The sequence below is a fragment of the Talpa occidentalis genome, unplaced genomic scaffold (assembly GCF_014898055.3).
Source record: "Talpa occidentalis isolate TD23 unplaced genomic scaffold, MPIMG_talOcc4v2.1 talOcc4.11, whole genome shotgun sequence".
Lineage (NCBI taxonomy): Eukaryota > Metazoa > Chordata > Mammalia > Eulipotyphla > Talpidae > Talpa > Talpa occidentalis.
The window spans coordinates 8,068,954-8,190,849 of record NW_023601104.1 but is presented as its reverse complement, the minus strand read 5'-3'; the positions used below and the strand labels follow the sequence as shown (position 1 = coordinate 8,190,849).

Genomic DNA, 121,896 nt, shown 5'->3' with positions numbered 1-121,896 from the left:
AATAAATAAATAAATAAATAAATAAATAAATAAATAAATAAATAAATAATGGCCCAAGAATTCTTTGAGTCTTCATGTGCAACCGCTTAGCCCCAGTCTTAGATATACCATGATAGGACTGACTTCTCCAACTACTGGAGAAGTTTTAAGTGGGGGAGAGAGCGCAAAGGACTGATCATAGACAGAAGGATTAAATGGGAGGGTTCCGAAGGTGACCAAGGGAAGATCTGAGAGCAGGAGCCTGGGCAGAAAGGCGGTTCATCTCTGCCTCTGGTTGGCGAAGGATTTTGGGGAAAGGTATTTATTTCATGTTCCTGAACTTCAGTTTCATGTTCTGTAAAAAGGTGATGCTAATACCACTTTCATCATGTTCTCATAATGAAAGAAGATAATATATGTGCAACAGGCTCAGAGAAACCTTGGCCATCACCTTCCCCAGCCTGCAGTCACAGACAGAGAAAGCAACTTGAGATCTTTGGATTAAATAAATTGAAGGTGCCCCATCTCCTCAGTCCCCTGTGCTCCTCCCTCCCTCCCTCTGATCCCTCTCCCTCCTCCTCCCCTGCAGGATGTCTCTAATTTATAATTGTCTGTTTTTGCTTTATTGTGTTTTGTACTGTATTATTTTTTTGCACTGATGTCTTATTGGGTTCCCTTATATTCCTGCTATAAGTGACACCATCGGATATTTTTCTTTTTCCTTCTGACTTATTTCACTGAGCATAATTCCTTCTAGCTCCATCCACATTGCTGCAAATGGCATGAGTTTATCTTTTTTGATGGCTGAGTAATATTCCATTGTGTATATGAACCACATCTTCTTGATCCAGCCATCTATTTTTGGGCATTTGGGTTGTTTCCAGGTTTTACCTATTGTAAATAGTGCCTCAATAAACATAGGGGTGCAGGTGGTCTTTTGATTCAATGTTTTTGTGTCCTTTGGGTAGATCCCTAGGAATGGGATTGCTGGGTCGTATGGTAGCTCCATTTTTAGTAGACTGAGGAAACTCCAGACAGCTCTCCATAGAGGTAGGACCAGTCTGCACTCCCACCAGCAATGTAGAAGAGTTCCTTTTTCCCCATACCCTCGCCAACATTTGTTGTTGCTTGTTTTTTTGATATGTGCCATTCTCACTGATGTAAGGTGGTATCTCAATGTGAAGGAAACTCTATGGGGACTACACTTGAGGGGATGGGGGGAAGCAAATATTGTTTAAAAATGAACAATGATGTAAAAAAAATAAAAAAAATTTTAAATGGTAAAAATAAATAAATTGAAGGTAAGCTTTACTTAGAACTAGAAATAGCAAAGCAAAACAAAACTAAAGACCTAAAAGAAGCTTACATGTAAAAAAGAAAAGAAATTACATGTAAAAAAAAAAGCAGCTTACATGTAAATACTAATTTCTACAATTTCAAGTGTTCTTTCCTATGACTCTTTTCATTTAAACACTTTTTTCCTCCTTCTTCTTTTTCTCTTCCAATTTCTTCACAGAATACTTTTTGAAAACCTCCAGATCTGACTCACTTAACTCAGAGGAATACTTTGTAGGATAAGTTTCTGCTAGGGTCACAAATCTATGGAAAGCAGAGGGCCCTGGGGAACACCCAGCTGCAAAACAAAAACTCACACACACACAAAATGCTGGCCAAGCTGAGAGATGAATATTCTAGAGGGAGGAAGTATGTGGATGACTAAAAAATTGTAGATTATTTCTGGCCTGGAATGTACTTCCCCAAGTTTTACGATGTTTATTTGTATTGTTGATTTTAACTAGAACACGCCTCTGCCTGGGCCTAAATCTTTTATTTCTTTTGGTATCCCCTTAGAATGATTTAAGTTGTTTCAGCCATGTGTATATAATTTGAGATCTAAATGCTGATTGGAATAAGAAAATATATCTTCTCCATTAGTTCTCTCTCTTTGTGCACACAGGGAAGAAATGGACATTAGGGTCAAAGAGCCCTGGATTAAACTTCATTTCACTAAGGTATAGGCAGGTGACTTTGGGCAAATTACTGTATCTTTCTAAACACCTTCATAAAATAGGCATACAAATAGTAACAGATGCATTAGGTTTCTTGGCATGAGCTAATACATGGAAAGCACTAGCGTAGGAGTGGAACCTAAGAATTTTTCATTACATGGTAGCTTTAAAAATTATTTTTTTTAAAGATTTATTTATTTTTATGCAAGAAGTGGGGTACAGGCCAGAGATGCGGGGGGTGAGAGGAGTCACCGAGACAGAGTGGGGAACAGAACAGGCAGACGGAACGAAGTACACTGCTGAGGGGAGCAGCGGGTGAGACAGGAGAGGTCTGTCCCGCCATGTGGGTTTCTCCCTGGCCGGCTGGGAATCGAACTCATGCTGCAGTGGCTGCGGATTACTTCATAGGTTGCGTCTTAACCCCTGCGCCACCAGGGAGGTCCTTTAAAAATTATTTTTAAGCCTATTTTTCTCTTTTCCATAAGTGCTTAACTATGTGCTCAGTTTAATGAGTTTATCAGGTAAACAATATCAATGAAATAAAGGTATACTATCAGTACGGGGAAAAAGTTATATCATAAAAAAAGGTTTCCTACCTTTTAGAAGTTGGAAGAATTTTTAATGTTCTAGGTTATGTCTTATATTTTAGATGCAAATCAGAAAGGGAAACAGAGACATGAAAATAAATACAGAGGGATATCCTCATAGTGGTTAGGACATCTTATTTACAAAAATAATTTTTATCTTAACTATATGAGTAGAATACCATATCATTTGAGGAGGTTTTTTAAAAACAGGGCTTATTTTCCCTGAAACTAAAATAGCTGATTTAAAACTGAATGATTCAGTTCAATTATCAAGACTGAAAGAGTACTGAGATCTGCTGCTCCCCCACCCTCTTTAAATTAGAAGCTCTGGGGGTGGATGAGGCTACCTACCAAATACCTTCTACCTCTAAGTGACTTGTTATTTTCATTTCACTTCAGACAAATAAAGCATTTCTTTATGCATATGACATGCACTAGGTACCTGAGATTCAAAAATGAGAAAGCTTTAATTGTATCTCTGGAAAATAACAATATATTGAATACATGGAAATTGTGCTTTTGAGGAATGTGAGCCTGTTCATGTCTGCTTATTACGAGGCTGATATTCCTGCTGTGTCTTGGTTATAGAACCCTGTGTCCATATATGTTTTCCAGGTTGTTAGTTTACTAGGTTAGGTGGATATTTGTTTTCCATCTTGTGAATGACAGTCAAAATTTATGCCCCAGAGTCAGAAGCTTGGGTGAGCCATTTGCTAAAGCCTTAAAAACCACCTTTCTCTGTCACACAAGCAGTTGTTGTAATCAAATTGGCTCTATGCCTAGGGCAGGCTGTGTGACTCAGTGACAGTTGCAATCATAGCACAGAGTTGGAGACAAAGAAGTCTTAGATGAGGAAATCACAGTGACAATGGCCAAATGGGATTGGATGGTTTAATATGAGTAGAGTTTTTTTTTTAAAGAATTTTTTCCTTTAAATATCATTCATCAAAGACACATATAATCCTGTTACTTTAGCATGAGATTTAAACAACTTTTTGTCCTGGTAACACTGTTCGACACTGCAGTGATTCTGTGCTAGGGGAGGTTCCAAATATTATGACAATCATTCAGCACTTTCAGTGATTTGAGATTCATGGCTGGTAAGGGCATATATTTCTACTCTCATTTGAAATCGATCCACTTCTGAAAGTCACTTTGATATTTATGTCCACCCAGGCTAGATAAAATTCATTCTAGTGAAGACAGAATTAATTTCTAAGAGGAATTTAAAGCAGAAGTTCTCCAATGTCTTGAGGACCACATGTATTTTGTCAAAAATTGATCAAGCATTTAACTTTCATATCTACCAATCTATCAATAGTCATTAATAGTTAAAAATGTAGAGTATATGACAAAAGATAACAGGTTGATTTGTAACTGCAACTGTTCAACTTTAAGAGGAAGGAGTGCGTAAAAAATTAGAGAAGGATGAATAAGGGTAGGAAGTTGTGCTTACACTTAATTTCTTCTCATTTTACAATGTCAGATAGAGAACTCTGATAACATCAGAAGCATCATCTTTAATTGTGATGGGCTAAGGATGAGTGCAACCTGCAGAGAATAACAGAAAAATGTGCTAGATTCTTAAATGTTGGGACTGTGGGAGAAACTATTTATCACTATACTTGGACTCTTCGTGTGTAAAGTTTTATAACACCTTCCAATGGAATGTTAGGGTTCTGTAAGAGGCAGATTGAAATGCCATTGAAGCAAGTCTGGAGAGTTGCCATGTAATTTGAGACAGATGTAATGGTGTGAAGATTAGACAGCATCACCCCAAAGTGAAGATGTATTACTTGGGGAAAGAATTAGAGTAACTTTGAATGTGATTTAGTTTGACATTTACTTGAAATGAACAAACTTTTGTGATTGGATCACCACAGTAGGCATATATATATATAATAACAGATTTTATTTTTCATTCTTCTTCCCTCCCAAAGGAATTTTGTGTTTGTAATGGGTCATCCTTTGAAGATGAAAAGTTTGTGTTTTATTGGGAACATGCCTGTCTGCATTGAGCAATGTTTCTTTTCTGTGAAAAAAATTGTGATCAATTTCATCTGCAGAAACATCATTTGACAAATATTATTGAGTACCTATTATGTCTTAGGGTCTTGGGATACAGTAATGAACAAAATAAACAAATACGTCTACACTTATGGAATTTACATTTTAGTGTGTGTTGATTGACAGATACTATACTTGTAAATGAGTAAATTAAATAGTATAGAAAAATAAAACAGTGCAGCAGGGTAAAGGGAATCAGGAGTGTGTAGGGAAGTGTTAATATTTTAAAAAGACTGATCAGGGCAGACCTCATTGAGAAGATAACGTATAAACAGAGACTTAAGAGAGACAGTTAGCTGTGTGGCTATCTATAGGAAGAGCATTTCTAGAGAGAGGGATCCATCAAGGTCTTAAGGTCATTGTTTCACATGCCTTATTGTCTCTTGAACTGAGCTGATGCTACTCAGAGGAAAGTTATTGTATTCCACTTTATAGGATTTCCAACTTTCTCTCCAGGGTTCATAACCACTAATGCTTCAAACATCTGGGATTTGTATGGTTAGTTCAAAAGTGACTGCGACCAGTCTTCACTATATTTTATGGATTTGCCTGCTTCCTTAAATGTGACTAGTACAGGAAATCAACTAGTTTATGGGTTATTTTATTTTTTTGTTATACTAAAGAGTTTTGGGAAGGAATAATTTGTTGCTCACCATCTATATGAATCAATTATTAGATAGATATACTGTAAGAATAATTGTTTTTTTATGTAAATTTAGCTGATGAACACTGTATAATCACAAATGCAGAGCAAACAAATGGTATCTCTCTCTCGCTTGCTCTCTCTCTCTCTCTCTCTCTCTCTCACACACACACACACACACACACACACACACACACATTTTCTCTATGTGATATTTTGCTCCCAAATTCAATCTTGGTAATCTTCGAAATCATGATTTGACAATCTTCAAAGGACAAAGTACTTATGAATACTAAATAATAAGCAATTTTGGATACGTAAGTGCTATTTCATATTATATGATACATTCTGGAATGAACGTTTCTGTGGCATTGTGACATCATTGAAATAAATCAATGGTGATAAACTTTAACCTATACATACATATATAGAGAGAGCTGTAATATATAATGATGGATGCAATATATATTATTGAATATACATGCATATATGCACACACATATAAGGAAAAACAAGAGACTCATTCCAATCTACAATATGTAGGTAAAAGTAAAAATAAAAGCTCATATATCTCTTACTCAGACTGAGTTTACATTATTAGGCAAACCATGAAGATCACTAATAAACATTAATTAAGCACCTACTATTGGTGGCTACTTTGGCAAAGATCCTTGTTCCGTTGCAGAACTTGAATTAGTTTTGCTTCTAGTGGGAGCACAATATAAAAGCAATAACAATAACCATCACCATATACTGAGTGCTTATTACATGCCAAGGAAAGCACTAAGTTCATGTAGTGGAATTACTGTGTTACTGCAATATGGTATCACTTAACACTATGCAGTAAGTACTATCAACAGAGAAAACAAAGAAGCTTTCCAAGAAGCTAAGAAACTTGTTTAAGACCATAGAGCTAATAAATTCTAAACTGAGGATTTGAACCCAGGTATTCTGTGTCTGGGCCAGCAGAATTACCATTGTTATGTGTTGCTGGAGAAGGATCTCAGAAGTAGTGTGAAAATTCTAGAGTCAGATGAGACCCAAATTTAATCTTATTTCTATCTTTTATTTGGCCATAGACAAGTTACTTAACCATTGAGAGTTCATGATTAATATAATAGTTACTAAGTTAATAGTATAGATAATAACATCTAAAGTATAATATTTGAACTCAAGGAACAACAAGAAAACACAATCTGATTTAAAAATGGGCAGAGGACATAAACTGGAATTTTACCAAAGAAGATTAAAAAGATAGCCAACAGACATATGAAAATGATATTCTGCATCACTTAAAGCTAGGGGAAATGAAAAACAAAACCACAGTGAGATCTCACCTCACACCAGTTTAAATGGCTTTTATCAAAAAGTCAAGAAGTAACAAGTGTTGATGAGGATGTGGAGAAAAAGGAAGTCTCACACACTGTTAGTGGAGATATAACTTGGTGTAGAAATGATGGGAAAAAAAGAAATTTCCTCCAAAAATTTAAAATAGAGCTATCATGTGATCCAGTAATCCCATTTCTGGGTTTTTACCCATGACAACACTAATTCAAAAATGTATTTGTACCCCATGTTCATTGTAGCACTGTCCGCAATATCCAAGATACAGAAACAATCCAAGTGCCTGGTGATGGCCAGTAATTGGATAAAGAGGTGCTGTATACATACACAATGGAATAATACTCAGCTTTAAAACAGGATGAAGCCTTGTCACCACAACAACGTGAATGGACTTTGAAGGAGCTAAATTAAGTGGAACACGTCAGAAAGACAAATACTGCATGACTTCACTCATTTTTGGAATATAAAGAAATAAAACAAATGAACAAACAAAACCAAACTCTTACACTCTGACAACAGAATGGTCATTGCCAAAGAGGAAGTGGGTGGGGTTGGAACAGGTAGAAGGGGCCGACTGATTGGTGATGGACGGAGACTGAGCCTTTGGATACTTCTGCACAGGTAAGAAACTGTACACCTGAAATCTGCACTGTGTTCTAAATTGTTATCTCAATAAAAATAACCAATACAATAAACTTCTTACATAAAAAATACCTACAGTACTTTAGTATCCATAAATACCTATAGATACCAATTATCATAGTACTAGTATTTAATAGTGTAGATAATAGTATCTACATTGGGCCTCCCTGGTGGTGCAAGGGGTTAAGCACCGCACTATGACACAATCTGCAGCCTCTGCAGCACAATTTCAATCCCCCACCAGCCAGGGAGCTACCCACATGACACAGTAGACCTCTCTTGTCTTGCCCACTGCTTCCCTCAGCAGTGTATTTCAGTCAGTCTGCATGTTCTGTTCTGTCTCTGGTAAATCCTCTCACCCCCCGCATCTCTGGCTTGTATCCCAGCTCTACTTTTAAAAAATAGTATCTACATTGCCAAATTGTCATAAAATTAGTGATAATGCGTGTACCTATTAATGGTCACTATTCAATAAATGATAGTTGTTGTGATTTGCCTGTTATCTTCTTGTCTAAGCAGAGTCATAGAAAGAAAACTATGCCAAACTCAGAATGCACCTAAAGTTTCCTTTTTTTATAGCTATTAGTGACTCTTTGATGACCTATCTCTGGAATGAAGTGTAATCATTGCTAGGGGAGAAGAACCAAGGAGAGCAGATTCCTTCTGCATTTTACACAACTTAGAAAACAAGCCCCTTTTATTTAATTTACATCAGAACTTTTGTAGTGTGTAACAGCTTCCTCTGGAGAAAACAGACAACAAAGTAATTTCCTACCAAGGGAGAATCAATTATCTAATTGATGGAATAAATTTGTAGTTACAGTATGCTCTTTTAGACAAAGATACTAATTTGTTAGCTTTAATAATACCAAATCCAGTATTATTGGAGAAATTGCTGCTTAGGGATAGGTCAAGTCGTGAATTATGACATTAGAATTCCAAGATGCTTGGGATGCACAGAGATGTCACATGCAATTTGACACTAAAGAGAAAATTAAGTCCCAAACAAGTTATATCCTGAGTAATAAAAATATAAACAGGATTTTAACTGGTGAGTATTTAGGTAATTTTTAAGGAAATAATATGACGTTAGAGCTGGAAGGAATTTTAGAGCTCATTTATTCTCACTTTTTTTTAGGTGTGGAAACTGAAAACCAGAAAAAGAAATGCTGTGGCCAATTTCACATGGTTCAGTAAAGTATTTCTCATCTTGATTTTCTCCTAGACATGGGGGTAGGGTTACTGAGAAACACAGTTTGTACTGGTTCTTAAAGCCATGGGCCTTGCTAAATTTAGACTTGGTTCCTGCTTATGTAATTTTCCTTCTGTTTTCAATTATTTATATGAATATATTATTTATATGTCTGGAACTTGTGCTTTTAGCACTCAATAAACAGGAATAATTTATAGGATTATGGAGAGCTTCCGGTCCTTACCTTTCAAAGCATATTCTTTTGTAATGTTAATGAATTGTTAGGTTTCAGCTCTGTGCAACTTCCTTCCCCAGCAGTCTTGTGATGAGATGTAACTAGCCAGAGGGAGCAGGATCTGCCTTTATCTTCACACTCAGACTCCAAAATCCAGGTTAATTATCCTGGTAGCCACCTTCCTTGCACAGAGCCTCTTGGGCGATCCATGGCACAACCCAGCAAGTCACGTTCCTTAAGTTGAGTAAGACCACGATGAAAGAGGAAGCAGTCTTCCAGTTCAAAATAGAAATTGCCTCTGCTTCAGTTTTCTTTTTTGCCTTTGCTCTTTCTTTTTTTTTCCAATCGACTTCTTGACATATATTCTTTTTTTTTTTTTTGAGAATCTGTATTTTTTTCACATTTTATTTAAATTTTATTTTTTATATTCCCCATACAATTACAACCCCCTTATTTTGACCCCAATCCCTCCTTTCGCCACCCCCCACCCCCCATAGAGTGTCTCTGGTTTGTAGTTTTTTGTTGATGTTGATATTTTCTTTCTTATAGTTATTCTTTTTCCTGGTCCCTTATTTAAGTTTTCTAGATTCCATTATATTCTTTTCTGTATCTTTCCTCGTCAACTTTCCCCTTCTGCTGGCTGGCATGGACCTCTGGTACCCATGTCATCCGGGCTTGCAGTCATGGGTCTGGATTCTTGTACCAGAAATGGCTGCTGATTTTTGCCTTTTCCCCTCTACTGCTCACATATGTGTCCCCCATATTCGGCACTCCTTGTCCTTAGTGGTCGTCTTGTCTTGGATTTCTCTTTTTTTTAGTATAAGTTTTATTTTTCAAAATGTACAGTTGATGATATTTTCAGCATCTTTACCAACAGCTGGGGCATCTCCACTCCTGCTGGGAATTACTTGAGTTCTGTGCTTTGAAACTGGTTTAGTAAGTCCTTTGACTAAGGGGCTTCTGAAAGGCTGCCCTGGTCAAGGAAACTCAAGTCTTCAGTTTCTCAGACACAACAGCTGGGGCTATACACTTTGAGTTGAGAACTTCCTAACAGAGTTTGTCATAAGCGGCTTTATTAAACAAGACTAGAGTATTGAGCTTGCTCCGAACTTTGCATTCAGTCCACTTCTTGTTGGGCTTGCTCCAGGATGTGTTCACTGGGACTTTGTCTTTCTTGTTGGCTTTCTGGCATCCTTCTTCTTGTCATCCTTGGGTGGACTTGCCAAGCGTGGAGAGCCAGCAGCCACCACTGCTGCTAGGTGGTCTCTCTAAGATGCTGGGCAAAAAGCAAGTGCTCTAGTTTTGGGTCTCTGACAAGGTAAGACAAGACTGAATGACAGTTTCCGGGGAAAGCCAACCCAGCAGGTACCCCCAAGTGATGCTTGTGCATAAAGAGGCTTCTGCTGCCTCTGAGGCAAAGTCTGCAAGGGCATCCTACCGCTGGCTGAGCTGGGCAAGGTGGAAGTGCAGCTTCAGCTCCTGACACTTTGCTTTGTTGTCTTCTCAGCATCTCCCAGAACAAATGGCAAGAGGTTGTCCTTTCCCCTAGCTTGGAGTGTGTAGCTCTGTAATCATCCTTTCTATGAAAAGCAAATATACAGAAATACATAAACTTTCCCTCCAAAGAAATTAAGGACAAAAATTTGCAAACAGACAGGCTGTTCTTTTGCTTCTTCACTCAGAGTCATGAGATCTTCAGTGATTGTTCCATGGGTCCTAAGAACATGTTCCAGTTGTCTCTCTGGTGGAGCTACAAGCAAAGTGTCCGCTCTCCAATCAATCTGAGGACAAGAAAAAACAATACCACAGTCATGCGTATGCATGAAGATATAGACCAACTACACCAATGATTTGATATGAAAGGACTGTAAATTATTTAAATAAAATAATTCTTTGGGGAAAAAAAAGCCATTGAGGGAAATTGCCTTTTCTGTTCTTTTCTGGCCGGGGATCAAACCGGTGTTGCAGAGGCTGTGGGCAGCTTCTCAACCCAGCGCTCAACCGCTGTGCCACCAGGGAGGCCCTGCCTTTTCTTTTCATGGCATAATCAGCAATTTACTTTCTACTTCATGGAATGGTACCTAGGAATCCTCATAATACTGGGCCTCAGAATGTATTCAATGAAGGAGCAATGGTTGGATGAATGAGTATCTCAGTGAAAAATGGAGCAATCTAGACCTGTGCTTGTTTGCACTGGGAACGCCTTGTAATAATTTATATGTGTCTGGAGCACTGACTCAAAGGCTTAAGGAATGCCCCTGGGGATGCTCCTAGTTCTGTGAGCCTGACTGGGGCTTCCCTCTTGGGGCATCTCTTCTCTAGTACACTTCCATGGCTAGATGCCAAAAGGTACTGGTGCCTTGTGGGGAAAATTAGGTGGCCAAGGAGCTCCACCCATTCCTAGCTGACTAGGCCAAGTAGGCAGTAGTTAACTGTGTGAAAGGTGAAGAAGAGAATTCTGAGAAAGATACTATGAATGCCTCAGGCAAAAAGTTTTAGAAATTCATCTGGCTACAATGTGTCTTGAAGAGGGACTTATGTGTCTTGTAAAAAATACAAAGAGAAAGAATGAATATAAAAAGTCCTCGGTGGCGCAGCGGTTGAGCGCGGGGTTGCGAAGCTGCCCGCAGCCTCTGCAGTGCCGGTTCGATCCCCGGCTGCTCCCCGGCCACCGGAGGAGGGTCCCACATGGCGCACAGACCTCTCCTGCCGCCCGCTGCTCCCCTCAGCAGTGTACTTCGGTCCTTCTGCCTGTTCTGCATCCTGCTCTGACTCTGGTGAATTCTCTCACCCTCCCGCGCTGCGCTTCTGACTGTACCCAGTGTTTGTATGAATAAATAAATAAATCTAAAAAAAAAAAAAAAAAAAAAAAAAAAAAAGTCCTCTATGGTGTGACACTTCAATCCCATAACTTGAGTGAAGCAAGCGTTTCTTGTTTATCTTTTTAGGCAATGTTTAAAGCATATGCAGTGATATAGCAAATGGGTTAAACTAAATGGGGGTGAAATAATAAAATTAACTTTATTCTTCCTCTAATACAAGCCCTTCAAACTCACTCTGCAGAGCTCCCCATACAGCCCTTGGATGTTTGGGGGCAGCTCCTGTAACTTTTACAAACTGGTCTAGATGTTAAAATAGTCTTTTATATCTTAATGTATTTTATTTATTTATTTATTTTTTAAGATTCATTCATTTATGCATACAAGAGCTGGGGTACAGGCCAGAGATGGGGAGGGGGTGTGAGAGGATCCACCAGAGACAGAGTGGGGAGCAGAACAGGCAGACTGACTGAAATAAACTGCTGAGGGAAGCAGCGGGCGAGACAGGAGAGGTCTGCCTCGCTCGTGTGTTGCTCCCTGGCTGGCCCTGGATCGAACTCATGCTGCAGAGGCTGTGGATTGCTTCATAGTGCGGTGCTTAAGCCCTTGCACCACCAGGGAGGCCCTTAATGTATTCTAAAAGGTCGATTTTATCAAAATCAAAAGTTCCTTCCAACTTGTAGTTTAAAATTTCTTTCCTTCCATGGGCTTAGGCTTAACCCTGCTTCAGAACCTGTAGGAGAAAGAGAAGTGTGGGATGTGGCTCTCGTATATCCTCACCTTGCTTTCCCACTCCTCTGGATCCTACACAGAAGCCATCTGCTCCTGGCTCCTCTGGGACTGGACTTTGGAGGTAGGATGCAAAGTAGGCCTTGCTCGTAAGTGAAAGGACAGGGTGCTAAGAAAGCATCACCATCATCACCCAGTATCTCTGGGTGGTATACTTTGTGCTGCCTTTTTCTTACATGGGATGGTTCTGGAGGATTTTCAGACACTCCCTCTGTCCACGAAGGAATTTCTACTCTGTGTTTTCTCAAATGTTCTCTGCTCTGGGAGATGTTCTCTCGGCTGAGCTTCTCATGCTCCCTCAATTGTAGTCTTATGGTTCCCTTCCTCCCTCAGGGTGTTTCTGCCAAGGTTATTTGTTCCACAGGCAGAGCTCTGGGGCAAGATCTTTTCAAGGTGGCACTAACTTGGTTACCTTCCAGTAAGATTGCTTTGCCCATGGTAAAGTCTGGCACCATTGCCATAACAAAACCTGGAAGAAAGGCTACTCCTATTGCAGCCCCTTTTTTGTTGTTGTTCTGCCATTCCAGGTTCCCATAGGCAATGCCTGGCTATCTTTTTCCGGCAAGAGGCAACCACCACATTCTGTGGCCCTGAGTTCTAGAGAGCACAGATCAGGTCCACTCAGGAACTCTCACCACATGCTGTTGCAAGATCTACAAGGAAGGAGACTTTTGAATTTGTGCAGATTGCCAAGGAACAGAGATGGGAGTGAGATGCTTTTTCTCTCTCTGGTGAATCCCTTCTCCCCATTGTCTCAAAGGTTTTCCTTTTTCTTTCCCACTCTTGGCATTCTCTTCAGGGCCTCCCTGGTGAGGAAGAACTCCCCATGGAAGTATAGCACTATTACACTAGATCACCGCCACTAATCCCAGCTCTCCTTTTTTTCTTTGTTCTGGTCATTATCTAATATCTTCTTGGAGAACCAAGGTGGATGATGAGCTGAAAGTCACAGTATAGGATTTTGTTTACCTTCTAGTAAGTCTTGAATGGATAATATAATACATCTGTTTAGAATATTAGCAATGATGTCACTGACCCTTACTAATGTTGAATCCTCAGCTCAAATTCTCAAATTCTGATATAAAAAGTCCATTTAAGCAAAGCACACCCACAAAACACATATGTCTTGGGCCTCCCTGGTGGAACAAAGATTAAGACGCAACCTACGAAGCTATCTGCTACCTCTGCAGCACAAGTTCAATCCCCAGCCAGGGAGCTACCCACATGGTGCTGCAGACCTCTCCTTACTCACCCGCTGCTCCCCTCAGCAGTGTGTTTCAGTCAATCTGCCTGTTCTGCTCCCCACTCTGTCTCTGGTGAATCCTCTCACCTCCTCCCACACATACCTCTAGCCTGTACCCCAGCTCATATATGCATATATAAATAAATCTTAAAAAAAGACCCCACATATGTCTTAACCTCAAATGGAAGTCTAGCAAGCTTACTATATTGGAACTTGTTTTCTTTTTTTTTCTTTTTAAATGTCCTTGTTTATTTTTTCACAATACAGGATTTCTCCCCTCAGATGCAGTCACTAAAGTGTCCACAGTCCTCCACCACACCCCGCCATGCTCTCCTGACCCGCCTTGTTTTCTACTTTCTCCCTCTCTCACCCTCCTGAGTGTCTCAGATCTACAGTCTGCTTTCAAGAGTCAGTCTTACAGTTTGTCATTGTCTGATCTTTTGTTTGTTTCTCTAGATTCCACATATAAGTGATACCATCTGGTATTTATCTTTCTCCCCCTGGCTCACTTCATTTAGCATAATCCCCTTCCAGTTCCATACATTGCTGCAAACGGCATGAGGCATGAGTTTATCTTTTTTGATTGCTGAGTAGTATTCCATTGTGTATATGTACCACATCTTCTAGATCCACTCATCTGTTCTAGCCATGCAAATTATTTTCTTAAGAACATATTTTGGGTAATTCACAATACCAGTATGTATGGGCTCAGTGCATACAGATCTTCTAAAATATTGAATCTGCAGCTCTTTCCGATATTTGACAAACAATGCTGAAATGAATAGCCTTTGTATACTTTGGGGAGCATAGATGCAAAGTAAATTCTTAAAAGAACAATCACTTTGAGCTCACAGGCAAAATTTTAATGTACACTGCCAATTTGCCAACTTTCTAATCAGCTTTTACTTTAAACATCAGGATGTAGACTGCCCATTTTGCCACACTTCCCCTAATGATGGGATTTTGATTTCATTTTATGTCTGTCAATCAGCTAGATTAAAAAAAATGGTTTTTCTTCATTATTTAGTTTATATTTATTGCATTATGAGCATGCTGGGGTGTCTTTGGATACATTTACTGGTCTTTTGAATATTTTTTTCTGAGTTGCCTTTTTTCTTTCCTTGTTCATTTTTGTACTCAAGATTTTAATATTGATTTTTAAAGAGTATCTCCTATGGTAAGGACATTTGCCTCTTTCTGATATGCAAAATGAAATATTGCCTCCAGTTCATCTTTGATAATTGACTTTGTGTGTATCTTTTTTTACTTTAAAGAAGTTTTATAATTTTATGTAGTAAATCCATCATTTTTTCTTTTGTTGCATCTGGATTTCATGACCTCTTTAGTAAGGCTCCAAGATTTTAAAAACATTCACCCATTTTCTTTCAGTGTTTTTATGGCATCATTTTTTTTTTTATATTTAAATTATTGATCCTTGTGGAATATATTTTAGGATAAACTGTGAGATTTCTGTACCCAAGTAAAGTAACCTTTTACTGCCCAGACTTCTAAATCCTTTTTCTTCTTCACATCACTAAAATCTGTTATACTCAGAGTCTCTCTTAAAACACGTAACTTCTCACATCACTGAACACAAAGACAAATGAAAAAGGCAAAAAAATTGTTTGAAATGATGCCCACTGCCCACTATCCAGGAATCTTAGCCTGACTTCTCTGCCACTTTCGGGGCAGTTACAATTATTCTCAAATTCGTTGGTGAAAAAGACAAGAATATTTCCTCCTCCCCATTTTTACAGCATATGCCAGGAGAGGGGAAGTAACAGGCCCAAGGTCACAGAACAATTTAGATTTCGAAATGCAAGGTTCTGAGCCCACTGGAGTAATCATCCGACATCATGTACAAAGCACAGGTAGAAAGCATTCTTTTGATTGCATCACTTACTAAATTACATAATCCACAACAAAAACAGCTAGAGGGCAGTGGACAGGGTAAAGCTCAGCCCATTGAAATGTGCAGATGTTTCAGTGGATTGGGAGAAGGGCCTGCTCATAGAAATCATATATAATATTTGACAATGTGAGTCAGACTTGGGCATCATTCAAGATTAATCTTATCCCTTTCATGAAATCGCTGATTGTTTTGACTTGTTCCTCTCTGCCTGTTCCAAGTTGCCTGACACTGTGTTATGGAGACGGTCTTGCTGGTCTGACTCTGTTCTGAAATGCTGAATTATGGAGTCCATTAAGAAGTTCAGAAGATCTGTTTGGAGAGGCAGGAATCCAGTAAAGCTTCTAATTTTTCCATGATGACTGATGGATTTAGAGCACTCTTAAGGGGTGGCTGTATAATGCTAAGTGTTTTGTGTGTGCCAGCTTTGTCACCTTACATGAACTCTGTAACTACCTTTTATTCCAACCTCATATTCACAGACTGCTTCTGAGGCAAGGAGAGTTTTGACTTTGGAAGTTGGGCGAAGCTGGCAGAGAGAGAAGAGGAGAGGGGAGAAAGACATGGATGAAGACCTGCCTGTGTCTTAATCACCAGAAAGATTCGCTGCTTTTGTTTCATAGGTCATTGGATTTCATCCAGAAATGTTGTTTTGCAAAGGGTGTGTGGAGTAGTGCAGAGCCTCTGGTGAATAGGACACTCCTTCCCAGCAACAGGATATGGGAGATTTCACCCCCAGGAAGAGCCCCGTGTCCAAAATGGTGGGGAGAAGTCGGAAATGGTCTCTGTCTGACCAGCTGCTCTTTTCTCTAAACTCAAGTGGCCCTGGGGATTGCCCCCAGCACCTCATAATACTGGGAGGAGACTGTGTTTAATCCTAGGTGCCTGAAGTTCTTCAGTTAGTCTGTGGTTTATGCGGTCAGCGCTGACAGCACCAGCTCGGTTGGAGTTACAGGCAGTGATTGTGCTGGTCATAGAAATGGTTCATTCCTTGATGTGCTTTCAAGTGCTGTGTCCTATGAATCCTGTTGGCAAGAAAACCATCCTCCACCCTAGCACTTAGTTAATAAATATAGCTTGAAAGGCAGCCAAAAATGCTTATGTTTGCTGTGCTGTTAGATTCCTTCTTGAAAGGGAAAAGCTCTTCTGAATGTGATGCACAAAGATTCTATTAATTAGGAGAACTTATAATGTCTCCCTATAGAATAAAGAAAAAATAATAGCCTGCATTGCTATTCCACAGCTCCTTTGTTGGACAAAGTTTACTGCTCTTGCTTCTAGCAAAGAAATTGCTGTTCTGACCTCTCAGTTGTCTCTTATCCTCGCACTGTGCACACACAACTATTCATTAATGTCAACAAGACTTATGGGAGCAGAGCCGCTGGGGTGGAGGCCAGGGGACTAGATCCCAAAGTCAACATCTTCGCAATACATTCCAAGATGAAAATGATCAAAGTCCCATTACTCTTCGATGACTAACAGAAAACAAAGTAGTGCATTCAGGACACAGGTTAAAAATGAAGCAGATCTTAATTTTTTCCCCGGAAATGTGTTCATATACGCACCAGGCTCTAAAACAGTTCGAGTCCAACTTGTCGCTAGGTGTAGTCAGAGAGAGTCAACAAATCCCACTTTGAAACTTAGAAGTTCTGGAAAGAAATTTCAACTTCCCGAAAGCTGAGAAAAGAGCAGCCACCCAGGTGGAAACGTGGTACTAAAGATTCCAGAACACACAGGAGCAGATACAATCAGAAGAGGAGATGAGGGCTAGATGGAGGAGCCAGGGAGTAGCCTTCATGCTTTGGAGGGGATGGAGGGATTGCTTGGCTTCTTCCTGTCTTGAGGGGTCTATAGTCAGACTGATGAGTGCTGCTAAGAAGACCTACTCTCAACTCTAAGGAAAATGCCCTTAGAATCCCATCTCATTCTGAGGGATAAATCCCTCCTTTTATGCCTTGTTTGTTGCACTCTAGTCTGCGCACCCCTACGTATTTACATCACACTCTCCTCTGCTCTGAGCCTGATGAAGTTGACATCTTTGGACTAAATCAACTGGTTTCCCTTGCCTCTGGCTTCTGTTTGTGTTTGGCTCCTGGGGGATGGGGGAACTGACAAGACAGTAAACAGCTTATTCTCCACTGCCCTTCCTGTCAGGCCTTGGGTGATTTATGGCTGTTGGGCCCCTACAGTGCCAGTCTCATTGGCATCCAGCAACTATACTCTCCCTTGTAAGACTTAGGAGGTGGGAGGTGCACTTTTCTAACTAGCCCAGGGATGCTTTTCCATCCTTTGTTCACATTCTTTAACGATAGTTACTCTTGTCTTCATACTTTTGGAGTGGGATTTCTGCAAGAATAATGACATGTATGTGTATGCACGGCAGCAAGGCTGCTCAGACATGACAGCAAGCAGTCAGTCTGATCTGGATCCAATAGCCACATGACTCTGTTGTGGGACCCTGATGATTATTCTACCTTTGGCCATGTGATTCTGAGGCCCCCATTTGGAATTGTTACTGTGCTATGCTCCACCCTCCACCCCCCCCACCCCCATTTGGAATTGTTACTGTGCTCTGCTCCCACTGCCCTCTGGCAATGTGCGCTGCTAAGTGGCAACCTTGACTTAACCTGCTGACTCTTTCTTGCTTTGGATAATTTACATAAGTCTCCTGGAGGTAGTTAGCATGCTCAGTCTTTATCTATATATTTAAACTTCACAATAAATAATTATTTCGTAATCCTCATTTCACACATGAGAAAGCTCAGAAAAAGTTGCTGAAGGTCATGCAGTTGGGAAGCAGAGATTCAAACTGCTCTGTCTAAACCACTAATCTGTGGACTAGCTGATTCTCTGGCTAGGTTCTCAGAGCTCACCGTAATTGTCTGCCACGTTTCTATATATACTGATGCTTCCTTTGTGTTTTCTAAACCACGGGGCATTCTAGCTATTCAAATTACTCACTGGGCTTCTAGTCCTGACCTGTCTTCTGCTTCTCTCAGTCTGGAAGTTAATTTCTGTCTTAATCTGCTAGGACTGCCACAACGAAATACAACAGAGTGGGGGCTACACAACAGAAATTTAATTCTCACAGCTGTGGAGCCTGCAAAGTCCAGCATCAAGGTGCTGGTGAGAAATATTTCATTCTAAGACCTCTTCTCCTGGCTTGTAGATAGCTGCCATCTTACTACATGCTCACATGACCTTCTCATTGTATGCATATGGAGAGCGAGCAAGAGCTACTTCTGTTGTCTATTCTTCTCATATAGCTTCTGATTTTATAGGATTAGGGCTTCACCCTTAGTTCTCACTGAAACTTTATTATCTCCCTAAGGTCCTGCCTACAAAGACAGTTACACTAGGGTTGAGCTCAAACATGAATTTAGGGGGTGGTGGGAGGAGACACAACGCAGATCATAATAGTTTCTCTCCCTAGGAACCTGGACTTAGCACTAATTCCGGACCCATTTTGTTCAAAACAAAAGTCAGACCCACTATGGCAGGAAAAAAATTCTTTCCTTTATACCTGTAAGGTAATACATCTTTCCAAACTCTTACAAATATATGTAATTTTTTTTAATAGGCCAGGATTTAGAAATATCATTTAAGTCAAACTCGATTTAAACTGTACACATCTGAGGGCGTTGATAGAATACTTACAGTTACAGCATCCTTTCCCCACTTCAGGTGGGACATTATGCCATCCTAGTAAGATGTGGCCTTTGTGATGCTTAATGCTTCTATGTTGAATTTATACATTTCTGAAGTGGCCAACATCTACTTCTACCATATGAGAAGGGTGTGGGAAGAAGAGCTGACAATCGTGGATAAAAATTGATTGGAGATTCTTTTTTTTTTTTTTTTTATAGAGGCATGTTTTTTTTTATTTATTTGTTTGTTTGTTTGTTTTTTTTGTTTATACAAGCACTGGGTACAGTCAGAAGCGCGGGAGGGTGAGAGAATTCACCAGAGCCAGAGCGGGGAGCAGAACAGGCAGAAGGACCGAAGGACACTGCTGAGGGGGGCAGCGGGCGGCAGGAGAGGTCTGCGCGCCATGTGGGACCCTCCTCCGGTGACCGGGGAGCAGCCGGGGATTGAACCGGCGCCGTGGAGGTCGCGGGCAGCTTCGCAACCCAGCGCTCAACCGCTGCGCCACCAGGGAGGCCCGATTGGAGATTCTTAATTAAGGAAAAGTAAGAAAAGAAAGCTGAGGTGGTGGAGAGATGAGGTTGTTGGGGGGTGGGTGGGGAAGGAAGTCCTGAACAAATTCCACAAATAGGTTTTATGGACCTCACCCACACACTGACCAAAGGCACCCAAGACACCAAGGCCTACAAATCCCATAATGTCATCATCACCGAAGGGAGGGTTGCTGGAAATTGAGGGTGGAGTTAAGCAGCCAGGTTTGGTATATAATCAGACATGTGGCTTTGGGGGTGCTTGGTTTTTTGCCAGCTCTCAGTGTGCTATTGGGGCTCCAGCTCAGCAGAACTGGTAGGGCACATTTCATCAATTTATCTCTCTGTTTCTCCCTGAATCTTTCCTTTCTTCATTTCCCCCTTTTTGTAATTAAATGCTTTATTAACCTTTTTGTATGTGCCTGCAGTTGGGTCTTATTTTAAGTCCCTTTTAAGCTTACAGGTGAGGCCCCACAGTCAGGCCAACCCATTTCACATTGGGGTTGCCCTGCAACAGGGTGAGGAAACATTTTGTACTGTGATAAGTATCTATTTTGAGACAATTCATAAGATGAAAAAAGTGTGTCCCTCCCTTTTCCTACCTCTACTAACTTTTCATTCCCTTAAATCGGATGAGCTTTTAAATTTTCTGCTTAATTCTCTGTCTAGAGAAGAGATTTGTTCTCTACAGTGGACTAGGTTGAGGTTAGTTAGCTCCTGAGGTATAGTTGGCATTTGTTGATGAAGAGTTTTCAAACTTCAGGTTGTCTCAATTTTTAAATAACTGGCTAGTCTAGACATACCATAGTTCTGCAGAAGAGCAGTTTATCATTTTGCTTGAAAAAAAAATCATTATTTTTGAAACATAGAACAAAAAGTTAGAGAACAATACTTAGAATGATTTTCCATATATACATATATATATATATTTTCAAAGATGGCCTGTGTAGCTACAGAGTGTATCAACGTAGATGAGTATTCATTTGAGTTTTGTTGAGTATAGTGTACACACTAGAAAGGAAACTATTAGATCTAGTGGAGCTGCCTATCTGAGAGCACACTATAGAACAGACAATCCAAACTATCTGTCTCCATAAAGTCCTGGGTGTGTTTTGCCCTGAAAAGGTAATAGAAAGAAAGACATTTATTGGGTCTTCTGGACAGTTATGGGTCATTCTGGGGCAACTACATCTTGGGAGTTGTGAGGCAAAAATTCTTTTTGAGGCACACTGATAAAATATTCAACACACTAGTGTGTCCTAATATTACTGGTGTGGAAAATCCTGGTCTGTTATTACTCAGATCTTTTCAGGAAGCAGGGACCACACAGTCTCTTCCAGAAACATTGTTGAGTTTGCAGTTCTCTCAATATCACATAGTTCTCTGTAATTAATGCCAATCACTTATGCTAAGTCTAACCCCATTGTTTTTTGTTCTAGCTACAGTGAAGCTAAAAATCAGCTAGCCTGGGTCTCACCTGGTGGCTCAGGTGGTTGAGCGCCACGCTGTGAAGCTGTCCACAGCCTTGCAGCACCAAGTTCGATCCCGACCGGCCGGCGAGGGTCCCACATGTCGTGGCAGACCTCTCCTGTCTTGCCCAATGCTCCCCTCAGCAGTGTATTTCGTCGGTCTGCCTGTTCCCCGCTCTGTCTCTGGTGAATCCTCTCACCCTCCCATTCATCTGGCTTTTACCCTTGTTCATGTACAAATAAATAAATAAAATCTTAAAAAAAAAATCAGCTAGCTTGCATAATGATTTTTGTCATTGAAAACTTCCTCTTCCCATTATTAAATATGCTGTCCCTCTCTAAGTTACAAAAAGACAAAAAAATGAAATACTACATGTGGCATTAAATGAATGTCTTCAGGAAGTTCCTTGTAGCCTCTGAATCTGATGTTTATCTTTCTTGCCTTCTCGAAGATGGAGATATATGGACACAAAACTGGGGCATGTCACAAAGGAGGGGCTTGAGAAATCAGAAAGTTAAATGTTAATAGCACGAGGAAATTATCACATTTTGTAGTGGTGTGATTCAATTATAACATATGACTCATTTCTTCATACAAGTACAAAAGTATCACAGGGAAGTTACTTCTGTGAGAAGCTTTTTTTCTTTTCTTTTTTCATTAGAGAGAGAGAGAGAGTGTGTGTATGTGGGGGAAGAGTTTCTGTTCTTAGAGGTCGACCTTTATAACTTCCTCATTGAAATTGTGATGTTCCAAAGTTAATGTTTCCCTCAGGAAATTTCTTGACAAGCTAAACAGTTCTAGCCTTTTTTTGTTCTAAGGTGGGAAACGCTCAGGGGAAGTCCCTCAGTCACACCTCTTCCCAGATTGTCTCACCACTCTACTCTGGAATGTGGGACCTATGGGTCCTGTGACAAGTAGGGCTCCTGGGGAGCGCAAGCCTGGTGGGCCCCTTCTAGAACTTTGCTTTGCCTTTTCAGAAGCCATTGAGCTGGTGTTCCAGCACAGAGATGCCATGAAATGTCTTTGGGAGTAAATCCCCCAAGGATGTTGGGATTCGGCACCATGTGCTCCAAAAACCAGAAGGGTCAAAACCTCATTCATTCACCTGTACTGATAGATAATTGGCATGGTTCATTTTCTGTGTCAACTTGGCTGGAAAAATAGTACCCAGATATTTGCTCAAGTATTATTCTAGATCTTCCCATGAAGGTGTGTTTTTAGATGAGATCAACATTTACTTTGATAGATGCTGAGCAGAGTAGGTCACCCCCTAAAATATGGGACACTTAATAGAAAAAAAGATTGACCTACCCCCAAAGAGAGTGGAATTCTGATAGCAGGCTGCCTTTGGACTCAAGTAGGAAAGATTTCCTGGGTCTCTTGCCTACAAAGGCTTCAGAGCAGATTTTAAATTTGCCCAGCTTCCAAAATTGTATAAGCCAATTCCTTAGAATCTCTTTCTGTCTCTCTGTCTCTCTCCATACAACACACACACACACACACACACACACACTATTTTTCTGTCTTTCTGAAGAATTCTGACTAATACAGTACTGATCACACTTCACTGTTGACTCTTCAAACTTAATTAGACACTTACTTGTGAAAGATAGCTATTCTTATTATTCCTAATAATTTGATAGTGCTGTTCTTTTCAGGTTATTGTTCCACAAAGTCTAATGTGAACTATGGAGTCAAAGGTGAAACCTCAGCCATCACGATTTATTTCCTTCATCTTGTCTTTCTGAAATTACTATGTTATTACTAGGCTTAAAATTCTTTACATCTTTTAAGAAAAGGATCAACATAGTTTAGGTGGCCTATAAACAGTGTGGCCATATAATTATCCATATGTAGACACTTTGAGAGTTAAAGGGAGTGCTGTTAACAAGATCATTGAATTTCCGGGACTGCCAGTTCTGATTCCTGCCTTCCCTCCTGCAGCTCCAGTCCGCCCCACTCACCTTACTCCAATGCCCAGCTTCTTCCTGCCACAGTGGCCTTTGCACATGCTGATCTCTGACTGGAGGATAACTTCTCCCCCAAGTGTCCCCAGTCTGCCTGGCTAATGCTTCCTCATGCTTCAGATTTAGCTCAAACATCACTCACTTAAGGAAGCCTCCTTGGTTCCCTGGAAAGGTTGGGATGCTCTCAAAGCATCGTGTTACTTTCCTCTGTGGCACTTAGCATTTTATAATTCTACCTTTTTATTTTTACTTGGATCATGATCAGATTCGACTTGACCTCCCTGACTTCACCAAGCTACGCCCTGGCAGAGATTATATCTGAGCTTCCAGTGCTTCTGAGCTTAGCAAATAGTAAATGTTCCCCTCTCCCATCAAATATTTATTGAATAAATAAATGAATGAATCCTAAACACCCCTTAAGCTCCTTAAAATAAGTGTTTGTTCATTGATTAGTAGTTGAGGAGACCAAGGTTTATTAACATGCCCTTGGTCACACAGTGACAAACCTGATATGTAATCTTAGAGCTGTTAGCTCAGAGTGCTGCCCTATTCTAAAATCAATCTGCCTTTTTTTTCAGCCCCTAGAGACAGAAGGCAAAATGACTTAAATAAAGCACTGTGATCTGTGAACTTTCTTCATTGCTTCATTGCTGAAAATATGCCCCAATCCTTGATACTACTAAGGGAAATAAGAAATCTATCCATGTACTGTATTTTAGACTGGAGCCGAACTGGAATTGTCTGCAAATCGTGGTAACTCTCACTTGGAGAATAATCTACCATCAGAGTGGAGCCTATCAATTAAAGGTGAGATAAACATATGAAGTGTTTTCTTTAGTCCCAGATTTTAGAGGGTAAAAAAAATCACATGAAGGGAAGAATCAGGTCAAAGGTATAACACCTTCACATTTCATAAAAATGCAGATTAAATTCCGTGTCTTTTTTCTACAACTCAAAGGTGTTTTTGATAAAATTATAAAGAATCAAAGCAATTGCTTTTTAGTCTATTCCTAAATAGCAATGCTAAAACCCAGTCCTGATTGTAAGGTAGATAATCCCACTTCATTTTTGAAACACAATGGCTTAAGAATTGTGCAACCTTCCTTAGGTAACATGAAATGAGCAGACAGCTCAGACAGGGAAACTGGCAAAAATCTAATCAAAATGGCCTTACAATACTGTCTCCTGAATTTCAGACCCACAGGGCAGTTTCACAGCCAAGTCTGCAAGACATGAAAAAACAGGGTTAGATTGGAAGTGCTGACACAAGCCCAGCAGAGAGAATGGCCTCACTATGTTGCTGCAACAATCTGAGGGGGGAAAAAAATGAATCATTTTTTTGTGTGTGCACATTAATCTTCAAGTTGCTTCTACGTGACTTGAGAAACCAACTGAACTCAACACAACTTGGCCATGCAAATCGTGTGTGCATTCCTACTGAATAGGGTCCTTGATCACATTCCTACCAATTATGCTGTTCTCAAAAAGATCTGAACTAAGTCCGAACATGTTAAGAATGTTCAGTGGGGAAAAAAACAACAACGGTGGAAAATTTTACTTCTCTGTTATAAAAACAAGAGCAGTAAAGGCTTATAGGAACGGCCAGTTAAGACATTTTCAGGCAACTGCTACTACTGAGGTGAAGTATACTAATATATTAGTTATTATTAGGTGAGCAGCTTGTGGTTAGCTTTGGGCAAAGAACTTAAGTTACTTTGGGAAGAATCATTTTTGTAGCACCTATGCTTCCACGGGACTTGTCCTCTCTTTATTTAATTTTTTTAAAGTTTTTTTTTTTTTTTTTTTTTTTAAAGATTTATTTATTTATTTATACAAGCCCTGGGTACAGTCAGAAGCATGGGAGGTTGAGGAATTCACCAGAGCCAGAATGGAGAGCAGAACAGGCAGACTGATGAAGTACACTGCTGAGGGGAGCAGCGGGTGTGGCAGGAGAGGTCTGCGCACCATGTGGGACCCTTGCCTGTGGCCGGGGATCGAACCTGCGCTGCAGAGGCTGCGGGCAGCTTCGCAACCCAGCGCTCAACCGCTGTGCCACCGGGGAGGCGCTGTCCTCTCTTTATTTATCTTCTCGTTTTCTATTTATTTACTCTTACCCAGGACCAAGTAATAGGCATTTGTGTTTTTGCTTTACTTCCCATATCTACACTCCCACCCCCAACCGCTTAGAAGAGTTGCAGGAAGACAGGAAATATGGCTTATTACTATTTTAATCCCAGAAGCACTTAGTAAACTGCAGTGAATATTGCAAATGCAAAATGCACATTAACAGACTACAGTGCTATTTATTAATTAGTGATTGATATTATACGAGAACTGGGCAGAGAGGATACTTTTGGGAAAATAAAAAAATGACAGCTCTTGAAATTTATAGAGTCATCTGGGCCTGAGACTCTGTGTTTTATTATTAGCCTCTTGAACACTAGTGCTCTTAGCCTGGTTCAGGTCCCCGTCAAACCAAATTGGCAGCATTGTTTTCCCTTTAAAGGAGCACTTGAGAGCCCAGTTACACTTGTGATCATTATCACACAAGGCCCTGCAGTTCGGCAAACTTCGATTTGGAGCCCATTTGTCCCAGTCACAGGCTATGTGATCTTGGGCAAATTTTTTCTCTCTCGAAGGGAAGTGGTCTAGACAAATTCTGAGTCCCCATGGCCAGAGGGTGCTTGGCGTGCTAGTAGCAGCCCTTTGTGGAGGGAGTGGTTTCATTTATTTATTTAATTTTTGGGGGTTTGTTTTTAGAAATAGGCATTTTTATTTATTTAATTTTTAAAAAGACATCTTTTTTATTTAAATATTTTATTTCATATAATTCTTACATCTTTTTTCATCTTTGCACAATGTATGCATTTTCATTTTGGTTATATTCCCCATACAATTGCCCCCCCCCTTATTTTGACTCTAGTCCTTCCTTTCCCCACCCCTTCTTCCCCCCCCCCATAGTGTGTCTGGTTTATAGTTGCTTGTTGATTTTGATTTTTACTTTGCATTGATTAGTCTTTTTCCTGGTCTCTTATTTAGGTTTTCTAAATTCCTGTTATGAATGAGACCATCCGGTATTTTTCTTTTTCTTTCTGACTTATTTTGCTGAGCATTATCTCTTCCAGCTCCATCCATGTTGCTGCAAATGGCATGTGTTTATCTTTTTTGATTGCTGAGTAATATTCCATTGTGTATATGTAGGGAGTGGTTTCATTTAAAGGGACTAGGACAGACCCTACTAAAAGTCATATTCCATTTCTTGGATACTGCAGAAAATCTCAAGAACAGTGTTTGGGTCACGATTTTATCTGATTGTCCTAATTTTATTTTGGGAAAGCAGAACAGTGACTAGTAATCAACTGTCTGGATCTGGAAATTGTTTCATATACCTTGAAGGTTTATGGTAATTCTGCTTATGCACCAGGAGTCTTGAGCGCTGGGTTGCGAAAACTACTACTGAAGTTGCTACTGGAAATTCCAGTATTATCTCCAAACGCTTGAACTTAAAAGAACTGTGGAAACCCCCAGATGTTGTTTCCTCCACGTCGATACATAAGAGGAAATTAACACACTATAGATCCCTCTAGGTTTTTCAGGATTGGGGAAACGGAATTAAATGACATTTCTGAGAAGTCCATGTGACTCACTCTAAAAATCAAGATTTCACCTTAGATATCTCACATTCTAAATGACCTGATGCCATTTGGCATTCTCTCTGTTTTACACAGCAGACAGGGTATCACACAGATACGGTGGCTGCTCCCAAGAAGTTATTGTCCTCATTTTACAGGCAGTTAAAAATGAGCGAAGCTGCTTGCCAAAGGGTAATAGCATATAGTGGAAGCAGAAGTCTCGGGGGCTTATGTCCAATTGGTTTGATGTCCCTGAAAAGTCTTCAGGATTGGGAAGTGAGGAGCTGGCACTTGGCAGTCTGCTAATTTTTACTCTTATTGAAATGTGTTCTATCATCTGACTCTGTGAAAGTAAGATTATTTTTAAAAATTAATGGGAATTTTTGGTACAAAGGATGCAGCATTTTAACAACACTGCATGATTCAGTGAATCATTTCAGAGATTACTTACATAACAGGTATTTCCCTCGGGCCACACCAGTTATGGGATAGAGCTGGGATGTCCTACTGTAGAAAATTGATTTTTCTGCTCCCCTTGCTCATGACCTGTGGGAACTTCCAATTCAATTCAATCCTTTCCTCTGCTCCGAAGCGAGGTAATCCCCGAGGGATGAGCATCTTAGGACCTGCAGTCTTTCTTTTTATTTTTATTTATTTATGCATACAAGAACTGGGGTGTAAGCCAGAGGTGGGGGGGGTGAGAAGGTTCTCCAGAGACAGAATGGGGAGCAGAACAGGTGGGCAAGACAAGAGAGGTCCGCTGTGCCATGTGGATTAGCTGCCTGGGGGGTTGAACTCATGCTGCAGTGGCTGGTGATAGCGCTGAGACTTAACTCCTGAACCACCAGGGAGGCCCCAAAACTGCAGTCTTTCCAACACACTTCATCTCAGTGTCTGCCAACACCAGGGTTGCCTGATCCAAACTCCGGCCTCAGAATCTGTGTGCTGGTCTGCTCTGCCCAGTCTCGGATGCCCCACATGCCAGTGCAGAATGTCTTACCTCATTTCCTGTAAGAGTCACTAATATGTTCTCCATTTCTATAATTTTCCACTTGATGAATATTATAGACATAGAATGTGCAAGAATCTTTCTCTGGAGAGTCCTTTCTTCTTGCAGCCCATGTCAGCGAGTTCTGTCGAGTGTTCCTGAGGAGTGAGGTACCTAACAAAGGACTGTCCTGGTCTGGCCTCCTTTCAGGACAATCTCAGTCTCCCTTCCTCTAGCTATTTCTTCCCATCTCTATAGTAGGTTCCTTCCAACAATAGAACCAGCAAATTTTGGGGAGGATGAGGACAGTTAGCTTTCATCATACTTGCTTGAGAGGGGGAGGAAACCAGGGTATTAGTACACGAAGCAAGGAAATCATTCAAATATAAACATAACCTTAATGCTGGCCCCCTAAGGGACTTTCAATTTATTATTTTTCAATTAATGAGCTATATTTAAGAAAGATTGCGAGTATACAGAAAATTGAGCAGATAGGACAGAGTTTTTATGAACACCCTCTCCCCACTCTGAGGTTGGAAGTGTTCAGTTTTGGAACTCATGAATTTCTGGAGGAACAAGTGCAATCTTGCAAGAAAGCACTACATTTCTAACCCAGCGAACCACTGAAAGACATGCAGGAAAATGAACAACACCAACATTCTCAGTAGATCAGTTATCACCTGGCCCGTAAGATATTTATACAGATAAAATTATTAAAGGTACTTAATTGCAGAGTATTTTCATTCATTCAGATAAGAGAGACAAATAGCAAAGAACATTCATTTTATGGCTTAACATATTTTTTCCCATTTAAGAGAGGTTTCGCATGTTGAGTAGAATTCTAATAACTAGAATTTTCTAATTGCCTATCACCTTTTTTAGTTGCTTCTGTTTTTGGGTTCCCATTCTGTTCCAGACGATTTGTCCAGGACCACAAATTGATTCTTAAAAGCTACCTGTGGTTGAAGTATGTGGAGCAGAGCGGGGGCTCTGTTAACTGTGTGGCTTCGTCTTTCTGCAGCTAAATCCCTAATGCCTTGAAAGGGCCAGGGAGTTCGAAGTTTTCTCTAATGATCTCGTAATGGCTGGAAAAGCTTGTTGAAGAGGTTGTAAATATTTGTTGATTGATTGTCAACAGAGAAAGAGGCTTTTACTCCTCCACAGTGGATAAAAGCAGGATAAGAGAGGAAGCTTTTACACATCCATTTGAGTTCAGCTTTTTTATGTTTCATGCTTTGAGGTCCCAGACATTCATTTCAAGAATAGCCCTTTTCTTTCACCTTCAAAAAAAAAAAAAAAAAAAAAAAAAAGAAAGAAAGAAAGAAAAATGAGCTAAAGGTTTTCTAAGTTTCACTTTATACAGAGGGAAATGTACAAATAGTTACCAAGTTGGACAAGGTTAAGCACAGCTCTTCATGAACAGGAACGAACTTTATTTTAATCCACCAAGGGGAGATAGAGTAGGTGGAGTAGGCAGCTGCTGATGTCGTGAGATGTGAGCAGTACCAAAAGACTTGCCTGCACAAAAATATCTCTCCCTTGGGTCTCTCCTAGATACCGAAAGGCAGTCAGCTATTGGATCTGCTCTCCTGGATAAAGACCTTGTCTCCATTAGGTACCATTAAAACATACCTTTATTCCTGGTAAAAGATATATGTATTAATGCATTGGGAAAGATTCAAGTGTTTGTGTGTGTGTTTAGTTCTATGTAAGTTTATCACATCTATAGATTGGTGTAGCTACCACTGTAGTCGAGATACAGAAGATACAAGATGTGAGATCCATCAAGAGTCCCCCTTTACGTATAGTTACCTCCCTCCTTTGCTAATTCCCCGCCCCATCCTATGGCAACCACTGATCTATTCTCCAGTTCTATAACTTTTCACTACAATAATATTATAGACATAGAACCAACAGTATATAACCTTTTGAGACTGACATTTTTTCCCCTACCATATTTCCCTTGAAATCCCTTCTAGTTGTACGTATTGACAGTTTGTGGAGTGGGACAAGCCTGGGACTGTGGACTCCAGTGGGAGCCTCACCAGGTCCACTGGATGCCCCAGAGCCATGGGTTTCCTTTGCAGGAGTCAGAGATGGGCCATCTCTAGTTTGCCTTCCACGCTCAGTCATTGGTTGGCAGTAGCCTGGGGAGAGTGTGGTCTTGTAAAGGCGGCAGCCAATTCAGAATTGTGGCAGCTGGAGGCTGTCAGCCAACTGCATTCCTTGCAGCAGGTTCTTTCCTGACAGGAGACCTCTTGGGCACTGGGCTGTAACTGCCACGACTCCTTTCTTTGTCTTTGGTAGCACGGACATGCTTGAATGATAGTTTTTCTTCGACTTGATCATTAATAGAACATTCTTCATTTTGGGTTTGTGTGATGTTTAAGCCAGTGGTTTTCAAACATTTTTTTTTCACACTCTTTTACTGATAATTACCTATTAGTATCGCTTTGAACTGGCCCTTTACAGAACATGCTTTGGGAAATTGCACTTGTTGATGTTGCTGTGGGAACTTTCATCTAGTGATCTTCCTCTGCCATCAAAATTGTAACTTTCTAGTGTCTTGAGAGGCCATGCTCTTTCCCCACAGCATTTCTCTGCCATCATACCTTTCAGACAAGCTGTTATTGATTGACTTGTTCAGTTACCCTAAGCTCATGTAGAAGATGTTCAACAAACTTCAAAAGGACATTCCATCATCATTCTAATGATATTGTCTAAATTTTATTTACATGGAGCCAAAATCTTTTTTTTTTTTTTTTTTTGGAACCAAAATCTTATGGGCAAATAGCTTGGAAATTTCACAAGAAACAAGAGGGGAGAATATAATAAAGGAGGAGGAAATAGAACATATACTTTTACATTCTGGTACCAAAGTCTTTTTTTTTTTTTTGTGGGACCCTCGCCGGTGGCCGGGGATCGAACTGGCGCTGCAGAGGCTGCGGGCAGCCTTGCAACCCAGCGCTCAACCGCTGCACCACCAGGGGAGACCCCAAAGTCTTTTTTTTAAAAAAGATTTATTTATTTATGCATACAAGAACTGGGGTGCAGGCCAGAGATGTGGGGAGTGAGAGGAATCACCAGAGATAGAGCAGGGAGCAGAACAGGCAGACTGACTGAAATACACTGCTGAGGGGAGCAGCGGGCTAGTCAGGAGAGGTCTGCTGCACCTTGTGGGTCATCTCCCTGGCTGGGGATCAAACTGGTGCTGCAGTGGCTGTGGACAGCTTCATAAGCTGCGTCTTAACCCTTGCACCACCAGGGAGGCCCCTGGTACAAAAGTCTTGATGGGAATTCTTACTGAGTCTGTATAGTAGGTCACTTAATGATAAAAAGTATAGTTCCATGAAGAGGCAATGTGGAGACAGAAGTTCAGTAACGGTACTGGTGGTGAGATTGAGCACTGAGAGTTTATGTGCCTCATTGAGAGTTAGAAAGTTGGAATGAGGGATGATTGTCCTGGGCAAGATAAAACTTCACTCCTACAAATCAAGTTGCTTTAAATATTTATGTAGAGGAGAGGCTCAGTACTGCAAGGCAAAAGTATAGAAGGAAGACCACTGGAAGAAAGCTCTGCCTATTCTTTTTCATTCCAAACAATTTTGTGTTGTCCCCAAACCTGTATTCATCATTTCTGCAAATCAGAAACCCTCACATTTACTTGGCCCACCCCACTTCAGAATTTGGTATCTTAAGCATGCCCCTCGAGTGGTCTCACACCACATCCCAATACTTGCTTTATCACAGTACTCATTAAAGTCATAGATTTCACTCTTCCTGAGAAAATTTTTGATAATTACAATGTTTTCCAACTCATTACATTATCACCAAAAATGGATTTTTCCCTAATATGTTTGCTCCCCAAAGTAAACTGATTGTCAGTCCTTAATTTAACTCTGATTGAACTTGGGGTATGAGGAAACTTTTTTTTGTATTTGTTTGTGGAATTTTGAGAAGGATTGCATTAAATTAATTTTTTCTTTGGGTAAGATGGTTAGTTTGAGAATCTTGATTCTTCCAATTCATAAGCACAAAATATCTTTATATTTCTTTGGATTGTCTTCTATTTCTTTTAACAGTGTCTAATTGTTTTCATTCTATAGGTCTTTTACTTCTTTTGTTTAGTTTATTTCTAGGTACTTAATTCTTTTTTGAAAAGGCATAATCTTGACTCCCTATTCAGCTCCATATTTATCCTTTGTTTTATATACAACTTAATCTCCATTTACATTTTTAAATAATTGTCTACTCTACTATATGTATTGAACTGTAAGATTTATGAATTTGTTGTAGTTCAATGAAACAATTACCCACTGTCCCTGAAAACTTAGAATGGGTAGATGGAATAAAGTTTTAGGGGAAATGGAAACACCATTTTGCTAAAATATACTTTTTATTGACTTTCCACTAATTTTTAACTTACTTAAAAATATGAGTAATACTTATCAAATGGTAAAAATAAGAAAATACAAATGAGTGAAAAATAATAATTAAAATAATTCTAAAACACCTGCTAGAGGTGTATAATGGTTAACATTTGGTATATATCTTCTAGGATTTTCATGGAAAGATACACTTATAAGAAACATATTTATAAAAGCTAGATGGTTTTCAACATCTTGCTCTATAACCCACTTTTTGTATTGTGCAATGTGTTATTAAGGAATTTTTACATCAATAAATATATATCTAATTTATTATTTTAAGTGTTTGCATATTGCTCCATTATATTGATTATTAGCCTTAAACTAATTTAGCCTTTAACTATATTAGCCTTTAACTAATTGAATCTACTCTACTTAACCATTCCCTTATTTTTGGATATTTAGATTATTTCCAAATTTTAATTATGATAAGTAATGGGGTGGCAAACATTTACATTATACACATCTTTGTGTTCAATCCTTAGTCTGGTATATGTTCCCAGAAATCTAATCACTGAGTCAAAGGGTTTTCACTTTTCTAAAGCTTTTGCTAAGTTGCCAATTCTTACTACTTTTTTTTTTAAGTCCAAGGATCTAGATCCCCAGAATAACCTAGTAACAAATAGTTTACCTGGAAAGAACAATTAATTAACAAATTTACTAGGAGCATTGAAGCAGATTAGCTGCAGCAGTCTGGTAAGCTGGGCTGTGAGCAACATAACGAAGACTGAGCTCAAGAAATTTTCTTAGCAGAGCAGGAAACCTGCATGAGTAACTATCATGGGCTGATGTAAAGTGTGGATAGAGCAGGAAATAGCACTAACTGGAGGTGTGTGTGTGTGCATGTGTGTGTAAATGTGTTGGGAGGAAGGATGGAATACAAACTTAACTACCTCACAGTTTTGCCTGCTGCATGTTTTGGCCCACTGACCATGAGAAACTTTTATTGGAGGCCTTTCTTGGAGGAGCCAGATATAATACATATCTGCAGATTTTTATTTTCATATTCTGGGGTCTATAAAATCTTTATTTTCTGCTGGATCCATTTTTGTTTCTTTTTCTGTTTGGTTTTGGTGGTGAGGGGTGAGAAAATTCTGGTAAGAGTTAATCTTGAACCTCTCACAGAATAGTAAAGAACATATAAACTTGAAAAATACTCTTCTACTCTCCCTTAGACATGCAATCTTTTAGTAAGCTATTGAGCATGACAGCATTTGGAGTAGACTTACTTGCACTAAGGAAAGAATTAGCTGTTAGGCAGGGACTTCAACTAGGGAATCAACTTTGTAATATCAACAAAGATAAGTCATTTTGGGGTGTGCAAAATTTACTCCAACCACATGCCAAATATGCAACTGCTTGCTTATTACCTGAAGCAATAACCGATGGTTCTGTTGCCATATCTATGTGGTCATTCACTGAGGAGGAATGTTTGAACCAGTGCTCACTATGCCCATGTCTTTACCATGCCTTTTTTTCTCTATTTGTAAAACAAATGACCTCTATATTTCAGGTTATCTATTCAATACTTCAAACACACACGCAAAAGTTGATAATATTTCATTAGAACAATAAAGGCTTATGTACCAAAAATTGCCATATTATTTGTTCTCCTACATGTTCTTTCAGAACCCTACTACTTTGAAGTCATACGGTGGTTTCTTTCCCCTCCCTAAACCTGGGTGGGCTCGTGACTTCTCCAACCAGTAGATTATGACATTATGACAGAAGTGATGCTGTGTGATTTCTGAGTCTAGGTCATGGAAAGGATACCGCTTCTGCCTATCTTTTTTTGTAGTCATAATATTGTGAAGAAGCCCAGGTCACATGGAGAGACCATGTATAAATGTTCCAGTCAACAGCTCCTGTTAAGTTCCCTGCCAACAGCTAGCTAGCACTTACTGTGAGCCAACAAGCCTTTGGATAATTCCAGTCTCCAGACTTCAAATCTTTCATCATCACACGTCTAGGAGCAGGTACAAACCACTCCCTCTGTGCCTTGTCCAAATTCCTGACCTTCAGAATTCTTGAGCATAATAAATGGTTCTTTTACTCCACTAAGTTGTCTGACAATTTTTAATGTAAGCAGAGTTACTAAAATAAAGCTATTGATCGAATTCAATGCTGTCATCGGTCAATCATTCATCAGATAGATACCAACAGATTGGTCAGTCTACTCAGATCAAAGTACTCTGGCAGACTTGTGAAGTTTGCAAGAACACAAAAACAAAAATAAAAAACATATTCTTTGCCCCCGAAGTGTCCAATAATGTAGTAGAGGAATCCAAATATATAAGTGCAAAAAAGATGACTAACAATCTGTGCAAGTGTCAAATGAGATAATAAACCTGAGCTGCAAAGGAGCTGGGTGGAGGGAGAGAGCATGCTGGGTAAAGTTGAGATTGGGCTTCATCTTGTGGCACCATAGCAACATCCCCTGCCTGCTCTCCCTTCCCCTGCACATAGTTTATACTCTGTTCATTTGACCAGAGAAGACAAGTTTGGGATTGAAGGAAGAGTATCAGGTACTTGGTGTGGAAAGATGAAGGTATTTTAAGCAGATCAGAAAACTAAGCGTGGGGTCTGGGGTACTGGGGTATGGAGAGTAACTATATCAGTATTAATCCCTTACATGTGTAAGTATTTACTTTACAAAGCACTTCTATAGACGCTATCACATGTAGTCTTCTTAAAGACACTAAGAGAAGGTTATCTTATTTCCATTTTGTGAATAAGGAAATTTAGACCCAGAAGTCTAAAATCACTTTCATTTTATTAGATATTTCTGGTAAGGTAGTGGGGAATGAAAAGGAAAATGAAGAGAATTAATGTTTAATGAACATCGACCAAATGCCAGGTATTTTGCTTGGTTATTTTCATAATTTACTTAAGCACCTGAAATCTAATTTTATGGCAACCTTGGAAGTAATTGTTATTCTCCTGGTTTATCGCTGAGGAAACTGAGCCCCAGAGACATCCAGTAACTTGCTTAATTTCATACATGCAGTAAGTCAGGAGGCAGGAACAGACATTTTCAAATGCAGTGGCAAGTCCAGCAAACCTCCTGCATTCCTGTGGCATAGAATCTCTCTGCTGCCTTCCACACTTTCAAACAAGGTTTCAAACAAACTTTTCTTTCATAGTTTCACCGAAACATCTAGATGTTGCCTGTCTAAAGCACTTAATAAGGGAATGACCAATGGATTTAGCACCTTCCAAAAAAAAGAGCTGGTCGTTAACCTCAAGGAATTTCCAGTGGGTAGAATATGAAAGAGATATCTATGTCGCTCAAATAAGCTGGGGCACTGATGATAAATCCAATAGTTTAGAAGTGAACTAGAAATATGGCCTTGAATTAGCCACTTGGTTCCTCTTGGTCTGTTTCCTCACCTGTAAAATGAAGGAGTTATTGGATGATCTTTAAGTTTCCTTCCAGGTGGAATATTTTATGATTCTATAAACACAGAACTAAGATGTAAAATGAGAAGTTGACTTTTTAAAAAATGTTGCATCATGCAACCTTCTGCCTTTCTTCACCCTTGCAAAATCAGTCTGTTCTACTCACTAAGGGCAAAGAAAAGTAGACCTTGCTGTAGCAATGTTCTGAAGCACAAATATTAGCAGATGTAGCAGTGATGCTTTCAGAATTGCTACCAATATGTGGTGATCATTGAGTCTATGGTTTGAAAGGCTCATATATAAAACTGCTCTATATACTAAAGTCATTTCCCATACTTTCTTATTTTGCATTTTGCTCTGCTAAGTACGTGTCCATTTTCAATTGATGTTCTTGAGATATTTCTGCTAGGTGAGATATTCTCTAAGAATGAATTCCAACAATTTGTTCTCATCAAATGGCAGAAGGTTCTAATTGTATAAAAACTAACCACAAAAAAAAACTGTGTTGCAATTCTGACTTGATAAAGCAACAGAAATTATGATGTTAATTGTTCTCTTCCATGTTTTCTCTGTGTTAATTGCGACTGATAATTGCCACTTCCCAGGGAATCAGAGAATATGGGATGTTAGGTGGATCGCCATCCCTGTCTAAATTAAGCCATTTGTAACAAATGAATATGCAGTAGCTGGTAGGCAAATAAATTTATGGCCATAATTTTATTGCTTGGGTTTATGTGTTCTAAAATTGTTCTTTAATTGCTATGTCCTTGTCTATTTTTGAAATCCTGGCCAGTTATAAGTTGTTACATAAGATCTAATGATAGGTAAGTCTATCTGCAGAAGTTGACTTAGCATTTATATCCCTTTCATTTGTACTTAGAAAATGTCAAACAACCGGACACCAATATATTTCTGAGTCATTTTCAACTGCTTATGAAATAACATATTAGCATACAGCTTCAAATAATGATTGATAGGTGCTTCCTAAAGCTCATGAAGCTTTGTTTCATTTTTGTTGTCTTAGTGGTTCAACCCTTAAGAAAGATGGAAGAATGCTGTTTTCTTTATAGGTGTGATTTCACATAGATACCCCTTGAGTGACAGATGTTGGCCTCAAAGGAAAGAAAATTTGGTTTTGAGTATAGTCATTTCAGAATCCTCTGAATAACATGAATACTAATACTGCCCAACAAAAAGATAAAGAATTGGGCCTCCTTGGTGGTGCAGTGGGTCAAGCGCAGTGCTATGAAGCTGTCAGCATCTTCTGCAGCATGGGTTCGATTTCCGGCTGGCCAGAGACATACCCACATGGAGTGGCAGACCTCTCCTGTCTCACCTGTTGCTCCTCTCAGCAGTGTATTTTGTCAGTCTGCCTGTTCTGTTCCCTGCTCTGTCTCTGGTGAATCCTCTCACCCTCCCACGCATCTGACCTGTACCCCGTTCTTGTATAAAAATAAATAAATTTTAAAAATGAAACATGAAAACAAAAACAAAAAGATGAAGGATTAACCCAAATTTACCAATTCTGTAACAGGGTGGTCCCCAGGAAAGGGGGAGGTTCCAGGTTCCCTGGCCCACCCAAGGGAGGGTGGAGCTGAACAGGAAGAGAAGAAGCTGCAGAGGAGACTGAGGAAGGAAGGAGCAGGATGGAGCCAGAAGGAGACCTGGAGGAGGCACATGGAACCAAAAGACACATGAAGAAACTGCACTTGCTTTTGGTCATGGACTGGGTGACACAGATGTGGGTGAGACCCGTGGGGAGGTGACAATGGTGGTTTTTGTCTTGATTTTGATTTTGCTCTTTTCCTTCCAGACTTGTCTGGTTGTTTCTGACTCTTGTCTGTGGGTCCCCACTGGAAGATGCTTTAGACTTGGGGCAGGTTTTGGGGCCTTGCTCTGGCCAATCCCGCTTGGGTGGACTTTTACCCCCAAGGGGATGGGTAACTTCAGGTGCTTGATTTAGAAACTAGATTCTTTGCCTTTTCTGTATTGTTTCCCAATTGTGTTAAAGTTTCTTCCCATTAAAGTCTCATATGTTTTGTGTTGATGCGGTGGATGGCAGAACCTATTTACATCAGGCAGGTTTGCGGGGTCTGGGCTGCCCCTCTCCCTGCCCTATAAAAGATTTGGCGCCCAATGTGATTTAGGACAGAGCCATCCATGGTTAGCCCCATGGGGAAATTGGGCTTCCCTATGGCACTGGCTACCATGAGCGCAAATGTGATTTGTTTGTTTCATATGTAGATTTGCAGTTCAAAAACTGGCTTGGACTTTGTCAAGATTCTGTGTGTCTGTGTGTAATTTGTTTGTAGTGACTTGCTAAGAGATTTGATTTTTGTAGAAATTGTTCTGTGCAACAGTTTTACTCAAAAAATTAGGTAGTAGGTTGGATGATGTGGCCAGATCAAAGATGGCCTGAGGCCACTTAACAGGCTTTTGTAAAACTCAGAGGTTCTTGTTGCTAGGACTTTGGACCTTTTTTTTTCTTTTTGTGATCTCCGCTGTCTCATTACCGTTTCTAAAGGCAATAATGATTCTTCAGTGATATGTTGCTTTGTCTTCTACTACTTCCTGACCTCTGCCTTAGGGGTTTTGCAAGCCAGCTGTGGAGCAGTGGTGTTTAAATTAGCAAATGTATGCCTGGGTGTTAAGGAAAGAGTAGCCTTAAGCAGTAACTGGTAATCGCTGGTAGCCTTGATGGATTCTTGGAGATAACTTGAATTTTTGCAAAGTATGGATCGGAAAAATTAAAAAGATTTTGTGTGAGTCTGAAATGATTTGATGCTATGAATTTTGTCTACACAATTTGTTTTGGGCATGTTTGCCATTTGAATTCTGGATTTAATTGCTGGTGTAAGACAAGATTCTAAGTTTCTGCTTTCTACTGAGGAAGGTCTGTTGTGGAAAGCACTCTTTATGGTGCATCTTGTAACTGTACCAGGTTTTCACTGAGTATAATCCCAACAACTGTGTTGTTGTCCCTCCCTAGTGTGGGGGAGGTGTCCCTGCCCTGTAACAATTCCACCTTATTTCCAAATACTCCAAAGGTTCTCTTCTGGTTCTCCCAGCCTGTCATGGTTAGCCCAAACCACTTTGCTACAATAATCATGTGTTGTAAAAACATTCAAAGCTGTTGATATTGTGATTAACAGAGTGTCATTATTTGATGATGTTCAAATTTGTCCCAAACCACATGTTCTGCCATGGTGGAAAGCCTTTGCCCTCTATCACACTTCAGTAAAAGAAGTTTTAAGGATGTAGAAGTACATTTGCAAAGTACAAAAAACAGGACTAGTGTAATATGTTTTAATATTTTTTTGAAGAAAAAAACAATCACATAAGCCATAGCTGACTAGAAATGGTGACATTTCAGGTGTTCCCTGAACTTGGGATTGGTTGAGTTCCTCCAAGGTAGTGAGTCCTCTCATACTTGCTTCTACAATATTATCATCATTAGTCCTGGTTCCCTTACTGTAATTGTTTCCAGAAGTTTAGAAAGATGCCACATTTATTTCTAGGTGAAGAGCCTTAGCCACACCAGCATACAAACCCAGAAGTTAGCACTTAGGTCATTCAAATGGTCCTCAGCCTTTGAGACTGAAAAGGACCTTTGCTCTCCATCCAGACCTGTGCATGGGAATCACCTGGGGCTTTAAAAGCATTATGGGTCATATGCTAGGAATCTACCCAAGGGACACAAAAACATTAAGTCCAAGAAAACCTATGTTTATTGCAGCACTATTCACAATAGCTAAGATATGGAAACCACCTAAGTGCCTGAAAACAGATGAGTTGATCATAAAGATGTGGTATATATACACAATGGAATACTATTCAGCAAGCAAAAAAGATAAACTCACAGCAACATAGATGGGGCTAGATGGGATTATACTCAGTGAAATAAATCAGAAGGAAAAAGAAAAATATCGGATGGTTTCTCTCATAGGAGGAGTATAGGGAAAACAAACAAAGGGTCAAAAAACAAGACAAAACTTTCAGACAAACTGTAGATTGGAGGCATACAGCAGGGGAGGGGGTGTGGGAGAGGGGTCAAAACGGGAAGGAAGAGCACAAGGGACTATGGTGATAGTTCACGGGTGATGAGGTCGTGGGAGATTTATGGGGATTTATTCATTTATTGTGCAAAAATGAATAACAATGAAAGAAAAAAGTAAAAGCATTATGGATCTCCAGGCTCGGCCATAGATAATCTGAGGTGGAGTTCAACATTGGATAGTTTAAAAATATCACCCCAGGCAGCTCTGCTGCACAATGATCACTGAGATCTTAGGTGTGATAAAGTAATAGCAGGACTCTCAATTTCTTATATGCTATATAATTTGTAAAAGGCAATAGGTACAAGTCAGATTTTGAAATAAGGTAGACTTGGGCAAATGTCCAGTCTCTTCCACATGCCATGTGAACCTGGGCAAATCCTTTACCTTCTCTGAACTTCATGGTTTTCATCTGAAAAATGGGGATAGTAGTTTCCTAATAGTAAGTTATAAAGATTAATTGAGATAACGTATGTTCAGTGTTTCCCATAGGATGGGGCACTTATTAAATATGTAATTCAGTATAGCTGAAATTTCATTTCTCTTTGCATAGGTAATCTGGAGATATTTGTGCTTGAGTGATCAAAAATACACCCTGAAAACATGAAAGGCTATTTTTTCTACTAATGGCAGGAAGGTATTTAGGGAACCAAAGATTGTAAAACCTGGTAGGTGACATTATTTAAACTGCAGAAATTAAGGTTAGTCACATTGATGGAGGGAAAAGAAAAAGTAGAATGAATTTTCTTCTCTCTTAGATGCCTAAGAAGAATGGTTCTGTGAAAAACAAAATGTGAGGAAGTGTTGATTATTGACTAACTTCAACTGGAGAGAGAGGTGATCTCTTTCTGCTACCAACTCCCCTAAGGGGACAGTAAGGCTGTCTCCTCCCCATTCTTTTTGCCTCTAGGTTTTTTTCTGTTTTCTTATCTGGATTTATTCCTTTTCTCTCTAAAGACCCTTTAAGTCCTGCATCCTGTTATCACTCCAATCTCTTGACTCTCTGTTGTCTTAATACCTTAAACTGTATCTATTTTATTATTTTGTGGATATTAGTTCTGTTTTTCCAAATGAACCTCAAATTTTCTGAGGGAAAAAGGTATATATATATATATATATATATATATATACACACACACACACACATACACACACATATATACATACATATGTATTTGTCTATATATATACACACATATATTTAATGAGGCAACATTAGGACACCCCCATCAGATATTGTCACCATAGTGCACCCAACATCAAATCACTCATATTCCACCACCACAGTCCATTGTGTTTCCTTTTCTCTTACCCCTCCTTTACCCCCTACCCATTCCTTCCCCTCTGGATACTTCCATTCTGTAGTCTGCTTTCAAGGGTTAATTTTTAAGCTTATCTTTATCTGACCTTTAGTTTGGCTTCTCTATATTCCACATATTAGTGACACCATCCAGTAAAGAGCTTTCACTTAGCATTATTCCTTCCAGTGCCATCCATGTCGCCACATATGGCATGAATTTATCTTTTTTGATAGTCTCAACCTGCATTTCTATGTTTTCCCTCAACCCAGTACACAGAACTTTAGGAATAAAGGATTGTCTCAAAAAAAAAAAAAAAAAAAGAAAGAAAAGAGAAGAAGCAAAACCAGGGCCTCCCCTGGTGGTGCAGTGGTTGAGCGCTGGTCTGCGAAGCTGCCTGCAGCCTTGCAGCGCCAGTTCGATCCCAGGCCACCAGCGAGGATCCCATGTCGCAGACCTCTCCTGCTGCCTGCTGCTCCCCTCAGCAGTGTGTTTCATTGGTCTGCCTGCTCTGTTCCCCGCTCTGGTGAATTCTCTCACCCTCCCGCACTTCTGACTGTACCCAGTGCTGTATAAATAAATAAATAAATAAATAAATAAATAAATAAACCTTTAAAAAAAAAAAGAAACAAAACCAGATCAAGTGCCAAAAAGGTCACCTATACGTGAAGTGGAGAGACAGCGATGACATCCTTCATGGTTGGTGTGCTAGTCGGATGTTTCCAGCTGTTCTTTGCTTTCCAACAGAGATATACAAAACATGGATTATTCTAACTGTTCATTGACTTTCTTTATTGATCAATGCAGGCTTAAATTTTTCTCCTTTATCTAGTGAATCTCAAAATTGTTTACATGTTAGAATCATCCTGGAGCTTTAGAAAATCCTCATATTCAGACTGTACCCCAGACCAATTAAATCAGAATTTCTAGGAGTGAGGCCAAGCCAACGGTATTTTTTTAAAGCTCCCCAGGAGATTGCAGTGTAGCGCCAAGACTGAGAAGCACTGTTTTGGATCAACTGTGTAAAATCTGATTACTTGAATCCTAGACTGGAAATAGATAATAAATAAGTAAACATCCGGGAGTGGGATTTCTTAATGGACCCCACCAGTGCTGTGGATGTCCTTCTGATTTTGATTGTCTTTTCCCTAAACTGCTTTAAGGCACGCTTCTCAGTGGAGTGAGAGTACAGTTGAAAACAAACATTTGCTAGAAATGAAACTCCTTGCTGCCCAGGTTCATGGGTCCACTGTTAATAGCTCTTGGACGGTCCACAGCACTAATTGATACCCATTATTCTAATCTCAGATTGAATGCCATGTCTTGACAGAGGCCTTCTCTGACTGCTCCCATATTCCATCAATATTTGAGTTACTAGTTATACTTTCTCAAACATCCTCTTGTAACCAGAAAATGCAGGGGTTAAACTACCTGTCATTGCCAGAAGTCAATTGAACAGAGACAGGAATTGAATCTATATCATGCATTTTATTGTCAGAAACCAGTTTTCACTGGGGCCTCCCTGGTGGCGCAAAGGGTTAAGAAGCAGCACTATGAAGCTATTCACAACTACTGCAGCACAAGTTTGATTCCCGGCCAGGGAGGTGACCCACATGGCGCAGCAGACCTCTCCTGACTTGCCCGCTGCTCCCCTTAGCAGGGTATTTCAGTCACTCTACCTGTTCTGCTCCCCACTCTGTCTCTAGTGAATCTTCTCACCCCCACACCTCTGGCCTACACCCCAGCTCTTATATGTATAAATAAAGTACTTAAAATAAAAATAAAAAATAAAAGCCAGTGGTCTGAGAGAATCGGGGTATTTTACCTCTAAAGCACATTCTGGCATCTCATCTCAAACAGACCTTTTTGTAGTGAATGAAACAAAGACAGTTAACGATAAGTGAACCTACCACAACAGCCTGTCACAGCTGGTGCCCCTGTCTTCTTTACGTGCCCAGAATTTGTTGTCTCTTCCTTGGTCATCTTGGACTTAGATAGATGCTGTTTTCCAGGGCCTGGGGGGAAATCCTGTTTTCCTGATGGCGTCAATGTATAGTGCTTTCTGATGGTGTCACTGGGGCAGAATTTTCAGTGCAAAACAAGAGTTTCAGTTCAAAAACAGATGATTAATCACACGGTGTTTTCAGGTAGCCTGTGCTGTGTGTACGTGCAGATTCCTCTACCAGGTATTGTTTCCTTCCCTCTCCCAAGCCTCTATCACTATTGTTTTCTTTTAAGTACCCATAATAGACTGTTGAGTGATTATTTGTCTAGCATACCACCCCCTCTTCCTATCATGGGATTTTAAATGGGAAAGACCAAATCTGCTTTTTTCATTGTTATAAAGCTGGCACCCATCACAATGCATGTGGTCAGAACTTAGTAAATAACTGCTGAAGGAATGAAAAGTACATTACTAGCTTTTGATAGTTATTTATTGGCATGGGAGAATGGCAGAATCTTGTGCCTCTCCGTGGAACATTCTATCAACTGTGAGGTAAAGCAGAGTGGTGGGTATCCTTGGGTCATTCAGTTTTGACCAGTGATTCTCAAATATGATCAGCTCTTGAGGGCCACTTGGATGTTTTGTTGAAATCACAAATACCCCTACAGCTTCTTCAAGAGAGTTGGCTTCAACAGTGTGAGATAAGAACCAGAAACAATTTTGTGAGCTGGTTCTGATGCCCTAGGCCACAGTTCAGTCTTTTGAAACTATCATGCTAGATATTGTCCTGAAATGAATTTCAGAACATTTTCAAAAATTTGGAGTTTATAACCTCCACAGATAAATTGTTCTTTTTGTTCTGTAATGAAATTGCGAAGTTAGGGTAAAAGTTTTCTCTGGGGAAGTGAGACACTGCTTTATGCAATAGCTCTGGAGGGATAATGCTCCAAATTCCATCCACTCTGTTTAACAATATGACTGGACAAAATGCACTTTTTTAGAGACCAGTATAGTAAAGTCTGATGATAATATTAGAAATGTACCAATGTAGGACTTTCCTCAAATGCATGGGAAACTTAGCCATGAAGGTCATGGTCAGTGACTATGCCAACCACACTATGTTGGGCAGTGTTGGCCATATTTTTATATGCCCATATCTATTTTCAGAGACAATCAACATGGGAAATATTATATTAAGGAAAGTATTCCTGGCATTTGCTTTCATGCTAAGGAAGGATACACAGATTCTAAAACTTCAGTTATTCAGAGGTTCCTCATCTGACAAACTCAAATAGCCATATAGAGCAGAGAAGGAAAAGATAAGCAAAAAGAGAACTCCATATACCAAAAATGGGGATTAGAAAAACCACGTAATTAAAAGTAAACATGTTTTTTCCTTTTCCTAGAAGAGGACCCATTTACTCAGACTCTACTGTGACTTTAAACATAATCTCAACTACTTTGGGAAGTCATGAGTCATATACAATGAATGCAAAGACATCAAAATCGTAGCTGCATAACACCACCCGCACTCAAATGACTTTTTGTTTTAGTATCTACAGTCTTCTGTTCAACAGTTCATTGATAATAAGCTGTATAATTTGTTCTATAATTCCTTTTAACAAACTTCCTTTTAGCAAACATAATGTGACAGAAATCATAGTTTGTGACTTCTGAGGCTAGATTATAAAATGTATTACCATTTCCATTTGATCTACCTTGGATTGCCCACTCGGGGGATAGTTAGCTGCCATATGTGAACAAACATGTGAAATGATATGTTGTATGGGTTAAGATTTATTATAAATAATGAAAAATCTAGGACTATATTTTTCCTGTTTTACAGACAAGAAAACTCTGTTAGGGAGGTTGAAGAAACTGGTGATGTTATTGTGATCCTTAATCTAACTTTCTTTCTGTTGTGTTATGATGCCTTGTAAAATATAGAACAATCTTTAATAAACATAAAGATAATCCGGAATCATCAGGCAAAGTTAAAATTTTAGCTTAAAATGTGGGAAGAAAAGACACACACACACAAAAAAGTGGAAGTGGGGTGTATTTTACAAAGTTACCCATTAACAGCGATTAAATTAACAAGGATGGAAGGTGCTATAATAAGTTAAAATAACAATATTTGAATACCTGATGGAGGGTTTGTATTACTTGAAAAAGTTATTTTCACGAAAATCTTCCACTAGAAATGCAGATGAAAAAGAAATAGATATCAGGGTAAACATAATGGACACAAATGTATTTTTTGAAACAGAATTTTCAGCCTCTGAATTACCACCAGTTCTCATGTGTAGTGCTTTATATGGGTATGGGTTATTTATTATTTACATGATCTACAAACCATTCTTCTGTGCTCAAAATGGCCAAGGAAGAGAAGGAGACAGCAGCAGTCAATTAAAACTAGAGAATAGGGCCTCCCCGGCAGTGCAGCAGCTGAGCGCTGGGTTGCGAAACTGCCCGCAGCCTCTGCAGCACCTGTTCGATCTCTGGCCACCAGGTGAGGGTCCCGCATGGTGCAGCAGACCTCTCCTGCCGCCCGCTGCTCCCCTCAGCAGTGTATTTCGTAAGTCTGCCTGTTCTGTTCCCCGCTCTGTCTCTGGTGAATTCTCTCACCCTCCCGTGCATCTGACTGTACCCAGTGCTTGTACAAATAAATAAATCTTTAAAAAAAATAAAACTAGAGCATAATTTTAGCAGGCTGATAGATCTGAGCCAAGACACTGAAACTAATTCTTTCTCCACAAGAAGTGGTTTAGGGATCTTGATTTCTGCTGAAGTTCTGCTTGGCAAACTATATAATAGTGGTACTATTAAAATACATTATGTAATTTATGTCTTTTTCAAGTTCTAACCTTGTGCTTTATCAGCTCAATTCTCCAATCCTGGGATCAGATGTTTGGCTGATGATAAATAGACAAAGAAAGTAATTCTGTGCATTCTCTGCCCTCCACTCCCAATCCCAACAGTGTGTGGATAGAATGAAGATTTTCTTTTTCAGATTGTTTACAAGGGTATTGTAATCTTTGTGAGGATGGAAGGTGCTATTATTTTGCAACTGTTTGGTTCACTACCTTATCCACTCATGATACTTTTTGCAGGACTGTGCTGGCTGTTGATCTCTGACCTAGGTTTCAGTAATTTCACCACAGGATATTCTGTGGTAGAGAGGTTTTTTTTTTTTTTTTTTTTTTTTTTGGTGGGACCCTTGCCGGCAGCCAGGGATCGAACTGGCGCTGCAGAGGCCGTGGGCAGCCTCATAGAGGCTGTGGGCAGCCTCGTAGCCCAGCGCTCAACCGCTGTGCCACCAGGGGAGGCCCCGTAGAGAGGTATTTATAAACATTACACCTCTGCATCCATACTGATATTAAAGAAGTAATGTCTGCAGATATTAATCTCCAGTTCGATTCTTCATTACATTGCTCTTAAACTACCGCACAATTATTTTTCCTCCTCCATTCTAAAACTAGGAAAATTGATTTTGAGTCACTATATGAAATTCTTCCCTACCCTCTTGTCCATTAATTTGTTACTTGGTTATTGTGGTGGTTTTAAAATATGTGCACAGATTCTTTGACACAATTCCTTTCAAACGTAGAGTCTAATTCCCTGCCACTTAAATGTGAGCCAGGCACAGGGGACTTTCTTTTAACAAACATAATGTGACAGAAATCATGACTGTGACTTCTGAGACTAGATCATAAAAGATATTACCCTTTCCATTTGATGTTTCTTGGGTTGCCCACTCTGAAGAAAGTTAGCTGCCATGTTGTGAACATACACAAACTGCCGCAAAAGAGACCTGGAGGAGAGGAACTGAGTCCTCCAGTCAAAGTTCTAGGAGAGATCAACAGTGCTAATGTTATGGCTGAATCCCTGACTATAACCTCCTGAGATACCACCCCCTCAACCTCCCAGTCAAACCACCAGCAAAGCCACTCCCAAATTTCTGATCCTTGGAAACTGTGAAAGGTAATATATGATTATTGTTGTTTTCACACCACTAAGTGTTGGGAAATTTTGTTGCAAAGAAATAATGCAGTTGTCTTGCCAAGACAAAGATAACTGTTGCCTTGATTCATACAAGAAATATTTACTGAGCATCTAATATGTGTCCAGTAGTCTGTAAGGCAATAGGTATACTGAACAGGACATACAGTTCCTCCATTTAAAGAACTTCCTGTGATAGATACAAATTATAATATTTAATTACAGTAAGTATGAAAAGGAATATTAGGGCTATGAGTGCTTATGATCCCAACTGTTTAAGCTGACACCTGAACGAACATAGGGAAGTTAAAAGTGGAGGATAGGATAAAGCTTTCCAGGCAGAGGCACAGTCTATGCCAACAACCTTGCTCAATAATCCCAACTAAGAAATTTCTTTGCTAGAGGTTACTGGGAGATAGTTCATTCTTTCACTCAAGTTCTTCAAAGAACTATTATTTGAGCACCTGCCATACGTTAGACACTGTTGTGGGAATAAGGAGCAAACTCTGAGCCATTGAAACTCTACTCTCTGATGTTTTAATGGACACCATCTTGGTGTCCAAGCTGAAGAGATGTCAGGCACGGTACACTACATCTCCCAGCATGCTATGAATCTGATTTTCTGAATGGGAAGAGTCACTGGGCAGTAGGGGTGGAGTTAAGCTGACACATTGACTTAAAACTGAACACACGCTATGGGTTTGGGCTCTCTGGCTTATGTGGCTGGACTGCACCCTGGTATTGCTGGGAAGGAGACTTGGAGGAGGGATGAAGGAGACATGAGGAGAGACACATAGAGATATTTGGAAGGGACACATGGGGAGGCTGTCCCTGACCTTTGGCAGAGACAATGGTAGATGTTATCTTGACTTCATTGTAGGTTACGCGATTGCATTTTCTTTCTCCCAGCTCTACGGGACCTGCCTATCTCCTTTCTTTTGGTGCCCCGCTAGGAGGTATCTTACACTTGTGGCAAGGTTTTGGGCCTCAGCATAGCCCTATTTTGGGCCTCGCCTGTTTGGATGGATACTTGCCCATGAGGGAATGGGTAATTTGGGGAAGTTTATTGGGAAACTATTATTAGAAATACACTTTCTTCTCTCTCTATGCACACTAATTCTATTTAAGATCTTTCACAGGAAGAGTCTGCTTCCTTTGCCCCTCTAAGAGCATGCACTGTTTGAGTACCAGGGTGCCCCTCAGTTGCATGTTAACAGAAGCACTGGGGATACTGTGTGAGCAAAACGGGCAGGAATTCCTAACTTTGTAGAACTTACATTCTTGCAAGTAAGAGCAGCCAGCAAAAATTAGCGAATAAGTGAAAAAAAATGTGGGATTCTGGTTCGTGGAAGTAAGGAGCTTGGAAGTTGTTGCCATACAATAAGAAAAAAGCTTGGGCCTCCTTGCTGGCTCAAGGGGTTAAGACGCAACCTATGAAGCTATCCATAGCCACTGCAACATGAGTTTGCTCCCTGGCCAGGGAGCTACCCATGTGGTGCAGCAGACCTCTCCTGTCTAATCTGCTGCTCCCCTCAGCAGTGTATTTCAGTCAATCTGCCTCTTCTGCTCCCCACTCTGTCTCTGGTGAATCTTCTCATCTCCCCCGCCACACACCTCTGGCCTATACCCCACTTCTTGTATGCATAAATAAATAAATCTTTAAAAAAAAAACAAAGAAAAAACTTAATAGACTGAAAATTAACAACTCTTCTTAGATCCATCAGAACAGTTTATCCAACAGGGTAAACTACTGCCCCCAAATTGGAGAGACAAACAGGCAGATAAGAAGAATCACAGTTTACATCTGCAGAAGGGTAAGGAGCAGAAATTCCTTGGAAATCAGTGTAAGACTTAAAAAACCTTATCTTTTATTGACTAGTTGCTAGAGGCTCAGTGTGGACAAATCTCAGGTATAAAAACTCTAGAGGGGCCCAGTCTTAGGGGAGAACCCCCACAGTTTTATATTTTACCACTGGTGGCCAACATCAGGTTCTCACAGCGAAGAAGGGAAAATTTCTCTTGGGTTTCCAGGGGGGGAGAGAAAGTGATCATTTTGAAATAGATCCGGGCATCATTCTATTTTTTTTTTAAGATTTATTTCTTATCCAAACAAGCACTGGGTACAGTCAGAAGAGCGGGAGGTGAAAGAACTCACCAGAGCCAGAGCAGGGAGCAGAGCAGGCAGAAGGACCGAAGTACACTGCTGAGGGGGAGCAGCGAGTGGCAGGAGAGGTCTGTGTGCCATGTGGGACCCTCGCCCGGTGGCCGGGGATTGAACCGGTGCTGCAGAGGCTGCGGGCAGCCTCGCAACCCAGTGCTCAACTGCTGTGCCACAGGGGAGGCCCTCATTCTATTTTCTTAACAAGGTCTGCTCTCAAGAGAAACTATTTAACTGCAGCCTAACCTACTGGGGTTTTACTCCTTTCGTTGGGAAAGAAAATGCCCAAGTCCAACATCCTACCTATTCCAAGGGGAAAACAAAACAAAACTGAAAACATTTGTGAAGGTCATGGCCCAGGGACACCAGCTCACTCAAGGACTGAGAACTAATCATCAGATTATGGAATGTTCCCCCTTTTCTCATACCTCACCACCACATCAATAGATCTCCTTTAACCACTGAAAGAACTGCATCTCAGACAATATTTAGGGAATCTCTAGGGAGTTCTAAAGACAAAAGCAAGAACTCCAGAGGCAAGTTTTACTTCTGACACCTATGGCTACAGCAAACAGTATGAACATAGCCTAACCCCTAGGCAGATAAACAAGTTATATAATGTGGTGATATGTGCTGAGAAGACATGAAAGCAGGCAAGGGGTAGGGTGTGTTCGTGGAGAGGGGCAGGTTGCAATTTTAAAAAGGATGGTCATGAAAGGCCTCGCTAAATAGGTGATACCAGTGCAAAGATCTGAAGGAGGCAGGGGAGTGAGTCATGGAGATAGCTGGGAATCAGCAGAGAGACATCAAGTAGAAGGTATTCAAGAGGGAGTGTGCCTAGTGTGTTGGTCAAACCACAGGAAAACGAGTGTGACTGGAGCAGAGTGAGTAAGAGGAACAATCACAGGAAGTGAGGTCAGAGAGGTAAGGTTTGGGTGAGGTAGATTGTGCATGACTTTGTAAGTCATTGTAAAGACATGCGTCCCACCGACTTCTGTGAGAATATACCACAGGGGAGTAAGGAAGCCCAATCAAGAGGTTTTAGAAATAACTCAGGAGAAAGGTAATGAGGGCTTGGATCAGGGACAACACAGTAGAGAAAGTGAGAAATCATCAGATTCTGAACACATTTTGAAGATAGAACTGCTGGATGTTCCTGACAGACCGAGGTTTAAGGCAAAAGAGCTAAGTTTGTCCCCTTAGTCTAAGCAAACTAAACGGAAGACAGCACTAGGAGCGAGTCTTTTGTGGGAGAAATCAAGCATTAAATTAGAGGTGCTTATTTCACATGCAAGTGAGGATGTTGAGTAGGCTTGTGGGTGGCCAGGTCTGGAGGTGGGGAGAGGTCTGGGCTGGAGGATTCAGTACATGGAAAGAATTTTAAGCCATGAGGATCAAAGTGAGCATCAAGAGAGTGAATATATATGAAAAGAGAAGAGGACCAAGGAGTGAATTCTAGGACCCAACGTTAAAATGCTGATAAATGAGAAATGAGCAAAGAAGGCTGGGAAATAGAAGGAAAACTGAAAGAGTGTGATATGCTGGAAGACAAGTTAATAAAATATTTCTAGAATGAGGGAGTGAACATGACTAAGGGATCAAATGTGATCAGCAATGTGGATACAGTTGTGGAGAGCTGTTTTGGTGCTTCTACTCTTCCAGCCTGGCTCTAGAAAGAAGGATAGACTAGAGTTTAGAGATAATAAGTATAGCTCACTCTTTACAGGAGTTTCTATAAAGAAGAATGGAAGGACAGTCATCCTTCCTTCTCCATGGTTTCATTTTCCTAGGTTTTAGTTACCCATGGTCAACTATGGTATGTCTGGAAAGTTCCAGAAATAAAAAAAAAATCATGAGTTTAAAATTATGAGCTGTTCTGAGTAACATGATAAAATATTACACTATCCAGCTTCATCCTGCCTGGGAAGAGAATCATCCCTTTGTCCAGCTTACCCACGCTGAGCACATTACCAGCCTGTTAGTCACTTTGTAGCTCGCTCAGTTATCAGAGTCACTGACTCAAGATCACAGTGTTTGTCTCTAAGTCACCCTTATTTTACTGCACACAGCATAAGAAAAATAACATAGTATCACTATTTGTAGTTTCTGGTATCCACTGGGTGTCTGGAAATATAATCCCCATGGATAAGGGGGGACTACTGTATAACATAGTTGGAGAGTAACATGAAGAGAAAAATGAAGTGTTTGTGTGCTGATGGGGTCATCTAGTCAAGAGAGAAAAAATGATGATGCAGAAGAGGGAAAGAGGAGCAATTTCCAGAGCATTATTCTTGAATATTTAAGAGAACTGGGATCCAGTGAACAAGTGGAGAGTCAGTCCTAGAAAGGCACATAGACAGTTCAAGCCTGGTAACTGGAGAGAAAGCAACGCATAAGGCCCAGATGCTGGTGGGCGAGTGGAGGTGTTGGTGGGAACTTGTGGAAGTTCTCTTCTGATTATTTCTATTTTCTCAGCGAAATTGCAATCGAGGTCAAGAGCTGAGAATGATGTGGGGAGGCAGTGTTGGAAGTTTGAGGAGAGAGTAGGGGAAAAAAAAAGAATTGTAGACTAGGAGAGTGGGATCGTAAATGGATGGGGGACATGCGCTATGATTTCTGGGTAGCATAAAGGACATGCTTGAACTTAATAGTTGTAAATGTCCTGAATTGAAAGGGAGACTGGTCAGCATGCATGAATGTTTTCTTCTAGCTACATTTAGCTGTATGTATTCTGATGAAGAGTAAAATGTCTGCAAACGAGGATAACAGTTTGTTCTCATCTAACAAGCAGCTACTGCTAAAATTAAGAAATGATGGATTTGTGTAAAATCAACACCATTTAGTACTGTTAATACTGGTTTGGTTCTTTGATTAATTGAATGTTTTAGATAATTAAATCCACTATATTATATACTAACTTTTCTACAGAATTTGAAGATAAAGACACTTGTGCATCACTGAACAGTTTTGGAGTCACAGGTGTCTAAATATGTAACATGCACTTCCAGGCCATTGTTCTGAAAAGTAACAATCAGTGTATATCCTAGGCAGAAATCTGATTATTTGTTTTTCCTGGTAGTTTGGAATGTGGAGACATTACATTGAAAAATTTCCAAAAGACATAAAAGTGAAAAGGGTTGTCACTAAATGTAATGAGTCTTTTCATAGAAACCCATCTACTGTATCTTGGTTGTACCTATGAGAGCTCTGGAATAACATTTTCCCCTTCTCTCAATTACTTTTTTCTTGGAGAGTGAAGCATCAAAGAGAATATAATTAAATTCTGAATTTCTGACAATAGGAATGCCAGTGGCAGTGAGGGTATGATTATCTAGACTTGCTTCATCTTTGATTGCTGCAAGACAGACATATTTTTCTCTCCTCTTGTGTTTTTTAGTAGCTCAAACTCATTTTACACTTGTGAATCTGCTTTACATTATTCACTTACTTTTAAAAATAACTGTCTGATTATATAAGCAATACATTTCCGCCAAATATAACTTGGAAAATATGGAAAGGTAGAGCGAGGAAAATAAAAATCATCTTTCATTTCACCACTTGGAGATGAACACAACATTTCGGTCAATTTTAATCTAATATTTTAATTTATACATATTTATTAAAATTTTATATCACTGTATATCATTTTATATTCTTAACTTAGTATTTTATTTTGAGCTTCTCCAATGCCATCACACAGTCTTTGAAAACACACTTTTTAATGTCTATACAATAATCTGTTGAATGAATGTACTATAATTTATTTAACAATTCACCAATTATTGTACTGTTAAGATGTTTATAAATTTTTTAAAAATTGTATTTATTTATTTTTTAAAGATTTATTTATTTATTTGTGCATACAAGAGCTGGGGTACAGGCCAAAGATACAGGAGGTGAGATGATTCACCAGAGACAGAGCGGGGAACAGCACAGGCAGATCGACCGAAGCACACTGCTGAGGGGAGCAGCGGGTGAGCCAGGAGAGGTCTGCTGCGCCATGTGGGTTGCTTCCTGGCAGGCTGGGTGAGCGAACTGGTGCTGCAAAGGCTGCAGACTGCTTCACAGTGCAGTGCCTAACCCCTTGCGCCACCACAGAGGCCCAAGATGTTTATAAATTTTAGAAAATATTTTGGTGAGCATAATTCTTGAACATAATCTTTTTTGGTAGCACTAATTATTTTCTTAAGTTATTTCCCTTTCTAAAGAGGGAAATAAAGGGTGAAAGAGTACAAAAATTTTTAAAGTTATGGATACATATTATAGCTGCCCTTTTGAGAGATCATATTTATTTATGATCCCTGGAAGTTTTGCTGCACCCTTGAGAATTCCACCAGCCTTCATAGCACTTATTGGTATACCTGTGGTCACTTCACTCCAGTTTAGTTCTCAAATGAGCCATCCCTTAGACTCCTAAAGGTCTCCTGGCCCCTTATCTCACCACCACGGTAGTCTCCATGCTGTGGCCACACGTAGTTTTCCAAACCACTGACGCTGTCACTTTGCTGATACAAACCTCAGCTCTTCACTTCCTCAGGGGTCCTTCCCATTCTGCCCCAACCTCCCTTTTCAGCCTCATCCATCACTCACCTCTAAGTGCTCTGACAAGGCCACACAGAATGTCTTTTTTTTCAATTTCTATTTATTTATTATTTTTTTGTATAGAAGAGCTGGGGTGTGGGCCAGAGGTGTGTGTATGTGTGTGTGAGAGGATTCACCAGAGACAGAGTGGGGAGCAGAACAGGCCCATCTACAGAAATACACTACTGAGGGGAGCAGCAGGCCAGACAGGAGAGGTCTGCCACACCACATGTGGGTTAGCTCCCTGGCTGGGGATCAAACTTGCCATAGCGGTGATAGCACTGAGATTCAACCCCTGGCTACCAGGGAGGCCCTACACAGAATGTCATTTATACATTTCCCCCAAACTTTTACACATTTCCACTTAGTCACCTTTCCTCCCTGATATTCCAATATCTCTTTCAAGAATCAGGACAAGGGGGCGTTTTGGCAGTCCTTCCCAGATGTCCCAGGTGAGGCACTTGTGCCTTGTGCCTTCTGAGCTGCGGGGCTGCAGCACCATGCCCTGCCCCACTATAGCTAATCACCTTGCGTGGCAATTATGTGCTTACCTTGAGTTCCTCATTGAATACCTCAAGGACCTTATCTTACTTATTATTATCCTTAATTCTTCTCCTATTACATAGTTGACAATCAATAAATACTTATTGACTCAATGGCTAAAAGCACAGCAGTATTCTGTCATTACCTAGCCTGGAGAAGCAGCATGTGCCATTGCTAACTAGCCTGCAGTGGTCTCAAGTGGTCTCCCCTTAGCTGGCATCTAAGCAATCCTTTTTTTTATAAAGATTTATTTATTTGTGGGGTACAAACCAGAGATGTGGGGGATGAGAGGATTCACCAGAGACAGAATGGGGAGCAGAACAGAGAAGCTGAAATACACTGCTGAGGGGAGCAGCGGGTGAGACAGGAGAGGTCTGCTGCGCCATGTGGGTCACCTCCCTGGCCGGGGATCGAACTTGTGCTGCAGTGGCTGCGGATAGCTTCATAGGTTGCGTCTTAACCTTTTGCACCACCAGGGAGGCCCTAAGCATCACTTCTTATTGTTTGGCTTCATTGTGCTCTGTTTTAATTATAGTCCACGCTCCCCAGCTCTTCTTATCATGATTGCACTCATCTGACAAAGCTCACTGGCATAAGCAGCTAATGGCTTTACTTTCACACTTACCTTTTTGTTCTTGCACTGTTCCCACAGAACACTCCAACCATGGACATTCCCTGATCCTTTGCACAGGTGACTGACCGTTGGCTGGAGAAACAGATTCTTGTTGCCTAAAGCATCCTGCTTATGAATTCGTTCTCATATATATATTTATATATTTTCTCTGCTTCTGGTGTTTTATTTTAGTCTTCCTATGTATACCCTGGAAGCAACCTCTATCCTTTGTTGAACAAGACAGAATATCAATACATACAATGTATATGTTTATGCGGAAATGCACCATCCCTTTGGCGATTGGATAGATTTGAATTTTTTTTTAAGATTGATTTATTTATTCATACAAGAACTGGGGTACAGGCCAGAGGTGCGGGGGGTGAGAGGATTCACCAGAGACAGAGTTGGGAACAGAACAGGCAGAGTGACTGAAATACACTGCTGCGGGGAACAGCGAGTGAGACAGGAGAGGTCTGCTGTGCCATGTGGGTTGGTCCCTGGCCGGGGTTCGAACTTGTGCTGCAGTGGCTGCAGACAGCTTCATAGGTTGCGTCTCAACCCCTTGAGCCACCAGGGAGGCCCCAGATTTGAATTTTTAACCCAGCATTCAGTGCCCCTGTGATACAGTACAAAATTATATTTCTGGCTTTATTTATATTTCTGGCCTTTCAAGCAGACCCTATGAATATGCTGCTTGCCATTATTATGAGACTCTACACTCTTGAAAGACCATTGGTTGCTCCTTGCTGCCCACCTCTGTACATATCAGTTTGCCTTTTCATACAACTCCTCAGGATTACTGTTTCAAAGCTTTTCTGTTCTTCCTTTTAGTGACTTGGTCCCAAATTTTACTTGAAAAATAGAGCCATTGGAGGAGATTTTGCTTGTATTCAATCTCCCACCGTGGCCTCTCTCTTAGGGCAGTGAAAGTGGACATCCTGGGGTTCTGCCCAAATCACAGCGTCTGTGCATCATGCCTCCAGCTTTGTACCGTGGCTCTACCTACAAACCTGGTCCAGTAGTGTTAGGTCCAAAAACTCAGCTAACAACTCATCTCTCTTCCCTTTTTATAATGCAACTTAATTTCTGTCTCGAAGTCCCATTCTGCCATGTCGTTTTTATTTTTTTATTTTTAAAGATTTATTTCTTTATGCATAGAACAGCTGGGTGTGTGTGTGGGGGAGGGGATTCACCAGAGACAGAGGGGGGAACAGAACAGGCAGACTGACAAAATACACTGCTGAGGGGAGCAGTGGGCGAGACAGGAGAGGTCTGCTCGCCATGTGGGTTGCTCCGAGGCCAGCGGGGATTGAACTTGTGCTGCAGAGGCTGCGGACAGCTTCACAGTGCTGCGCTCAACCACCTGCGCCACCAGGGAGGCCCTCAATTATTTTTTAAAGCCTAGAACTTTAAGTGCTACATAATTTTTCTGTTAAAGTAATAATATGGAGTTTCTTACTTTGTATTATTATTGATTTTCAAGTATTTGCCAATATTGCACTTAGTAGAGCTATTTGATTGAGATGTGATTATCTTTATTATGTATTCATGGATTCAATATGTTAATGTTTTGTTTAGGATATTTGCATTATGTCCAGGAGAGATACTGTTCTTTAATTTTCCTTCCTTGTTATCTTGATGTTAAGTTTGGTATAAAGGTATGCTGTTCTTACAAAATAAGTTGAGCAGTAATTCTTTTTCCGTTACCAGAAAGAGTTTGCCTAAGATTGTTCTTACCTCCTTAACTGCTTATTATCTTCTTAATGTTTGTGGAATTTGCAATTAAGCAATGTTGTTATCACATAAGCAAGTTGTGTTTTCTTTCTTTTTTTTCTTGATTAGTCTTTCTTGGAGTTTATCAATTTTTTCATTTGTTTTCCAAGAATTGCCTTTAGCTTTTGTTAATTTTCTCTCATGCGTGTTTGTTTTCCATTTTACTGAATTTTACTCTTAGTTCCTTTGGGTTTTATTTTATGGGTTTTTTTCCCCCCCAGTCTAGTTTCTTGATATGGAAGTTGACTTTTAACTTCCTTCCTTCCTTCCGTCCTAATAGGTGCATTATAAAATTATGCTCTTGGGCCTCCCCAGTGGCGCAGCGGTTGAGCGCTGGGTTGCGAAACTGCCCGCAGCCTCTGCAGCGCCAGTTCGATCCCCGGCTGCTCCCCGGCCACCAGAGGAGGGTCCCACAAGGCGCGCAGACCTCTCCTGTCGCCCGCTGCTCCCCTCAGCAGTGTACTTCGGTCCTTCTGCCAGCTCTGCTCCCCGCTCTGGCTCTGGAGAATTCTCTCACCTTCCCGTGCCTCTGACTGTACCCAGTGCTTGTATAAATAAATAAACAAATCTTTAAAAAAAAAAAAAAAGGTAACAAAAAATATTATGTTCTTTCCTCTGAGTCTTGCTCTAGTTGCGTATCACAAGTATTGATATGTCAAATCTTTATTATCAATGAAAAATATCTTCTAATTTCCTTTGTGATTTCTTTTACAATTTTGATTTATTTAGAAACACATAACTGTAAGGGAGTTTGGCAAATGTGATCTTTATTTCTCTAGCCTTTGCAATACAAAGGAGGGTATATTAGGAAGAGCTGAGACTGAATATAGAATGCAGGTTAATGTTCAAACCTACCAGGCAAAGATAAGGTGGGAGGGGGGCGAGTCAGATGGGGAGAATAGTACATGTAAAAGAGGAGAAATATCACAGGGATTTGGGGAAATTTCTGACATGACTGGATAGGGGAACAACAAAAGATCGATCAGTAGGAAAGTATCCAAATAATGAGAATGGACAGGGAAAAGGTAGAGGGAGGAGGAATATTAAACTCAGAAGAGGTTATTGCATTAATCAAGTGATAGTGTTGTCATGATGATGATCTGAGTTCAGTTCCTAGTGACAGAAGGAATTAGTTAAAATATGATCATTTTCATTACATACATTTGTTTTCTTCATGGTAGTTCTTCTTCTTGGATTACCTGCTTTGTTTTAGTTTTTTACCTCTTTTAAAATAAGGCAGAATGTCATATTCTAGACCATGATCAATCTCCATTTACTGCGTATCTACAGCACTCGTGGTGAGTACTCTTTCTGTCCTCATGTAGTATCATATATTGGTTGCCTTCCCCGTTAAAAAGTAAACTCTTATAAGAGTAGAGGTCATGTTTAATACTTACTTGATTTAATAAGATGCAACATTTGAAAATTCTAAAATACCTAAAATTAATAGTCACATTTCCTGGAGAGGTTCCAGACCAAATGCAAAGTTTCAAGGGCTATGTCTCAAAGCCAGTTACATGACTCTTACAACTCTTCGCAATTTTGAGGGTCTACAAGAATAGGGTTGAAGAAGGATTTTTGTACTGGGCTGGGATTCTCACTCTCCTCAAGGGGGCAGAATGAGGTATCTGCACCTTATTTTAAGTATAGTGCAAGGCAACTATAAGGAGCACTCATTGAACATGATATGAAATGAGATACAAAGCAGACCAGTGTTTTCCTCTTGTTTGAGAAATCTAAAAGGCTTCAGACAGGCTTGTTTGTTTTAGATGGATGAACTAGAGGAGTGTACATGAGTCATAGCAAGAAAATCTCAAAAGACAAGTTCCCAGTGGTGGGGCTCTTTCTAAGAATCCACAAAATACCTCAGAGGAATCAGTGTTATTCACCAGAGAGCCTAGGACAGTTTTATGATAGTACTAATTAGGTGAGAGTTCTCCTGTCCACACCCACCTTTCTCCTCTCAACACTCTTTGACCTTTGGAACAAAAGGATCACAACTAGATTAGCAAAATGTTGAAGGAAAGGCACAAAGAAGGACCCCCAACCCCTATCCCAAGTTCTTTGCTGACCTCCTACTTATCAAAAGTCTTACAGGAGAAGAGAAGGGAGAAGTTTTACTTCTAAATCTGGTTTGAAGTTTTGATTTTTGCATACAATTAAGTAATCTTAATTATGAATTTAATACTGTGTTTGTATCTTGAAAGGACAGGTAGATTTTTCATTACCGGAGTGACCGGAAGTAACGTAGGACTTTTATACAAGTCAAAGGAAGAATGTTCCCCACTAGTTAACCTTTATAGGGAGAGTGTGGGAAATATAAAATTGCCTGGTGTTTATGGACCCTGTTTGGTAAACTACTGATTAAACATTTTTATGCCTAGGGCCTGCTGGTGAATTTCTGGGCAGATAGTGGAAAAGGCCATGTGGTTTGGTAAAGAGTCTTCTGCCTTGTCTTTGCCATGTGACTTTTTGCAAATATAAAATAAGGAGAGCACATAATATTTGCCTACTTTACTTCACGGTATTTTTTGGAAGATCAAATAAGACCACACACTTAAAAAAGTTCCTAAATTCCAATAAGTACTCAAAATAAATGAAAGATTTGATGATTAATATGCCTCGACTAGATGGAACTTGGAAAACTCATAAAATCTTTCCCTCCTGTTCAGAGAATGAACCACCCTAAACCCATAGCCAACTTACAACAGCCAATGTAGAAGGAAAAAATTCTCTAGAGAAGGTTACTCCACAGAGTCTCCCAGTGGCCTCTTCATATTCCTAACATGGTCAGGATAATCTGTTCTGCCTGTGTATTCTTTATGCTTTATCACCACTTCTAAAAACCATCCCCACATTTAGTGCTAATGAAAGTTTTCATTTCATATCACTTTTTCAGCACCTTCTCCAACATAAGTGTTGAATTACTGGCCAATTACGTGGAAACTAAAGTGAGCCCGAGAGAGCCAGTGAATGACTAAGAAAATCATTTACAGAGGGCAGTAACATCGATGGAGAAGGTCGATTGAAAAAGTATCTTCATTTGTCTCATAGGAGAACTGGAATGCAGTAGACAGCATGAGGAAGAAACTGAGCGATGGTTTGATTTGTCAACAAGAAAAATAATATCAGCATCTTACAGACAGTTTCTGCCTGTGGTTATGGCATGGGATGTCCCTGGCCAAGCCAAGCTAGACAACTAGCTGCCTCTACTCGAAAATGGACCTAGCAGTGATTGAGTGTGGCAATGTCTGATCTATTTTGTAGAATAACAAAAATTGAGGCAATGGTGAAGGAAAGTGGAGTATGAAATTTCAGGGCCGATTCTTCTCCCTCTTGCCAGTGTGTTTCAAATGCAGATTACAACTTCTTGGTTTCTATCACTTCCACCACCACACCATTATCTGTCTGCTTTTTCTCTCATGAGTGGTACCATTTGAAAAATATAAACCACGTTTCTCATTGCCTCACAGGAGCTTAAGCTGTGAATTAGACTTTGCATCCCTAGACCAGTGAGAGAATAGGGATATAGTGTAAGAGGGTGGATTGTTAAACAAACAAATTAAAACAAAACAAAACACACATGCATTTGAATGGAACAGGAGTGAAAGGCAAAGCAAGGAAGTTATTTCAGTTGGTAGAGAGATGAGATGTTATCTAAACCAAAAAGGCAAAATGCTCTTTATGTATGTTTAAAATTCTAATAATAATATATTCTAATAATTCTATAAAATTCTAATAATAAATAAATAATAAAATTCTAATAATAATATCTAATAATAATATAGTATATATAATATATAGCTAATAGTAATGAAGAAAAAGACTAAAATAAGTTAATTCTCCAAACTAGGAAGGGAAAGAGGAAAAGTAGGATTGAGTTAGAGTGCTTTATCTTTTATGGTAAGCAGTCAAAAGATACTGTCTAAAGTTGATACATCCAGAAAATAAAGTATAACATTTTTTATGGTAATGGAAGTGATTATCTTAGGTTGTAGATAAAGTGTGGTGGCTTCCCTAGGGGAGGAAGTGGCATCAGGGGCATCATGAAGTAAAATATAATGAGGTGGATCTGCTCCCTCCCTTCCTCTGTTCAAGCAGAGCAATTGTGGTTTTTTTCTCCCTGTTTATGTCTTTGGTATATTTTGTTAAAAAAAAGAATAGAGTTTCTTTGCTTTGAAAATGTTTGCGAAACGTCATCCTAGGAAAAAAATGCATCTATTAAAAAGATCTGGATTAAAAACCTAAATTCTGGCAGAGTCAAGGACATTTACAGAGAATAAAGGGGCTTTGGTAACACAATACATATATCTGCTTTGAAAACAGTTCCTCTTCTACCCAGAAGAGTTCCCCCAGAAATCACAATTTCCTACCTGATTAGGCCATAGCTTATTGAACCAAGAGTGACGAGCTCACTGAAGTCCGGCTGTTTTAAATTTGGTTTCCTAGGTCCTACACTCTGGGGTTGAACTGAGTAGATAAAATCTAGGGGGCTATGATGTGACTGTCTTCGCCATTTTGCAGGGAGATAATAAAGAAACAGCAGAAAACCGAGAGTAAGTAAGGAGGTTGGGAGATCTCCAGAGAGAAAAGATAGCTACTCCTTTTCATTGTAGTTCCTCACCCCTGATGAAACCACTGGATATCATATGCTAGTCCAAAGGACTTTCCAATAAAAACTCATTTATATTTATCAAGTGTTCATGGGCTTCTTCTTGGAAACTTAAAAAGTAAAGAAAAGGAAAAAATCTTTGTTTAAGATACAGAGAAGGACACAGAGGACTTTGGGTAGAGAAACTAGAATGATCAGGAGGTGACAGGAGCAGCTAGTGTAATTCTAAAACCATTAGAATTCAGAGAGGCTCAGACAATGAAGGTTGAAACCCATGGATACCTGCCAGGTGAATTAGTGACTCAGAGAAACTGTTGAGATGAGGGAAGACCTAAAGGCACGGAATCTATCAAGACATGGGCAGAATAAGACTTTGCTTAGGGACAAGGTGAACTAAGCAAAGGACCTTGCCACTGGATTTAGCTTATCAACAGAACACACAAATAAGGACAGTTGCAGATTTAGGTAGCCAGCTACCAGGAAGTGGTGATAGATAAGTCAAGAGTGACAAGTAAGTAGTGTTTGATATTTGTCAAATAAATTGCATTAAAAAAACAGTTTTAAAGTAACTTATCTAATTGATATGTGACTTTGCTCATGATATGCCTATGAAACACAGTGATAAAATAGCTCGGTAAGTCAGATACTGAGGCATCCCAGTTCCACGAATTAGATTCAGCTCAACCACCCACAGCTTCCAAGTTTAATTCCCAAACCACCAGGGTTCTTGGTCGAAGGGCTGCTGGTTCAAAGGCACTGCTCCCCATCTTTGATGGGGAGCTACAGAGATGGGCAGTGAACAGTTGCTCTATTCTAATGATGTATCTGTGAGCCGCAGCCCAATAAATTAGAGATAGACTTTGCATTATAAAAGGGGATCATATTGAAGGTACACAATACTCATCTCAGTATTTTTGTGTGTGGAAATGTGCTGCTATAAAATACCATGAACTTCTGAGAAAATTTCATTTTGCCTTCCTGGACTATCTTTTCTCTGGTGATGAAGAAGACACTGGAAGAGTTGGCATGCCATTTCTAAAAAGTCTGATACCCACCCCCCTGAATACTTGAGATAATTATCTACAATATAGCTTGAACAATGTATCAAATATTTGCCAGTCCATGAATATATTCATGAAGACTACTGGCCTTCAGGTAGGTAGATCATAATCCCAAAACAACATCTTTACTATGTTTTAAAATTAAAAATACAATACAACACATGTTCTTTTCAGTTAGTTAAAAAAAATAATGCTGTTCTTCAAATCTATGGATTTATAGAAGTCTGTAAATATCTTACACTAATATCAACTGCAAAAGCACAATTTAAGAGACATTTTGGGTCAACCTTGGAAAAATCTTTCTTCTTCCTACTGGCTGTTTTAAGCATATTTGCACAAATGTAATTATTTAGAAACATTTGCTTTTTGCCCTAAAGGCGAATTTTCTTTTGCAATCAATAAGGGTCCTTCTACATCCTTATTATTTCGGTCAGTATGTGCCATTGTTCAGCAGAAACTTCAGGAGTGCAGGTGGTGTTGGAGAATGATACAACTTAATGGACACAGTCTGAGATTGCAGTGCTGTGCTGTATCACATTTCCTGCTCCACATTCTTACATAGTGCAAGGCTCTTCTCAAAAGAATATTCACACTTTTGTCCTTGGGAATAGGTAAGAATTTGCAGATTTGTAACAACTATTCACTACTAGATAGTGCCTTTCATCCTCTAAATGGACTTTATCTCGAGTTTTTCTCCCTCTACAATTGACAAAGTTTTCTCTAGTGTGATCCACAGCCAACATGCCGTAGAATCATGTCACCTAGATAAACTGAATCACCATCTCATCTCAGGTACCCACCAGTTTCTCAACTCTCTGAGGCAGTGGTTCTCAAAATTGGCTGTACATTGTACTCATCCAACGACATTTAAAGCACAATAATAAATAGTTCTATCTTCAGAGAATCTGAATCAATTGGTAACTGGTATTGCCTGAGTGTCAGGGTTTTTTATATCACCCCAAATGATACAGGCAGGGAGGCAAGATTTAGAAATGCTGCTCGAGGTCTCCTTAGACTATATGAGGGGAATTTGATTATTTCCAAGACATATCCTCTCCTTGTCCTTGGCCATGGGGATCCCTGGAAGAACTAGTTTTAGACATGTTGGAATATGTGATCTGCACATACTAGCACTTTATTCCTCTCTCTAACTAGAACATTGTCTCTATTTTCTAAATAGTTATCCCCCATATTAAAGATCTCTGCCTATGCTTGCTTCGGCAGTACATATACTAAAATTGGAATGAACCAAATAAGATTAACATGGTCCTCAAGCAAGGTGACATGCAAGTTTGTGAAGTCTTCATATTTTTTTTAATATGCAGATGTTGATTGATAATGAGGCAAACCTGAAACCTATATAATGCAATATTACTTCCATAAAAAATTTATTTAAAAATAATATTTGCCTTGAAGGGTCATTCAGTCTCACGCCTAGCTAAAGTATCCCTGAATAAGTGCTATAAAGTACAGATATTTAATGCTAGGGATAGTTCCAAGTGGTTAAGGCTAGTGCAGAAGGCATTATAGAACTGGGTCTTAAAGGATAAATAACTTAAAAACAGAATTCTAAGTTAAATAGATGGAGAATCAGAGGATGGGTATTTTAGGCTAAGGAATAGCATATCAAAGGTAAGTGGAACACAAAAGTTGGTTGCACATCCAGAGAAATGTTGGGTAGTTTTGAGTGTAGTTTAAGATGGGAATACTTTATTAATAGATGCTGAGATTATCCTTAATTGGATTATTTGGGTAAACAGTCAACATTTGTCAAAATCCTCCATCAGAAAAGTCTTTAATATATCAGTACATTTAGAGACAATATTCTAGCTAAGACGAACTATTAGTTTCCTATAGAATGGTAATTCCTATGATGTTATGAATGTTCTAGAACCTTTTCAAGTTTTGTGTTACTTCTAAAAGGTTGGCTACATTCCTCTGATTTCAAAGATACCCAGGTGCAGGAAGAAAATACTGGGATTTGTATTCATTAGAATTGGGTTCAAACCTATTATTTGTTAATTAAGTGGCTAAGTTACTTGCTTTCTCTGAGCATCAATTTCTTTGCAAAATGGGGATAAAAATTGATTCCTCATGGTTATCTGGATGATTAAGTAAGACAGTCCATGTAAACCACTTTGCACAGTGCCTGGCACATAAGAAGAACTCAGTAAATACTGGTTTCCCTCTGTCTACCTCCAAAAATTAAGAAAAGCATAGGTTGGTTTAGAGTCAGAGGGAAAATGCCAGAAGGAATTTAGAGCAGGTATCAGCTGCTTATTCTTCCTTTGATCTGGTGAGTGGTTAATCATTCCACAACAAGCAGAGCTAGTCAAAGCAACTGAAGAGTTTATTTTTGATTATTTAGTCTTGGGCTCCTTGGGTTCAGTTTCCTGTGTTCAGGGTGCAGAACACTGTCCCCTCTGTGCTCACCTGTGCTCATCCCTGACACTGGCAGCTGGAGGAGGCCTCTCAGTCTGTCACTCTCCAGCACCACACAAAGCCTACTGAAGAAGAGAAAGGACATTGCTTTATCTGCTGCTCAGGACACACCTCAGGACTAGGCAGCAAGCAAGGGCTTGTAAATGAAAGAGGAACGACTTTCTGATTCCTGTCTGGCTTTTCCCAAACCCTGAGCAATCTGTTCCTGTTTAAAACAAAAAGCAAAACATGTTTCCTCAAAGTGGTTTAGAAGAATAATGATGACTAAAGCAGTATATTTAGTTCAGTTTTGTTACAGGAGTCATGGATTCCTAGATTTTTTAAAAAAGTTTGCCTGTATTTTTGAAAATATTGTAGTTCCCTTCCATTCTTTTGAAAAGAAATTCCTTTTTGGATGCTAAGCTATCAGGAGGGCAAGTTCTCAATTCTAAAACTTTTCCTTTTTAAAAGAATTAGAAAACTTGTCGGAAATTACACAGAGAAATCTAAAGATGACTGAACAAGGTTTGCAAATTAATAAAGGGGGGCCTCCCTAGTGGCCTATGGGTTAAGTTTTGGTGTGCTGTGACCTCCATGGTCTGAGTTCAATCCCCGGTCAGGGAGCTGAGCTACATTGTGTAGCAGACCTCTCCTGTCTTGCCTGCTGCTCCCCTCAGCAGCGTGTTTCAGTAGATCTGCCTGTTCTGTTCCCCACTCAGTCTCTGGTGAGTCCTCTCACACCCCACCCCCGCATCTCTGGCCTACACACCAGTTCTAAGCATAAATAAATAAATAAACAAGTAAATAAATCTTTAAAAGAAACTTAAAAAATGAAAATTAATGAAGAGACAAATGGAAATTATATTCGTTCTTTAGTTTTTTGGTTTTTTAGTTTACTAGTGCTAGAGAAAAACAATTCTGGGTTAACACAAACAATATATGACTGACTCCTCATAGTTCTTAGCAACCTAAGAACTACAGACAAGTAAGCACAGCGTCATAGTACAGTGCGATACAGGCGCTGATAATAGAAGTGCAAAGTGGTATAGGAGAGAACTCAGAAACCCAAAGGATGAGCAGAACTTAGCCAGGTGAAGTGAGCCCTGGGTGGAAAGTGTGTTCTAGGCAGAGGGAACAGCATACTCAAGGCTTAAAGGTGAGTAGAGTAGATTTCATGTGTTAAACTCACTTCAGTGTATCTGGATGACAAACATAGCAAGAGGAACAGCTGCAGCTGAGGTTGGCAGGATTCTCTTTCTTCCAGTTGCTTGATGCTGGTAAGGTGTGGATTTAGGGTTGAGGGGAAGATAAAATTCACTGTAGTGTTGGGCCCGGCCATGTACTCCCACTCAGTCTTAGCAGAGAGCTGTATAACGTGGTTCCTTGTTTCTTGTTTTGCTATTGTTTCATATTCAAGTAGTTTCCAGAGAAACTCAAGGGATGCTTGATGGGGGAAGACTTAGGCATCTCTCAGCCCATTTGTAGTCAGGACTTATCTCAAGTCTTACCTGCTGGGAGGTTGACCTCTATGGCAGGTGGAACCCACACCTGAATGGGGAACACGATGCAAAGGGACCTCTGTACAAGAGCTTCCTGAGCATTTCGTTAGTGTTTATAATTATCAATTATCTTTGACTTGTCTGTATGAATTGAGGAATTAGGTGGGAAGAAAATGCCAGAAGAAAGATCTATAAATGGTGAGCTAACTCAAATGCTGAGCAGAACCACTGGCCATGTGCCTTTTGTAATACCGTCACCTTAAAAAGGTAGATATAAGCTGTTCTTGTTAAAAATACAATTCCATATTCTTCCAAGATCAGTCATAATCTTTTTTTTTTTTTTTTTGGTGGGACCCTCACCGGTGGCTGGGGATTGAACTGGCACTGCAGAGGCTGCGGGCAGCCTCCCAACCCAGCGCTCAACCGCTGTGCCACCAGGGGAGGCCCAGATCAGTCATAATCTTAAAAATAGTCATGACATGGGCCTCCCTGGTGGCGCAGGGGTTAAAGTTAAAGACAGTGCTATGAAGTAACTGCCAGCCACTATAGCACAAATTTGATCCCGGCTGGCCAGGGAGTCACCCACATGGCACAGCAGACCTCTCCTGTCTCCCTCACTGCTCCCCTCAGCAGTGTATTTCAGCACATCTGTCTGTTCTGTTCCCCACTCTGTCTCTGGTGAATCCTCTCACCTCCCGCACCTCTGACTTACACCCCAGTTATTGTATGCATGAATAAATAAATCTTAAAAAAAATAGTCATGACATCAGATAATTCAGAATACTTCAGAGGTCTTTTGGTCCGAGACCTTCATTTTGGAGATGAAGAATCTGTTCTAGGCAGATGATGTGCTATATTCAATGTAGCTCCTGCCTCAGAGTTTTTACATTTTCTGTTCCCTTGCTGTTTCCTCTGTCTTCTACCCTGGTTTTGCTTGTCACTTTATTATTCAGGACCATTTTAGTATGTATTGAGTTCCTTAATATAGTTTCTAACCATTTTTTCCTAATATCTTCACCTTCTTTATTTTCTACATGACACACATATTTTCTAAAATAACTTGTTTTATTGCTTGCTGACTTTCCTTTCACTAAAATTTGAGCAAGAATTTGTCTCATTTGTTGTTGCCTCCCAACATTTAAAACAGAGCCAGGAACATGAGACAACTCAAAACATAAACTGTTTAAAATGTATGATGAGTGAAAACAAATTTGAGTCTGCTCAGTCATTGATCTTTCTATTAACTCCAGTATTTCTTAAATTTTAATGTGCACAGGAATCACTTTTGTGTTAAAATGCACATTTTGATTGAGAATCTCTTGAATTCTGAGATTTTGCATTTCTGACAAGATCTCAGGAGATACCAATGATTCAGTTTTGTGGAACACTTTCCAAGTACCCCCTCTGCAGCTGTGCTCTTGGAGCAAAAGTTTAACCTTTGCCAGAAATATTTTTATAGTCCACTTAAACCCATATGGTTTGGTATTGAATTTCTTTTTCTAAATAAGGAGAGGGGAATTAAACTACATTTTCTCAACCTTTTATAACAACATTTTTCAAACATAGAGCAAATTTGAATGATTTTATAGTAAACCCACCATCCAAAGTTTACCAGTAACATGGTACTATTCTTGTTTTTCACATTTTCATCCAACTATCATTTTCCTATCCAGCTTCAATCCATGCTGTATTTTGACGCATTTCAAAGTGAATTGCAAACAGCAGTGAACTTTCAAAGCTCTTCTTAATTGCATTTAAAAATGCAATACTTTTCTGATCAGTGAACAAGCTTTGGAAGTCATTCAAGAGACTTATTTATTAAGTGGGCCTCATCTGTCACCTTCTCTACCCACTTTCTTGTTCTTTGCCTTTTCCTTCCAAAGGACACTGCATTTGGTGCTCTTGGAAACATTCAGTGTTTCCATAACATTTGAAGACATCCCATGATAATCTTAAAACCAAGCCAAGTTTGCTTATGGGATTTTTAAAATAATCCTGAAAATATTAGGAATATTTGGAAATATTAGGAATATTAGGAAATAATGATTTATTTTTGGCTCCTGGCAGTTTTGATGAAATTGAATGAAGGTGATAATGTTGAGAATTTTCTTTCAGACTAGAATAAATGAACAGTCAGTGTAATAACAATTTTCCCATTTGTTTTTTGATTTCGGTGCCAGTCCTTGGCAGATCCATCTCTAACCATAGCAGTTTCCCAAGTTTTACACTATTGACATTGGCCCAGATCATTCTATGTTGTGAGGGCTATCCTATGTATCTTAGGATATTTAGTAGCACCTCAGGCCCCTATTAACTAGATGCCAATAGCACTTTTCCAGTTTTGACAATAAAATATGTCTCCAGACATTGCCACATGTCATTTGAGGGGTAAACTTGCTCTTGTCTGAGAACCACCGAGCAACAGGAATGGAAACCCTACAACTTAAGACTAACTCTGCTCAACTTCTAAGCTGGTAAGAACCAATACTGGTTACATATTTAGTCAGGAAAAAAAAATTTTATTCCCTAAGATTCACGTTAGATCTGAGAAATGGTTTGTGACCCATATTTACAATGCCTTGGATGAACCCTAAGTGCCCTAGGTCAGCCTTTTCTTCCAGGCCCCATTGTGTGTGTAACCAGTCCTTATGGCTACTTCTGTTCTGGCTTCTTCTTTTTTTTTTTTTTTTTTTTTTAAGATTTATTTATTTATGCATACCAGAAGTGGGGGACAGGCCAGAGGTGTGGGGATGAGAGAATTCACCAGAGACGGAGTGGGGAGCAGAATAGGCGGATCTATTGAAACACTTCTGAGAGGAGCAGCGGGTGAGACAGGAGAGTTCTGCTGTGCCATGTGGGTCACCTCCCTGGCCAGGGATCAAACTCACATTGCAGAGGCTGTGGATAGCTTCATAGTGCTGCATCTTAACCCCTTGCACCACCAGCTAGGCCCTGTTCTGGTTTCTGATCTGTATGTTAGCCTATGCCGGGATTCAAGCATAGTCCCAATCTCTGATTCCTTAGCTAAGGAGCTAATTCCTTGGCAGCTGCTTCTCCTACAGGTTGGACCTTTTGCAATGTACCAGGCATTGTTGCTCAAGTTGCTATTTAAATCCAGACGTTCCCAGTTCCTTGAGCCTCCAAACGTGCAACCATTTTGACTGTGTCTTTCTGCTGCAGAATGGCTCTGCTGGGATTCCCTACTTCAAACAGATCCATTGATATAGACACTACCTTAAATCTGATCTGAGTTTTCTAAGTATCTTGGGGTAATATAATTGGCACCACTACACCTTCCTTTAGCATTAACCCTACTTTTTGCTTAGTTTCTCTTACCTCAAGAGCTTACCATTTCCTTGCCAATTCACTGAATGTTCTAATTCTCAGTCGTGATTGTGAGCTTCTCCTGGTCACATCAGATTCTCTTTGGTGAGGAGGGATCCTTACCAAACATGAAAGGTTTAGCTGGGGGTGATCGTTTTAGCTTGCTTGGCTTCTCTGGTTCTGTCAATCAGATTCTTCTGTACTCACAAATAGCTCTCTTGTTTACTGCTTTAACTGCAAAATGCTTGTAAATAAGGGCTCATAATTAAACTGCAATGGTCCACAAAATACTTATATTTCCTCCTTGGTCATTGTACATAAACTCTGTTGTTTGCTCTTCCTCTATCACTGGCCTCACTCCATCCTCTAAATAGATTTGTCTATAAGCCCCTAAGCTTGCTTGCTTTATTTACCATGGCAGAGATACTGACCTTAATTTTCTTCAGCAAAGTTAGTGTATTTTTTCATGTCACCATAATATATCCAAGTTTTTTTTTTTATTTACACTTGATTCTTCCTTCCAGGTTCAGTTAAGAAGTGCTTTTTTTCTTCCCTTGCTTATGCATGGTTCACTCTGGACTCCTAAACCAGTTTCACAATCTATATTTGTTTGAGTTAGATTTATTTCTATATGTACTGTGGGCAAAGTCCAGGCATGCTGCTGTGCCTCTCCCAAGAGCTGACAAAATCACTACTCTTCCCCTTCTATAAACTCCCTTTTTCATGTTGCTGTTGTGAACATTTATATACCAAACCTTATTTAAAAGAAGTCAGGAACAACAAAAACAAAGAAAATAATCCAGTCGAAAAATGGGCAGAAGAGCTAAAAAGAAACTTCTCCAAAGAGGAAATGCAAATGGCCAACAGGCATATGAAAAAATGTTCAACATCACTTGTAATGGGGGAAATGCAAATCAAAACTACAACAAGATACCATCTTACACCAGTGAGAATGGCACATATTAAAAAATACTAGCAACAACAAATATTGGTGAGGATGTGGAGAAAAAGGAACTCTCCTGCACTGCTGGTGGGAGTGCAAACTGGTCCAACCACTATGGAGAGCTGTGTGGAGATTCCTCAGCCTACTAAAGATAGAGCTTCCATATGATCCAGGAACTCCACTCCTAGGCATTTACCCAAAGGACACAGAAACATTAATTTCAAAGAGCACCTGCACCCCTATGTTTATAGCAGCAGCACTATTTACAATAGCTAAGCTATGGAAACAACCCAAATGCCCAAAAATAGATGACTGGATCAAGAAGATGTGGTCCATATACACCATGGAATATTACTCAGCATTCAAAAAAGATAAACACATGCAATTTGCAGCAACATGGATGGAGCTGGAAGGGATCATGCTCAGCGAAATAAACCAGAAAGAAAAAGAAAAATACCGGATGGTCTCACTCATAGCAGGAACATAGAAAACTTAAATAAGGGACCAGGAAAAAGACTAATTAACACAAGGTAAAAATCAAAATCAACAAGCAACTATAAACTAGAGACAGTACAGTGGCGAGGCGGGGAAGGGAAGGGGAGGTCAAAATAAGGGGGTGGGAATTGTATGGGGAATATAACCAAAATAAAAATGCATACATTGTGCAAAATGAAAAATGATGTAAGAATTATATAAAATAAAATATTAAAAAAATAAAATAGAAGCAATACAAAAAAAAAAAAAAAAGAAGTCAGGAAGCTAGAGAGTGTCCACATAGGCATAAATCAGCAAGGGACAGGGCCCAGCATGCCTTGCAACTTGCAACTCCCACAGGAAGTGATGATGAACTGAGGCAGAGTTCCTTCAAAGGTTATATAGGGGGTTGTTAACCTTGAATTCAGGAAAATGGATATGGGTTTATCCATGAATACACTCTCTAATCTGCCTCCTTTTCTGTTTTTTTTCCCCCTAAATAAACTCATTTGTTGTTGGAATAACTGCTTTTGTTTGAGGTCAACATTGTGAAGGGGTAAAGAAAACAGTGTGCTATATTTATTAACTAAGCAGCTAATAATTTTTTGGCCTCTTTCCCCAGGAAAACTCTAGCAGAAAATCGGGCAGTTCAGTACAAACTGCAATTACTCAGCAATTGATAAAGTAGCATGTGATTCTTATTAACTCCCACTTACATATTCCTTTCAAAGAAACACAATGTTCCTGGCATAGTTCATCTTGTCTGGCTAATTATCTCCATACCTGATTTATTCCGCACCCCCCCCTCCCCGCCATAATCAGTTATCACTTTTCTCTGGTACTTATGATTACAAACTCTTTAACCCACAAAAGACTTCTTCTAGTCAAATCAGTTTCTACCAATTAGCTCTTGTAATGCAGTTCTCGATAAACTGGTAAAAACTTTTTTTTTTGCAGCCACCTACAGAAAATCAGTGTGGGTTTGCTTATACAGTTAGCAAATATTCAGCTCCTCAACTGAACAGTCCTTTTAATTCACAATATTTGCGGTATTTTTTCTTCTTCTTTGAGTGAATCACTCTTGTTTGGCTGCTTGGGCAGGCTCAGTGTTGGAAGGTGAATGGATCCATGGGGCTAATTGGCTAGCCCAATGGTGTTCCATAGATACTTAATGCCCCCTCATATTCAAGATCCTCCACTGTTGGATTAAATAATGATCTGAGCATGGATTTTGAGGTTATAGTAAAGATATTTCTAGTGTTTTGGCAAGGCAATGTGGAATGGCATGAAGATGTTGTACTGCAATTCAGGACATTTAGGACTTGTTTTGAATCTGAAATGAAATCTTTCTTAATCTCTCTGGATCGCAAGTTATCTTCTAAAAAAATGAAGTTTTCTCTAGATTTAACGTTTTGTGTTTCCTATGTTCCAATACTACTGTGAAAGGAATAATTAGGGACTTTCCTTATTTTCATAGCTACATAATTTCACTATGATGGACCTTGCTATGGATCTTTTTGTAAAGCCATTTTTAAAGGAATTCTACAGGCCACATCAATTTCAAGACACGTCTTAATTTTTTTTTCTCATATTATGAGAACTTCAGGATTTTAAAGATTATCCAAAGCCATAAACCCTGAAAGTATATGGAGGTTATATTTAAGGAAACTAGTCTATAGAGAAAATGAGATTAAAGGCTAAAATTGTGAGGCAATATCTGAAGGGAAATTGAAAATTTCTCTGAATTAAAGAGATGGAAATTACATCTTAAGTTTCAAGTAACTTAAAATAAATAACATAAATCCACCCAGAGTGAAACTGCAGAGTGTCAAGGATAAATAGAAAATCTCAAAAACTATCTAACCCCAAAGAAAATTTATCTACCAAGAAAATTAGATTGCCAGTAAACTTCTCATCTGTAATCATAGATTCCAGAGGACAATGAAGTATTTATCCTCAAAGTCCTGAGGGGAAATAACTGCCAGCCTACAATCCTATTCCCAGCTAAATGGTTATTCAAGGGTAAGTGCCAACTAAAGAAATTTTCAGGCACATATCCTTTCTAAAAGAGCAGCTATACTATAAAGACAAGAATATTACATGAAAAAGGTAATAAACAATAGAGAGTACAGAACTTAAAAGATGGTGGTAAATTTAAAAAGAACAATTTGACATTGGTAATATCATCTTGTGCTAAAAAATAAGAAAACAAAGTGAGATAGTAATAATTTTATGGGGTCGGGGCAGAATTAAAACTTCTAGGTTTATTGTCCTGTTTGTTTGGAGGAAGAGACATTGACTAATTTAGACTTTCTTTGTTAGAAAAATGTATAACCAAGTACATATGTTCAGGGAAACCACTAGGGAAAAAGAAATATAACCTCTTGCTTCCACACTAACATAGAAAAATTTTATATTCTGTCTGAAGACAAGAAATGAATATGGGAGAAAACCCAGTAAGCAAAAAACAAAAAAGATGGATGAAATATAAGTCTAAATGTAAAAGGTTAGTAAATACAGAGCAGTTATTATTTTAATCATGAGTCCTACACAGTTTTAGATTACTCTAGATTTCCTGTGGGGGAGTATGAGGTGGGAAGAGGGTTGAAAGGGGGGTTTGAAAGAAAACTTCTACGATGCCAGGATTATCAGAGTAGTTCACTCTCTTATCCAATTGTTAGTTCAAAATTGAAAACTCCCTTCCCTTATTATTTACAACATAATCTCAGACAGACTTCCAAGTTTTCTGTATAGAAATGAGAAAGTAGCTTATGTGAAAATTTTCTTATAACACATTTTCATTTAATACTGAAAAGAAAAAGAAATTGTTATGTTCCCAACACCTGGAATCTGGTATTTGACTCCACTTCTCAGATGGCCTCGTCTAATTTAGTTCTTTATAGACAGCCCATACGTTAGAAACACCAAATAGTATGCTGCAATTTTAGAGATTGTCATCTGTATTTACTACAATTATAGAGGTATTTAGAACTTTTGCATTTTGCCTTCGGGAGAGAGAAACAGAAAGATGGTAATCAGTTGTTATGGGCACATCTTGAAGTGTAGTTTGCCCATAGAGCAGTCTGACTTCAAAAAGAGACTAGATTTTTGAAAGTTGGGTATTTGCAAATATTCTGCATTCAGTTTCTTAAATTTCTCAATTAGCTACTGACCTTGAAAAACCAGGATATTGTATTTGTTTTGTATATTTATGATGAGTCTTTAATTCACAATCTAATCACCTAGTTTGTTTAATTTCTCAGTAGCTATTCTCTTCTTTGGGTGTTATTAATAAATAAACTTTGTTTTTCTTTTTCCTTTAGTTTAGGATGTGTGAGCTTGACTTTAATCTTTGGTCTTAGGTCAAATGGTAGGTTTCTGAGCTACAGTGTATGAATGCCTGTATGAATGCATTCATACACTCAGGAATCCTGTACTCCAAACTTTCATTACATGGAAGATGACATTATAGGTCAAAGAGATATGGTAACTTCCCCAAATCCTCAAGATTCATTAATGACAAAGCAATTTGGCCTGAAACCTAGATAAGTTGTGGTTTGTTTACATTTAAAAATTTTCAGAATATGTCCAAAGAAGGGTGACCATTTCATCATTCTGGCAAAAGAGTTGTTTTATTACTTCCACAGTTAACAAGCACTGTTTTAATTTGTGACATATCCTAATCTTAAGCAAAATAACATCAGTATAACCTCAGTGAGGTAATCTATTAATCAAATTGTTGTGAAACATTGCGGCTATTCTCCACCCTCACTAATGGACAAGTGGAAACTCATTTTAGAAATTCCTGGATTTCTGATTAATATTGTGTAATATGTTCTGATTAATATTAATTAATTAATATTAATTAATATATTCCGATTAATATTGTGTAAAGTACTAATTTGTATAAATAACAAAACCAATGGCCATTCCATTATAAATTCAAAAAGTAAAAGCTATGGAATTCCTGGTCCCCATTGCCTTATGTATTATTGAGCCTTAAGAAAACTAGGTTTCTATTTAATCTTGAGTAAGGAAAACAGTATACATTAAAATTTTTTTTAATCAACTTATATTGTTAAAAAAACTATCTCTTAGTTCCAGTGTCTGTGTAGCACATTTGATAGTCTGAGTGGTCAAGCACTCAAAAAGCAAATCGAATCTCTATTCAATATTTTATGTCCTTTGGAAAACAGGCAGACAATACAAATTGAAAGTATAAAGAGCAGTGGCAGTGATGAGAACTGAGACTGAGTTGAACCAGAACTAAAATTTCATTTCTTGAAAAAAACCTTTGTTTTAAACAAATATCTCTGATCTTTAAATGACGAAGAGAGACAACACAATCAACACAAAGTTCCACAACATAATCAGTTTCCAAGGATTAAAATGAGGATGTTCCTCATGCAATTTAACTGTTCTGGCATATAATGAAGGTAGAAGAGAGAAGATTCTTCTAACTGTTTGGAGTTTAAGTAGGGCCCATACTACAAATAGGGTTGACAGATAAGCTTCCAATAGCAAAAAAATTTCTAACAATATATCTGGATGTGGACTTTGTGAACCAAAATCTAGAGGCTGGTTAGTCTCACACAAGACAGTAAGAGAAGTGACTTCTCCTGGTCTAGGACACAGGCTCACAACCATTGCCTGTGGTGATGTCAGTAGTGAATATGGCTCTGCAGAGGGTCATCTTTAGATGTGAGTGGTCTTTATTTGAGCGGTCACCGATGGCTATTCAGAAAGGCACCACAAAGAGGAAACAACACTAATTGCCATGTCTTCTTTGGATGTGAGGAGGGTTGTATGTAGTTATCCAGGGAACTAAAGCCATCATTAAAATAAATGCCACTTCTAAAAACAGATAATTGGAAGGACAAAACACAAGTCAATTAGGTTAGAATGGACTTCTCTGAAGTTAGAGGGCCAGATAAAAGTATACGTTATAACTGAATAGGAAAGGAACATCTAAAAGAACAGAATGTAGAATTTTCCACCTAGGTGGACTGATTATCTCATCAATTTATATTAGTCAGCTAATAAAATATATGTGATGATAAACTCAGAAATCTCTGTGGCTTCACAGAACAAAACTTTCTTCGTCACATATGTCCAGTTTAGGTTGGCAGACACATTCATTCATTTTATGATTTAAGGTTCCAAGTGCTATCCATATCATGATAATGCCATAGCTTCCAAAATTGCTGTGCCAAGAAAATAGAGAGGGAGGTGGAGAGAGTATAGGCTTCTCCTAGTAGAAATGAAATGAAATGAAATGTGACCACATGTCACGTTTTGGAAATTCCTGGATTTAGCCTGTTCTGAACTCAGGCACTTGACTCCAATCCAGTCCAGGAGGTGGGAAATGCAGTTCTGTGAAATTTAGAGGCAAAGAAAACACCAGTTGCAGATCACTGTTATGTACTGTCATCTCAGTTTTTGCCTTATCCAGTTATCTGTTGAATCACTAAACATTTTACTTGACATCAGTTCAGTTTTAAAAATCTAAATACCAGTGTGAAGCTGATTTGATGTAATCATTTTATATATTTCTAATGCGCATTAACATAAACATGTACTTTTTAGTATAGGTTATGGAAACACTAAAATCATCTCCCCCATGAACAATGGTAGATCAAATATTTTAGGGAAAAAAAAAAACAAAACTAATCCTCTCACTTCGATATGAGAAAACTGAGATCCAGAAGGATGATATAATTCCCCCACCCCCCACCCCTTAGATCACTTGGATGTTGAATGGCAAAGCCAGCTTGGAGTTTAGGTTTCCTTTCCTCTGTACCATGTTTTCAGTCTTCTAAGTCTGTGAGGAAAGGATGTGGGCACTAGAGAAACAAACTGAGTCATTGCAATTAAGGGAAAGAAAAAAAACACAGGCACAATGTACAAATATCTTAGAGAAAAAAAGAAAGCACTAGAAGAGTTGTGAAGTGGCAAGGCAGATGGGGTCTCTTGGAAAACACAACTCCCACACAAATCAGCAGATTTGGGGGCATGGGTGGCTAAAGGCTTCTGAAAGCCTCATTTTCTGAACTACTTAGGCTCACTGATGAATCATTCTGAGGGCCTTGAGAACGTGGCTAACGTGGCTGGGGGAGCCGTGCGGGCAGCAGCTGGGCTCTGCATGTGGAGGAACACGCACTTGTCCCCGGTTCTGGTGCTCACCACACCCTGTGCACAGCCACACACCCGCAAGAGCGCTCTGCCAACAAACATAGGGAAGGTAGCAAAAGGATTTGGGTAGAAAACTTCTGGAGATTTACTGGGAATATCTTAATATTCCTTTGCAAACAAATGCCTGCTTGTGAAGAATCAAAATGGTGTCTTGACAGATTTAATTTTACTGGTTCGGATTTTAGGATTTGGCACTTGAGATTATAGAGGTCACCTACTGCAGTCGTTGTAAATTTCCACTTTCAATCCTTGAAAGCTGGTTCTTCAAAAAAACTGCTATGGACCAATTTATTATGTGGAACTGATAGAAGGAGAAGCACTTTAGTTGGAGGAGTGACTTAGCTCGGGTTGCTATAGTACACTACCATAGACTCCATGGCTTAAACCACAGACCTTAATTTTCCAGTTTTTAAGGCTTGGAAGTCCAAGGTTGGGGTGCAATGTGATCAGGTTCTGGAGAAGACTTGATTCTCTTGCTGGCTTGCAGAGAGCAGCCTTTTGGCCAGCTCTTAAAGTGTGTTGGGAGAGAGGGATAGGGAGGGAGGGAGAGAGAGAAACAGAGCAAGGGCAAAAATATGCTCTGGTCCCTTCCTCTTCTTCTTCGGGCACCACTTCCACCATTAGGACACCACCCTGATGACCTCATCTAATCCAATTACTTCCCAAACAGCCCACTTCCAATACCACCACAATGGGAAGGAAATCTTCAACATAGGAATTTGGGGGTGGGATACCCGGCCCCCCCCCACCAAGTCATTGCTTAGTAAAGAAAAGTTCTGAAATGTGGTCAACTCGGCTCCCCAATCTTGGACTTTATTTGCCTATAGATGTACCCTACATCACTCCCCTCTTTGCGTTATTGTCTTTATGCAATCAACCACAAAGTTGTAAGTTATATTGATTCTACCACCTAAATATCTTTACTTCCCTCACTATTTCCACCATCACTGCCTTCTTTGAAATATAAGCTCATCCTTTCTTGCCTGGGCTATTTCAATAATCTCCTAATTGGTCTCCCTGCCTACAAGTTCTGCCCACTCCAATCTGCCACTAGAATAATCTTTCAAAAACAGATATTATCATGCCACTCAGCTGAAAAGTCCTTGCTGGATTCTCTATCCATCAGGATAAGTTTCAAATTCTTCAACATGGTATAAAACTACTTCTCAAGGCTACCCCGGTGAGCGTTTCTAAACTTACCTCTTGATGTCTTAGTTCTATAACACACAGACCAGATGTTTCAGCCACACCAAACTTATCATACTCCTCCAAGTCTCTATACCTCTTTCTGATAGCTTTCTTATCCTTTGAGACCAAACTCCGATGTTACCTGCTCCATGAATTTTCATGACCCTGGTGGTCTTATTTGGTTGCTTCTTACCTTGCAAACCTGAATCTCTTTGAATCTTTATTTTTTTTAATACCATTTATCACAATGTAGTATGACTATTAGTTATGTAGATGGACTGCTTTCTCCTTAGTTGCAATGCTGGGAAATTTGGGAGGGAAGGAGTTGTGTTTTAACTATTTTGAGAACATCCTGGAACCTCTAGTGCTGATGGGGAGGCCCCTTGCTAGAGTTGCCAAATTGGCTATCCAACAGGATGCCCAGTTAATTTGAAATTTCAGACAAATAATGAATGATTGTTTAGCATAAATCTGCCCTAAACAGTGCATGAGACAAAATTATAATAACATTTTTTTAAATCTGAAATTTACAGTTAACTGGTCATTCTGTAAATTTCTCCTTCCTAAATCTAGAAGCCCTGACCCCTGTGGACTTAAAATTCAGCTCTAATTAACACCCTCTACCCTGTCCCCCACCTCCTGGCAGTTACACAGTGTCACATTTACGATATCTAGAAAACCAAAGCTGAAATTCCTGCTTTGCCCCCATGAAAACTGATTTATTAAAGAAGTCACTAAAACTATTTCTAGAACCAGAATCAGTAATTAATACTCTAAAACTATTTTGATAAGCATTGACATGATAAACTACATGTCTACAGGTACATGTAAGAAGTCACCTTATGGAGATAATAAATGCAAATTTTTTTCAGTTGCCTGATAAGAATATATTCAAGAATGCAGAAAACTTAATCAGAATAGCTTGGCTACACTTTTAATCAAACAACCACAATATTGAGATTAGTATAACCTTGGTCAAATTGCTTGAGTTTTCTGTATTTCTTTTTAAAGTGTGCATGGGGAGGGAAAAGGCAGGGCAAGGAGGGTGACCAAACTCTTTGGCCTAATGAAATGACTGTCAAACTAAATGTGTAACTTCATCATATGCATTCAGATGAGGGCAGAGGCAAAAGTCAGGTCAGGCGCATTACTGAGTTTTCAGTTCTTGTTGCAGAATGCACAAACCTGGAATTGGAGCCAGGCAATTGCAAAAATGATTCCAGATCTGTATGGTAACAATTTAGACTGACTTCCACTCCTGCCTGAAATTTCGCAGTGGAGGAAGTTCTTTCCCTGGCTGTCTGCCCTCACTCTGCCTCCCCCATCCTCCGTACCTCAGGCTGCTCAACCCCACATCTGTTTCCAAGCCATAGAGCACAGGGTCACAGCATGGCGCAATAAGCAGCATTAGCAGGCAGCATGAATCAGTGGTAAACCTTTGATATTAATTCCTTGCCTCTCCTCGAGAGGAAGTGTGGTCTAGTGGTTAACCTACTAAAAAAGCAGCTAGGAGGCAAAATTCCTGGCCCTCCTTGTCCCTTGTTCTATTCTGGTCGGGACACCCTGCCACCAAACACACATCTTATTCTACCACCTTCCCCCAGGAACTGGCTTGATCATAAGAGTCACTGGGGAAACAAATGATTCCTGAGGCCCATCTTAGACTCTCCCAAGGAGAGGGCTCTGCTTCAACAAGTACAATGGCTGGGCCTTTACCGTCAGACTCACCTCACATCTGTGCTGGTTACACATTAGACAAATGAGAACAGCACATGAAGGGAAACCACACAAGAAAATGAGGTAGTAAGAGCATAGGGTTTGCTTGTAATGCTCATGTGAAAAAGGCAGAAGCTGGAGAATAAAAAAGGTGCGGATTCTAGTTCTGACTTCAAGCAGCTAGAACTGAGTGAGTTTGAATAAGCCAGATAATCTCTCTTGATGGCATTTCCATGACTTTAAAAATAAAAGTCATTAGATCATCTCTTTCAGGTCTGTGATTCAATGAATTATTTCTGTGATTTCACAGAAATGCCAAGATGGACTCAGAAAATCTCTTTTACTGAAAATGACAGTGGATGCAGTCACAGAGGTGTGGGCTGGCTTGTTTGGGGTTGTGGGCAGACAATGGAAACAAGTGGCAGCCGGGAGGTTTGGGCCCTGGCCGCAAGGAGGTTTCCCCACCCCCTGCTCCCCTCGAGGCTCCGCAGCTGGCCTACTTTTGCAAAGGGTTTGGCTCCTCTTGCCTTTTTAAAAGCATTTCTGACTCGTACATTCCCTTGAGGAGCAGAGATTCATCGTTTCGCAGAGAACTTGCACATGCTTTCCTGAAAGAAGGAGGGAGGGCTGGGAGGGCTTGGGTGGATTAGTGAGTGGGCCGGCATTGCCAAAGAAATGAGTCTCCCATGTATGATGAACATATGCCCGTCACATCATCAGTTGTGAAAATGCCCAGCGAAATCCTTTGTCCGACTTCCACTATGTCTAGAAGTCTGCTCTTGTGAGTGGACTGGACACCCGCCTACTCGTTTTGTCGCTGGAGAGTTTGGGCATTCTTCCACCCCAGAACAAGTTGGGGGGGGGCGTGAGTTAGGAGGAGGAATGAGCTTTGGAAGTCACAAGTGAGTCATGATTGTAGGAAAAGGATGTCTTATGAAGCCAACGCAGAACTAGCTTCCTAGAAACATCATCACAGGTCCCATAAAGCCCACGTTTGGTTCTAATTATAACATGCCCACATTTGAGCATTTTCACAGTTTTCCCATGGTAACAACAGGGTTTCAGAGGAAGAGGACTTTGACTCAGATGTGTTCTATACTTCTCATAGTTGATGCTGGTTGGACTTTCAGAAAACAGTTCTTATTATAGTTTGCTATTTTGCACAGGAGCTATCAGAGGCTTGACTATGCCATTAACACATCTGTAAATTGGAGTTAAGCCCATTGTACTATATACAAAAGGCCCAAAAGAGTTACATGAAAATTTAAAAAGGTACTTTTTTAAAGGCCAAGATGGGCAGTATGAAAAATAAATCAGAAAAATAGGTACTTGAAGTAAGTGGACTTGGTTTTTCCCCTCAACTAGAGGCAAATGACAAACTAAAAAAAATAAAGCAAGTGAGGATTTGAAAAACAACTTGGAAGGGATACTTCAAATGAGTTAGTTATTAGTCTCATTATCTACACTTTCTATGCTATTAAGCAAGAACTGCTTTTCCAGGGGACAATCATGAAGCACAGCATGCTTTCAAAAATCAAGCTGTACTCAAGTGTGATTTCAGTATCATATGTTATTTTTTTACCTTACTTAGACACCTTTGAAATTTGTTAATTCTGAAAAGCTTATTAAAGATAATTGTATCTCAGCTCTTGATCATTTTAGGTAAATGAAAATTGCACTTTTATTAATCCATTCTTTCCCACTTTTTATTTTTAAAACGAGGAGGCTGGAGATAGAACTTTTCTTTCCTCTAGTAAAGCAGATACGGGGTAGGGATTTACTAGGCCTAGGGGAGATCATTCAGAAAGAGGGGTTTCCCAGGCTTTTCCTGGAGCTGGAGCTGAGGAGTAGGTGCGTGTACTGCTTGGACCTGAGTTGGGGCTTGCTCTAACTTTTTTAAACATTCTGTAAAAACTGGGATATGGGCCATTTAGAAAAGGAAGAGAAATTCTGTCTACCCATTTTGCAATATTATTAGATGAGACTTTCCTCTGTAAATCTCAGTTATGAAAGTTGGCGGGGTCTTAAAATCCTACCACAGGAAGTAGGGATGATCAAAAAGCATGTTGGCCATGTTTTGAAATTTTCCAGAAATATAAGAAATTCTCTTCCTGTATAAATAATAATGACCTCAGATTTAGTAATTTCTTAGGAAATGATTAGGGCAAAAGATGCACACTTTCCTCAAAACTCAATATTTTAAAATAAATTCTTGGGATTTTACACAATAAGTTCAAGAAGTTATCATACCGTATTTCTATGATAAATGAGGTAATTCTAATATTTACATATTCTCTTCTCCATTTTAAACACATTTACTTATTTTTACAATAAAACATTTTCTACCAAAAATGGACAAAATAAAGGAAGCTGTAATGTTTTGAGAAAAGATCCAAATACATCGTAGATATTATTGACCAAAGTAATCATTGACATCTGACAAGCAAAATACAATTTATAAAACTTACTATGTGCCAGACACTTTCCTAACTATTTTTACAATATTACCAGTGATGTAGTTAATTGTCACAACAGCTTTTACCTCCATTTTACAGATGGCAAAATTGAGGCACAGAGAGGTCACCAGATGGTAAGTGGAGAGACTGGCCTCCAACTCTTGCAGACTGCCTCTTGTATTTGTGTCCTTGTGACTATGCTATGTTGCTGCTTTGAGACATGGCAAGGGGCCTTTATTGAACACAAGTTGATGGGGATGCGTTCAAAAGACCCAAACTCTTCCAAACTCAGCTACTAACCCAGACAAACACTTTCTACAAACTAGAAAGAAGACTATGGTATGGCTCTTCTAACAGTATGAGGAGTTCTTTGGTGTGCCTCTGGAATACTTTTATGAGATACTATTTGAATGTGTTAGAAGAAGATAAAAGCACTAGAAAAAATGTTCTCTCTCTCTCTCTTTTTTTTTTTTTTGGTTTTTCATTATTTATTTATGACAAATGTTCCACATCCGTGTCTCTCCCCATTGAAAGTTCTCTGAGGAGATGCCGTGGGTGTTGACAGTTAGGGAATAGAGCCACCTGAGTCACCTTTCTGCAAATGGCCCCACAGATCTCCTAGGTTTTAAACTGGCCATTGAACCTGCCTGTCACCTTGTCATCCTTGACCACATTCATCTGGATGGACACCTGGTCCTTGGCTTTGACCAGAGGTTGCTGACAGCATTTCCACGGCAGGTACAGGTCTGCAAACTCGCTGATGTGATTCTGCAGTATTGAGGACAAGTGCCAGCACAGAGAGGAAATGCTTGTTTTCTTATCAACCAAGGTATTGTGCCTCCAAGTATCATAAAGGTGCATTTCCCATTTGTAAGGAACTTGAGGTTTGATAAGATAAAGATGATTATTGACATTTGATAAAACTTTATTGCAAAACCGCTATATAACAGGCATATAAAGATAAAAAAAGCCCTAGTACTTTCCTTCAAGCCCTAGTACTTACCTTCAAGTTCAAGGTGGTCATAACCCCTTGGGGAGACAGATATCACAATAGGCTGTGGGGATACCATAGTAAGTGAGCGAGAAAAAGACATTAAAAGTGGTAGGAGGGACTCCTAATAGGGACAGATTGTTCCAAGATGGCTTCTCCAAGGACATGCTGCCTGACTGGAAACCTTTCTAGAGTTCGTTTTTCATTTCCACACCACTTTTCACCCTCTTGTCCACCTTTGAATTTATACTTGCTTTAAGGTTATGGTCTGTTTTTATTTTCCAATCATATGTCTTCCTTTTCATTAATCTCCAGGCTAAGTACTGATTCTATGAATAGAAAATGTCTAGGAAGTGGTGGTCTGGGACCGTTGATTTTCTAGAATGAGTCCTTTGTGCATTCAACGCTCCTCCTCTGTTTTGAGATTGGACTGATTTAGTCTTCGGTGCAGGTGAGTTTTCTAGTAACTGACCACTAATGTGAGTTTTCTTCTACTGTCAAGATTTCCTCTGCTTTTGCTTTTGTTACCTTTTTGTTTTCCCATATATTGACTTGGTATGATTGTGTGATACCTGTCTCTGCCGTTTGATTTTTGTTTTCTTTTGGACTTGTCAAAGTATGCTGGCCAAGTCCCTAGCCTTAGATATACTTCTGCCTCTTGTTTCTGACACTGTCTTCATATGTCTTCTTTGTACACTCATATTTCATTTAGATTATTGGGGATAGGTAGAACTTCATGTAGGATGCTCAAGACTAGAACTCAAAGTACAATATCAAAATCTTACTGCTTAACCAGAGGAAACTTCTGGGAGAGAAGTACTCTTAAAAATCTTTGACAGTTCACTTTTGTTACATAGGAGCACATAGCCTTTTGATGAAAAAGGAATGTTTTAAACTCAGGTGGGCAGTTTTAGTTGACAGTTATGTGCATTCCCCGAGTTTTAAACAAAATTGATGGTGTGAACAAGCATGATGGCGTCAGGTTGCTATGACCAGATGCCCCCAACTCATTGCCAAAGCCTGCTGTGAGTTCATAGTGGGTATGTATATTCAAAATCCCTCAATGTGCTACATGAAAGATTTGATTGGAAGACTTGAAGAAAGGACCTAGCACAAAGATCAAGGGTAGGTAAGCTTAGGAAACTGAATATTAGTGTAGAATATTTCAAAGAGACATTTCATACTCTAAGCTTGCACTCTGAAAATGCTTTCAGCAGAAGTTTAAGAGAAGGAAATAGTCCTTATTGCACAAATAGTCCCACTCTGTAAGCATTTTCCTGCTACAAATAACATTTATTTCCTCAAAATAGAAATACCAGAGAGCATTTTCTTAGCATACTAATTTTCTCTAAGTACAATCATGCTAAATTGCCATTCCTTCTTTTCCTGTTCTTGAACCAGTTTTACCTAAAGTCTTCTCTGTAGTCACCACCTCCCCACCCCATGGTAATAACATAACCATTATTTCACATTGTGTGTAGAGACAGACATGGATGAAAACTGACATCAGAAGGACATACTAAGTGAGATGCAATAACATAAAATTTGTGTCCTCTTCCCCAGCTTTATTGTGTTATAGAATATGTAAACTAGAGGGACATTTAGAAAGTTTCTGAGGCAGTTTATGATACATTAAAGCTGATACAGCAGTATTTCTCAGACTCTTCTGATGGACTTCTGCATCAACACAGGACAACTAAGCTTACTTAAAAGCAAATTTCTGGGCTCCACCCCAGATTTGCCTAATCTGAATTAGATCTCAGAAATCTACATTTTTAACAGGGCTTCTACTTGATCATAAGGATTATAGGGGAACTATTGCTTTAGGGCAGTGCTTAAAATAGGCAAGAATCCTGTAATTATAGTCAAATAAAATCACACCTGGCTCCAAGTAAACCAGTTGAAATTCTAATGACTAATGGGTGCATTATAAAGAAGAGAAGGGGGCGGGTGATGTTTAAAAAGAATAAGTGTAAAAGGATCGTTTTTTTTTGTGATAGGTAGGAAGGAGGAAGTGCTTTTCTGGTTTCAGTGACACCATAGCTGTAGGAAGATTGTGTTTCTTCTGCTGTTTGTAGGGAGAGGGGAAGCAAACATCATGATAAATAGACCACCTGTGGTCATGACCCAGCAAAGCATGACTTTCTTCTAAAAAATGAGCAAAACCTCTTATGGAGCCAAAATAAGAGCGTTTTGTTTTAACCCGTAAAGAGATTTAGTGTACGTGGGTGGCCATTAGCCAGAGAAAATTAGGGAAGGTGGAAGGGGGTTCTTAACCTTTTGTGTCCTCTGCACATGCTTGAACACTAGAACTTTTGGCAGCTCCTTTGAAGGAATACTTAGAAAAACCAAGAGCCATGTCTCAATGCCTTTAGAAGCCCCACAATTACTGTTCTCTTCCAACCTACTTCATTTCAGCACTCCACTGCTCTGTGTGGTCTAGACCCAATGGCTCAGTCCCCTTTCTGGGCTCACTAGTATATTTACCATGCAAAATTCATGTGTGTGAGGCTTAATTAGGACCATCTGGGCACCATGCCATGCCTCACACCATCACACCTTGCTGGGCTCTGTGTCACATGATGTCTTCAATGAAGGACATCTGACAGACAACACTATAATGATATATATATACTTAGTCAGAGCCACAGTAAAACCTCATGGAAAATCTGAAATGAGATTTTTCTAAGAATCAGCACTAAGAATGAAGTGCTGATAGATACTGCAACACAGATGACCCTTGAAAACATCAGGACAAGGAAAAGAAGCCAGACTCAAAAGGCCACATATTGGATGATTCCACTTATATGAAATGTTCGGAGTAGGCAAATCAATAGAAACAGAAAGCAGATTTGTGGTTGCCAGGGGCTGGAGGAAGGGGGAATGGGAAGCATCTGCTAATGGATGTGAGGTTTTGGAGTGATGAAAATGTTCTAAAATTAGATAATCGTGATGGTTGCACAACCTTGTGGATATATTAAAAAACCACAGAATTGTACACTATAAAATGGTGGATTTTATGGTATGTGAAGTATATCTCAGTAAGGCTGTTCTTCAATAAAAGCTTTTTGGGGGAGGCTCCTGTAAAAGTTTTGGTACATCAGCATGCTGAGATAGAGAAGTTAATTTAAAATTTGTGTCTCCTTTAGGTCCTACTATACACTGGATGCCTTTGAGTTGATCTAACAGATACAATGGGTAACACTTTGTTTTCACATGTAATACAAAATTTGACAGTGCTCTGACGGTAAGCCAGACTCAGTATTGCATGAGACAGATTATAGCTCACAGTGATGATGAAAGTTAAATTAGAAGTATGTGGGGGGAACATTACCAAACTATATCATTGGAATTCATTTTTTTCCCAAAGTTGTTTCACAAGGGATGTCTTATTCTCATTAGTGGTTAATTTTATCATATTATTAAAAAGTTAAAAGCAGATTTGCTGGGGAAAGAAAATCTGTTTATCAATACTTCACACAAAAGTACGGTTTCAACTAGTTTGCTTGAACTGTAGCCCATGATCCTAAGTTTATGGTAGAGTCAGGGTTTGGGAGAAAGGAATGTAGTCATTGGAAATACTGAGTTGGTAAAACAAGGCATGAGGGTCTAGCATGTTACTTAATGTACTGTGATTATGATCTAAACAAATGCCTATGGTTCTTAATTCTTTTTGTCACATGCCCTTTTGAGATTGAGAAAGGAGATCTGAACCCTCTTCTAAAAGGCACATATGCAGATGCCAACTGTTTTTCCACATAATTTTTAGGACATCTAATCTGAAGTGGATCCAAGGACTCTTCACCCCATGCTGAGAATTCCATGCCTATATAAAGAATAGTTTCGTCCTCACTAATGCTTATTTTAGTCAATTCAAGCTATTGTCAGTAATTCTATATTTGCCGAGATGCTAAATTTTAAAAATGTACTCACACAGTATGTTGGCCCATGGATACCCACCCTAGCACCAACTGTGTCAGTTCCAAGATTGAACTTTAATTATCATGTCACTTTGGTATATGACAATTACTTTGAGGAAGTGGGATTGTGTGGAACATTTTTTTTTTTTTATAAAGTATTCAATCCCCACTTCCTATGAAACAGGAAGCCTTTCTTAATAAGTGGTCTTGATGTTCTCCTACTTAGGCTTTAATGAGCAGCTCTACAAATAAACCTTGAAGTAGAAGCTGAGAAATTTTCCAAATGCAAGTGCTCCAGCCCGCTGGAGAATACACAGCTCCAATGTGCTGCACGGATCCAGAGAATTCGGGCAAGCCCTGGGCTTTGGGCTGAATTCTCCACAAAGAAGCCTCAATGTTTTCACTCTGTTGACCATAAGTGATATATTTAGTTATCCAGAAGGGTAGTCAATCTGCCAGGGAAAATATCCTGAAGAAAATGAAGCGGGCAATTATGTCTTGCAGACCTAGGAGTTAATGTGGATTGGCCTTGTTTTAAAACAGATTCCTAACTCAGTCAAAAAGTCTCATGTCCATGTGTTTTTGCTGGGGAGAAACTTCCAAGGCAGCGATGTGAAAACTAACAGACTTGATGAAGGGGTGTGTAGCCATCTGGTTTGCTCACAAGCAGAATTGCTCTTTTTATCAGAATTATTTTCAGATTTTTGTATGGGGGAGGAGTTCGCCATCTTGAACACCAGTCAGTATGAACCCTCTCCTTAAACAATTCCTTTTAGTTCTTTTTCTTGTTCTCCTAATATGGATACTGGGAAACTTTTTTTTTTTTTTCCTTTTCTGTACAACAAAGATCCGGTAAAAGGAGAGGCCAGGGCGACTAAGGTGGGAGAGGGCATTCCTCAGGGATTTCCCCTGTGCCTCCCAAGGCCCAGGAACAATGCTTCTCATTGAGTGGGCTGCCTGAGGATGCCCTCACTAGGTTTTCCATTCAGATGGAAATAAGAATTAGACTCTAGTAAGGTGACTCTGTTTTTTCTTAGAATCCACTTATTTTATCTTCAGGCCAAAGCTTCTTTGTTCTTCTCTGTTCTCCCCTCTCCCTTCTGCCCCTCCAGCTGAGGGAAGTGAAGGACAATGGATTACCTAGCTTTGCATGATGGGGAGCTGAAGACAGACTATACAGTTCTCCTACTTGTTTGCTTTAATTGTGCGTGACAATTCTTTCCTAGAAATTTGAATATTTAATATCCACCAAGAACCCCTTGCCTATGGGTTTCAGCTGTGGACATTTAAAAAGCTTGGTGATGTTGGTGGTGAGAACTGATTCTTTTTTCTTTCTTTCAATATACACTCATTCTTATTTTGAGCCAAATGGAAGGACAGTCTTCTTTTCATTTCCTGCCTGATTGGAAAAAGTTTCCCTAGAGATGCTATATTATCTTGGGAGGGGCCCTTCAAATGTGGCAATACTTTCTCTAAGGGCCAGGAGAGTTACCCAAAGGTTACAGCTACCAGCCACTATTACATGGGTTTTGGCATTTCCCCACTCCCTTTTGTTTTTTAAAAGATTTTATTTATTTACTTATTTATACAAGAACCGGGGCACAGGCCAGATGTGTGTGGGGGCACAGGCCAGATGTGTGTGGGGGCGGTGAGAGGATCCACGAGAGACAGAGAGGGGAGCAGAACAGGCAGACTGACGAAATACATTGCTGAGGGGAGCAGCGGGCAAGACAGGAGAGATCTGCCGTGCCATGTGGGATTATCCCCGGCTGGCCAGGATCGAACTGGCACTGCAGAGGCTGTGGGCAGCTTCACAGTGCATCTCTCAACCACCTGCGCCACCAAGGGAGGCCCCCAACTCCCTCTTTTAAGTAAAGAGTAAAATGAGAACAAAGAGGCAACATCCATGTTGTTGGAAAGTTCAGTGGAAAAACTAGAAGTGTAAGACATTGAGAGTGATCTTTTCTTTTTCTATCCTCTTGATCAGTGTTGGACTGTATATATGATAAGCCGGTGAGGGGGTTATTTTTAAATTTTTAAAAAAAAACTTTAGTTTTCTTGTGGGGCAGAGCGAATTTTGTTGGTTGAGCAGAGACATTAAATTCTGACCTTCTTTTTAAAAGGAAAATCTGCAATGAGCATTTGTAACCTTGGGTTCCAAAGACAAATGGAGAAAGAAAAACAAAGTATATGCTACTTCTAAAATTCTAGAATCAATATACATTAATATAAACTTCCATTTGCCAAACTTAAGGTGGTTCTTTTGGTTTCCAATATTTCCCAGAAAAAAAAGAAGTCATCTTCTATATACATCCTAGATAACATCTTTTGGTTCTCTCTTAATACCTGAATTTGGAACAATATAGTACCATTAGAGGAAGGTGCATTGGGATGAAATGATATAAATTAAAACTGTTTTGGATACTTATGGAGGTCATCTGCTAGAACTAGTCAAAAAAAGAGGAAAAGGTATTTATCACTGAATTAGTAATTACTCTTGAAATTATTAGTCACAGAATGCAACTGTTAGATGCTTTTTAAGCTAGGCCTTTTAGAGATCACATAAAAATGCAATTCAGCAAGCGGCGTATCATGGAAATTACAAATATATACCTACAGGAAATGAAAAATTGACCAAATGCTATGCAAATGAGTGTTTGTGACTTGGGATAAAATTTCTAGTGATGACATTGTACATGGATTTATAAGGGTTAGGTCTCAAAAAACATAAAAGGAAGTGATGATGGTATATCTGGAAAACTGTTGGATTAGTCACAAAATGACACTAGTGAGTAATTACACTGTTTTATGAAGTGACTATGGGCAAATTTAGTATTTAACATTCAAGATACTATTTTATAAATTTTAACTAAACTTCAGCTATTTGTCCACATACTTAACAGTGTGTGTCTTCACGGCCAAAGGAGAGATTTCTTATGGTTGTTGTGTAATGAGGCATATATGGCAGCAAACAGATCATAGAGCTACAAAATCTTTTGGTCTAGGGGGAATGTCCCCATTTACAGATGAGGTAACTAAATTATTAGCTCAAGGTCCCAAATTCATTACTATTAGAGGGGGCTTATATATCCTATGATCCATCACTCTCTTAGTGGGTGCTTCCTTCAAGTACCACCAAAACCCTGGCATATAGAGGAGACAGAATAAGAAAAAAGGTCCCCAAATCTCACTTTGGGGAGAAACTTGTACCTGTGAGAAGCTACTGCTTTCTCTTAGAGAAGATAGAAGGACACACAACCCCCCCCCCAAAATTCATTCATCCTTGCCAGGTTCTACCAATTCCTGACCTTCCCCTGTGGCACTTAGTCTCAGTTGACTGGCTGTGGTAGGAAATTTATAAAAACTCCATGCCCCAAGTAACTGCCTGTTCCAGTGGCATATTAGGGGTTACCCTCTTTGGGATCCCAGTTATTATGAAATGCACTACCTTCCCCTGTTCTGCAGGTCAAAGTAGTAGTATTTCCTCAAGTCACTTGTGGGGCAGACTATAATCAGTATCGTACAATCTCAAAACCATGGCATTGGCCCCTTGATTTCTAAAGGCTTCATAACCTGTAACTCACAGCACATGTGTGATAAAGTAATATAAGCAATGTGGGGAAGGTGAGCTCAACTGAATGTGAGAAAGAATCATCCCAGAGGAAACCAGTCATTCTCTGAGCCTTGGGTGGGGTTGGATTCTGGTCAGATTAATAAGTTCCAGAGTCCCACTCACAGAGTGCTCCTGATTTATCAGAGTGACTAAAGAGGTCAAAGGACCCTTCCGTGGAAGTTGTTCTCCTGCCAGTAACATCCTGTTGCCACCACTCAAGGATTTGAGGGTGGGAAATGATTCAGGGATGGGGGATGGTGGGGGGGGGGGCTGGCGGGCAGAGAACCAGTAATCATGAATGGGAAGCCTGCTATCCTGGTAGTAAGAAAACATGCACATATGGGGGAAAGGCATACAAGCTCAGTGGAGCGGCAGGAAAGGCCAGAGCAGGATGTCTGTGATTGGAGCAGACGGGGTAAAGGAGAGAGTCCTGGAGCCATCAGTGGCTTTTTCAGGCTTTTTATTGGGATTACCAGATACAGGGCAGGCAGGGGTGCTGGGGGCCAGGAGGCTGGCAGGCCTCCTAGCCCCTGGCAAGTCTTCACTCTTACTGGGCTCTCCAGCTTTCTCTCATGGCCTCTGCTTCTCTGCTGGTGCTGCTCTCATTATCTTTTGCTCTGCTGGCATCCCAGTGACACTGCCTTTGTAAGCCCAGTCTCTCAGCCCAGGTGTGCCTACCTACATATGCCCACACCCTGCTCCAGGTGCCCGCCATCAGGTATGCATTCAGGACCGCAGGGATCCATCATCTATCCTAATGGCGGGAGGGCAGAAAAGCCTGGCAATTGTTTACTTAACCCTACACTCAGTCTTCAAAGGTGAGAGAATTCTGCAATTACGTGGGGGTTTTGAGTGGTGGTGACCATTAATGTTGACTTTAGATAGAAGAAAGGACTTCACAGACAGTCAAGATCTCAAGGATCAGGAAGGTGGTGAAATGATATTGTTTACAGCTAAAAGTTCTTGTTCTACAATAGCTTGTTCTGCAATTAACTACAAAGATAATTTTATATTCTCCTGTACTTCTTTTTAGTATGTTCCTCTTGTATAGGTTATGTTTATCTGTCTGGGGAAATTTCACTCCTGAATAAATCATATATTTTATTGTGTCAGTTTCTTTTTTCTTTCTTTTTTTTTGTGGGACCCTCACCGGCGGCCGGGGAACGAACTGGTGCTGCAGAGCCTCGCAGCCCAGCGCTCAACCGCTGCACCACCAGGGGAGGCCCTTATTGTGTCAGTTTCTATAAGCAGCCTCCCTTTCCTCAATTCTGGTTACCTCAATGCACTGGCTCCCATGACTAATGACCATTCTTGAATTTAGGATTTGTTAAAGCCTATATATATTTGAAACTTGATAATCTTTCATCCACAAAGAGAGGTTCTGAAGCAATATAAATTTGCAATGAGGCATCTCAGAAGTCACTCAAGTCAATAGCTCCTTCTCCATTTTGTCTCCTGTAATTTTTGCACTGACAAAAACATATAATATTCAATAAAGCAACCAACTAGATTTGAAATGTTTAACTCTCCCAAACATGAAAATTAAAGCTTTAGTCAAAATTATGTAAGTATTCATTGTGATTGAAAGTATTTCTAGTGTTTCTGATTCTAAGTATTTCAAGAAAAGGACAATCTGCTGATGGGGAATATATCTGCTGGAAATTTCAGACACTTGAATTCTTCTGTCCTTGACTCACTGAATTTCAAGGTAAGTTGCTAAACAGTCTCCTCTATCCTTTATATATAAAAAAAGAGCTTGTGAAATTATTAGTCTCTAATATTATTGAGTTAGAAATATGGAGTTAGTAACTATGAAATGATTTTCTAGTATTTCTTTAGGGATAGGCAAATACAAGGAAAACTGGTGGGCAGTCATAATAGCATTGCTGGAGCATCGAATTTGCATCTCCTGGAGTTAGCATCTGTGTGAAACTCATGATATGGGGATCAGGTGGCTTCTGTTCTGCTTATTTGCTTCCTTCCCATCTGCTACCTAGTTTGAAAGTAAGCTACTACTGTGGTCTTTAGATATCTTTAGACTTTTCATATTTATAGAATTGCCAAAAAGCTCAAAGCAAGGATTATTGAGCACTACTTGGAACTAGGTAGGGAATTAGAATGAGGGACTCAAGCAGGACACAAGGTTTCTGGTTCATGACACCCAGACCCCTTCATTCTCAAGGATCAGAACTCAAATATAGGGTGACTGAGTGACAGGTTGGGAGGGGTCAAACTGAATTATTCCTGAGTTAATTGTTTTTCATATGCTTCCTGTACTGGACCAAAAAGTAGCACCAGATGTTCCATTTATGTGAAAGGACTTTTACATAAATGTTCATCTTAACTTTATCCATAATAGTCTCTAATTGGAAGCAACTCAAATGTTCCTCAACAGCCGAGTGGATAAACAACTGGCCATATACTCATGCAACAGAACACTTCGGCAGCAATATATAAGAATGAACTGTTTTCTTTAATCAAAGCAAATGGGAGGCCTTTGCAAATAAGATTTCACATTAGTTTTCTATTGTTGCATAACAAATTACCACAAACACAGTAGCTTAAAACAATACCCACTTAATCGGCTCACCCTGCTATAGGTCAGAAGGCTCCAGCATAGCATGACAGGCTTCTCTGCTCCAGGTCTTACAAGGCTGAAATTGAGGTTGTGTTTTTTTCAGGAGACCCTGTGGAAGATATTTGCTTCTGAGCAATTTCAGGTTTTTGGGTGACTTCAGTCCCTTGCAGTCTGAGCTTCCTGTTTACTTGCCTGCTGTATTAGGTGGAAGCTGGTCTTAATTCCTAGAGGTTTCTTGTTTATGCTTCAATTCTTTTTTTTTTTAAAGTCCAATTCATCGCTTCTTTCTTTTTCACATGGGGTACAGGCCAGAGGTGTGGGGTTGGGAGTGAGAGGATTCACCAGAGACAGAGTGGAGAACAGAACAGGCCAATCTACTGAAATACACTGCTGAGGGGAGCAGTGGGTGGGACAGGAGACGTCTGCTGTGCCATGTGGGTCAGCTCTGGCCAGTCGGGGATCAAACTCGTGCTACAGTGGCTGCTGATTGCTTTATAGTGCTGAGACTAAAGCCCTTGCGCCACCAGGGTGTTCCTTCCAGTCCTTCAGGAAGAAGTCTGTCTGTTTATAGGTTCGACTATTTTGACCAGGCCTACCTCGGATAATCTCTGTACTTTAAGATGCACTGATTAAGTTTATCTGCAAATTACTTCACAGCAGCACCTGGATTAGACTTTGATTGAATACCTGTTTGAAGATAGGTGTATACCAGGGGCTGGGAATCTTGAGGGACAGCTTGAAATTCTGCCTGCCACAACTCTTCTTTTTCTGCTCTGTCAAAACATAAAGTATTTGAAGAAAACTGCTAAAAAGGAATAGACCTGAGCCACTGGTCCAGTACCCCCTCTTTAACTAGGACATCAGAAACGCCATGGGGAAGGGACTGCTTGTCCATGTGGCTTCGCCTTTGGTGAAGGAGAGAAAATTTTATAGGGAGTAAGACATATATACACTTGACGAGGCCTTGAAAGGGACCATAATACTAAAAAGTAATAATTAGAAAAGTAATTTCCAAATGTCCTCTGGTGAACATGTGCTACTCTTACAATCAGATATAAAATATTATTTAAAACAGAAGTTTTAATATTTTATCACAGTTTTCCATAGTTTCCCCTTGATATTATCTGAGTTATTGGTAAGAATTTTTTTTTTGCTGAAGTTGGTTCAGAAAAAAAATTGTTAATGAGCTACTTTTTTTTTTTTAAGATTTATTTATTTATTTATACAAGCACTGGGTATAGTCAGAAGCGCGGGAGAGTGAGAGGATTCACCACAGCCAGAGCGGGGATCAGAACAGGCAGAAGGACCGAAGTACACTGCTGAGGGGAGCAGCGGGCGGCAGGAGAGGTCTGCGCGCCCTGTGGGACCCTCCTCTGGTGGCCGGGGAGCAGCTGGGGATCGAACTGGTGCTACAGAGGCTGCGGGCAGCTTTGCAACCCAGCGCTCAACCACTGTGCCACCGGGGAGGCCCAATGAGCTACATTTTTAACATAAAACATTTTATTGAAAGAAAAAGAACAGGGCCTCCCTGGTGTTCCAAGGGGTTAAGACACAGAACTATGAAGCTATCCACAGCCACTGCAGCGAGAGTTCAGTCCCTGGCCAAGGAAGTGACCCACATGGCGCAACAGACCTCTTGTGTCTCACCCTCTGCTTCCCTCAGCAGTGTATTTCTATAGATCTGCCTGTTCTGCTTCCCACTCTGTCTCTGGTAAATCCTCTCACCCTCCCACATCTCTGGCCTGCACCCCAGCTCTTGAATGCATAAATAAATAAATCTTAAAAAAAAAGAAAATGGATAAATGCATAGATCTATAACTACTGCTAGCTCTTTCATTGGATGCAAGAATATCAATAAGAAAATTTGCACTCATTCTGTCTATTGAACTGCTAGTAACTGGATACTTTTGAAAGATGAGTTTTCATCATTCAACATTTATCTGTAGAACATTTTAGCAATTCCAAACTTCATGAAGATGTACTATCATATTGCACTGAACAATCTCACTTTTACTTTTGAGACTCAGAGATACTGTTACCTGCCCAAAAATACAAAGAAGCAGAAATGGGGTTAGAATTTATTATGGTGTTATGACATGATTCTCCCTCTCTACCTATTCTTGGGATAGAAGACAAGAGAAGTAGACCTTGATATATTCATCTTGAGCTAGAAAACCCTGTCCAAGAAATTTGGTGTTAAGCATTTATATAATAAAAACCCAGCCTTGATAGGGCTGTATATCAAAGTAAAAAATTTCCCTTTTCTCTTATTTATTCTCATGTTGGAGATCATCTACCAAGAGGGTTCTAGAAAAAAAGAGCTACTTAATTATATTGTTCAGTGTTTATTTTCAGATGCATACATGTCAGTGCTGTAAGGAATCACAAATGTCTTTCTTGTCTTCAGCAGTACCTCATTGCTTGATTCTAGATATAGGGGTTCATGTATCCTGTTGCTATTTTATCCCAATTATCCATGGTCAACCAAGATAACCACATATGCTTTGCCTGTTTTGACCATGATGTCAAAACCCTGACAATTGGCTGTCCTAGTTTGAGACTGGGCCTGGTGGTGAAATCCTATACAGTTTTATTTCTTTTGTTTGCAGTTTGTTTATGGATTTTTTGAAGAGAGGTGCTGGAGCTGAGTGGGGTTAGTTACATCAGACCTTAGGTTTTCTTGATTAGATCATTACAGGCTCCAAAATAAACTGCCCCTTGTGAAGCAGTATAGCTAAATATTGGCAGATAGCAAGTAGTCTTTCTTCCCCAATCCGTTGAAAAAAGGACTGAAATCTTCTGCAACCTTTATTGCCAGAGGGCACACGTGCTAGAAATTAAGTTAAACCAAACTTTAATTTATATAAATAATCAAGAAATGGCAACTTGCTTTGTTCATAGACCAATTTAAATCTATTAACATATGTAAACTTTGTATAACAAAAGTACATCTGCTTCAAGGATGTACTGTCAGCATCTTTCTGATTTCAAACCATACAGGATTTTGTTCTCAGAATTGGAGACAAGCATAATCAAAAGTAGATACTCTAGAAGGCTTATGATAATTGGGCAGGTGATGAAGATTTCCTGAAAAAAATCTTCATTCACTGCAGTAAAGTTCAAGGAAGTAGAAATTACTTTAACTTGTAATAGCTCATTAAATTAACTCCAATTATAGAGCTCTCTGCAGTGTAATTCTTAATTAAAACAAGTGATTAATTCATGGCACAGATAGGGAATGGAGGTCCTTGTTTTGGTTTTGAATGAAGCTGCAGATATTTGCAATGATACTTGCATATAAACATCCTGGGAGGATTTCTGGACAAAGTGGACAGTTTATTTAACAACAACTGAAGTGACTTTTGATCTTGATTCTTTGCCAGAATCTTAAGCTAACTTTCCTCTTAGAAGTCTGAAACTAGAACGCTGATGGAAAATCCAAAGCAATAAATCTTTTGCACTGTGTAAAGAAATACATCTTGCCTAAGTCTCATCTAACACAATTTTTGGTTGCCCAGTTTTCAAGATCTAATTCAAGTCCATCCTCTGAATTAGCCCCTTTCAGAAAAATAGTAATTAACTAATGTTTATTTTGTTACTATGATTATTTTTACAAACTAATATGAACAGAAAATCTGCCCTATATAGGGTTATTTAATCTCTTTTAAAATTATCTCATTTAATTTTCATACCACTTCTGTCATGAAGTACTATAATTATCTTTATTTTAAAGATTAAACACCCAAGTCTCTAAAAAGCTGAGTGCCTTCTCTGAGAACAGCCAGTTTGTAAGAGGATGGTCTGGAATATGAACCATTTCTTTGATTTCAAAGCTGGAATATTTTCACTTGCTACATTAATTTCACTTCCTTCACTGCCACAAAATAGCCATAAATATTTCAACTTGTATATAAGCTCCACTATACTAAAAATACGAACTAAAAATATGTTACACTTCCTTGTATTTCCTATTGTCCACAAATATACTCATGCTGAGAGAATAATCACCAAGTTAATGAATAAAACCTCATGGAAAGATGAGTGAGGGACCTGTAGTCAACATGATGGACTTTATTTTTTTAAAAAAGGTTCAACTTACTTGGAAAATATAATACTCTAATTCTGAATTTCATTTTTAAAATTATATGAGAATACATGGGTTACCCCAGAAAACACTAAAATGATAGTAAAGCAATGACAAATGTTTAAATTCATCCAATATAGAGATGTGAATTGCAGAAGAGATGTCATCAAAATTTGGAAAGCATATGCCTTAATAAAGGGAAGACCAAAATGTAAGTGCCTACAGGAGGCTTAATAAAAGCAAGCAAATGGATTCATGCTGATGAATTTGAGGGAAACTCAGGAATTGAAGGCAAATTTCTCAGAAAGTGAATGTGGATGTTGTTGAAAATGGGGGTCCATAAGAGAAGCATTAGATGCCCAGATTCCTGCTTCAGTCAGTTCGTCTGGAACTGCTATACCATCTCCACCTCCACTGCCTGGCTCAGATAAAGCTAATGAGGTTCAACACACGAGATTTTGGATTAGAGAACATGAAGAACATAGGAAGATTTAAATGAAAATCAAGGGGCTTTCCTGGTGGCACAAAGGGTTAAGCGTCAGCACTATGAAGCAATCTGCAGCTACTACAGCATGAGTTTGATCCCTGGCCAGGGAGGTGACCCACATGGTGCAGCAGCCCTCTCTTGGCTCGCCTGCTGCTCCCTTAGCAGTACTTTTCCAGTCGATGATACTGCTCTTTTCCCCACTCTGTCTCTGGTGAATCCTTTCACCCCCGCCCCCCTCTCGCCTGTACCCCAGTTCTTATATGCATAAATAAATAAATCTTTAAAAAAATAAATGGAATCGATATTTAAAATTGAAGAATTAATGCCACTCTTCACTCTGAGGAGTGCAATCCCATCTCCTTTCCCCACAGGGAAGGAAGAACCTTACCAACCAGGCAAGAGGTAGGTAGAGGGATTATTGTCTGAAAAATCTAAATAGCCCAGGAAAAAAAACCTACAGGGACTGACATTTGTACGTACTAAATATTCCTGAACACAATATAATAATGTCCATCAGTTAAATCTAGCTTAAATATACAAATCACCCAAAATGTTTTTGATTAGCTCTTAGGTGTCTTGTTTAAATATGAACAGGGTGAAGGATCATTAGATCCTTGAAACAGAAAAAAGACACTGAAGATTTTTTTTAAAAGATTCAATTAACTTGGATAATATAACATACTAAATCTAAATTTCTTTTTAAAAATTATATTTATTGAATAAGTGCTTGATTTCAACACTGCATATGTTTTAGAGGTATAGATTCATACTTCTACCAATGTATGTTATCACACTGCACTCACCACCAAAGCCCCAGTGCTTCACCATAGTCCATTGGACCTCTTCCCCAATTTGCCCCCAACCCTCCCAACCTCCCCTTCTGGGATCCCTATTTCTATAGTCAGATTTCAAGGGTTTATTTTGGCTTTGTCTGTTCCTTTGCTTTGCTTTTTACATTCCACATATAAGTGAAATCATCCATAATTTGTCTTTCTCTTTCTGGCATATTTCACTTAGCATAATCCCCTCGAGTTCTATCCATGTTGTCACAAATGGCAAGATTTCATCTGTTTTTATAACAGAGCAGTATTCCATTGTGTACATATACTACATCTTTCTGAGCTACTTACCTGTATTTGAGTACTTGGGTTGCTTCTAATAGGCTTGCAATTATAAACAGTGCTTCGATAAACACTGGAGTGCATATACCCCTTTGAATTGGTATTTTTGTATTCTCTGGGTAGAAGCCAAGGAGAGGGACTCCTGGATCATATGGTAGGTATTTTTATACTGTCTTGAGAAACCTCCACTCTGTTTTCCACAGGGGCTGGTTCAGTCTACATGCCCACTAACAATGTAGGAGGATTTCTTTTTCTCCAAACCCTGACCAACACTTGTTTCTGATCTTTTTTTATGGGTCATTCGCATTGATGGGAGGTGGCACCTCATTATGGTTTTGATTTATATTTCCCTGATATTAAGTGATAAGCATTTTTTTATTTAGCTGTTGGCTCACCATATATCTTTTCTGGAGAAGTGTGTATTTAGCTATTCTGCTCCTATTTTTGTTTGGGGTATTTGTTTTTTTGTTGTTGAGTTGTATGAGTTCTTCATAGATTTTGGATATTAGCCCCTTGTTAGATGTATGATGTACAAATATTTTCTTCCATTTGCTAGGATATCTTTTTGTTTTAATGATACTTTCATGGTGCAGAAACTTTTTGATGTGATATAATCTCATTTATTTTTGGTTTTGTTTTCCTGGTTGTAGTTGAGTCCTCAAAAACATTACTGAAGCCAATGTTGCAGTGTTTTGTCTATGTTTTCCTTATGTATTTTATGGTTCAGATCTTACATCCGATTCTTTGATCCATTTGAATTATTTTTTTGTGTATGGGGTAAGATAGTTCTTTAGGTTAATTCATTTGCATTTGGCTGTCCAATTTGCCAGTATCATTTGTTGGATAGATTTTTCTCTCCAATGTGTGTTCTTGACTCTTTTCTTATAAATTAGCTGTCTGCATAAGTGTGGGTTTATTTCTGGGTTTTCAATTCTATTCCATTGATCTTTGTGTTTATTTTCATTCAAATACCATACTGTTTAATATTGCTTTGTAGTGTAATTCAAAACTTACCTCTGTTCTTTGTCTTTTTCTGCCTTAATCACTTTGACTAACAGTGTCTTTTGTGGCTTCATATTAATTTCAGAAGTTTTTATTCTATTTCCTTGAAGAAAGCTATTAGAAATTTTCTAGGAATTGCATCTATCTATCTATCTATCTATCTATCTATCTATCTATCTATCTTTAACAATGTTCATTTTTTTAATTAGTTAGAACCAAATATCTTTCCATTTCTTTTTGTCATTTTTATATGTTCAAGACTTTTTTTTTTTTAAAGCAATATAGCTTCTCCCCAGTAGGAAAAAAAATATCAGAAAGAAACACATCTTTTGGAAAATAAGATTGCATTGTGAAATATACAAAGAAAAAATAATTTGTTGGCAAATTAATATATGAGTGGCAAACTAAAAATACTAAAAATAAAGATTGGAAGGTAAAGTTGAAGAACTCTCCCAGAGAAAGAACTGAAAAAAAAAAATCATGGGAAAAAGATAAAACAATAAGAGAATCCATTATCCGGGAGATACAGCTTCCATCAAAATAAGTTTCAACAGAGAAAATGAAGAAGAAGGAATTATAAAAGAAGCAATAAAAAAGAACTCTCCAACATATATTGAGTAACAGCAGTTAAGAGAATTATTTAGCAATATGAAGTAAGAAGCAGAAGTTACACTTGAAAGAGTCAAAAGTGATTGTCTCTGGGTAAGATGGTGATCCAGGAGAGATGAGGCAGAAAATTGCTATATTTTTATCTTTTGGTACTGTTTGACCTTTTGCATGACCTGATACACATACATATGTATATACATAGATTTAAATTTTTACTCATTTTAAAAAAAAAATGACATGTAATGTCAGTAAGTGCACACATACACGTATACATATATAATGGAGTGGGAAAGAAACCATAGGCTGTTCTGGTAGGTGGTTGAAGGCAAAGCACAAATTTCTTCTCCTCCCAGGGTGTTTTAACAAATTTAAGTTCATAGGTATATACCAATTCTTCTGTCTCTGAAGCCAGTTGCAGCTTCAGGAAGGATAAAATAGAGATGTCTGAATGGAAGGAGGAGGTTCTTAATTGAAAGGCCTATTCATTTACATACTCAGGCTTTGGCAGTATGTAGAGCTGTGGGTAAATGGCATCTCCAGGGACTGTGATAACAGTGCTGACGGCTGCTATGAAATCAGATTTTATGTGATGGATATGTGGCAAAATGTATATGATAATAATGATGATGGTCTCTCTTTTTTTAAAGATTTATTTATTTATGCATACAAGAGCTGGGTATAGGCCAGAGATGTGGGGGGGGGGTGAGAGGATTCACCAGAGACAGAGTGGGGAACAGAACAGGCAGACTGACGAAATACACTGCTGAGGGGAGCAGTGGGTGAGTCAGGAGAGGTCTGCTGCGCCATATGGGTAGCTCCCTGGCCGGGGATCAAACTAGTGCTGCAGTGGCTGAGGATAGCTTCATAGTTGTCTTAACTGTTACAAACAGCAGAGTAAAAAAATAAGCTTCCTCATTATTGAAGGCTTAATAAGTTCTCAAAAAGACCCTTGAACACAGTTAGCAGCTATGACAGTCTTCCTCTTATTGATACTCCTTTACTGCCTTTCAAACTATTAAAATTCTGTATTATTTCAGCTGAAGCTAAACAACAACTCCATCAGAGTGTCTCATGAGAGTTCCAGTCCTGAGATGGGATTGCAAAATGAATGGCATACATGATAATATCTTGTTCATTGTTCATATTTAAGCTTATGATCTCCAATTGTTAGAACTAGAGTTCCTCTCGTAAGCAATTCTGGGATAGGATTAGATAAATACATGTATATGTATTTGTGTATATTTATACACATAAATATGTATTACATATTATGTAATATAGACAGCTTATATATGTACATATATATGTAAAGAGACAGAGTGGGGCAAATTGGCTGTTGATCTTAATGTGTGTAATATTGATCGACTACCTGCTAAAGAATTTTAGTTCAAACTTTAAGGAAAACATTTTACAGTTACAGAGGGCTTGTTGGGTAATGAAACACTAACTGGGGTAATGTAAACCAGAGTAGAAAATCTGAGTTCTAGCTTATTATTGAGTTCTTAATAATTTGGAGAAGTCTCTTGCACTATCTATGCTAAAGTTTGCAATATTTAGCCCTATTTATGTTGCATGGTGATTGTAGACTGGTGTGAAAATACTTGGAGATCACAGAGGGGGAAATAAAGTGAACTTGAATGAAACATTAAATCTTTGTGAACAAATTCCTAAAAATATTTCAGACTTCTTTCCTCTTTCTTTCCTTGCACATTTGGTTCAACTCAGGAAAGAAGGGAATCATGTATTTATCCCATACCTATTATGTCCCAGGAATTTGTGATAAATTCATTGTACCAAATAATGGTACAGTAACCGAAATAGTCACTATATCTTTGAGTGGGAGGCATTTGTAAAATTTTATTGCTAGTAGTAAAATCCCTAATTGACTATCCTAAATATCTTCAACAGTAGAGCCGAATATAAGGGGAAAAAGTTGGCTTGGTGGATGAACGCTTCCCTGATTTATTATCACCTTTTTAAAATAGGAACCAATTTTCCTTTTAGAGCGGAAATTTGAGCTACAGAAGACAAGAAATATATTCTGTATATCTGATTGATCCGGCCTGGTGCAAAAGCCACACTCAGCAGTTTCTAATGGGAACGGATGTGCTGTCTAAGGTGGGGCTGGTCTGCTGAGCTTTTTGATAGTGTTGGTGGTGGTCAAAAGCTTATTGATTTCCATGAGAGGAAATGAGTTAGCAGGCTCCAAGATGTTCTCTTTCTATGTTTAATGCTCTTTCACTATCACTCTTGCATGAGTTCCCAGAGCAGGGCTTAATAAGGTCATATGCATTGTCATTGGGATTATTACTTTGAAAGCACATTGGAATTTAAGTAACACTGAAAATGCCCAATTTAGCAGGAGAGTATTAGAATACCCTGGAGGCTAATTTTGTTGGTGACTATAGGTAAATTAACTCACTTTTGATATTCTAGCTCCTTTAGAGACTCCCATAATTGGCACCTAAATAGCTTGAAAGAATGAATGAAGCTACCAATGTGCAAGCAATTTACCCATGAATGCCAAGCTTCAGAGCTCCAAAGCACTAACTGCAAAACCAAACAAGGCGCAGAACTATTTGATTTCCATTCTGAATAAATAATCCACATAAGTCAGATAACCCTTTTCTCTAAGTTATAAGAGCAATAACAAAATCCCAGAAGGATTAGCATGTCAGAGCTGGATGGCACTTTAGAGACTGGCACCTGGCACGGAAATGCAGGGAGCAGCGGTGTTTCTAGAAAAGTGCGCGTTGCTGTCAGTGTTGGAGCCTGGGTCTCCTGAACTTTCCCAGTCCACTGATTTCTTGACTAGACCAAACTGTTATCTTGTGTTTTTCCCAAGAAGATGCACTGAAAAATATTTTATAAATTCTCATGTAAGTGGAAATCAACTAGGGAGAGAAAGAATCCCCAAAGGTTTAGCCTAATGGTTTTTCCATTTGTCAATTTGTTGACCTTTAGATTTTTAAATATTTTTCAGTGAGAAGGATAACTACTGTCTTCCTCACTCCCAGCAGGGACTAAATCCTCAGAAGTCGTGTTTACACCAGGTCCTTATTTAAGTAATGCTGTTTGGTTTGCGTTGATTTGGTAGAATGTTGATGAGGAGGAAAATGGATTTCTAGCTGTGCCCACTGTTTGTGTGGAGTTTGTGTGTTCTCCCCAAAGCCTGTGGGGGCTTGTTTCAGCTGCTCCAGTTTCCTCCCACATCCCAAAGTCTCACAGACGCTGTTCTTTGGGGTGTCTGTGTTGTCCCAGCTTGAGGGAGTGTGGAAGTGGGTATGAGTGCACCCTGTCCTGGAAGGGGGTCCTGTGCAGGGTAGGTTCCTGCTTTGAGCCCTGAGTTGCTGGGAGAGACTCCAGTCATCAGAGACCTGAACTACAATAAAGGGGTTGGAAAATGAATGCATGAATGAATGAATGAATGCAAATTATCATTTAATATTAGAACTGTTTTGCAGCTTTATTTAGAAGTTAGGCGATGTTTTTGTGACCAGAAATATGCCATATGAACATGACTCTTGCTTATATCAATTGGCCTATAAGAATATTGGACTCTCATATGTCATTTTTGCTTAAAGTTACAGTTTCTAAGAAAGTATCCACTGCACTGAGTGAGAATTTACTGAGTACTGTATGGCTGCACTTCCAGTGTCTCAATCAGAAAAACAGTCCGCCCATATTGAGCCAATCTGATTGACTCCTGAGAGTTTGCAACTGAGTGTTTGGTCAGACTCTTAAGTCTGAGAGGTATTTTTTTGTAGTTTGGTCGTGGAGAAGCAAAGAAAGTGCTTCTGTGCGGAGTTAAGATGGAGGTGGAACCTCAGAGAAAGGCAGACGGGAGAAACTGTTGGAGGGAGTGTTAGGGGGGAAAGGATGTCCTAAAGCTAATTCCATACAGGCTTTGTGGACTCCACCCCCACCCCAGGCCAAAGCCAAAGGCACTGGGAACTCCAAATCCCATCACCACCAAAGGGAAGGTGGCTGGGACCTGAGGGTGGGGTTAAGCAGCCAACCTGGTATAAAGGCAGACACGTGGGCTTTGGGGGGGTCCCCCATTTTGACTCTGCCAGCTCGGAGAGTGCTTTTTGGGTTTCCAGGTGGGCAGATCGGGTAGGACGCATTAAAGACTTTATTTCCCTATTTTCTCCCTGAGTTGTACATTTTCCTTATTTCCTTTTCCCTTGTAAATAAGCCTTTTATTAACCTTTTGTGTGTGCCTGTAGTGGAGTATTAATAAGTCCCTTGTAAGCGCGGGTGAGGACCCACAGCCAGGCAACCCGTTCAATATCTGCCCTATAACAGGAGGAAGAGAGAAAAAGAGATGGGAGAGAGGAAAAAGGGAGCGAGAAAGCCAGAGAAAGGAAAAGGGGAAGAGAAAGCCAAAGACAGAGAGGAAGAGGGGAGCTGGGAGTGGAGAGATGTGGAGGTGCAGGAAGTGGGGGGAAAGGGAGAGAAGAAGGGGAGGGAAATGGGGAGGAGGAGAGAATATCAGGGTGTTACTTCCCGGGCATCCTAATAGTTCTTTTTTTTTTTTTTAAAAAAAGATCTATTTATTTATTTATTTATACAAGAACTGGGGTACAGGCCAACTACACAACTATACACCAATAGATACAATAACACTGAAGAAAGGGACAAGTCATGAAGAAATAGAAGAGCTGAATAAATTGATCACAATCATGGGAATTAAAACAGGAATAAAAAAATCTTCCAAACAAGCCCATGGGTAGTTAAAGCTATTTTACCTAACACATAAAGAGAGAACAGAGAACAGAACAGGCAGACTGATGAAATACACTGCTGAGGGGAGCAGTGGGCAAGACAGGAGAGGTCTGCCATGCCATGTGGGTAGCTCCCTGGCCGGCCGGAATCCAACCGGCACTGCAGAGGCTGCGGACAGCTTCACAGTGCTGCACTAGACCACCTGCGCCACCAGGGGAGGCCCCTTATAGTTCTCATAAGGACTTTTCTCTCTACCCTTGGGATCCACGTTATAGCTTTCAATAGCTCCCCTTTCAATGAAGGGGATTCGCGTAGACGTCTCTCATTTGAAACCAAAGAGGCATATATAAAACAAAAACTGCTTTAAGTTATTTGTTGACTGCTAACTAGACCACTCAAGGTTAAAGGTTTCGGTGCCAGAATTTTGATGGAATTCCACTGAGTCTTTGGTCAACATTTGAGCTTCTAATAAATGACTGCAGTTTTTCTGGATGAAATGGTATCACATCCACCCTCTAGATCTCAGAGTGGAATTTTAATGGCTGGAACATTCACATTTAGCTTTTCTACGGTGTATCTCATGAAAAATATGATTGGACTATTATCTTTCACTCTAGGGAAAATTATTTAGTCTGAGTCTACACCATTCCAGTCAAATTGTGCTAAACCAAAACATTTGTTTAGTAATGTCTTTGTAATTCACTTATAGGAGTGATGTTTGCTTTTCTAAGTGTTTTAATTTCTTGCTTTTTTGATAGCAAAGATATATGGTGATTTGGTTTAGACGATGGTGCGTAGACCAATATTGAGAGGGGAGTTCATTTTTTTTTTTAAGGATTTATTTATTTATGCATACAAGAACTGGGGTACATGCCAGAGGTGCAGGGGGTGAGAGGACTCACCAGAGACAGAGTGGGGAACAGAACAGGCAGATTGACTGAAACACACTGCTGGGAGGAGCAGCAGGTGAATCAGGAGAGGTCTGCTGCACCATGTGGGTTGCTGCCTGGCTGGGGATCAACCTTTTGCTGCGGTGGGTGCAGATAGTCTCATAGGTTGTGTCTTAACCCCTTTTGCAACCAGGGAGGCCCCTGGAGTTCATTACTGACAGTGAAGTGAGAGGTGTTCAGAATGGGTATTTTTGAGGTGTTGTGGGAAAAGTAAAGTGACCATTCAAAATGAAAGCAAAGCATTTGTGATATTGTGAGCTTTAAAAAAAATATTTGTGGGTGGGCATTTTCTTGTTTCATGAAGCTACATCACAATATTTTCCAAATTGGTTGCCAAGATTTCCATCAGGAAAACTGAGCTATCCTAGGTCAGGTAAACTATGTCTTCTCCACAAGAGCAAAATGAAGGTTGTTGGTTCTTAGCATTCCAGACTTAAAATACAGTCTGTGGAGAGAAGCTTATGGAAGCTAGCATTCCTCTTGGTTTCAAGAGTCAATACCATTAAAAATGAAGAGGTGATAGAATACATAGTTTTCCTCTCTTGCCTTATTCTGGCAGGAAATTACTAAGTGGAATTTCAAGTGACCTACTGGAAAGGTTTTCAAGATTTTTAGCAACTCTTAAGCAAAGTTTGAGCTGGGGAGAAAGCACAAGGTTTCAGTGCAATAGGTACTCCAAGGTATGACACATTTGGGAGAAACCCAGGAAGGCCCTCTTTTCCCAAAATATCTTCCCCAACAGCAACATACCTGTACTTCCATAATTAGAGATTCAGTTTTGGTTTAAAGAATTGCCCCATTAACACATAAATAGCCCTGGGAAGCTAACTATGAAATTAATATCTAGCTAGCCCCATGAAGTTCAAAAGAAGTCACTCAAGGACTATGAATCAGACTTGGGAGCTCTTTCAGAACTCATGCTTCATCTGCTTTAAAATTTGGATCGCATCCCTCTCCTCTCCCCTTTGTTCCCACTGTTCTATGTGTCATATCACCCAGGTGTGTTGGGGGTTGAGAATAACAAGGTTGGGAACTGCTGCTGTGACCCTTGTGTGACTTTCTGGAGTTGCTGTTTTCTGTTACAGTGAAATAAGATCAGAATATTAAAGGACTAACCATTTGGATGAGGAAGAGAGAAAGGAGGCAAACTTTGTGGGTTTTTTTTTTTAATAAAGATTTATTTATTTATTTATGCAAGCACTGGGTACAGTCAGAAGCATGGGAGGGTGAGAGAATTCACCAGAGCCAGAGCAGGGAGCAGAACAGGCAGACTGATGAAATACACTGCTGAGGGGAGCAGTGGGCAGCAGGAGAGGTCTGTGTGCCCTGTGGGACCCTCACCCAGTGGCCGGAGATCGAACTGGCGCTGCAGAGACTGCGGGCAGCTTCGCAGCCCAGCGCTCAACCGCTGTGCCACCGGGAAGGCCCAAGAAAGCAAGCTTTTGATGCTGGAAGGAGCAATTATGAAGGAATAGTTTTGAAGATGTTTCATGGAAGACTGGCATGGGTGGGGGCTGCAGTCAAGTTCCTAAGATGTATAATGTCAATTTTGAGGAGCCCAGGGTACAGACATGGGGTTGCAGTTTCCTCAAAAGATTAAGGGGATGAGAGAGGCCTAGAAATCGGAGAGTAGAAAGATCTGAAGATAAATTTAAGGCACTTAACACTTGTGCCTCGGGTTCTTCCTGCCTCTAGGTGAATGGAAGGGACAGTCTATTGGAGTGCTGACACAGATTTGTTCTGCTCTTGAAAATTGTATTCCTTCCTGGATACTAACAGGGCATGTTGATCTTTATGGAGGGAGCAAGCTGGACCCTTTTAGACAAATGGTTTTGATAATTTGCTAATTGAATTCACCCATGTAAGTCAAATTGCATTTCTCAGTATCTTCTTCCTGAATCTGGCCACACTATTGCTGAATTGAGTGTGGGAAACCATGGAATCCACAGGGTCAGTGAACAAATGTTTAAACAGTCACTTAATGGCTCTAAACTAATGGAAACTAACAACCAATTCTCTACAGTGGTTCCTAATTCCTGCCGATCATCAAAATCAGCTCTGAAACTTTAAAAATATAAAAGAATAAAAAGAAAGAGTGCTTACGGTAAACAATGGCATAAAAGGCTATGCATGTAAAAAAAAATCAATCTATCTATTTATCTGTCTATAAATCTTTCTCCAACTATCCAATTTTCAAAGACCTTGATTCCTAGGTGTAACTATTACTTGCAGTACCTTCAGATACCTTTTGTTTATAGACAAATAGAGCAGACAGATATATAATACATACTTTTTACTATATAAAATATAAAACATATTATGTCCTCCATACTATTCTGCATCTTATTTTTCACTTTAGTAATCAGTAAATAAAAATCGATTTTATCCTTTGAGGATCTCATAGTCTGAGTTGAAGAAAGCTCATGTGGCCTCGATCAGGTTTTCATACTGGAGATGTGTGGGGGAGAGAAAGCCACACAGTATAAACCACTTGTTCTCTAACTTTACCTGAAGGACTTGTTAAAACGAAGATTGCTGGTCATACCCTCCTCACTCTACCCAAAGAGTCTGATTCTCAGTGGAGAAATTTTTAATAAGGAATGTACCTTTTTATTTTACATATGCTTCCAGGAAAAGTCACTGTGATGTTTCACAAACCAGATATAACTTCAGTTATTAAATATTTAAACAGTGGGCAGTTACAGCTATTCATTTTCCCGTGGTGTAACACAGGAACACATGCTCAGTCCTTCTAGCTTCCTTCTATTTACAGTTGGCTCCGAGCAAAGGCAGATTTACTGAATGGTGAGGAAGTAGATGAGGAGTCTTCAAACTTCCTCCTTGTCCAAGCTCCCAGCCTCTTTCTATATCATTTTGCAATCCCTTGAGTAGTTTCTCCATGTGACTAATATTTTACTGCTTGTGTGTTTCTTACCCGTCCTCCTCCTGGCCACCAACATGTTCCTTCTTCTTACTTCAAGAGAGCACTCTTAAATAGTCGAGCCCTTTAGTCCACCAAGAAATGGATTGAGATAAGCTGTTAGAGAGACTGCTTTACAGGCTGTTTTCAGTGCAGAGGGATTAAACAGAATGACCTCACTGAAAAACAAACCACACTTGGGCCTCCCCTGGTGGCGCAGTGGTTGAGCGCTGGGCTGTGAAGCTGCCTGCAGCCTCTGCCACAGGGTGAGGGTCCCACATGGCGTGCAGACCTCTCCTGCCGCCCGCTGCTCCCCTCAGCAGTGTGTTTCGTTGGTCTGCCTGTTCTGTTCCCAGCTCTGGCTCTGGTGAATTCTCTCACGCTCCCAAGCTTCTGACCGTTACCAGTGCTTGTATAAATAAATAAATAAATAAATCTTAAAAAAAAAACCAAAAAAAAAAACCACACTTAATAGCTTTAAATGGGACTGCTCTTAACTGGGTCACCCTGAGCTGCTGCACACACTTCTTACTTCAAGTGAATGTGGTGGTTTGGGCCAGAATGGGTTGTCAATGAGATAGTTTAAAATGTCAGTCTTTCAGAGATGAACTGACACCTTAAAATGTAAGCAGAACGAAAAAATATGTAAGTGGCTGTCTCCTGCTGAGTCTTCCAAATCGTGAGTCCTGTTGCTATGACATCTGGGGGAGCTGATAGTCTTTCTCTGCTTCTCTCATCAAGGGAAATGAGAAATTTGTGGAAAACAGTTCTTCAGATTAGCGACTCCATCCATGTTTCAGCTATGTTTGTTGTGAATGAGGGATCTCAGCTGGACTCACTATAAAGGAACGGTGAAGAGCGTGTCCTTTAAGTCAGAATGACCAGAGCTCCACTCCCAGCTTCACTCTTAGGGTTGTGGTTGAGCTTGACTAATAACTTTAGACAGGAACTTACACAGTACTTGGAACATAGAAATACTTACTGCATTTTAATATTTTGTTAACTTATACCCAAAAATGGAAGCTGTCTCTCTGAATACCCACATAGAGAACTTTGGGCACAGCCCAAAACATGTGATTGAAATTTTAACTAAACCAAGACTTCAGGAAGTAGTTTTTTGGGCCTCCCTGGTGACTCAAGGGGTTAAGTCTCAGCACAATGAAGCTATTGGCAAACACTGCAACACAAATTCCATCTCTGGCCAGGGAGCTACCCACATGGTGCAGCAGACCTCTCCTGTCTCTCCTGCTACTCCCCTCAGCAGTGTATTTCAGTAGATCCACCTGTTCTGCTCCCCACTCTGTCTCTGGTGAATCCTCTCTTCCCCGCGCCCCACACACCTCTGGCCTACACCCCAGTTCTTAGATGCATAAATACAATAAATCTTAAAAAAAGAAGCAGCAGTTTTTCCTAACTCTCCAATTCCATAAGTGATACTAACTTCAGTAGCTTGCTTTCTCCCTCTTCTAAAAGGGAAATGGATTTTTGTCAACTTTAGGAAGTCTTCATTAGTAATAGTCATTGCTTAGAACTTTCCCCCAGGCAAATCACTGACTCAATACTTCTTGATTTAGAAAAAAGGAAGTTGCTGAAAGGCACCTGTTAATGAGACTAAAGTAACATAGTGTATGTATATGCATGTGTGAGAGAGTTAAAGCCCATCCTTGTGAAAGACATAGAAAGTATTGCATAGAAACAGGAGGCTTACTGTGTATCAATTTTCCTAAAATATTTAACTTTTATTTTCCCTTAAATATGCTTTTTAAATCTTTGCCCTTAAGAAACAGCCAGTAAACAGCGGGCCTCCCTAGTGGCCTAGGGATTAAGTCTCAGCGCTATCACTGCTTTGGCCTGAGTTCGATCCCCCCACCAGGGAGCTAACCTACAAGGTGCAGCAAACCTCTCCCGTCTTGCCTGCTGCTCCCTTTAACAGAGTAGTTCAATAAATCTGTCTATTCTGCTCCCCACTCTGTCTGTCTCTGGTGAATCTTCTCACCCCTTGCACCTCTGGCCTATACCCCAGTTCTTTTATGCAAAAAAAAGAAAAAAGAAAAAAAAAGAAAAAAAAAGAAAAAGAAAAAAGAAAAAGAAAAAAAAGAGACATCCAGTAAACAAATGAGTCTTTACTACAATGGAAAGATGTATTACCCATAGTTTGTAGATAATTGAAAATTATTAAATTGGAACTCATCAATTTAGTTACAAAGTTCTTCAGTGTTATATCAATTTGTATGTTGAAGAGAAAAGAGAATGTTGTTCATATACAGTGTTATAAACTGATGTTACTTCAAAAAGAGAGGAAGGAAGGAAAGAAGAAAGGAAGGAAGGGAGAATGTGGTAAGAAGGGAGAATGTAATAAAGTAAAAATCAAAATCAACAGGCAACTATAAACCAGAGACACATTACGGCAGGGGAGAAAGGAGTAGGATCAGAACAAGGGGGGTGGGAATTGTACGGGGACTATAACCAAGATGAAAATGCATGCATTGTGCAAAAATGAAAAATGATGTAAAAATATATAAAATTAAAAAAATTTAAAAAAATAAAAAAAAAGCAAGGTGGAAGATATGACTCACTTCAACTCAAAGTTGTTTCTGAGCATGGCCTTTTTTCTAATTCATCAGAGCAAGGCCTGCGCTCTTAAAACTTCAAATAAGGATAATCTTTTTTTGTTTTTTTTTTTTTTACTTTTTATTCATTTTTTCAAGCATATTATTAAAGCACATTTACTGGAGGCCTGCCTTGTGGCAGGATTTGTGCTAGTGGGCTGGATGTGGGGGTATAAGCTAGGAAAAATCAGACATAAAGAGGTAAAACAGGATAAATTCTACATTAGAGGTAAAAACAACTGTAAGAATGGAGGAAGTAGTGACTAATTGCCTGTAGTCAAGGAAGACTTCAGCCAGAGGAACTGACTCTATAAGGTGTGAAAACAACACATTTTTTGGTAGATCAACGAGCTTCCTTTATTTGGATTTCAGATTGACCCAACTTTTGCTTCTGATCATTTCCTTTGGTTGGTCAATGCATTTTAAGATTACATTCTGTTTGTGCTCCATGCATCTGTTTAGTCCTAGAATCTGGGCCAGGGTTACGTAGTTGGCACATAATAGTTTCCCAATCAATGTTTAACTGGAATGACCGAGGCTCAATAGCTTGCAATTGCATTCCCTTATGTGTGAAACAGACCTTTTTTTATTTTTTTAAAAAAAATATTATTTAACCCCATATTTCTCCTCAATTTAACATGGTAAATTATTTCTTGGAGTTTTTGTTTCCCCACTTCCATTCAGAGTCTTGTATATAATTAGTTAATCTTGGCTCCTGCTGCTTTGTTGTCTCCAGATACCTAGCATACTGCTCCATCCAGCCTGTTCATTGCCTCAAGTTTATCCCTTAAGATGCCAAGTACTTCCTTGAATAATCTTGTTATTTCCAGGGATTCTTAGACTACTTCCAAATCAGATAATCTACTGATTTATTCCATGGTAGTGGTCCAAAGATATCCTGAATTTTAAAGTCCTGGACATCTAATCCTTTATTGTGAGCAATTGCCTATGTGGAGTTTTAAGGAACACTAAATCTGATCACATTGCTTTATGAACTAATCCCTAAAATGGCTCTGGACTAGAGAATGGGTCTGCTTTCTAAAACCCAAATAGCCTAAGAATGAGACAACGTACCTAATACCAAAGTTCAAGTTATATGCCAGGATAAAGGGGATTAAGTTCCTTAGAGCAGTAAAGCCTTACTGAATACACATAGTTTATCAGGCACTGTGACATTTTCTAATCCTCTATCTCCTTTAATCCTGGCTGATTAAGATTAGTAGTTTTCACAATATGTATTTGATAGAAGACCTTTCTCAGTAGGTCTAAAATTTCATTATTAAAGCAATTTTATTGTCCATTCTTCCCGAACATTCCAGGTTTGCCATTCTTTCTGAAATCTTCCTTCCTGTCCACTAGAACATAAGTTCCTTTAGGGCAGAACCTTGTTGATTTCTGTACCCCCAGAATCTAGGAGAGAACCCGGTGTACATAGGTGCTCAATAAATGCATGTACATTGTGCCTGCCAAAATGCTGAGCTTGTAGATCAGCAGCTTTTAATTTATTCCTTCAAAGATCATTTGTTTCATATTAATATATATAGAATAGATGATGATGATGATGATGGTGGTGATGATGGAGATAGTTAGCATTTACTAAAATTAAATTTAATTAAATTTAATTAAAATTAAAATAGTTTGCTAATCCATGACAGCAATAAAAAAGAAAACAACAAAACTCCCAATGGGTGAGTTGTGAATCTTTGTGTCTATAACTGGTATGGTGTGCTCCTGCAATGATTCAGGACCTGGCCATGTGACTTGCTTTGCCTGATAGGACATTAATAAACATGATGCATGCTGAGACTTGATAAAACATTTATGCATGAAGCGAAGCCTAGCCCTCCTGGAATTCTGCTGCTTGTGACTAGTCCTGGCTAACCATCTTTAAAATGAAACACCACACATAGAGACAGCATTTGGAAGGAGAGCATTTTAGTCACTCTGGCCTTTCCAAATCTCCTACCTGAGTCTCTAGACATGTGAGTGAGGTCATCCAGAACTGGCCATCTTTGATCAACATACATATTAATCAATTATAAAAGCAAGAATGAATCTAGCCATTGCCGCGTGGAGGGAAAAACTACCAGATGTGCCCAGGACAAATAACCCATCCCCAGAATCATGAACAAATACATTTCATACCACTAAGTCAAAGAGTGACTAGCTATGACTAGCTGTGACTAGCTATGCAACACTAAGTAACTGATACAGTTAGTATGAAGAACTTTGGTAATTAGTGTATAGTCACATTTCACTCATAGGTTAGTCTTTCTCTACTTATAAATAAGGAAACTGACACTTTGAGAGGTTAAATATCTTTCCTTAGCTGACATTGCTCATAATGAGGGAACACAGATGTAACTGAGGTTAGCCTGATTCTAGAGTCTCATTCTGAACCACTGTTTTATATTGCTTTAGTGATGACCTTTATCAATCTCAAAATTCCTAAGGTCTCTCTCCTCCTGTTTTCTTAAACAGACCAATCTTATATTTGGCTCCTTACAGGGCTTTTACTTGCTGTAACAAAAGATGATCAATCTTTGATACCTGAGATGCTTTTTGTCGCGGAGCAAGCCAAAATGAAGTGTTTAGACAATTTACCTTATGGTTGATCTCAGGATATGGAATCAAGTGGAATGTTGTAAAGTAAATGGAATTAGGCTAAAACAAATTCTGCAATTGAGCAAAATATTAAATATGTAAGTCTTAATGCTTTCATGTACATTGGGTCAAGAAAGATCATGCAGTTTTGCAATTTTTTTTTTTTCTGCTATCAGCATCTTAGGGGAAGTAAAGAAGCTGGGATTGTTCATCTTTCTGAAATGCATTGGGGATAGCTTGATACTCCATCAGCACAAGAATTTTCTTTTTGAAAACCAGGAAGTTGTTTCAAGTTGTACGTGGGGTCATTTCCTAGGTTTTCCTATCAGGAAGGCACACAAGTGTTTTTGTAAGATTATTACCAATCTTGGAAATAAGAAACTTCATCTGTCAGGGATAAAATCAAAGGATCTGTCAGGGATAAAATCAAAGCCGTCATTCCTTGAACTGTGGAGGCAATAGAAATTTTTGTAAAACTATCTCTCAGTAGGGAGTTATAGATCAATAGAAGCCATCTAGTGCTTGAAAGTTATTATTTGGGACTTTTTACAGAGTGGGAAAGGCATGATTTCTGGAAGCCATTGGGAGAGATAGTGGCTTTTGGCAATGATTATTAAGAATAATTAATCATTTCTATCTAACATCTTATGAGGCTGTAGGGAATGGGTTCTTATAGCATTGAACATGTTGATATGGGTATTGTTAGATCTTTCACTCTTATCATCTTGAAACTGAAGATATTAGAAGTTATTCCACTCAGCCTTGTTCCTAAAACTTTAGTTTTTCCACATATATCTCTAGTCATCTAGTTGCCCTTTAAACATTTAAGTTGAAATGGGAACCATCACTTGATAAGCCAGTCCAATCCATTTTTGGAGGGCTTTTGTTCTTATAAATTTATTCCATCTAATAAATGCAACCTTTTGTTTATATTTGCTCTTTGGAATGTTTTTTTATGAGCCAAATTTTCTTCCATGTGGGAATCATTTCTCTTATCATTTAAAGCATCAACCTATGAACAAAATGTGAGAACGTATTATTTCAGAAGTGGTCTCAACAGTGGTCATAGAAAAGTGGCTAAAATGAATGGATCTTGAGGTGATTATACTGAGCAAAATCAGTCAAAAAGTGAAAAATTTCAGATGGTCTCACTCATCTGCAGAATATAAATATCCTCAAAATATTACACACAAACAATAGAAGAAATGAAAATTTTAATTTGGCAAACAGAAGAGAATGGTCACCAGAGGGGATAGGGGGAAGAGTGGAGGGAACGGGGAAGGGTGGCAGATAGGGTATTGGGGGAAGAACTAAAAAAATTTTCTATAAAATAGTAGTAGATAATGGAATTGTATATATATATATATATATATTATATATATATATATACACACACACACACACACACACACACATATACAATGTAAATATATATTTAAAGATTTATTCATTTATGCATGCAAGAGCTGGGTACAGGCCAGAAGTGTGGGTGGGGGTAAGAGAATTCACCAGAGACAGAGAGGGGAGCAGAACAGGCAGATCTACTGAAATACACTGCTGAGGGGAGCAGTGGGTGAGACAGGAGAGGTCTGCTGCGCCATGTGGGTAGCTCCCAGGCCAGGGATTGAACTCATGCTGCAGTGGCTGTGGATAGCTTCAAAGGTTGTGTCTTAATCCCTGAGCCACCAGGGAGGCCCTGGTATTGTATATTATATTAATTGTATGTTACATACAATTGCATATTATACATAGTCCCCCTCCTCCCTTTGTTGTTATTGTCACAGCACATATCTGTGTACATTGTGCCAATTAGCAAAAAAAAAAAAAAAAATTTATGATTCTATAACCCAACATTTGAATCTCAGTGGTTCACTCCACATGTCATTTTATTTTATTTTTAAAGATTTATTTATTTATTTGTTTGTTTGTTTATACATACAAGCACTGGGTACAGTCAGAAGTGTGGGAGGGTGAGAGAATTCACCAGAGCAGGGAGCAGAGCAGGCAGAAGGACTGAAGTACACTGCTGAGGGGAGCAGCGAGCGGCAGGAGAGGTCTGCACGCCATGTGGGACCCTCCTCCGGTGGCCAGGGAGCAGCCGGGGATCGAACTGGTGCTGCAGAGGCTGCGGGCAGCTTCGCAACCCAGCGCTCAACCGCTGCGCCACCGGGGAGGCCCCACATGTCATTTTAGATTGGGTGGGTGCACCCTGTTGTAAAATTTAAAGATAGAATTTTACATTTATCATTGTTAAGTTCATCTTATTTATTTCAGCATGGTATTTCCCTGTTAAGTAATCCTTCTAACTTGACATCAGTATTAACTAGCAAGTCTTTGAAGTCTTTATTTATTTAAATTAGAATAAAAATACTGAAAATGGTAACTTCGATTGTGAAGCCCTGTAACTGGTCACTGGTTAGGTTGAAATCAAGTAATTAATCAGTATTCTCTTGGTAAAATTTTCAACTTCTTGTGGATACTTTACAGGACTATCATCCAGTCCATATTTTACATCTTAAAGAAATTTTTTTTCATTTTTCTTTTTTGCATGTGATGATACATGAAAACTCTTAAAATAGGTGATTTGATGTAAAGTGGGTTTGCCCTTTTTTTCATCCCTTGGGATTTTTATAGTGTAGCAATACATAACCATGTACATATCCAAAAATATATAAGAAAACTTACCTATCTAGATGTTCAGTACAACCTGCAGCTTGAAGCCAGTTAGAATGGACCTTTAATAAAAAGCCAGGATTTTCAGGGAAACATCTTAAAGAAAGCAGAGATTCATGTGACCTTTTGACAACCCTTGTGAGCAGTAGATCTGACATACTCTACCTAGCAGTTTGGGTGTCAGGGAATCAGTAGCACCTTAAAAATAGCTGCAACAGGATAAAGGATGGGAGGAAAAAATAAACACTGTTAACAAAATAGTTTATTAAGGAAGGAAGTAAAATGAAGCACACTGAACCAGTCATGTGCAGAATAAATATAGAAAAGCAAATTTCCAGAGACGCTAGGAAAAAACCCAACCCAAATATACTGAAAGGAATCCAAGGATAGAAATAATAGCTAAGTGGGCCGAGATATTATCTATTGTTCAGAGGGAAGAACTTCACTTAGAAAGATAAATGTTGAAAAATAGAACTAAACACTAAGTGGGGGAAGCTACCACTTTGACCAAATATATAAATATATATAAATAAATAGTTTGGCTTTTCAAACTGTAATATAATATAGCAAGATAAACCATGCTTTTTCAGGAGTGATTTGGAGAAATTTTTGGAGTGTATTAGAAAAGAAGTTACTAGTTTTTACTACAGCTGACACAAAAACACAATTTAAAAATTTAAGAAACAACTATTTGACTAAGCCTGCATTGGTGTTTTGTTGTTGTTCTTGTTTAAGATACAGATACTCTTTGAGTTATTAGTTATAAAGTTTGTATAATTATTTATATAATATTTCAAATAGAAAAAGGCCTTCACCCTGTTTTAGACAATAGTACCCGATAGTAAATATTTAGACTTTGTGGTCCTATAAGCTCTGTTGTAGCAACTCAACTCTGCCACCATAGCCCTGAAACTCCACAGACAGCACACACATACCTATGCAAATCAACATGGCTGGGTTCCAATAAACATTTTATTTACAAAAACAGGTGGGAGGCTGGATCTAGCCCATGTGCTGTAGCCTGACAATCCTTGCCTCCAGACCCTAAGTTACCTCCAGAGAGAAAACTAACTGATACCTGTTTTCTATTCTGTTGATCCAAGACAAATAGTCCTTACCATCAATTCTGCTGATTCTGTGATGTTTATTTGTCCTCAGTGGAACCGGCAAACTGGGCATGTTCAGACAGTAAAATAATCTGACTTTTTTTTCAAAGAAGACTTAAATACCTTAAATACCCTGGCAACCAATTGACAATTCACTTATCAGAAGTTTACACATTTCACCTTGTTTTTATTTCAGTGAAAGCTCCTATATTTAGGGTCCTAACTTCCATATTTACTGCATCTTAACTTAGGGGAGTCCAAGTGCCCAAATCATCACTACTTGACGTTCAGGTAACAAAGTACTGGCCTACTCTAGAGAGTTCCATTTAATCTCGTGGCGCCACGTGGGCTTCAAGGCATGGTTTCAGGGACTTTATGAAACTAGCCAGTGAAGGCTAAGTTTTTGTTTCTCAGAATAGCATCAGAGTAGAATTTTGAGATAAATAAAACCAAATGGGAATGAGTTACATACAGTTCTTATGTTTACAAAATGTCAGGAGCTAAAAATGTCACTGATCTTGGCTGCCAAACTCATCATTCCTTTCTTTGGATTATAGTGTGCTGGATTGATCAGTAGGGACAACCATTTGATCTGGTCAGATTTTGATGATTATCTCTTAAAAATATCCATGTTCCAAAGTAACAATTCAAAAGTAGCATCTGAAAGATGTAACCTTATACCTCTGAATTATATACGGTGTTGCAAACCAATATTACCACAAAAAAAAAAAAAAAGAAAGAAATAAATGGTTAACGGCAAAAAAAAAAGTACAATTTTTTGTTAACATGCACTCAGCAAATTAGATGTGTCCCCCACTAGCTCCCTCTTTTCTCTTTTTCTTAAATGGGATCTTCTATTATTTTTTTCTACTTTGTTATTTTATTTTTTATTCAGTTTCTGGGTATATGAGTTGTTAGAAATCATGAACTATGTCTTTCATGTCTTTGCATCTGGTCTGGCCCCTAACAAAATGCCTTGCACAAAATTGTTAACTGAATAAATGTTTTATAGAAATCTTCTACTTTAATTTCATGAGCTAGCTCTTTCTTGAGGAGTGATTGACCATATTCAGAATTCTACGTTTATTCCAATGCAATCCCTACATCACAATCTGCTTAGATAGTTTTCCCTGCATTTAATACATACTGACAAGAACTAGCATAAGAGGAGCTCTTTTTCTTAAGTTTCATTTAGATATTGGCCTCCTAAAATTCCTTTCAATCCTTAAGTAATAGTGTAATGTGTTTGTTATGAAAACACATGGATCTTACCAATCAAAAAGCAAGATAACCCTTTCAAAATTTGAGTCCTGAGTGAGAAAAAGATCAGAAAATGGATTTTTGTAAGCATCTGAAATTTGATGAGTAGGGAAATAGCTGGAAATATCTCTATTATCGTTCTTATATTATGACTAATTTGAATAAATTTGATCAAATCCCTTACAGTGTACTGATATGATAAGTTAAATTTTGGTTTTTATACTTTCAGAAATGGGAGAGTTGAAGGTTTTTCTGGTGGGTTTCTTGTATTCAGGAGTGTTTTGTTTTAAGAAAACAGTACAAAAGAACCACACTTACAAAACAGTCTATAATGGGATGCTTATTAATCTAACAAGAACATTTTTGATTTGCAAAATAAGACTTGAGGGTTCCTGTAAAATTCTGACCCTCTCTTGTCTCTTTCAGGTACAACATATCTGTTTATAGACACTTTCTTATTAATGATGACAGAGGAAGCTGGGTAGAGAAAATCTGATCGAATTTTTTTTTTTTTTAAAGATTTATTTATTTATTTATATAAGCACTGGGTATTGTCAGAAGTCTGGTGAGAGAATTCACCAGAGCCAGATTGGAGAGCAGAGCAGGCAGACTGACGAAGTACACTGCTGAGGGGAGCAGTGGGTGGCAGGAGAGGTCTGCGCGTCATGTGGGACCCTCTCCCGGCTGCCGGGGATGGGGATCCAGGATCGAACCGGGCTTGCAGAGGCTGCGGGCAGCTTCGCAACCCAGCGATCAACCGCTGCGCCACCGGGGAGGCCGCTGATTGAATTATTAAAAGAGAGTGTCATTGGGGATCATTAATAAGATGTTTTTAAAGCAACAATGAACTTAAAAAGAAAAAAAATACTTATTTTCCATGTACCTTTCAGAAACATTATTATGCTGTGAGTAAAGACACATTGGTATATTCAGTTTTTCTGCTTCCACATCAGATTCCACAGTTCCTTAACTTATCAATGCTAGTTTGAGTGTTGGTTTTGAGTGAAAGTGAAATAATAAATATCTTACAAGTTAGCACTAAATGATTGTCAACGGCTCAAGGTAACAGAAAGTATTTATTTTTAGACTGAACATTATCACTAAAATATGAAAAATAGATAAAATAAGATTTGTTATTCAAGTTAACTAGACCCTGTGTCCTGCAATTTCTTAGCCCACTAGAATCTGGTAGAAAGTTTTATATTTGATGAGACTGAAAAAGATTCTTGGAAAGTATTATTTAATTTCATTATTGTCTTTTCAACTCAAATACCTATTTTTAGGAAATTAGCTTTAGTTTGACTAACTGAAGGAAAAATCCAAGTAACTAGTTAATTGAAAAAAGTTATTTCTATCAGGAAATATTTTTATCCTTTTTATTTTACTCATGTTTGGTCACCAGATGTATATCTGTAAAAACCAGTGAGCTGTAAAACAATAAGTAATTAAAAATGATATAAAAAGTAACTAAAATTAATACTTGAAAAAGGAAAAAAAAAATACATCATCCTTAGGATAATTGCTTCCTTTTTTCTTCCTCTAATTTATGGATAACCAGGTTTCTCTGAAAGCAGAGATTTGCAATGTCATCTTTGTTTCTTTGTAGCTGCAGTTTTGAGGTTGTGTTTAGGTAATGATCTTGAGGAAGGAAGAAGTGACAAAGGGAAGTATCAAACAACTATTCATTATATGACTTTTAGAATAGACAAATACATTCTAAAAAGATCATTGTTATTTTAAAAGTACTGGATTTATATAAGACATGATCTTAGATCTAATGTCCATGCAAAGAGTAAAGCTGGAAAATATGAGGTCTTTGTATAGGGAGGAATATTTGGCAGCTCATGGTTGATAGTGTAAAAATCACAGAGGAAGAGATAGTACTAGTTAAATATGTGTTGAGTGCCACCCCTTTCCAGCTCCCCTATCTGTATTTTCTTTCTTTTTTTTTTTAAGATTTATTTTTATTTATTTATACAAGCACTGGGTACAGTCAGAAGCGCGGGAGGGTGAGAGAATTCACCAGAGCCAGAGCAGGGAGCAGAGCAGGCAGAAGGACCGAGGCACACTGCTGAGGGGAGCAGCGAGCGGCAGGGACCCTGCGCGCCATGTGGGACCCTCCTCTGGTGGCCGGGGAGCAGCCAGGGATCGAACCGGTGCTGTAGAGGCTGCGGGCAGGTTCGCAACCCAGCGCTCAACTGCTGCACCACTGAGGAGGCCCCCCTATCTGTGTTTTCAACTTCTTCCTCTATGCTGAGTTCTTCCTTCCAA

General features: G+C 39.3%; 1 non-coding gene and 1 pseudogene across 1 annotated transcript; one reads left to right on the top strand and one right to left on the bottom strand.

Annotated features, from left to right (window-relative positions):
- Positions 1 to 9,531: 9,531 nt before the first annotated feature.
- Positions 9,532 to 83,394, bottom strand: LOC119239537 (40S ribosomal protein S25-like; annotated as a pseudogene).
- LOC119239600 (U6 spliceosomal RNA) lies at positions 63,368 to 63,471 on the top strand. The gene has a single exon (XR_005123882.1). It is a non-coding gene; the product is annotated as a U6 spliceosomal RNA (small nuclear RNA).
- Positions 83,395 to 121,896: the final 38,502 nt, after the last annotated feature.